The sequence below is a fragment of the Condylostylus longicornis genome, unplaced genomic scaffold (assembly GCF_029603195.1).
Source record: "Condylostylus longicornis isolate FDR11 unplaced genomic scaffold, ASM2960319v2 ptg000019l, whole genome shotgun sequence".
Taxonomy (NCBI): domain Eukaryota; kingdom Metazoa; phylum Arthropoda; class Insecta; order Diptera; family Dolichopodidae; genus Condylostylus; species Condylostylus longicornis.
The window spans coordinates 274517-418695 of NW_026577988.1; the positions used below are offsets into that span (position 1 = coordinate 274517).

At 26.8% G+C, this 144179-nt stretch overlaps 2 protein-coding genes across 2 annotated transcripts; both read left to right on the plus strand.

The window, feature by feature from the left end:
• Nucleotides 1–26870: 26870 nt before the first annotated feature.
• Nucleotides 26871–94625, plus strand: LOC129606582 (SOX domain-containing protein dichaete). The gene is made up of 7 exons (XM_055516966.1): nt 26871–27316; nt 51934–52499; nt 52577–52740; nt 75907–75973; nt 76047–76174; nt 86016–86104; nt 93305–94625. The coding sequence occupies exons 2-7, from the start codon at nt 51943–51945 to the stop codon at nt 93911–93913; spliced, it is 1614 nt and encodes a 537-aa protein (XP_055372941.1). The 5' UTR covers nt 26871–27316; nt 51934–51942; the 3' UTR covers nt 93914–94625.
• Nucleotides 94626–121476: 26851 nt separating this feature from the next.
• LOC129606570 (transcription factor Sox-14) lies at nt 121477–127249 on the plus strand. The gene is made up of 2 exons (XM_055516947.1): nt 121477–121795; nt 126490–127249. The coding sequence occupies exons 1-2, from the start codon at nt 121569–121571 to the stop codon at nt 127085–127087; spliced, it is 825 nt and encodes a 274-aa protein (XP_055372922.1). The 5' UTR covers nt 121477–121568; the 3' UTR covers nt 127088–127249.
• Nucleotides 127250–144179: the final 16930 nt, after the last annotated feature.

Below are 144179 nucleotides of genomic sequence, written 5' to 3' on the forward strand. Positions count from 1 at the left end.
TATTGTTTTTTAAAACAATATGAGAAAAAAGACAGAATTGTTAAAAATGTTTTATTTTTACTCCTAAAAACAAAACTCCCAGAAAAAAAATATTCTTTTGTGAAGAAAAAATGCTAAAATCATCATCATTAACGTACGAGTATCATTTCGTAAATGAATAATTCCTCGCATACTAAAATCCGCTTATTTAAATATATCTACTACGGTCGTACATAAAGTTGCCAGCCGCATAATTTTAAAAAAGAAAACATTATATTATATACAGGTGGCATATTTCAAAATTTACAGTAATTAATTTATTATATAGTTGTTACTCAGTGCTGGGAATTTACACTATAGCTATAGATATAAGCTGTGATCCTATCGTTCGAAAATCAACAAGATAGCAAACTCGCACTGATACATTTCTTGGACAACCCCAATGCGAGAAACAACCACAGCACAATAAAGCTCCCAAACTTGACATGCATATATTCCAAAGTAAGTTTAATTAAAAATCAGTTATAGATGAATATGCATTAATGAAAATATTTTGGCATAAAGTAATTTCTTTCGTAACCGAAATGTAGACGAATTTAACTGTATTTGTGCAACCCACACGTTATTTTAATAAATATAACGGCAACCCAAATAGTATTCTTCAGAAATTATCGTACAAATTACGACAATCACAATTTGAATCACATTAAATTAAAAATTCCCTTCTAATCACATCATCCTTCAAATAGACACTAAAATACCCACAATACCCATACTAAAATATTTCCAAATGAATTTGTGTGTGTGTGCATCTATCAAGAAAAATGAATAATAAGAAATTAATATTAAATATTTTTTTTTAAATTGACTGACCTTAATCCGATCATGTAAAAAAAAAAAATTTTTTTAAAAACAAAACGAAATTCTCAAAGCTATTAAGGTAGACACCATGACGCCTTAGAAAAAGTGTAAAATAAAATACCGAACCGCTTATATTGGAAAAAAAAATATTAAGAAAAATCTTTTATAATGCTGTTTTTTTTTTTATTCTTAAAATTTCTCCCTCTTAAAACTTACTTACTGTCCGACCGACTTACTCATAATTATGATTATTTTCAATTTATTTAAGCATAACCGCCGCCACCAACAGAATACTTACATAAACACAAATCTTTTCTATCATTAAGAAATAGCCGCAACATTATTTCTGTCATTTTTAATATAATCCAAAAAAAAAAAAAAATTTACCGAAAATTTATGTAGAATTTACGATTTATTCGAATCCATTTCGAATTCGTCATAACCTCAAAAAAATCCAGCTATTCGTATATACATACATAAGTGTACATAAATGTATATTTGAAAACAAAACTGAATAAAAGTATAATTACAATAAAAAAACAAATGCCGAAGATTGCATTTAAGTACTCTATTCAATAAAAGAAAAAAAAACATAAACTTTTTTGTCAAATCATCATTTTCGAATCGATTTTAACAGCCTTGATATTTGACAGGCGGTAAATTTTTTTCTCTCCCTTCAAACAAATCGAGTTTAATATGATGAGAGTGTACAAAAAAAATTTGGAAAAAAAAATTGAATATTTGAAATATTTTTGTAAAAAAAAAACAATGAAATTCATTTTCGTTAAAAGTGCGATACCTTAAGTGTACCCGTTTTGCTACTAGCTTCATTATGATCATATGCATACAAAATGAGTCATACTGCAACATGTAGTACGTTATTTTATAGCCATAATCAAATACATAGAAAGAGCCTTCAATTATGTGATCAAAATTCTATTTACGTGGAACAAGGTGAATTATAAGGGATCTTAATAGTACAATTTTCATTCTGGAGTGCAAAATTGTTTGGTATCCTCTGGATTAGTGAGATATATTTGACCTTCTGGACATAAAATTCCAGTCTTAGAAAAAACACAGCATGATGTATGTATATGCAAAGATGAAAAATATTTAAATTCTACTAGAATCTGTTAACATTATAATTTAGGATTACATGCGAATTGCATATTGATATATTACATATTACACAGAAATATATATACAGATAACTTATATATTGCAAATAACTATAGAACAAAATTTAAATTGTTATGCAAAAAAAAAATAGGTAAGTGATTCTCTCCTATTACTGTAAAATAATTTTCGGGAAAAATTTAACAAAATTTCTCTTTTAATTAATTTTCGAAATTCACAATCGAATTCAATTTCTTTTTTAAATTTACAAAATTCCGTAAAATTTTAAATCTGTTAAAAATTAATTGAAAATATTAAGAAAGTACATGAGTGAGTTAGACATGATAACTATAACGTGCAATATTTTCTCACTTTTGCAAAATTTATCCCAACTAAAATTGTGTAACGCGTGTATATTATAGACATATTTAATTATTTGCTCCGCATCACTAGTTAAATTTACTAAACATTTCGAAATAGCGTCTATAATATGCAGCTTGCAACCTTCGTTTTCGAACTTACGCCTAAAACTTACATTAAATTCTTATAAAACTTATCATTGCTTCATTTTAAATGAAATTCATTTACATAATACCTTTTCCAATTTTATTCTCTAAAATATTTAGTTTATGATTTTGCGCAATGATTTGCAAGATTTTGAAATTTTTTGATGAAAAATTTTTCCAAAAATTTTTATCACTGTTGGAATCGTATTTTTTAACACTCAAAATCATATCATTAAAATCGATTTAGATTAGATATGGTTATTGTATTTGAAAACTTTATACACAACCAGATGTTAAAATTAAAAAAAAATCTTACGCGTTCTCATTACAAATCATCAATTATTTTCACTATGTTAGGCTCATTTAGTCATTAATACTGAAAGATTTCTGCTAAAATTTTATGCTTACAGGAAAAACCTATACAGTACGACTTCAGGATGATTAGGTTCTATCAACTCACAAAATATTGTGCTCAATTATTTCAAAACACCATCATTTTTGCCAGTGAAGCTTTCAATTATCGACAAACATTCGGCATTTGTTCGTAATTTACACGGACAACTTTTAATTTTTAATGAAAATCATATGAAATTTGTGCTGAAATAAAAAAAAAAATTTTACAAATATTTAATAAGGAAAAAAAATTTTAAATAAATTTATAAAAAAAATACTTAGCTACTTCCGAAAATGGAATAATTAGCTGCCAATTGAATCTTTAAAAATTTCAAAAGTCCATGTGGTTTTTCACATTCCACTCCATTCTTTTTACAATTCCAATTGAAATCAACCCTCTTGTTATCTCCAATAAACCACAATAATATCGCTTGAACTTCGTCATCTGTAAAAATTAATAAAAATGTATAAAAAATAAAAGAAGAAACTTAATATTGCGAAAAAATTTTCAAGATTTGCAAATGTCATTTCACTAACAATACAAAGAAATATTGTCAAAAACATACTTCTGTTATTCATGAGAATTATTTGCAAAAGAAAACAAATTCTGATAAGGATCTACTTCTTTATATCAAAGTAAAATTCAAATCCTTTAAGATGATGCGATAAATGAAAAAGAAATCTTTTTTCCTTTACTGCTCCTGATTAAAATTGCAATAAAAGAAATAGACCAGCCAAAACCGAATCACTTTAACTTTAAAAATGTGCGTATAAAAATCGAAAGTATCAATTGATTTACCATTCAAAAATATGATCGAATTTTTCGATATAGGATACTTGACAATTACTTTTGGCAATAAGAAAAATGAGAATTTATAAACGTAAGTAGATTTTATCTTTCTGAATAAAACGTACTTTCTTTTTCAAATGCAATAAGAGGGACGCTCACTTTCTGATGTTCACTTGAGTTTGATACGCTCAGTTCTCTTGTAGACGTGATTAAAGGGGTCTTTTTTCTGATATTTTTGCTATTTTCAACTCAACTGTGGTTCTTTCAATATAATTTTAAAATATTTTCGTTCAAATTATTTTAGATTTTAAACAAATCTTTGCCCGAAACCTGCAAATATTCCAGCGTTGTTAAGAGTTTTCAAATATTTTTAAAATTATTAGCAAAAAATACAAATTTTATTCATTTTTTTTATTAATAAATCAATTCTAAAAAATATACTTTGGGTTCTGTGCTGTAAAACACATAGATATTAGAAATTTCAATCAAAAAAAAAAATAAAATTGGAATTTTTCGCAATGCAAATTTTTAATATGATTAATTTTATGCACCACATATGGTGCTAATAGTCATTCGTTATTTTGTCGAAAATCAATTTATTATTAATATATGGAACAAATTACCATAAAATTACAATAAATTAGGAAATCAACAATTTGGTTTATATTTTAAACATAATTTTGGTTACTTGAATTATATCAAACGTGCATATTCAATATAAGTTAAATCTAAACAGATGTTTGAAGTAGCAAGTAATTTTTATAATTAAATGATTAAAATTTAGTAAGAATTATATATGATTTGCATTAACACATGTGAATGATTAAGTTGTTCCCTGAATTTCTGAAAGTAGACTGCATTTTTATATAACAACGGCGGACTACTTATCACTTTTATTGTTAATAGCCAAACTTAAAGAAGTCCAAAGAAAAACGATCACAACTCAAAAATTAATGGTCTGATGAAGTTGTATAATGTACCTACACTATGCTGATGACATAACAATTCTTATCCCCACCATAGGCGACATGCAGAATATAATAAACAAAATGCCGAGTAACGCAGGAGAAATATTAATTTATGTCAGTAAGAACCAATCGAACAACAAATAAAACGAAGAAAGTTGAAGGCAGGAATATTACGGGTATAGCAAAGATGTACTAAGAATCTTGAAGATATGGGCAGATAACATAAGGACGGCTAAAAACACAGTACGATAGTGAAACGGTATGGAAGCCCTGTGCTCCCTGAGATATTGCAGAAAATTTAAATAAAATATAAAGAGCATAAAAACAGGTAGCTGTTGAACAAACAAAACTATATTGGGCTTCTTCCAAGTTCATTCCACGAACACAATATGTCTTATGTAATACTGCCATTAACACTCGTATATTCAGGCATGCAATTCCTAATAAATCCAATTTATTAGTAAGATGGGCACAAAGGAAGACCTAAAAACTTACACTTACTTATTCTTATTTCAAGATTTCTAAATACAAGATTTAAATTTCTTTTATTAAAAAAGAAACCATTTTGCTTTCATATACAACAAACATTTAATTCCAAGCCCCCATAATTTTATAACAAAGATTATATAAAATTTTTTTAGAAGAAAAATTAATAATAAAGAAGCTTTTTGAAGTTAAAATTCTTTTTAATAAAAAAAAAAAAAAAAAGAAATCCTAAAACCCCCATTCGAATCGACTCGCGTGCAGTAGAATAATTGTACGAGTTACGTAAAAATACCTTGTGTATTATTAATAACACATCACATGTTTAAAAGCGTATATATATATATATGTTTTTCATTATATAAAGTACACGATTTATGTAGGTATATGCAAATTATTCAGTCATCCTTCAAAAACGTCATTCAGCGAAAAACTGAAAATTAACAATGGAAAAAGGATTTTGTTTTTCATTTTCTTCTATGCGTTTTCTCGTTTTTTTTTTTTGGGAAAATTTTTAAATACTTCTCTTTCTGAATGCATACTAGTAAATTGTAGCTTAATATCAATATACATGCAAATATATTACACATATGCTTACATTACGTAAATTGCATAACATTAACGCCTTGCCACGCGCAAACAATGCAAAATAAGTGAGAAAAAATAAAATTAATTTTTTTTTTTTTAATTCATTCTTTATTTCATTTTTTTTCACTTTATTATTGGAATTGTGGAATTGTTAATGCGATTCAACGATAGAAAAAAGAAAAATTCTCTTTTGTTAGAAAACGATTTTCGACGCCTTCATAAAAAGCTCTCTTATAGAATTTTTTTTTTTGTTATCGCGTATTATAATTGGACTATAATGCCGGGTTTTGGATCCCTATATATGAATGGATGGAGATGGATGGGATGATCAACCCCTTATAATTATATTATGTAGGTTATACATTGAAAAGCATTTTCACATATAACTATAATATACCTTTTATGCCTCCATGTACAAATAAACATAAAATATGCAAGCAAACTCCTAAATGTGTATATGATATTTAAATTAAATTAAAATATACACGTGTACATATTATATAGATTTTGAATGTAAAGGTTTCCGGGAATAAAATTCCTCATTCTTTGTTATCATTATTATATAAAGCACAATTATATTATACAATTTATTGTATATCTATATACGAGTACTATTATATGGCACATGTATATATAAAAGCCTTCAAAATCCTACAAAAATTATATTATTTGTGTATGGCTCCAAAATGATGATTGTGCTATTTAGAAATAATAATTCATATACATTCAACAAAATTTAATAATATGGTATGTGCCTTAAATACCTAGACCTTACAATACATGAATATTCAAATAATGTTATAGGTACATCTTACCTGTATAAATAGGTACAATAAAATCCTTTTATATATACCATATATAGTGTATGAAGAAATTTTTTGATGGTGACGGAAAATTATAATTATTTTATGCTTTGTAAGCAATTTCAGCGCGATGCTAATGTTGTGTTTTGTGTTATTAAATAATAACGGGAATAATAATAATAATAATATTAAATAAAATTATAATTTAAATTCATAATGATATATATATATAAGCATATATATAAGGCAATATTTGAAATCTGCATACAATTTGTTTGTACATAATTTCGTACATACAATTTAAATATAAAATCATTGAAACGTTAAAATTCTAGAGTTAAGATTCTAAGGTAATTTTATATTTTATAAGAATAAATTTTTCATCATAATATTTTCAATTATTTTTATTTTAAGATTTTAAATTTCATTTTATATTTTTGTTTTTTTTATCCTATTCAATTTTATGTTAGATGACGTAATTGTCTGCAATTAATATTTTATAAGATTTAATTTAAAAATACAATATGGAAAATAATTTGAAAATATAAGTGAAATTTTTTGTAATTTAATAAAATTGTGAATTATAGTGTTGCCATACAAGTAATAATAAATGTTGCCATAAAAGTAGTAATAATTTTATTGGATATTTATTAAATATAGAGCATTTTCGAGACTCGATAATATTCTGAAGATTTTTCTGAATGGCGAATATTGACAAACGTAAGCTGAGAACGAGTGTATATTATCGGACCTCGGCCATCCATGTATCAAAATCAGCGTTCCCACTTGGATACAATTGTATCCATTTGAATACATTTTTGCTTTAAAATTTAGTTTGGATACAAAGATACTCAAATCTGCTAAAATGTCGAAATTGCCTACCATTTTAAAATTTTGCTTAAATATGGCTATATTTCTTTCTGGAATAAATGTTACAGAACTTTTAAAATGTTACTAATATTAAATCCCGAAATTGCTTTATCTTCAAAAAAATGTTAGGTATTTGCTGACTAAATAAAATTTGTTCTCATGGTGAATCGTTTTTACCGCATAGTTCAACAGCTACAGAACATATATTTTCTGATCTTAACTTTTAAAATGTAGTAGAAATTGCATGTGATTTCTTAAATAATTTACTACAAATAACGAAACTCACAATGTTGTATAAAGCAAATTAATATTATTTATGAGTTTATTGGTATAAAATAAGACGATTTAGTACAATAATTCTACTTTAAGAGGCTGGATACATTTTGGATACATTTTTTTCTTCAAATTGGATACACTTTGTTTTTACCGAGTGATCAAAATATTGGATTATCAGAAAATTTTATTCTCGTCTTCTAAATAGGGCTAGCGACACAACAAATTGCTTAGTAGGTACTGGCGGAAGCGCGGCAAATTTGCGATGTTATATTGCATCATAATACTTTATTAAGTATACTACTAATATACCCACGTGTATATTTTAGTTACTTGGTGACTATACGTTATGTTTGGTTCAATTCTTAAATCTTTATTGCAATTTTACTGCCTTTACTGTCTCATATCTTTTATAAAATTTAATTAAATTTTCGATATATATTTAATAAAAATACTATAATTTACAATTTTCAAATACCTACAATAAAATTTCATAAAATTCAAATTATATGGCAACTCTTTTTTTTTAAATTTCCAAATCATCTTATGAAATAAAACAAAACCTTAAGAGTTTTTATCCTTGTGAATTTTAGAATACAAAACAAATAATTTTAAATAAAATTAAAACGACACCTGCTATATATTCAGGTATAATATAAAAATATTTGGGGTTTATAAAATTGCATAACGTTATAAAATAGTAAAATAACGGTCCTTGTTACATTATGAATTTTATTTGTTTAGTATACCAACAAAAACAACAGCTTTATAATTATAAATATATTTTGTTTTTATTTTATATTTATTGTTATTTTCCTGTTCCTATTATAATTTCTAAAATGTTATTATTCACCGTATTCTTCCTTTCATTCATTTCAGAGTCATACAATAATATTGTGTTAATGCTCTCTGGAATTTTTATATATACACTAATATTCATGGGCATAAGTATATATAGGCGTAGTTTATATAACAATTTCTTAAGTAGAGAAAGGCTATATATTGTTAATTATTATAATAATATGAAAATTTATTAAATGGAGAAAAATTTTAATGATTTCATCTTAATGATAATAAAATAAATAATTATATATAATAATTTATTATTATTTAATTAAAAAGAAAAGAAGAATTTTATTATGAACAATTGAATTTTAAGTAAATTGGGTTAATTTTAAATATAAAAAACAAAAATTTAATTATAAACTTCCCGAATTCAAAATAATAGAAAAATAAAATTTCATTAAAAAAGTTGAGTAAGTGAAATTTTTTTAGAAAGGGAGAAACAAAAAATAAAATTTAAGCTAAAGCAGTATTTTTGTGCAAGAAAACGCTTACACCTAATCTTATATTCGTGGTTAATCAAGAGATTAATTCGGCTCATTACTATACAGTTATAATCTGCGAATATTTATTTATTCTACAAAATTTTAGCAAGCTTCTCTGAGAAATAAATTTTCTGAGCTCAACAAGTATTAAATTTTTAAAAATATTTACATATTATGGCATCATTACATACCCTACCAGTTGTGCTTTCATATCATCAAATTTAAATACACTTTCCGAAAAATACAACGAGTCTGCTCACACATGAGTTATACAAGCCTGTTAGTAGAAGTAAAGAATTACAATATAGTAAAGAACCTACAAGTGTTAAGAAAATGTTGTGTTAATATTGTGACAACAAAACTTATACAAATCATTAAATTATGCAAATGATAACTCACTACCCAATATTCGGTAAGAAAACGGGCCATTGTTCTGGCACTCCTCATAAATTAGGAGGCAACAATCACAGTCTTTGGCATTTCATTATTAGTTCAACTTGAGTTTTGATTTGGCATCTTGATTGGCAAAAAGCACACCCAGGTATATAATATTAAGGTTCCTAAAGTTTTTCACACGGGCGCATACATATATCAAAATTAGAATCTGCTTCTTCCTAATGATTTCGCTAAGATAAACGTTTCATATAAGAAATTGTTACAAAACCTGCGACAAAATTATTTGCTAGTTGAGAGCCCAAAATTCAACTGCTTTTGAAAAAATTCTTTTCCAATAATTATTCTTTTAAATTTACGAAGTTAAATGCATAGCTGACACTTTAAATAAAAAAAAATTAAAGTATTTTCCCATATTCAACACGGTCTAAGAGAATATTTTTGTCAATACCAGCACAAGTTCAATTAACATTGACTTACACATCCTGTTTTATTTTACAAATATCAAAAAACAAAATATAAACTTAGACAAACAAAAAAAACTTCGAAAACCTCATTAAAACTGTTCTTAATAAGGATGCCTGCGAAACCTTTAACTCTCAATTTATTGCATCATAATCACCACTTAAACCAATGCCGTTAATTCGAATTTTTTGAAACAATGAAAAAATTTTGTAACTTCAATAACCAGTGTCACACTTTAACGCAAGAAAAATTGTTACAAATACAAAAGGTTAAACATATTGCATAAAGTTGATTTCTGATACAATCCGTAAACCAATTATTCAATCAGATCGCAATATAATTTTATAATATAACAAAACAATGCACCTCTTGTCTCACTCACTTATTGTAATAATCACAATTTTTATCTTAAATTAACACCATAACTTTTTCACTTAAAAATTTGCATTCGTGTGAAATAAAATTAAAATTTTATTACAAACACTCTTGCAGTTAATGCATTTCACACTTGATGAACCCAATTCTTTACAACAAAATTTTCACTACAAAGTAGGAAACAGAGTCATAACTGTGTTAACACCATTTCAATCACTAAGTATACTACAAGCATGCATATACATATAAAAATCCATTAAACCGCATGTTTTTAATTTTTGAAAACTATAAATTGTAAATCAGAGGCTAATGAAGTTGTTACAAAAATCCTTTAAACCTAAAAAACAATACACAGTTTGTTTCTTTTAGCACAAAAAAAAATGGAAACAAATAAAGAGAAAGAGGAAATTCTCTTAAGTTTATCGTATGTATTGGGAATTTCAATTTTGTAACCCTTTTTTTTTTGTTGTAGCAGATACGTGAATTGAATTTTAAAAATTTTGAACATTGAAAAATAAAATTTCGATGATTTTAAAAATTATGAGAATTGCAAAGAAAAAAAAATAACATTGTTTCAATTTTTTTATATAAATCTATAATTCTGTCAATTTCTGCAAAAGGGGTGGACACGGTTTGATTTTTATATTGAACATAATAATACAAAGGGACTGTACGACAATGATTTTTATTAGAACTAAAAATTGAAATAAAAATTTATTTTAAAGCATTTTGAAATTTTATTCACATAAGAATGTGGGTCTCATCTCATTAATAAAATAACTATCAAATTATAATCTAATTTACAGGCCATAATAAATTAGTTTGTCAATGAATTAGAATTTGTAATTCTAACATTTGTAAAATCTACTATATTCGCACATATACGCTAACACTTTAAATACTCGATGGGTGACTGAATGGAGTTGAAACAAGAACGAGAAATTGAAAAAGGTATCAATATTGCTCTCTGTATTTTAAAGAATTGCACGGCAACTTCAATGGAATCGGTCTTTCGATTTCCAGTATGCATTTTTTGGAATAACTGTTTTTTTTGACATATTATTCAACGGTTTTTTTTAATTTTTTACAACTAATTGTTTTTAATTACAGTAGGCTCGTCAACTATCTAGCAATATTCAATGACGTAAGAAACTGGTTTATGGTTTCGTAAGAAATTAGTATCTACGATATCATGCACCAGCGCTATGCCCTTCCAAGAAGCGAAGTAGGACAAAAAAACAAAAATTTTTAATAATTTTTTTCCAATAAAAAATAAAATAGGAGGGACATCAAGTTAATAATCTAATAAAAAACCGGAGCTGATGACATCGTATCTTTCAAATGCAGAATGTTAGAGCATCGAATGTGGATTATTGGTATACATTCACCGATATTTCCAAGACTTTTGGAATTATTAAAATATGGAAGGTTTTCTTAATTTTTCTACACTCACCTTCTTTTGATCGTTCACCTCTGATTGGGGAGAGGTATTTTTTATATTACTGCAATTTTTGGTGTGAACGAGTCCGTAACGATTTCAATGACTTATATTTATTTGAAAAATTTCGGAATCATTTCACTTAAGGAAGAATAGTCGCTATTCAGCCGGCTATGAACGTAATTTATTCACTTTTCCATTCAAATCAAAAAATATGTTTGAAAAACTTGTACTTAAACTGTTTATAATACATTTTCGATGTCAATTAATTCGTAATTAACGATTAAATTTTTCGTTAAGAATAAATTTTTTAACTCGAATTCAAATTTCTCATCAGATACTCTACATTCTTTATCATTTTCTTTTAAAAAAAAAAACCTTTCTATAATTCTTTAATTTTTTTTTTTATAATTTTTTCCTAAACAGTCAAAATATCTTATTCTTTTCTTAATACAAACATTTTTTTTTATTTTTATTTCTTCATTAATATAATTGAAATTTTATACACGTAGATGTACTACTTGTTTGTACGTATGTATGTATGAATTTTGTCCCTCGCTTTTCAATCTCAAGACACTCGAAAATATAGTAAGAAAAAGAAAGCAAACAAATAAAACTTAAACAAAATTAAATATAAATGGAAAAAAAGGATATTCATTGAATCCACCCACGAATTTTCCTTTTTTAATTTTTTTTTTTTCATTTTTGGTATACACACACAAACATTATAGTTTTTTTTTTTTAATATAAAAGAAAAAAATGAAAAGCTTTACAATTTTTCTACTCTCCTTTTTTATTGTCAAATAACGAAAAATGAAAAAGAATAAAGAAAAATAATATTATATAAAAAAGCTTCGTCCTTTTTATATCCTTTTTCTATGTAATCACTTCAATTGTAATTTTTCTTCATCTATTTCCTTTTCATTTTCTCGGTTTTTTGTTTTTTTATTCTTCTTTTCGTTCTTTCTTTTTCTATTGTCAAAGTTTTCTTCACAATTCTATCCATTTTTATTAATATAAAAGAAAAAAAAAAAAGAAAGAAAAAAACTTAAAAGAGGAAGAAAAAAAAATTTTTCTTTTTATTTTTTTTTTATAAAAATAAAAGATAAGGACAGAAAAGTGAGGAAAGGAAATTCTAAATGGGGAATTAAAGAAGAGAGAATAAAGTTTTCTTTTTTTTTTTCATGAAAAACTTTTTAATAATAGTGGAAAGAATAGCGAAAATTCTAGTGTTTTATTATTATTTTTGTCTCTCTTTCTTTCTTTCTTTCTGCTTTCTGTTTTTGTTTTTTATTTTTTATTCTTTTCATCTTTCAAAAAATGTTTTTGCAGCGTTATTGTGTGTGATTATAAAATGAAAAAGTTTCAAAAAGGATAAAGTTTTTCTCTATAAATATTTTTTTTTTCATTTTTCTTTCTACTAAATAGATACAGGAAATGCAAAAAAAGAAAATGGTGCCACCTAATACGTATAGAAAAAGTATATAGGAAAAAAAATGTCTAGAGACCTTAAGCGACAAAAAGAAAAAAAAAATTTTCTGATTAATGAAAATATTGTGTTACGGGTATTTTTTTTTTTGTGCAAGCTCATATTCAAAACTAAAATATTTTCAGAATTCAGAATGTTAAAATTAATATGCAACGAAATTTGGCAAGACTTGGTTAATTTCGGATATCCAAATTTGCATTTCGATCATGTTGGCAATCATTTAATGTTGAAGTTTTATAATGCAATTTAGCTGTGAAACTTTTTTCATTTCTATAATTCAAATACTTTGGTGCAAGTTGTTATTTTATAAGAGTTGTCCCGATGAATTTCAATGTTTTACATACAACTATGCATGCTATCAGCTGCATTATATGTAATTATAAGAAATAACGAATATAACGTTATCATTTTAATAAATGATTAATTTGCAATATCGCTTAATGGTGGTATGTATTTAAACTTGAAACCTGTACTACATTTTAATTTGAAACTTACATTTTACTGGAAACTCTGCAGTTTTTCATATTGTAGGCTGAAATTGCTGAGTTTTTTACGTTTTGTAAGAAAAACACCGGTTTTCTGTGTTTCAAGCAGAAAATGCAGATTGTTTTACGTTTAATATAATAAATATTGCGTTTTTTACGTTTTGTGTAAAAAACATCGGTTTTTTGTAATGCAGGCGGAAAATACAAAGTTTTTTACGTTTAATATTAAAAATTATGAGTTTTTTACGTTTTATGTAAAAAACACCGATATTTTGTGTTCCAGGCGGAAAATACAGAGTTTTTTACGTTTAATATGAAAAACATTGAGTTTTTTACGTTTTGTGTAAAAAACGCCGATTTTTTGTAATGCAGGCGGAAATACAGAGTTGTTTACGTTTACTATTAAAAATATTGAGTTTTTTACGTTGTGTGTGCAAAATACCGATTTTTTGTGTTCCAGACGGAAAATACAGAGTTTTTTACGTTTAATATTAAAAATTATAAGTTTTTTACGTTTTGTGTAAAAAACACCGATTTTTTGTGTTCCAGGCGGAAAATACAGAGTTTTTTACGTTTAATATGAAAAACATTGAGTTTTTTACGTTTTATGTAAAAAACACCGATATTTTGTGTTCCAGGCGGAAAATACAGAGTTTTTTACGTTTAATATGAAAAACATTGGATTTTTTGCGTTTTGTGTAAAAAACACCGATTTTTTGTAATGCAGGCGGAAAATACAGAGTTGTTTACGTTTAATATGAAAAATATTGAGTTTTTTACGTTTTGTGTAAAACACACCGACTTTTTGTGTTCCAGGCGGAAAATACAGAGTTTTTTACGTTTAATATGAAAAATATTGAGTTTTTTACGTTCTGTATGAAAAACATCGATTTTTCGTGTTCCAGACCGAAAATCCAGAATTTTTTAAGTTTAAGATAGGTTTTAGTGTTTGGTATTTTAACAGCAAGTAACTTCAGTATTTTAACATCAAGCGAATCTGGCATATTCTATGTATAGCTTCGTAATATGTCAACATTTTATTTTATTAAACTTGTGCATAAACAAACGTACAAACATCACATTATTGCGTCTATCTATTCTCAATATATTTTATTTAAAATTTAATCAAATTTTTTAGCAAATAATCCATTCGTCTTTACGTTTCCTTTTCCCGAAATACTAACCTACAAAATTTAATGTAAACAGAGGTGAGCAAATTCAATTGAAAGTCCTTTAAATATTTTTTTTTTAAATAAATATAGTGCATACACACACATAAACACATAAACATTTTTATCTGGTTATATTAAAATTCATACCACCCTTAAAAGTGTTATTTTGTTATTTAAGAAAAAAAAACATTTTGTAAATGCGACTGTGTCTACTTTCATTGAAAGTAACATTAAAAAAGAACTTTCTTATATAAGTAAATAAAAAAAAAGTAATGAAAATAAAATTTAAATTTTCTCATTTTTTCAACGTCTTTGATAAGTTCAGACTATTAAAAAGTATTCGCAAATTTAAATTGGTTTTCATTTAATTCAAGAACTTGTCAGTCAAAATTTCCAATATTAATTTCTTAAATTATTATTGCTCGAGAATTCCAAGTAAAATTGAAAATTTTTAAAGGAAAATTGAATTGAGAACATTAATTATTAAGTCTTCGGGGAAATTTTCGGGCAATAACAAATAATTTGTAAAATTAACTGGCTTTTTTTAAACCAATATTTTACCAATAGGCCGATTAAATAGGTTGAAAATAATTTTTAAATTACAAATTTTGGCAATAAATTTCTAAACTTCACTGCTGTCGCACAGATGGTATTCAAAAATGGAGAAAGTTGTTTTGTCAAGAAATATTATAAAAGAATTAATATCAAATTTAAACATTTATCTAGTGTTAGTAAGAAAATTTGATCTTCAACAGCTTGACAAAAGGGCTTTATATATTACACCTTAAGTATATCTGTGTAGTGCAGTTTATGTAACAAATTTAAGTTAAATTAGATTAATGCGACTCTTCAATAGATATTTCCGTTGTACTACTGCCAGATTACTTTTTATTCATGCCTCATGTAGACCATTCTTCAAAAATCGGCTTACATTCATTAAGAAACTCATTATGTTAAAAATTTACAAAATAAATAGAATTTTGATAATTTTTTGTTATTCTTGACTTAATCAAGATTTGAATAACTCTGTATATCCATTTTTTTTTGCCACGGTATTCAATTAATTACTTTCAATAACTGTTATACAAACTGTTATACAAACTGTTATACAAAAAACAATTAAGATTTACTATTATTTATATTAAGATGAAAATTAACTTTCTGGTCTGATTCTTAAAGCATTTATTTTTTTGGTATAAGATTTTCTCCGAAATTTCTTCATAAATTTATTGAATAAGGGAATATTCTAGAATACCGAGCTCAAATACAAGGAATGACGTCCAATTTCTTAAAAAATACAATTGGAGAATCAAATCTTTATGGAATAATATGGATTCCTCGCTGGTTCAAATCGAAAATTTTTGGGTAAAATTTTAAAATATCAAACATTTTTTCTTAAACGAATCCATTATGAATCCTTTTTAACTGCAATTTACAATTACGTTGTAATTTTGTATAAAAAAAAAATATGATAACTTTTATTTTGCATATTTTTTTTTTAACTTTTTTAAATTTTTTATTATTATTGTTTGTTTGTTTCTTTATTTTTTTTTTATCCACTAAAAACTTGGTTACCTAAAGATACATTTTTAATGCATTATTTTCTATCACTTTTTCAGAATAGAAATAGAAAAAAAAATAAAAAAAAAAAAAATTTTCCTTTCTTTTTTTTTTCTATACTTATTTTTCCCTTATTTTATATACTCGTACTTTGTATACAATTTTAATTTTATTCACATAGCGTTTTATTGTTATATACACATTTTATATAGATATACAAGTTTGTATTTATAGGTATGGCATTTTCACAAGAGAGAAAAACATACAATTTTTCCAAAGTATATTCTCGCATTCTTCTTTTCTTAGATATACATTTATATACCTATGTATGTATGTAAAATATTTTTTCCCTTTTGTTTGGCTTTTTGTTTTCTTAAACCCCAGTGATCAAAAACACAGATACTCCCATTCTTTGTAAGCTACTCTTTATCCTACTTGTATCTTTCAATCTCTTTCTATATTATATTTTTATGTATGTACCTATATACATTATTGTTTATTATATTCCATTATTATTATTATATACTATGATTATAAGTATATAAAATGTATAAAAGGTTTTTGTAACTTTTCAACTCAGTACACATACTATTTTATTTGTTATTATTATTTATGTAAGTATGTATACTTTGTATGCATATAGAAAACTCCGTTTTCGACAAAACATTATTATATTAATAAAGTAGGTTCGAGTACCTTTACAGAACGTACGAGTACATACATACATACATAAATAGCAAACATTTGAAATGCTATATATGTAGTAAACAAAATATTCATAAAAGAAATAAATTGATAGAATTTGAGGGGGTAGGGGGGGGGGGAGCTGAACGAAAGCAAAAAAGTTTATCCAATTTTTCCAGTATCTCTTCTATTAAACTTTCCTACAATACACACAACACAACACAATACATAGTAAATTTTCTTTATACATTATTATCTATTTCACTTTTATACACAATATACTATGGAACTATTATATTTCATTCTTTAACACAACTTTTTTTTTCCTTTTCATTTATTATAATACATTTTTATCGTTTCTCTTTTAATTCATACACTTTATAACCTTCTTCATAGATTAAAATATGTTTTAGAAACGCCCTCAATATAATATATATGTATATGGTATGTTCGAAGAAGAGAAACTCAAAATATACAGAGAAAACAAGAAAAAATTAAAAATTTTGAAAAAGAAAAAAAATCCCACCTGTTTCTTAAATTTCAATAAAACAAACATTAAAATATTTTTCTTTCTTCACATATTCACATGTAAACACATTCATTTGTAAAATCCACACACACACGCACATCAATTTCACGTAGCCACTTCTATGGGTATCCATGCTGCTATTTTATATTCAAAATTTCATTTTCAACACAGCAAAATGCCACCAGAAATGAAATACTCACACATTAATAATAACAAAATATTATAAATAGAAAATACACACATATAAAATTTTATCTAACTTTTATTTCCATGAAAAGATAACAATATTGTGGGTATAAAAAATTTATGAAAAGTCAATATTTTTTTGTTGAGAATTTGTGAAGGGGAAAACCAGTTTTCATATAAAATGTGTTAAGAAAAAATACAACAAATTAACTTTGCGCATTCTCGCATAACACTAACAACATGAGATGAGAGTGAATTTTAATATGTAAAATTATAATTTTAGTACCACATTCTTGTATGTTTTTCGGGATACTAAACTTTTTATTTAAGGTGCTTTACATTTACATATAGTACAAATATTTCGGAACATTTTACGAATGCAAAAAAATAGCTGTAAAATTTTTAGAAAACTTTCAAAATGAAAAGTATACAAATTTCTCATGTTCACCTCTTACAAAAACACAGGCTTGACATTTTTAAAGTCTTACTCTTTCTTTAAAGAAATCTTCAAAAAGTAATGAGTCCCGTTCATCGAGCTAATCAAATCATAATAATTATAATTGAATCTAATATTGTAACATAAAACATTTAAAAATTATCAATATCATCTCGTTTATGTAGGTACTCATACCCCTACGACCCGACCTATAACCTAGTGTATTTATATTTGTTATACACTTTAAGTCTTACATTATGATCATGTAAAATAATCTTATTATTGTAGATTTTACAATTTATACCCCAAAAAAATTTTCTAATACAAAAAAAACAAACAATATAAGAAAATGAACGGAAAATTAAAACAATGCATCCAATCGAAATAAAGAGCCAATCAGAAGAAAACAATGATGATAAAAGAGAAAACAATAATATTCAATCAATGGATGTTACTTGCAATACAATGGTGAAGATATCTATAGCTATGCTTATCTTTTTGTTTGTCTCTTGTTTTCTTCTTTTCTTATATTGATTCAATCTTGTTGTTGTCTATCTTTTATTCCTTCACATTGTATACCCATATGATTATGTGGAAGGGATTAGATTATTCCTATATAAAATATGCTCCTATGTAAAGATTAAAAAAAAAACTTGTAAATCACATTTAGTATAAAAAATTTGAATTACACACTGGCTCATTTTGTATGTCACATCTCTATACTCACCGATAGAAAAGTAAGTGCGTTCGAAATATCCTTATAATACAATATTCAAGTGAGCAGAATATTTTGCAGATATTGCGTTTTTTCCTAGAATTGTAAAAATTCTATCACTATTCTGTCCCTTATTACTTATTCGACTAAAAGAAAAGTGAATGAAAACGTGACATACAAAGTATAATTTTTTAGGCACCTAAATCATAAAATGTCTAGCAAATAAAACTCCTATATGAGCAATTATATTTTCTCCTATCGCGCCATCATTCTGTTATTTATGTAAGTTTTATGATTATTGTAGTGGATTTTATATTACGGCAGTGGAAATTTTGTGAACTATGGAAATAAGAAGGTAAATTTTTATTAAGGGATTTATTAAAGGGTACACCATTCTTGTTAGAACGCTGAACAATGTAACTTTACACATTTTATTAAGCTGAACATAATTCATATTAGAATCAAATGTTATCACAATGATTGTATGTGGAGTCTACAATTTGTTCTATTAGAATAATGCAGGAACTATTCAGTTATACAATTTGACATATTTTTGTGCTATATGATTTTTAATTTCAAAATATCTTAATATTAATGTTGTAGCAATCAAATTTAAATATTGCAATAATGAATTTGTGTACCATAATTGAGGAGAAATATTTTTGAGAGAAATTTTAATCATAAAGTTGTAGATTTTTAAACCAAATTTTCCGCAACGAAATTGTTGCTTTCGAATCCTCATTAGTTGATTAAATAAGTTTATAAGTGTATATAATTATTAAAAATGTAAACTTAAATTTAAATTTTTAAGTCTATATAGCACTAATGAAAGTATTCGAATATTCTCTTATTTGGAATATAAACAGGTAAATAGAAATTTGAAGTAAATAGAATTATTCAAAACATGTTGCAAAAAGGTTTTTGGACATGCCATTCGCCTAAAAATCCAAAACACGCAAGGTTGCCCATTCTAACTATTTTGCGTCTTATATGTCTAAATTTCATGAGAAAAATAAATTTCAAACAGCTTTTTGACAAACGTCAGTTAATATAGTTCTATTTTTGCAATAGTATATTATACAGTTATTCCGGTCGATGGCTTGACCTTTTATTATAGAAAATAATAAACGTAAAATCCTGAATATCTATAATTACAGATTAAAATTAACTCCTGCATCCTAAGCTCTGCCTTCTTGTATTCCTTGAAAAGGAATACAAACCATATAAAATTTCACGATTGCAACTTACAAAATTGCTCATAAATTATGAAACCGGCGGGAAAAATTCTTTTCAATTCCAATTAGAAACATACCAGCTTTTTTTGGCTTCAAACATACGGTTAACTTTTTACAAATTTGTTTGTTTTTTGTTTATAATCAATTCTATTTTCTTCTACCATAATGTAAGTGAACTTGCATTCTATCCAAATTTAATTTCCAATACCAATTCATTTCGCTTACTTCGGTGTATGTGTTAGTTAAAACGGGGTAAATAATCTAATACAAAAAATTTTGAGTATGTTTTCCATTTCGTTATACTACGGTCTCGTCAAAGTTTTTTCAATTTATCGCATGATACAAAACTGTTACTCTAAGTCACATAATTCAGTATACAATATTTTATTCATATAAAAATTCATATTCATGTACACTGTACTCAAAATACTGTACTGAGTATGTTTGCGTAAGAGCGATAAATGACATTTTGTTCGCGCTACTCAATTTTCTCTCCTTTATACTGCTGCCGTTCGTTTGTTTTTTTTAATATTCTCTCATGACTTAAAAAATGTTCTCGATTCAATATTGGGTATAGAATAATTGTACTCAAGTTTTGGTAACAAAAAACACAATAATTTTGTTGTATTTTCGCTATACATGGAAAAAAAAGCAACGTAAAAAATTGTTATTTTTTTTTAATTATATTTTTTTGAGTAGAAAAAAAAATACGAATCAAAAGATTGAAATGGAAAAAAATAAAAATTTTATGCTTTTTTCCACATTTTTATACCAATTTCGTTTTTTTTTTTTTTTGCCTTTTAATGAAGAAAAAAAAGTCTGCCGTAATGTTATGTTATTTCTCATGTTTTCCTCTTTTTTTTTCAATTCCATCTCTATATATGGTAGATATGTATACGCGCGCGTAAATTTCACGATACAAAATATAGAAGAAATGTCAGTTAGGTTGAAGGTTTTTGCAAAGTTAGTTATTTTGATTATTTTAACGGGGTGAAATTTATTATTCCTTTATTATATTCAATTTTTATTTCATATTCAATATAGAAAACAGAATTTTTTCGGTGAACAGAAAAAAAAAAAATATATTAAGAAAAAAAAAAACACAAAACAAAGCCCAAAAAGCGGGGGCATAACAAAAATGAATTGTGCCCGTTTGTTTTCCTTTTTGTTACGATTTTATTTTGTGTTTTGATACGATATTATAATAATTTTGAATGACAATAAATAATAAACTATATAATCTCTTTAAAATAATAAAAAAAAAAATAAGAACACCTGTTTTTTTTTTTAATTGAAAATGTCAAATAATATTTTAGCTGCAATTATTAAAATAAAAATAAGAAAGAAATATTAAAAATTTATTAATAAAATAATTTTTAAAATATTAGAATTACAATATTATTCAATTATATATTAACAACAATATTGAGTAGAGAGTAATTGAGTTCGCGTTCAAAATCTTTGCTAACGTAAATATTGTTTTCTTTTTGTTATGTCAAAATAGCGACGCATTGTAATAGTGTTTCGATATTTAAATTTTTGCGTGAGTTTTTCTATGTCACAAATTTTAATTTCTTCTGTGTTTTTTTGGCTCTCTTATTTTTAAAATTTTTAAAATTTAATTTAAAAAAAAATGTTTACATTTATAAATATAAAATAAATTTTAAAAACATACTGATACAGTCAAATTGTTTAAAGTGAGATATTTTAAATATATATAGTGCATTAAAATTATAAGAGAATATAAGAATTAAAATTATAAAAGAATAGAGAAAGCAAAATACTCTAATTACTAAGCATTGTACATATTATTAATATTAAATATAATTATAAAATTAATTTGAAATTAAATAAAATATACTTTTAAAACTAAACCACTAATTAAAAAATAATTAAGAAAAGTGAAAAAGCTCAAGATAACACTCAACAAAGAAATACAAGTGCGTGAATTTAAAAATTAAAATAGTTAATAACACTTGAGTTTTTAAAATTTTAATGGAAATGTGAAGCTTTTATGCACAGAAAAAACATTTTATTCAATAAAAGTAGGTATTTTGTCAAAAAAATTTTTAAATGCATATACAATAAGAATTATTGACTTCTGTTTTTATAGACACATGCCTAATAAAAACAATAATATTTGCAAGTCTGCTTAATTTCCAGTTAACTTATCATTTATTCGACGGTGACCCCAATTCCTTTTTTCGTATTCTACAGTTGACAAATATGTTGACTAATTTTTTTCATTTCCTGCTATGAGATGATAAAATTGTGGCATTCATTGCGTGTATTACTTTGAATGTTATTTTAAATTGACTTTTATTAAAAACTGTGAAAAATAATATGCGACCACACTATTTTTCTGGCTAATAACACTGGTTTATGAGTGAATTCGTTATTTTTTTTTCAAATTTAAATCAAACACTGTTGTGTGATGTACCTACATATATTTTAACGCCATTTTGACATAAAGAGTTTAAAATATCCATAAAAATGCCTGATCAAGCAGATTTAAACGTAAATTACACGAATTTTTGATGTTACTAATACTGTTACGAGGAGATCACACTATTTTCAAATCGAAGTTTCTTGCACAAATTTTAGTTTTATGTTGACGTACAAATAAAAATTTTTCACATTTTTCTTAAGTGTGAGCACACATTAGTTGAGGCCTGCATGTTATACTACATGTTCTTTAAATTAATTATGTTTTGAAACTATGAATGCAATTTTCATCAAACTTTACTTTTGCTACAGTATATGATTACAACCTGTATAATTTAATTAATTATAGACTATTACTGTATAATATGATTAATCATAGACGATTACATCAAAAGAGCTTGGTTTTAATTCTCAAAATCAATTTCTTTAAAAAAATGAAAATAGAAAATCAAAAAAATTTCTTTTATATTCAACTACGAGCGGAATGTTCAGAAAATGTAGCTATTAACGTTTCATACAAAGATTTCGAAATTTTTTGAACTCACAGGGAATCTAAAATTCTATCAAATCGAAATTGAATGAAATTGAATCTAGTGTGCGAATCAATTCCTAATAAATTTCAGACTATTTTTAATGTGTTTTTTGGTGGAATGCAATGTTCAAATTGCTCGCATTGACAATACTAAATCACAAGAGCGTTAAAAAACTTTAATATTTTCAATATAACTCGAAATTGCGCAAAATGAAAATACATTTTCCCGTCGGAATTCTAAAATGTTTGTGAAATATTTACCTGCTCTGCTTAAAATTTATTTTCTCAACAAATTTAGAGGTATTGACTTAATAACGATAGGGTTTATTATTGTATACGGTGTGGATGTTATTGATAATTATTTCGAATGTATGAATATTATATTATACACAATCATGTGATACCTGTTTGAAAAAAAAACATAAACTTACAATGTGTAGCTTTAAAAGAATGAGAGCGTTTGAAAGAAAACCTATAATATATGATCAAATTTAGGTTACGATCAAAACAAAAACAGTGTTGCTGTAAAAACTAAAAACTTTGCTTGTCATTAAATAATTTATGCTTCTTAAAATGAAAAATTAATAACAGGAAAACTGAATAGAATGGACACTGTCTGATTAACGAACACGCCAAGAGGATAAAAAGCCCTGTCAACTATCTTTGCAGGAAGTGGCGCAGGATTTGAACCGGTTTATAAAGATCTGGGACTGGTTCAAGTGAGAGTGGGAATATGAAGATCCGTACACATTATGTACATATTTGTCTACTTATTTACTCTAATTTTACGCGAAATTATTAGTAACAAAATCAAAGAATACTTCTATTAAGCAAACTATCGCAAAAAATTTTTACGAATCCGCCCAAAAGTCGTACCTATTAAAAATTTACTTTACTCCTCATAAGAAATTCAAATTATTTGTTGCAACAACATTCATTAATTTTCATATTGGCTATTGATTAATATTTTGATAAAAACTTAACACGGCTATTAAAGCTCTTAAACTTTATTCAATTTATTCAAAAAAAAAAATTTTAACTAATATAAATGTAAATTAGCGTTACTAAATGCTTATTTTTGATTATTTTAAACAATCACTAAATTAAAATAACGCGCTTTAAAAACGTATAAAGTGTAATTTCTAAGAAAAGATAATCTTGTTTATTTTTTCATTATTCGCGCCCATTGAAATTTTAAATAATTTTTTTTTGAAAAGAAAAAAATAAAAATAAATAAATTTTTAATTAGCTTTTATTTAAAATATCTAAAGAGGCGAGTTTTATATTTTTTTTTGTTTAAAAATAACTCCCGAATTTTACGACTTTTTAATATATTCGATTTAAAAACTAATAAAATTTTGAGCAAGAAAAGAAAACGTTAATGTTGAAAATTCATAACGAAACAATAAATTTACAGATTAACAAGTTTAAAATCAGGAAAATAAGAAAGAAAAAAAGTAATCAGTGAGAATAAAATATTATTTTTGTATTTAGTGAAACAAAAAAAAAATCAAAACGCACAACACTAAGCACACCCATTAAGACAACTTGTATAATGAATCTGCCATTGTTAAGAGGTCACTTTAGTCACCGAAAAGTAAACATTTAGATTATTGAACAAAAAAAAAATTATTAATAATATCAATGAAAAAAAATAGAATATGAATCGAAAACTTGATGTTTAAACTTGCGAGTTTAGGGGTAGCCTACAAATTTTGGTTTTACGGAACCGGATAACCATTATTTTTGTTGCCTATCCAACCAAATATTGAACGTTCCGATGAAAATATAAAATAAATGTTGAGACATTGTGTGTGTACATAAAAGAATTTTTACTCGTGCATAAGACAATAAATTTAAGTGAACCTAACACAAAGCGTAGAAGTCAAAATAATTTAGTTGGATAAGAAGTTTTACTTAATTCTCGTTTTATTGACAGCAGCCTTCAAAAAAATAAATAATAAGACGATAACAATAATAGCTTATGTGGCCGCCTTTATTTTATTATGACAGTATTAAAATTATATAATTGCGTTTGTTGGGACGGTACTATTTGGTAGATCACTTCGAATGTCTGCCAGCATCCAGTGTCTTATTTAAAACACTTGCATGAGATTTGCATCTTTGATATCCCGACTATTTCAATACAAATAATTTTGAGAAATCGAAAATTGAATACTGAACATCTAGAAACCCCTCTTAAGCATGAGTTTCTTTCACTACTATGCTCTAATCCGCTTCATTCCTAAAATATTTCACCAAGGAATAACTAGCTATTATTACACAATGATTATTCATCGTTCGTTATCGACTTAGCAGACAATTTTTCATTATCTTTCAAAAACTCGTCATTATCTTTCAAACTCGTAATTTACCGATCTTTATTACTTTAATCGATTATGTCGCTATGGTTATACATGTCGTACGGTTCTTTAGTGTACCGTATTCTCCATATACCGTTCTCATACACTGCTCCAAAAATTTTTCTGAGAATCTTTCTTTCAAAAACTCCAAGTTTGATTTCATCCGCTTTACTCAGTGTCTATGTCTCACTGGCGTATGTCAGCACTGGTATTATAAGTGCCCTGACATACGTAAGCACTGATATTCGATAGATCTGTATTTTTGTTTTTCAATCGATAATATTGCTTTTCAAGAGTTTCCGTAGACCATAGTACCACCTATTTGCCTATATATTTAAAATTTTTGACAATTTCGAAATGATATTCCCCAAATTTAAGGTTCTGACCTAGACCACGAACTCCACCTTCTCTGCATGTTAATACCAAAATTTTCGTTTTGCTTTCATTAATAATTGAACCTATATCTTTAGACGCCCTTACGATGTTAATGAAGTTACATTTTAACTCTGCAGTAGATTTTGTTACTCGTACTATGTCAACATCATCAGCGTATGCTAGGACCTGTGTCCATTTATAAGGAATTGCCCCTTTTACATGTTTTTTGAATCTCGTATAATTTTTTCCAAGGCGAGATTAAAGAATATGCAAGATAGACTATCCCCTTCCCTTAAGCCATTTACTGTTTCTAATTCTTGAGATATTTGTCATTTTGTATCTTGATTCTATTCCTTACTTTGGCCATGGTGCACTTTACCAAATGTATAAGCTTTGCAGGAATATTGAATTGATGAATATTAGGAAGAACAACACTATATAATTGAAGCGGGGTAGCAAATAAAAGCTTACATATTATGTACAGGCATTAATAAAATTTAAACTCAGAGAAAAAGGCATTAATAAAATTTAAACTCAGAGTGTTATTTAAAAGTGGCGTCATTTCTTTTACGAAGCAATACTAAACGATGATAACAATACTTCAATTAACTGTATTAAACTCTTTTCTCCTACATGAAAAATAATTCAATAAAATCTTAAATTTTATTTGCTCTAAAACTCACGTCTCTACAAAAATATCAAATTGATTGTAAAAAAATTTTTAAAATTATTTATTAATTTGATTTTTTAAAATGGGTTATCCTAAATAATCAATTTTTTTTTTATTTGCCACCGATATTTTCAATAATGCTCATAAAATATCTCCTATAACTGATTTCGAATTTAACAAACAGAATAAAAAATTTATAATTTATTAGAATAAAATTTGAAAAAAAAATTAAAGTAAATAGTAAATTAAATTAAAAAAAAAATCTTTTATTTTCTTTATATTTAACATAAATTATTTAAATATAATTTGACATATTTTGCAGAGAGAAAAAAATACCATTTTCTAACAAAACAAAAGCCTAGCTAACAATAAAAGAAAAATTGTGATTTTTGTTGATTGTTGCACAAAAGTTTTGAACAAAAATTTTTTTTAATACAAAAGCAACAAGAAAACCAAAATATTCAAATTCCAAAAAAGTCAAAATTTGTATTTTATACAATATTTTTATTTTAATTCAAATGTAAAATAATTTATTAAGATATCAAAAAAAAAAAATATTGAAAAATATTAAGAAAAAAAAAATTGTGAAAAGAAAACAGAAAATTAATAAATTACTAAAATTAACTAAAAAAGAGAGAAAAAAAAAACAACAATTTATATTAATAACAGTTATAACACGGTACATCTTAAATTAAAAAAAAAAGAATAATAAAAAAACTGTGATTTTTTTTGTTAAACTTAACAAATAAGAAAAGTAAGACGACAGCAAAAGAAACAAAGTGATGACTATTGGAAGCCGATTGACCAAACCGTGAGTTAATAAATTTTTTTTTCTTTTTTCATTTGTCATTTTCTCTTTCTCTTTCAAATTCTATATATTGTATATTATTGTTATTTACAAATTAGCTTAAAAATTTTGACATTTCATGTGACAGATCAAGTTAATTTTTGTTTGATTAACTAAATTTTAAATTTGAGTCTGATAATAATTTATTTAAGTGTATGCATGTGTGTATACATAGCGTATAGTTATAATTTTATACATATAAACTAAAAATTATTGTTGTCTAAATGTTTGAAAGATTTTTGGACAATTTTTTTTGTATTTTGATATCAAAAGTTGCACATGATGGAATTAATTAAAATTTTTTTCATGTAAAAATTTAATAAATTATTCAATTTATTATTTTTTTTTTTTTTTTGGTGACATATTTTTGTTAAATTATTGTTTTATTTATATGCGTAAAACGAAAAAATAATAAAATATATTCATTCTTAATGTGACAGAAAAGTTGACAGTTGAAAATCATTAAGTTTTTTTATATTTTTTTTATTTTTTTTTTAATTTAAACAAAAAATTTTAAGAATAGTTGTAAATACAATATTAAAATTACAACCTTTTCAAAATATTTGATTTTATGATATACATTATGTATATTGAGATATAACGGGAAATTTAACAGTAAGTGGGTATTTGTGAATTGAGTCATAGTTTGTCAAATTTGTTTGTATATAATCCTAAAAATCTCCGTTATATCCCCGTTCCACGGAGATTGGACACAGCTAACTCTATATTATCGTATTTACTTCACTCTACTGCCGGATCACTTTACTTGGTTTAGTTTGGTATACAAAACTTTCAGTTCGTCGTTTAGCAATTCGAAATTGCTGATTTTCTGATCAAAATATCCGAAAAAACTTATAACTAAAATACAATTTAATTAGAAAATTCTATAATAATATCAAAGCATACCCATAAGATTAAGAAAATTTTTGATATCTTATACTCCTAGCCTCACCTATTAAATCGCATTATAGGAAGATTTCATCTTTTCTTAAATAAACAAGAATATTTTGTATTAAAAAATGAAGAAAAAAAAGTACTATAATTATCTTAAAAGTACGTGTAACCAACGTACCAACCAACCAACCAATCGTCAATGTAGTGAAGTTCAAATAATTTCAACTTTACATTTAACTGTTAAAATACTTTTCTACAATACCAAATTAATTTTTTTTATATAAAACTTTTGTAATTTTACAATTTAAAAAATAATATTTAAGAAAAAATAAGAAAAAATCACCAAGTCCCTCGGGGATTAATTACTCAACAAAAATTCAATATAAGTATATAAAACCTTCTCTATCAAATATTAAAAAATCATTGTGTATTTAAAAATCATGTCTGCAAGTCAATCGTGATACCATGTACCTACAACACCTACAAATTAATTGATTTAAACTTTTAATGTACTTAAATTTCATTATTTTTTCTCCATTTTTTTTTGGTTTGTAATTTTCTTGATTTATTCGTTGCTCAATGAAATTTTTCTATTTTGCCTTTTAAATTTTTAAACCTTCTATACAATGCAATACGTACATAGATAACGTCATATTGCAACACATTGATTTTGTATTATTGTTATTCAATTGAATAGAATGGCGTAAAATGAAAAAATGGAAAAAAAAAATTTTTTAATAGAAATTTTTTAAAATATTAAAAAGATAACCAAATTAATTCAAGAAATACCAAGTTGATTGCAAAATTTTCCACAAATAAATTTAAGTTTCGCCAATCGGCCTCAAATATGGAAAGTCAACAAATATATTAATAAATGAGCAACATAAATTTTATATTCTCTGTTCATTACCCTTTTGTTTCTCTATAATAAAATCACAATTACAACAAGTCACCACTTGTTTTCTATTAATTAGTCGCGCGTCTCAAGCTACTTTACATTTTCTATTCTTACTTTTACATTTTTTATTCTTAGTTTTTTTGCAACCCTTATTAAATGTTCTAAATTCATATTAAAAATTCATTATTTTGATTTTTCAAAAGAAAAACAACAACTTCATTAATTAATTATACGCAACATGAAAAAAAAAATTACAGGAATCTCAATAAAAAGGATATCCATGTCACGTGCATATTTACTGGCAAAATCTACTGAAACACATAAGATGTATGCGTATGCACACACATAAACTCAGGAAAACTTATGTTTCTTTTATCACACTATATATTAAATTTTTTTTCTCTTTCTATTTCAAATAAAAAATTCATTTTATTACAACGTTTTTTCTTTCATACATTTGGCTTAATTGATGTTGTATGTACTTAATGTTAAAAAAAAACTCTCTAGTAAGTTTAAGTAGCAAATAAGTATTAGACTAATTTTTAGAGTACGCTTCGAAGTCTTAAAGTGAGTGCCTCTATGTTTTCTTTTTTTTTTGTAATATAACATAAACTTCCGCAAATGAGAGTATTAAAAAAACTCAATAGAACTATCTCTAACTTCACTCAAAAACAAAATGCAAAATAAAAATTAAAAATTGGTCAAACGCATGAATATTTAAGGACCGCTACGTCTACATAAGAATGTATGAAAACCCGTAACATACAATGATTCCAGAATAAAATATAAAACCCCTTTTTTCACTATACGCTTATTAAAGTATATGAAAATCCTCTTAAATTATTAAGAGTCAAAGTGAGTAATTCCATATAATGTCGTACATATTGTAATTTATATATACTCGTGTATATATACATATAAATATATAAATCCAAATGTGTTTTTTTTTTATAATATGTTAAAATTTAACAATAATCATATGCCATAGTAATAAGAGTGTTATAATAATTTGCAATGTTAAGACGCTCTAAAGATTTTTAAAGTGTTTTTAATATTTTACAATATATTTAACTAATTTTTAATTATTTTATAAAAAGTTATATGACCGAAGGAGTAATGTACTTATATTAAATTGTACTTGTATAAGATTTACTTTTTATTAAAATGAGAGTTGCCAGACTTCTAACTCTTAAATTTTACATTAACGAATAATTTGTAGGCATTATTCTATAATAAATGATCCAGTAATCTTTTCAATAACTTACTGACTGTCGCACCATGGGGGTGTGGAAGAAAATAACGTACCTGATGCATTGATGAAGAAGGGGGTTGACAGGTTATTTTTCGGTCGGGAGCTTTTCTGCCAAATCGAACGACATAAGAAATAATAGAAAAAGCGGTCGAAACACTGACGAAGTCCTCCTGTCACTGACAAAGTCTGTTCTGGGAGATTATGGCTAGCAGAATCTGAAGAAGATAACAGGTTGGGCAATAATTAGGAGAAAATTTTCATCGCCGTTCTACCAGGGTTTTGCAGACCCAGAGAGTGTAGACATCTCATTATACCTTTGAATAAGTGTGGCACTCTAATTCGCAGGAGAATGAAAGTACCGGGAATTATGCGCTCATGACGGCTTAATTGCCGACTTCCGACCCTCATAAATTACTGAAGTTTATTAAAAAGGTGAGTTTCAAACGGATACCAGCACTGCTACCGCTAATATACAATTTACAATCTGCAATCTTCTCTAGTTTACAAATTGTAGATCATAAAGTCAGGATTCACATGATAAATGTTACTTCGAGTGGATAAAAATCAACCCATCAATAAATATTTAAACTCAACTAAGTCACATTTTCTCATTGGACTTGTTCCTTGCCTCAAAATTTTGTTTGGACTGTTAATTTATTCGTTTTACATCTGGCAATACTTTTAAATAATTAATAAAAAAAGTATTATAAAAAAAAATTATTCATTTTAAATACAGATTTGAATATTATTTGCAACCCTTGTGCCCTCACACGTTTTTCAATATTATGCACACAAAATTTATGTTCTTGTCTAAAGAACATTTTCATTTCGGTTTCGTATAAAAATTTTTTTTTTCTTAACCAAAAAAAAAATTCAATGGTTTTTGGTTTTGTCGTTAAAAATATTTTTGGTTTGTTATGTTTAGTCGCTATAACGATAATTTTTCTTTAGTATTTAAATATATAAAATTAAAAAATGACTTCGGGGGTGAGTTTTTGTATGTAAAAATGTACACGCGATTCACTTGCATATTAATAACACAAAAAAAGGGGTGCTAGAATGTTTTTTTTTTTCATTTCTACTTCTCTGTAATAAGAAAATAGAAAACTATATGTACAGACATAACATGGCACTTTTCTGATGATCATTAAAAACCTTAAGGAGTGTAAGGAATTCATTTGGATAATACTTCAGAAATTAAGTTGTTGGTTTTTAAAAGTAAGAAGAAGGTTCTTCGAACATATTTTACTTTTTATTTGCTTGTATATTGTTCCACAGATTTTAAAAATTTTTAAGATTTTTGATATTATTTATTTAAGGCGTCAACGGAATATTTAAATTGGTTCGAGAAACGTACTGTTCTGTCTGAATAAATTTAGAACCGTGACTTTGTGAAATTCATTGCAAAATAAATGATAAGGTACCTGGTAAATCAAAAGTGGAAGATGGTGTTAATTTTTCAATATGATTTGAGAAATGCTTATTAGTTGAATATAAATATTAAAATATTATCATCCAAGAACGTTGATTTCGAGTTAGTCTAACAAGTTCTTGCAAGACCTGAAAATAATTTACAATAACGTAATTACAATAAAATGATAGACCAAGAAGAACACTCTTTCCGGCAAATGCATTACAAAATTTGAAATTCAAACTAAAATTTCATAGATCATCCCCAATTCAAACCTAAACAAATTGCGTTTTACGAATGTTACGTATAAAGTATAACAAATTACCCTTAGCATATTTAGAATTAAATATTTAACAGTTTCTTATGTGTCTTGTAACTGTCATTCCGGTGGCTAGCTCTACAATCAACAATAATACAATGAATTGGATGACAATGTCAAAAAAGGGATGATTTTCTTTGGTATACGAGTATGTACATGTATTATATATTAAAATATGTATATCAAATATTTTTATATAAGTGAATATACATTTTATCTTTGAAAATTATGTGTGACACCTGCGCAAAAGGTAAATTTTATATAATATAAACAATACATTATACATATACACACATAATAAATGTATACACAAAAGAGGATAATGAAAATAAAATGACACCAACAATTTAATTGAAAAAATAAATAGAATATACAAGTATATATGAGTTTATATGTCATATAGATTATAAATTTAAGTTTACATACCCACATTTTACATACGTTGTATTGTGTATACACAAAAATTCGGTTACTTCCATTATTAAATTTCACTTTATTATTATGGCGGCTACTTTTACATTTTTATAATATTAATAATGTTATGATAATAAATAGAAGCTATCAATATAATATTTGCTTACATGTATTTGTATGTGCCGCATATGTTTATACGTGCACTGCATTCATAATTGAATTGAAATTCATCTAAATAGAAAGAATTATTCCAGTAGGTTTACGACATGTAGCACGGCCTTATTTAATATCATATAAGAATTTAAATTAATTTTTTTTTCGGTAATAATTATTTCAATTATTTTAAATTTTAGTTTGATTATTTTGAGAGTTTGTTAACTATATATGAGGCAGACGCAAAATTTTTTAGATTAAATGCTAGTTAAACTTTGATATATAACAGTAACTGCAAAAACATATTTTCGAAGCGAAACAGTTCTTCATTTACGAATTACCTCCCAACTCACTCCGGTTAAAAATATTATATTGTGCCTACTTGATGACGTCGACATAACGTATAAACCAACGAGTTCAACATACATACAAAAATTACTAGTAATTAGGGAGTAACACTAAATTCACAAATTTTTATTTCCTTATAGACTTAAAGTAATTTCTTTGTATATCATCGGGACTTATTCTGAGTATCGAATCACAAACAGTCGGATTGTGTATTTCGGTTTTTTATTCACTTTTTATTCACTTTCAAATCAGAATTCTAAGTATTTTCTAATGGATTGTTTCACTTTTCTAAAAAGATTACTCATTTTTTCAATTGAATTTTTGCATTTTTTCTCAAATAACCGACTGAACGTCTCACTTTCAAAAACAAACTGAATAAATTTTGTATGCATTTTAGAAAAAAACGAGAAAAAATAGAGTTGACCTTGCCAACTCTGTGATACTCGTACGAATTTGTTATCCTATGTGCGAATAACTAATGTGCCATAACTAACTATGGGGCCAGACTATGACTTTAAGTTGACGTATTACCATATTAATTTATGCACAATTTCAGTACTGTGTTTTTCAAAATACTGTGTATGCCAAACTACTATTGAAGTTGTACAGCATCTACCAGAAGGAGCCAAGCAATTTCAACGACTTTTATCAAACACATTGGGCCTACTAATATATTCGTTTGTGTGAAATTTCAATACCACAGCGTTTATAGTTTCTGAGATATAGCCAAATAACTTTTGAGGTTATATGGCAGGTACCAGAAGGAGCCAAGTTATTTCAACGACTTTTATTAGACACATTGGCCCTACAAATATATTCGTTTGTGTGGAATTTAAATACCACAGCTTTTATAGTTTCTGAGATATAACCAAATAACTTTTGAAGTTGTATGGCAGGTACCCGAACCAGTATCCCGATTATGTCCAATTTAAATAAGGTTCTGGCACTTACTACAATAAATCATTTGTTAAAATTTAGTGAACTTAGCTCAATTAGTTTTTGAGTTATCGCTGGCAAACTGACAGACAAAGCTAAATCAACACTGAATTCGACGCTGATCAAAAACATACACTTGAGCATTATCTCAGGGTAGTATTTCTTAGTGTTACAAACGGTAAGGCAAATTTAGTATACCCTTCGAACATACGTTCGTACGGGTATAACGAGATACGGAATACCAAATAATTCTTCTCACCCGAAAATTACATTGTACAAGTATACGATAGTTACTCACTTTCCGAGTAAAATAGACGATCAGGCCCTAAGTGATAGCGATATTTATTGTAATAAGTTCGATATTATTACTGTAAACACAAACCAGTTCATACAAATGATTCGTGTCTATAATAAAATGTTTAAAATTTTTACGATAAATATTACCATCACATAGTAATCCAAGACTCAGAATAGCCGCCCAATTGCTTGGAAAACTTACATTCATAATTTTAATAGGGAATTTCATATACTTACACAGATACGTACATACATTAAATAGATAAATTATTGTTAAAGCATTAAATAACAAATATTAAATTTTTAAATTAAATTTCCATTTTAAAATCGATAATAATCAATTATGAAAATTCATGTAAAAAATAATAAAAGAATTGGAAAATCATTATTCGTTTTCACAATTTCAATTATGCATCATTCATTTGATAATCACTTCACTTCTCTCTCATTTTCCGTGTATCTTTCCTATTCACTCTATATTTAATAATCAGAAATTTTCATTTTAAATTAAGCTGTCAATTTTATTGTCAATTTTCATATTACAATATACACATATTTTTTGTTTATGTGTATGTAATGGCAGTATACAATAAAAAATACAAGTAATGTCCCAATAGAATTTTTTCTACTTTTATTATTATTCTCTTATAGTTTTCTTTTTATTTTTTCTCTTATTTTTCCAATTTTCACCAACTTTTTGTCATTTGTTTTCTGCAATTATTCCGTTTTTTTTTTTATTTTTTTTTTTTAATTTCCTTTTTTATCGTTTTATAAAAAAAATTATTTTTCTCTTGTTTCTTTTTTTTTTTTGTTTTTTACTGTTTCATTTATTAAACAGCTATTGATGACTGTTATTTAATAATTTTATTATTGTGTTAGTGTTGGTATGAGTTCTAGATTGTTAAATACTGGAACTATTATAGTTGTAAAGTTCACCTAGGTAGTATATATAGGTTCAATAATCCATTATGATTAAATTCAATCAATACAAAATATTTAACAAAAAAAAAACAATGAAACAAAAAAAAATTACAATTATTAACGAATAAAAGAAATAACAGTAAAAAAAAAAAGAAATGAGATATAAATATTATACAAATACAGAACCATATTGAAGCTTTTATATACAGTTATATTATTTGCTTTATTTTTAAAACACTACTATTATAATTCCCATACCGTATTTATTAAAAGTTGAACAATAAAATATTCTACTGAAATCAGTGAATACTCAAAAATATTTATTTTTTGCATAATTTAAAAGAAAAAGTCGAGCCAAGAACTATATTAGTATAGTTGCTTTGTTCGAAATTCTGACTTTGTTATAATTTTTTAAATTTATTAAAATTAATCAATAAAAATTCAAAACTAGTGATTCAAATCTGAAAATGCTTATAATTTGAAATTCGAATCACAGTTATCGAAGAACAAATTATTTCTATAAATTCAATTGTTTTTACAAAACTAATTTCGCTTTACGATAAAAACCATCAGCATTCAGTGAGTGATTTAGTCTTCGCAGAAGAAGTCCCACACAACTCCATGCTTTCATTCAACACAGCATAATAATTCACTATCCATTTGTCAACTAACTCTATTTTTAAATAAGTATTAGTACCATACTATTATATTCTTATAAATGAGAAAATTGAATATTGTCTTATTTATTGTTCTCCTGACAGAAAGAGTTAGGTAAGAAAACGGTTTTCCAATTTACAAAATTTATTTAACAATTCTTGCAATTAACAATAAAAGTGTTGATTTCCAATCAAACCAAGAAACGGACAACTGGAATGGCGATAATTTTTTTGATATTATTTTATTTTATAATAATTTTCATTTTACCGAGTCCACTTCAATAACTTTTTTAATAAAAGTTTCAATTTGATGAAAAGTCGAATTGAACAATAATATTATAACAATAATAATAAGAGCAACAACAATATTAACAAATGTAACAATTTAAGTTATTACTGTATTACCATTTTTTTTAAAAATAAATGAACATCAGAACTTCAACTATTATTACCATACCACTATCAGAAACTCTTTAAAATAAAGTTGGATCAAACCAATGGTTTGTATTGTAGCACTCTTCCCTTCAACAAGTGAAAATTCTGCTTTTAAAATACAGTCTATGTATACCTATCACACTATAAAAATTATTTTCATTCATATACGAAACTATTTCTAGGATTGCATATATTTAGGATGATGCAATACAGTCTTTGAAATAAAACAAAAATTAATATAAAGTTGGGTTAACACAATGCTCGATTTTAAGGGTTAAATGCGTGAGTTAAACAAAATAATTATATTTTTTAATGTCATGGAATTTACCGTTAGCTTTTTGCGTTTATAGAAATTTGAAAAAGTTTCCGGTTTCGGAAATATAAGGCGTCAAAAATTCAAATTTTACAAATTTCAAGAGGCGATGACTTGAGAGCGGGTGGAGATGGAAAAAAATTTTCTTCTAACGAAATGAAGCATTTATTAGTGTCTAAAAGCCCTTAAAATTTCAGGCTTCTAGAGGCTGGGGTCTAGAAAATAAACGGCATTAAAAATTTGGAAAAAACTGACTTTAGATAACGGTAAATTTGAGCGGCCATTTTGTTTTTCTAAAGTTAACCTTTAGTATACTTCGCTAAGGGAAGCAAGCCACTGCCTTTCGGCGTTTGCAAAATTTGAAAAATGCTTATGGTTTCATTGCACTAAATAGTTAAAAAATGGCGTTTTTAGGGTTCCGGGGGGGTATAACTTCTAAAGGAGGAGAGATAGATCAAAATTGTGTTCTACGAAAATAAGTTTCTAGTAAAGATCTATGTACATACAAACTTTCAGCTTTCTATCTTCAAGGGTGTAGAAGTTTTGTAAACAGACACACGGACAAACGGACAGAGTGAAACTAATAAGCACTTTTTTTCAAAAAATTTTTGGAAAAGTGCTAAAAAAATGGAACATGAAGAAATAAATAAATTTTATTTAGTCACCTGACGGCAATGGCAGTATGAGCAGAAGAATATTGATTCATACGAGTAATTTTCTAGTAAAGTGACTTTAAAAAATGTACAACAATTAATTTAAAACTCAATGTTATTAGTTTTAATAAACCCATTGAAATTCTTTCGAAAACTAATTAAAAATAGCATTTTACCGTTCTGTAAAATACGTGATAATATACCTACTCACATTGTGGTATAGCTATGAAGATTTAAAATTGAATTGACAAAAACTTGTCTTTTACAACTGATATTTTTCGAGGTCTTCCAGATCCCACAGCTCGTTTTGTACACTACCCGTAGCTTCAAATTGAATTAATAAATTTGTAATATTAGTTTCTCTTTAATTCTAAATAAACTGCCTTTCCTTATGACTTTCTTTCTTCTGATATTAATTTCAATATTTTTCAATTTTGCCTTAATTTTATAACTTTCAAATCAATACTAACTTAATACGATGCCATATGTCCCACTTTTATACTTGTACAAAACTATATCTAACATTACTCTAGAACAATCTACGTATTCTCAATATGGTGTACCATTTCTCGATTACCTGTTTTTTGTTCTTCAACTTTCAGGTATCCCGATTTTTTTGAATATTACTACATATTATGTACTTACTTAAAAAACAATTCTTACAACTGCATTGTACATACGTAACTCGCCGCAATTTGTTTAAAAAAAAAAAAGAAAAAAGGGGAAAAGATATAAGAACATATTATACGCACTTGGTAAACATAAAATATCAGCGGTATCCTCAGAAAAAAAAATAAATAAAACAACGTGACATAATTAAGAACAACAACACTTAAGTTAAAATAATATTGTTGTAATAAGCACATATTATGCAGAACCGAAAGTAATATTGTGCTTTTGTTATAGATTTTTCAAAACTTCATAATATAAATATAGGTATACAATTATCCATTGTGTATATTAATTTATTTTAAGTGGTTATGAAGTTAAAAAATAACAGTACAACTACTTGAGAATTTTTCTGAGACCCTGACAAATAAAATAACTAGTAAAATAGGTGTACTCTAAAATAATTTGTATTACGTATTACGACTGTTAAGTGAACTAAATATTAATTGCCGTTATGCATAGTAAATTAATTTTTACCTACCAAATTCTATTATTTCTATAGTCTTTTGGTATAAATGGGAATCAAAGACAAAAATATATATAATTTAAAAGTTATCTTCACCTATGAATATCATATATTCTCTATGATACTAGTAATTTAAACTTTATATTAAAGCTTCTTTCACCTTCTTCCAATCATGTTTCTTAAATTTATACAGTAATTTAGTAAGAAATCCATGAGCATTTTATATGACAAATCGTTATAGCCGTTTTAAAATGTTGTCTTATTTACGTCATAAATGTGATTTTTTTTCCCCAACATCTTCTTCACGTGGTGGAGATTCTTTGAAACTCTTGTTTTTCCTCTTCTTACACTAATTACAATTTCATGTCCTTCTATTTGGTTATATTGGGTAACCATCTCAGGCGATGTAGAAATTAGAACCAGCTCGGCTTCCGTATTTGTTTCTGCACTACTGACAGTACCTATATGCTGTCAAATGTTGTTACAAAACAAATTGGTTATATTATCTTTTGACACAAATTTTGGACGAATCAATAACCTTTTTCAATTGATATTGAACTTTTTCCAATATATGAACCGGTACTGATTACGACTTAATTCAAATAAAAAATTCACTTAAATATAAAACTACTTTTTATATAATATTAGAATTTTATAACAATCCATACATATATGTATGTCTTTGAGTACCGCGTACTTAACAATGTTATGTAACATTCTCCTTTGTTTTTTTTAACATTCGAATTGGAAAACTCGTACAATATTTTTTTCTTTATTTTTGTTTTACAAATTATATTTTTGAGCACCGACAATACAATAGTGTTATAATTTTGTCATTTGGAATTGATTAAAAACTAACAAATGTTATGTACATATGTACATACACCTAATTTATTAAAGATATTTGAAGTATGTACACAAATTTTATTTTGTTTTATTTTCTTGTACACGACCACATTCTTGAAATGTCATTATATTTGTTATTGTTTTTAAATGTAGATAAAAACTTCACATTATTTCCAATTATTAAAACAAGAATACAATATTGTTGGTAAAAAACTACAAAAAAATATCAAAAATTAAAGAAAAACACAGATGCAAGAAATAAAATTTTCATTCAAAGACATTTTGTACAGTAAATTTGCAGAATGCACATTTTCTCAAATTATTTCGTGATATCAAAATATTCGTAGTTACCACAAATCATCATATTTTCATATCAAAATATTCGTAGTTACCACAAAAGGGACAATGAAAAATGCCGATGCTCAAATGCGAGCTAATGCTTTTACAACATTAACATTTTTCTTCAGAAATTTCAGAACCAGTACCCTGAAGATTAGTTTAAAGTTTCTATTATTATTTGATTTAAAATTTTATTTGATCACTTAATATAATTTAATTTAAAAACATAATGTACCACCGTCGGAAAACGGAAACAAAAAATTGGAACCTCCATCTGTTTTTTTTTGCTTCTATGTTTTACGAGTTCTTGTGATATAATTGATATTTATTATTTCTGCCTTGGTTGTTAAAATTTCTTATATGTGGTCTGTCCTTTAATAATGCTTATGCTTAATCCAATCTGATTTTACCTCATCAGTTTTACTTCCAGTGTTCGCGGCTCTGTTGTAATCCATGGCCATGAGGTTTTCGTATTTAATATACTATTATTTATTTCCGTTTTGCTTCATTTTGTCTGCATCCTTAACCATTCGTGGTTACAATACTTATTAATAATTTCCATCAGTATAGGCAGTAAAGGGTGTAGAACTTGCATTTGTACTGATTGTATGACTTGCTTTTGCGGTATCGTATATAATTAAGAAAGCCAGTTTTGCTGTGTAGAACCAACTAGTATGATCATATGACATAGCTTGTAGTAAAAAATTCTTTCTTTCAAACATCAATTGTACATAATTTGCTTTCAGAACTAATTACCGTTACAAATATTTTCACAATTTTCTTATCAAACTGTATATTAAGCAAGGGTTTCTTGTAATACCCTCATCACACTTAGAATTTACTCGTAAATTATTTAAAAAAGTTGAATCTCAAATTCTCTATGCTTTTAATCATTATAAATCTTTTGATATTACAACAGATTAACCCTTTTGTCTTGCTTTATTCAAAAAATTTAATTTATAATCGCTTTTGTTTTAAATATAAAAGTTATTAATTTCTTATCTTCTCTTTTACCATTATCAAAAATATTATTAAATTCTCCGTCCTTTCTCTTCCCCCTTATAATAATATGAAAAGCTTTCAACCAATTATTTAAAACAAAAAAAAAATTATGAAAAAAAGAGCGCTTAATTTTTTTTCTCTCCTTATTCAATAACATTTAAAGGAAAAACAAAAACAAAGGAATTATGGGAGTAAACGAAGAAAAATACATAGTTGACGTGTTAAAAAATAAAAGAGAGAACAACAAAAAAAAATATTAATGTACTCAAACAATATGAAATCTACTTTTCGGCCCCATTCAATATTCTATTGTTGAAATATTTGACATGAATGAAACGAATAGTAAACATAAAGGAAAGACATGGGGGAACTTAACTCTTCCAAATATGAAAAAAAGGAAAAAATTACAAATTTCTAGTAAAAATAAAAACCAATTTTTTTTCTTTTACTTTCTACAACCAATTAACTAATTGATTGAGAAAAAAAGGTCGCCTGACTCTTATACACACAACCAAAAAAAAAAAATTAAATAAATCCTTTTTTTATATACAGAAAGTCCTTTCAAATTCAGAACTATTTAAAAGGAATTAAACATTTTTGGATTTTTTTTCTGTAAAGGGTTTTATTTTCTTTTTTTGAATCTTTTGATTACTTTTTACTTTTAGCAAAAGCGAAATGTTAGGGGTCAAAAATTTTCTTTTTTACAAGAATAAAACTTTTTTTTACAAATTTTATAGGACAGCGCTGGTTAAAGTACGGCTATGAAAAAAATTATAATTTAAAATAACTTTTAGCAAAGTGAAGCATTTGTTTATATTTAGGTGGAATATTAAATGTTACGTTTACTGATTTTAATTAACCTAGGCTGCTTATCGATGTAAGTCGGTGAATTCGCTTAAACTTATGGAACAAGTAATTGAAAATGTCCAATCACTTACTATCAAATTTTAATTAAAAGTAGTCTATGCTTGCGATCACTAAATACTGTAAACCGCCATCTTGTTTTTCATTATGACTTTTCAGTTTGCCGAAAGGCGAAGTATTGATGAGTTAGAGCAGCTAATTGAGGGTGAGGACATAAGACATGTGGCGCCAATTAACAGTAATAGAGCACAATACAAAATATTTGACAACTGGCCGTACCTCAACCGAGCAAGATTAAGACCAAGAAAAAGATGGCTTGACAACATAGAAAATGACATTCAAACGCTGAACATAGACAATTAGAAAACAGCAGCACAAGATAGAATGACTTAGAAGCAAATCGTGCAGAAGGCCAAATCCTACCCCAGGCTGTAGCGCCAAATGATGGTGATGATGATGATTTTTTAGTTTGCAGCAAAATCTTCATTAATCACAACACATATTTCGCAAGCTTTGATTTCTACGAAAATACGACCCAAAAACTCTGTAAACTCTATTGAGGCAAAAATAAGCTTACTGTTGAAGACAATTTAGTGATAAATAAATAATATTTTTGATTGCACTAACCAAGAACTGATTTTTAACTTTTAAACTTTCCGATAAATTTCTTCAAATTTTAACTTTTATTATTCCAGGACTAAATTCAAAACTCTTGACCATAACATCGAAAATTCCATAAAAGAAACCAATAATTTGTGAATTATAATTTCCATTAGTTTACCCAAAAAAAAAAACTTTAATTTTGAAAATAGATTTTAAAATCTTTGTAAATTTATGTGTGCCCCTTTTATACTAAAAATATAATCATAAAGCTATGCCATAAAATTATTTTCTTTTTTTCAAGTTATTTCTTACAAACAAACAAATCAAAAATCCACTTAGTAAAAATCCGATTTCATAAAAGGAAAATAATAGAAAAACAACTTCTTTTTGAAGTCAAAACTAGGAAAAAAAATGTCCTTTCGGAATGAAAACACATTAAGTAAAACCATAAATTGATAAACCAGCAGAAAATCCTTAAAAAATTAGAAAAAAAAAATGTTAAAATACAATCAACTTTTAATATTGATTTTAATTGGGAAATTTTATAGAAATTCAAAGATCAATAAAAAAGCGTTCTTCAGAGGAAAAAAATAAAAACAATTTTTTTAAATTGAAATTTTATTGAGAGGAAACTTTTTAAAAAAAAAAACATTAAAAGTATTTAAAAATGAAAATTGTTTACTTTAATAATTAAGTAAAATTTTATTTACTTCAATGAATTTTGAACTAGAGTCAAAAAGAATTTCTTATTTACCAAGGTCTACTGACTCGATCTATAAAATACCGTGTTGTTCAGACGAAGAGTTTTAAAAAAACATTGAAATAATTAATTAAATTGTAAATTTTTTTATTAAATACATGGACATTTGAATTGAAAACTTTTGTAATTTAAGGTGTTAGCAATAGACAATATTAAAGTAGACAATATTTAATCATATTCGGCGTTTTATAAACCATATTTTGAATCTCTTAAAGTAATTATAATTTAATTTATTTTTAATCATCTTCTGTATTGTGCCAAATTAGCATTGAATTTAAATTGTCATTTTGTGTTACGTGGCTCAGCACCTAATCGATATCTTATTGAATTTATATGCTTATAACACATAATACATAAATAAGTAAATTCAATTAAATTTCCAGGATTGCATATTAAAAACCTTCTTCGTCTCTTTTCGAAATTTCACAAATACTCGTTTTATTTACAAATGCTTTCTAAATGGATTAAAAAAGGAAACAAAAGAAACTCCCTACGGGCATATTATTTTAAACTATTTTCTGCATATAGTTAAATTCTATTTGTCCTTAGTGGCTATTTTATATAATTCTCATTCTACCATGTAGTTTATGTGTATACTGCACAACAAATTAAAGTAACAAATTATTTTATAAAAAAAATTCCTAATTTCCATTTAAATCCAATTTTAAATATTTAGATTTAAATTTGTAAAACAAATTAAACAATAAAATTTTTCATATAAATATTCTATATAAAGACATAAAATTCTGCCCTAAATTCAATTCTTCACAAGCACACAAAAAAAAAAGAAGAAAAATAAGAACAATTTAAAAAATAAAAGTTTAAATAAAGAGTTTGTCAAAAGTGTCAATAAAATGTAAAATATTCAATAATAAAAGTAAATTGTGATGAACACATTTACACAATATTTATTTACACTTATACCTCCTATACATATACATCCATCGAAAAAATTGAATATAATTTAATACCCATGTCATAAAGTCCTCACTTTTTCCAACATTTTCATTTGAAACAGCACACAATTCATGTATTAGGCGTTGTGTAAAGAAAGTCCTTTTCTTTAAATATTCAATTTTTATTTGTTATTCTTTTCACTTCTCTTTTGTCGTCCATTACATTCATTTTTTACTATAGAACAGGCTTTTATTTTAAAATAATTCAAAATATTTTTAAAGTTGTCAAAAATTTTTTTTAATATATACACACATACCCACACAAAATATATACTACACTTTTTATTACCCGTCAACAAACCTCCCCCTCTCTAATTTCTATAATATATACATATTTACCAAAAGCAGACAATAATTGTTATGTAATCTTTAAAATGTTACCCAAAATTGTATTAAGTAAAAAAAAGCATATGGTAATGTGTTATGTATAAGGACAAAATGGCATTTTTATTTAACAATAAAATGAGACGTTTTTGCGTTAAAATGAAGTGTCTGTTTCTGTTGTAAACCCGACGGGTGTCCTTACACAAAATGAATATGATTGTTATATATTATGTATGTAGGTATATAAAGACCATTAAAAAAAGAAAGTAATGAAAAATAAATCTTTCGATTTTTAAATTTTAAGTGTATTAAACAAACAATTTTTGATTTAAAGATACGAAAATAGAATGATGAAGATCATAATTTGTAATCGAAATGAGGCAACAACGCACACACGTTAAAGAGCCCTTCCATTTAGCAAATAATCGTACTTAAGTATGAAAGAGTCGAGCTTCCGAGAAAAACTCGAACCTGTATTTGTTAACGTTGAGTTCTTTCCCTTTAGACAACAATAAATATTCATCAATAGAATGTATACTTTCCTCAAAAACTACACCATATATTTCTATTTCATGAAAAAAAATTGAACTCCCATTGTTGCTGTTTGCGAGACAAAACAATTGTGAAAACGGACAGCCAGTATTAGTTTGTGTACGGCGTTTTCGTCATCGTACCCACGAAATCTGCACAAGGGAGAGGCCGATTTTCCCAGCCTATGCAAGAGACGAAGTTCGGAATAGCAGAAACCCGGTTTCTACACATCTCCAAAAACTTTGCTGTTAACTTTCCCGAGCGTGATGGAAGAAACACTTTCGCATGACAACACTTCGTGTCTCGCCATTGAAGATCGCATTCCGCTCCAAGTAGGTAGACACGTTTAGCCCCCATGGCACAAGAAGGCAGCGCATAGAAAGACAGCGACTGCACAAAGTCAGTCCTGGATTCTCTCACCACCAGCTCATCGGCAACCTCTTTGCCTGCACCTTCGCTGTGGTCAGGCATCGAAATAAGCGTGACTCTGTTTGGCGGTGCCAATTTCACAAGTGCAATAAGGCAGCTTTAGACCAGCTTGGATGTAAACTTGGTCGACATGCAAACAACGCCATCTTGCTGTCCGAGATCACAAATGGTACGATTTTTACACCTCCTTATAAATTGACTCTCAGACAGATCTCTATTACATGTATTTCCTCTTTAAAAATTGTAAAATACTGGTCCATATATGCCCATATATGTGCGTGTACGGGTGTATACCATATACATCCGAATCCACACCCGACTTCGTCCTGTTTTCGTCTGTGTACCGCTCGCTTGAACCCGACTCAAGACGACCAGGGCCGCCTCAAACCCCTTTCGAATATCATTCTTTTGCCGTACTTCTTATAATATAATAGATTTGCAGCTAATTTTGAATTTTTTATTAGTAATAGAATAATAGTCTAAAATATTCGAGCTAGAACCTATCTCAAAATATTACTTCAAATTATTGTTTTCTGTTCTGTCATACTAATAACATACACGTAACAACAATCTAAATATAACTAAAAGAATTTTGTATAGGAGATTTTCCACTAATTCACCAAAAAACTTGTATTGGTATGTTCCCAAACACACATGACTAATTAACTTAATTTTTTTTTCTAAATCGAAAATCAAAAACTTTTGCTACCTCATGCTGCTTTTAGTCTGATATTTATAATTTTATTAGTTTTTCTAAAAAGAGCCAATGATCTCATTTATTACAATATTTTTTTAATAATATTCTTTGTTAATTTCCACTTTTGTTTTTAATTTTTAGTTTCTTTTTTTATTAAATTCCAAAATATTTATTTCAATTTCTCGCCGTTGAACGCGCACTAACGCAGCACACAATTTAATATAAAAATGACAATTGTGTTGCATGTCAAACAAAACAAAAACCTCAAGAAAACATCATTGAAAAGTTCAGCTCCTGTTGTGTACGTTAAGAGTATAAAAAAAAAAAAGCAAATTTTTTTTTCAAAATTGCAATTCAACTACAAAGCAAAAAAACAATAAAACAAGATTCAGTGGCATCCTAAAACAATTCGCGGATATCAAATATCACATAAATTTTAATTCCGTTGTTCTTTACTTCAATTCACCTTTGTTAACTTAAAATAAAAAAAAAATAAAATTGTTCAAGAGATGCTCACCAAAACAAAAACGAAACGAATGAACGAACAAAATTTGAATGAAGAGAGAGAATTAAAGAAAGAAAAGGTGATCAAATATAATTAAGTCCGTTTTCACACTTGAAAACAATCATGAAATGAGATTTAAAAATTCTCAACTCATCTTATTTCTTTCCCATATTTGATTTTGATACAAGAAATTTAAAAAGAAGCAAAAAAAAAACAAACGCATGGGTAAAAATATTATCAAACTGGCGAGTTAAATTTAAAACACTTCTGCATATTACACTTTACACTTGACTCCTATGACTGAAATTATATAAGTAGTGTAAGCAGGAAATGGACATAACCATATACAAAAAATTTGTGGATAAAGTCTCGCTCACACACCACGCTCTTTGAGTATATGAAGGTATTAATAAACCTTAGGAAATAGTTTACCTTAGGCGTACAGAATGGTTTTAAAAAAATTTTCATATATGATGGAGAATCTTCATGTATCTTTTTCCATTAATGATGATTTTGGTAGTACGAATTGAATGTGTATATAGTAGCAGTAACGAATTAAATTTATACATTGAATAAAAACCATGACAATTTAGCAGGTTTTGTTATTTTTACTCCTCTATATAATATTCTTGCTTTTGAATTTTGATTTTGTTTTAAAAATGTGTTATCCACCATTTATGGACCGAAACGGTTATTGATATTGATAATAGTATAAGATTATTATATAACTCGTTGGCCTGTCTTAAATGATTGTTTTTTGAAGATTTTGAAAATTATCTTTTTCCATTTCGTTTTTTGTATAATCTTGAATCTTTTTGTAATGGGTCTCATATGGTGTTAAGAATATATTTTATGACTTTTGTTGTATATATAACATGAGAATATTTTGCTGTCCTATAAATTTATACTATGAATTTTCGAAGAGGTTACAACTTATAAATTTTTGAATTTTTATTTATTTAATTTAGACCAGGTTTGACGCTCCTTGATCACGCTTAAATTTTGCAATAAGTGTATATTTTGGTTGTTTTGTTTTTCAATTTATTAATGTAATGAAGATTTATTTTTTGTTATGGAAGAATTTAATCTTTAAATTACCTCTGTTTTGAATAAATATTTATTTCGGAATAATAGTGTTTATAATATAAAATTTGAATTTCAGTGTACGCACACGAAAAGTAGACAATTGTCAAATTGTTGAGATTGATTTAGTAAAGCCTCCGGAACTAAAACAATAACACTAACAATCTCTTTATATTTAAAATGTTTAACAAGTATTCCTTGCTGGATTCTAATAGCTTTTTTTAAAACATTCATTACTATCTGCTGAGCTGTTGCGTAATTTGTTTCTTATGAATCTTACCCAACCGCAGATTCACAATAGTCGATTCCTAATAGGATCGTTTTACTTTACTCGAAAGCTATATTGTTCAATATTGTACTGCTTTCTTTGTTTGATTAATCTTAAATTTGTCGCAATCGTTGCATTTAATTTTGTATAACCCGTATTTTTTCTTGTAGCCAAAACTTTAATAAACTCCAAAGTTGGTAGTCTTCGATGACCCCAAATGTGTGAATGTTACATTTTCTCACCAAATTAATAATAAGTTAAATATGCCATATTTTTGCTTATGTATCGGATGGTAAACGGTTCTGTTTTTAGAGCGTGCTCCTATTTCCCTGTTTCATTTTTTGTTTGCTTTTTTTTTAACTTTTTTTCATTTTTTGTTTTTTATCCATTCTCAATAGCTGTGTCTACCATGAATTTTTATGCTTTCTTTTAGTAATTTTTCCTTTCCTTGTATTCAGCATTTTGTGAATCATAGAGTTAAAAGTTGCCAGTATGTGTTCCATGGAATAGTTTCACTGGGAATTCGTTTCGGGAGTTGAACATGAAATATAGTTAAATATTAATATATGGAATGCTCCTTTGTATACCTACCTTCTTTAAATAAAAGTTGAATAGAATTTAAATAAATGTTGAATGGAATGTTCTGTTTTATTAAATAAAAACTTTGAAACTTATAAACACCAAATTCTCTTTTTTTAATAAAGAGGTCGTCGACATAGTCAATAGTAATAATCAAATCCATTTTGTGTATTAAAAAACCTTTGTAAAGAAGAACTGAAAAAATCGATGCGGATCAATGCACCGATCACTTTTTATTTAATTTGATTTGTTTTTAAATTCGAACTGAAAATGATCGACACGTTTTTCTAATCCAAATTTTAATTTATTTGTTAACAAATATCATAAATCCAAAAGTTTAGAAAAAAAAACAGTCACCTTTATAATAACCGTTTTTATTTATTTAAATTAACATTTTAATTGAATAAAAATTAAATTCATTTCTCGACAAAAATATAATAAAAAAAAAACTTATAATAATATTTAAAATGCTAGTTTTACAAGAAAATAAAAAAAAATATTTGATTATTGTATAATTTTTTTTATAATATAAAAAACCAGTTATTTTTTATTAAATTTAAATTTCCTTTCCATTTGTATTAAAAAAATATATGTATAAACTTGAATAAATAAATCATTTAATTTTAATTCTATATACACATAATGTAAATAACACCAATGAATTGGCCAACATTACTAATAATTTTGGATATCATATTACTTCCATCTTAAATATGAGTGCTTGTTTCAAAGGCAAACAATATCAAAATGAGCGCCATAAGTATACCATTTTAAAATCAATTTATCCTAATGACTGCCATATTTAAGAAAGAAAAAAAAAATAAGAAGAGAAAAATCTACAAAAATCGATTATCGAAACCGTCGAAGAAAATCTCATTGTGTTATTTTTTTTTAGCACTTTTCCAAAAATTTTTTAAATAATAATAATTTTAATAATAATATTATACAAATTGTATTATGAAATTTTAAATAATTTATTATTTATTAATTTTAACCAAAAATTAATTTAATACAGATGTTAAAACATTGATATTCGAGTAGAATAACAATGAAAATATTCAATATAAAACTACTAGAAAATTACAATAGAACAAAATATTTCATTGTCACTCAATTAACAAAAAATTTTTAAAATTTAAAATCAAAATTACGAGTATTATTAAAAAAAGAAATATTTTTTTTGGATTAAAATGTGGGCGATCAATATATTATATAGATTTGATCTAGAAAAATTTATTTATCCGTTTAAATAATATTTTCGTGACAGAAAAGAAAAATATAAAACATTACCTTCAAATACACCTTTTAATATACCACCATTTTCAAATATGGAGAGCAATAATTTCGGCAAAAATAATAAATTTTATTATTTCCTATTTTTTTTATACTCCATCAAAATTCTGTCCTATACGAAAAAGGTGAAGCTTCTTAAAATTAATTAACTTGTTGTTATTATTATTAATTATATTATTACATACCTGTATATGAAATTATACTGTAATTTAATATGACTCATAAATTAAAATTGAATTGTTTCTCAGAAGAGAAAGTAACGCAAAAATTTTCACTTAATACTATTCTGAAATTAAAACAGCAGTAGACTTTAAACTGTACTGAGTACATATTATTTACGTTTCATGTATAATTATGACGTATGAAGAGAATATTACGCAGTTTATTTTCGAATAAATACGTATACGTCATTTCTTACCGAAAAATGTTTAAACCAAACACCAACAAATGTATTATACTGACATTTGCTTAATGTCATACGTCATACAAAATTCCCATTTGTTTTTTGTAGCACGTGTAAATAAAATGTGAACTCCAAGTTATTTTTTATCTTGATAAACTCCATTCCACGTAAAAATAATGTCAGCGACGCTTAGTTAAGAATTGAGAACATCATTACTTTATTGAGGATCATACAGCACTCTCTTAATTTACGGATTATTAATTTTGCAATTAGAAGAAAGTGAATTATAGCAGGAAGTCATTTTCGATATATTTAATTAGAAATTACGAAATTATAATTTCTAAGAAGATATAGAAAATTATATAAGTCCAATTTGTGATAGCTCGCTTGGGTGATGTAGATTTGATTCAGCTATTAATGAGAATGCCGAACATTTAAAAATTGACAAATAACTATAACTGATATACGATAACTGGGAAAAATCAGAAGACAGAAAAACCTTGTGTCTTTTTGTGGTTAGTTATAGGACCTAGGTAAAGAGGGAAAATACAGGCGAGCTCGATTGACCGTCACAGCGGAAGGGGTATGATAAGTGCTTACGTTTTCGCAGCAAGAAAACTGCCAGAACTCGATCACAACGAGATACTCGAATTTGTTAGATATTTGTCAGGATAGGTCTCGCAGGAGAGTTATAGGCTTGATAAGTGGAAGGGGGCACAATAGATCTACCCCTTGGGTCGCGGTGCATTATTATCCTATGTCTAATCTAATCTTAAAATTTGAAAAAATATAGAAGTTTCGTAAATTGGCGTATAAATTACTGGACGTTCGGACAATGTGGTAAACCTAAAAACAGATTAGTAAAGAAAATCAGATTAGTAAAGAAAATAATCGAAATATTCCAGAATTACCTCTTATATAGTCCCATATTACAAACGATTACAATTTTGAATTGTATCAGACCAATCTTAGTCGATAGCAAGAGTGACAATAGCTTCTTTAAAATAAAATATTTAATTTTTTTTTTTATTTTGTTTTCAACACAAAATTTGTCAAACATCTTATTCTATTTGCATATTTTAATTTTAAATCACACGCTTCTCAAATAAATCATAATGCTAATTTATTATTTGTCAACCTTTGTTTATTAATTATATTTGATCTTGTTTTATTTCAATGATATTTTAAGTTGTACTTCACCATAGAATGATTAACAAAAAGTTAGAAAATTAAATGGAAAAAAAAAACTATTTTTATCTTGAATAAGATGAGTTATTGTTTCAGCTGTAGTACGTTAAAATATTTGTGACATTTATTTAAAATTTTTTAATATTTGCTTTTCATTTTTGAAACAATTGAACAATTGGAAGACGTAATTTTTATTGAATATTTACTAATTAATTTTTTTTTTTCTGAACAATTGAAAAATTGTTGATAAGTAGTAGCTGTACTGTAATTCAATTTGTACATTATTGCGTGGGCACATAATTTGAAAAGCAACAATAAGTAATGGAATTTGAAAATCATCGAAAAATATGTTGTCCTAATCTTAACTTATTTATGAGTCACGCTGATCGCAAAATTAAGTTCCCCCAATGAATATGATACTATTTCAATGAACTCATGAAATTTATTCAGAGCGTCCAATTTTGACTCAGATTTTCGCAATTTTTGGACAAAATATCATTAACAGAATTCATGTAAAGAAATTCTGCTTCTACGAGAAAACTGTATTATTACATTTATTGTAAAACTGTGGATGAATAATAAACAGTTTCCCGAATGTTTTCCGAACGCCAGCCTTCTTATGTAAAATCCAAACCAAACTGATTAAGATAGTCGATTAAGATAGTCGATTACAGTTCCAAAAACGCAAATGTGAAGAACAATAAAGCAACGAAAATCTCCTTATATGTTTCAACATCAGTTACTTTGTATGTTTCAAATTGGTCTTCCTTAAATTTCTTACCAATATTTTTCCATCCCATAGAATTTCATTAAATTATATTCTAGAAAATTTTACGTATTCAATTTTATATTTTTCATTTTATTTATATCTTACAGATTTTCAAAATGATGGACCGTATACCATCTTTATCCTTTTCTGGGATTTCATTAACACATCCGCTATCAATATCAACAAACCAAAGTTTACAAAATCATCAATCGATGACACAACATTTAAATTCACATCATAGTCATTCGGCACACAGTCATCTATCATTGAATTCGTTAAGTTCTTTACATCACGCCCAACAAAATTTACATTCATCGAATAACGGTGGTGGTGGTGGATCAGTTTCAACACCAAATTCATCATCAACTGGTGGTGTATCAATATCATCACCATCATCAGCTGCATCGGTTTCTAGTTCATCATCTTTATTACATCATTCAGCAGCTGCACATCATCTTCATTCACAACATCATTCTGGAAGTGGTACAGGAAGTAGTGGCAGTGGTGGTATCGGAGTTAATAGTAATAGTTTACATCATTCAATTCATTCACAAAGTAATCATCATTTAGGTTCAACATCAAGTTTAGGCGGTAGCAGTAGTTCACAATCATCATCAATGAGTAATTTACATCAAAATATGGGAAGTTTAATGAATAGTGGTAGTAGTGCTAGGTAATAATAAAAAAAAATTAAGTAAAAATTGCAATTCTTTATTAAATTAATTTTTTTTTTTCTTTTCCTTTCTTTAGTGATGTATTTTTTAGTTTAATGATACAAAACACAACGAAACGTCAACAGGAAGAACATATAAAACGGCCAATGAATGCATTTATGGTATGGTCAAGATTACAACGTCGAAAAATTGCACAAGATAATCCAAAAATGCATAATTCCGAAATATCTAAACGATTGGGTAAGTTTAGATTTAAGGTTCTTACATTTTGTTATTAAAATTCATTCTTACTAATTAAAATACAGCGCCTCACTACTACGTCCTACAAAAGGTACAATATTTTATTACATTTTGTGTTTGTGTAAACATTTAAATTATTTACCTTCGTTTCTTTAAATCTTAAACTATGTGAACATCATAAACATTTCCTTAAATGCTCATCACAACTTGTTTTATCAATTTACATTGATCATTTACAATGTGAAACATTTTTTATTACCAAAGATAATCATTAATCCTTTTCATTATTTCAATTCTTATTTTTATTAATTTTGTATACTAGATGTATATATTCTGTCTTCAAAAAGTAATTAAGATTTTCTCTAGACAATAGAGTTAATACACTCGTCTGCACCCCAATAATAATAATAATAAAAAATAAATAACAAAACAAGAGAAATTACGGGAGTCCCGTCTCTGACATTCAATAAAATTCTTGTTTCATTCATCCATCAAATTTTCATTTCCTTCCTTCCCTTTTGATTATTATTAATACTGTTGTTTTTTTTATATAATTGAACAATCAATACATTGAACAATGATTATTTATACGAGTAACAAATAAATAAGAAGAATTTCAATAGGACATCGCGATCATAATAAGAAGAAAAAAATTCACAATACGTTAATCTATGAAAGAAAGATAATATAAATAATTGAAAATTAAGGAAGGATTGTGATTTTTGTAACAATTTAAAGAATTTCTATTTTGTGTTTCAATAAATTTTCAATCTGCTGAAACTAGTATGTTGGAAATGGAAATTTAACTTATTTAATATTATCAAACCTAGGTGCAGTGCTCCAAAAAGAACTAAGACAAACGTCAAACAAATGTCATTGACAGTGAAATAAAAGTGTTTTCCGCTTCTATTTTAATAAGAAATTTTCTTGAATTTAGTGCCCTCTAAAAACTGTAATACTTTCATATGAAAAGTTTTTGCCTCAGTACAAAATTAATAGTTTAAAAATTTTGATAAAAGATGGTCATGACATTATGTCATTTCTGACATTCAATTACGGAATTTTCTCACAAATTTTTTTAGGTTATTAAAAACTAATTTTTGTTTTTCTTTTTGGTTTCCGTTAAGTACAGTATTGAGCTGAATTTCGAAGATTACTATTGTTTTTTTCTTCAATTCATAATTGAACTAGTAAACTTGCCAATATTCAAATCAAAACCTTATGATATTCATTTACAAGATACTTGCTAATGTCTTTTCGTATGGCTTTCGTGTAAGACATCAAGATTTTGCCACTGTCAATATAATTAGGCTCTTTTTTTAAAATATTGTGATTTCTGCCTTAAATGTGTTAATAAAATGCTAACAAATGTTAATTTTCAATTAAAAAATTTCGTATATTTGTGAAAGTTTTACAATTTTAGTAAAGTTTTTCCATATTCGTTTCTTGTATAGCTCTAATAGAATTTTAAATAATAATAATAATATAAAATGAAAGTATAACATTACAATTCTAATAATGTAAAAGAATATAACAAAAAAATGATATAAAAGCACCCCTTATCATATTACAATCATTCATTTCAGTTCAAATTAATATCATAATATATTGTTCGTTTCATTCCGCACAATAGCCTCCCAAGGGGGTTAAATGCTTTCCATTTAACTTTTTTCAATATTTTTTTTTTTGCATTATTATTACTATTTTGATTATTATGTAAGTATGTTTTTTTGCACTTGAAACTCACAACACTGGTATTGTTTCAATCAAATGAAAATCGGTATATGTATATATACGATTCATTCATTCATTAGAAACGTTTATATAGTATACGAGTACCTTATCAACTTTTCTGTCTAAACTTATCAGAAATTCTTAACTCATCACATCATTTATTTCCTTATTATTATCCTTTTATTTTATTTTTTTTATATCTACATTACATATACATATGGCAATATACAATATTCTTTCATAAAATAACAATGAATTAATAATAAAAAAAAAAAAAATTGGAAAAGAGAAAAAAATTATAACAAATAGCAATAATGGGGAAAAAAAGACAAAGAAAAGCGTCCTCCTGTATACCAAAACAATAGAAAACTTTGTACATTTTCTATAATTAAAAGTCTATTAAAACAACGCCATCTCATTTTCAGATTTAATATTATTGTTATTGTTGTTGTTGTTTTTATTTTATTAATTTTTTTTCCTATTTAACTTTTTTTTCCAGATTTTTCAATTCAACAATTTTCCTTTTTAATTTTTCGTTATTAATTTTTTTTTTTTTGTTAACTCTTTTCTTTCTCTAACTGTCTTTCTTCACTCATTTCAATTATATGAATTGTCTTCTTTATGTATGTATGTATGATAACCTATGTATAGGGTAGTGCGTATTTACTTTTCAAATCAATAGCAATATAAAATTAAAACTAATATTATTCGGAGAAAATTTGATGAAACTAAGTATATATAAGATTAGCATATTTCCAAAAATTTGATCAGAACTTTCGCTACGAGAATGTGACGTCCGAGGAAGCCTCTTTTCTTATGAGTTAAAATTCTTTTATGATTAAAGTCGGATTCCCATTTGCATATATTCTACTGGGGTAATGAGGAGAAAACCATACACACTCTGTGTTGCCGTCAGGAGAAGCAAACAGTTTGGGTAGGGTTTGGGATGCTCACGTTCAAGTCACTGAGGGATATCAGCGGGTATTTAATTTGATTCGAGGTAGTATAAATGGGATATGGGAGGTCTACAATAAGCCGGTGATCAATGGCTGCCTGTGATCGATGGCATATCTCTTTCCAGGAATTCCTCACAGAATTTGCTGGTCCCGCACCCTCCAGGTTTTACGTTATGAGGTTTTAGTTGACAACGTCAGGTCAAGAGACCTATGAAAATTCCCATTTGGTTCTCACCCAGTACAATAACTCTAAAGAAATGATACTGTTCATAGTCAACTAAAAGGTCCTTAGTCTTTAATTGACGAGACCCGAAAGGTTTTTCCAATTCGATGCTGATTATTCTTTCTCTGTCTCTCGCTCTATACTACCACGTTGGTACTATTTGAAATTCAAAACAGGTTTGAAATATTTCGCGGTGGTAGACAAAATGTTGAATCTTAAGTCTTAATGTTTCACCTTGTACATATACCACGACAAGTATACATTTTACATTAATTCTCAAAATCTTCCCCTTAAAATATTTCTATACAGGTTTTAATAAAAAAAATTTTTTCTCTTTTAATCGGTGTTCAACCTTCAGTCAATTGTCTGCTAAAACAACCTAGCTCAGATATCTTATTAGAAAAAAATGAAAATCATTAATGAATAACAAGGAAATCATTGTTCTCACTCCTCTTATACTCTTATATGCCATTAGGTTTAGATTCACATGGATTTAATTTTGTATAATATTTTCATTATAAATATGTATATTACGTAGAAAAAGGATAACTTATTCAACATAAAGATATTGAATTTCAAAAACAAAAAAAGAAGAAAAAAAAAACAAAAGAAATAAATAAATAAAACAAAAGGACTCATTCAATCCATTATAATTTTTTTTCTCTTTTCGCTTTACATAAATTTTCTGAAAAATTTTTTAATAATCATATTCATAATAAGAAACACACAATCAATTAAAATTACAAAACGAAAAAAAAAAAATTAATGTCCTTGCATTATAGCACCAGTTATTCAATATTGAAACATCGTCCTTTAATTAAGTTGAAAACAATAAAAAAAAAAATGTAATTATAATTTCTTTTATATCATTTTGAATAAAAAGTTTCGAATTCGAAAAAAATTAACTTTAAAAATGAGCAGAATTTTAATGTAATTTTTGTAATGCCAGGGTATTAAACCGCTTTAAAAAAAACACAGGCTGGTTCAGCAAACGATGGTGGTGGATATGCAGATCCAGCGGTATCACAACCGGCCTACCATATACCATATGCAAGCGGTTTCACATGTAAATATATATACCGTAAATGAAACAATTAGGAAGTTTCAAATCGTCAGTCAATATTGTTTCGTCAATCAACTCTGACTATTCGAAAATGTGAAACGAATACCTTTTCATAATTTTACATTTTCTTAATGTTTTTAACTTGTTGGAAATGTTGCTCGGGCGCCAGTTTGCTTATTGTACAATATCAAATGGAATTTAGCCAATTTGATGTTAAAAACTGAACAGAATCAAGCGGAAAGTGTTAAAAACAAAAAAAAAAATTAACCAATTATCTGATTGTTTTTTAACATATTATACTTAATTACCGTATATATTTTCTGAAGTTCAAGCGCTTTATATAGTTTTTCAATGGTTTATTAACGCAAATTGAAGATGAATAACGATTCAACCCAGAATTTTGTCACAGGTGGTTGGTAATGATATTATGAATCCCTAAATCGCATTCAAAAGCTGTTTTTAACTCCAAAATTGTAAATTTCCAGTTACATATTATTAAAATTTGCAATCCACTTCAAAGTTTTTAAAAAACTCAATTAAAAATTCGAAATGCCCACGTAACGTAGCTCATAACCTAAATTATATTGCTTTGTAATTGAAATACGCAGGTAAACATAAATTTTCCATGATTTTAATAAATAAGTATATGTAAATATGCAAATGATTAAATAAATAATGTAATTGAGTGATATGGATTGACACGCTCACCTATTTTAAATGAAAAAAAAAATTTTTTTAAAAAGTTTTTAATAGCCTCTACACGACATTTCTAAATTATACGAGTAACAATATCGTAATGAATAAAATTATTTTTAATATTTAAAAATTAAATTTTATTATTATTTAAAAAATGCCACTCACAAAATATTAAAACTTTTTAAAATAATTTCATTAAATAGAAGAAAAAAATTACAAAATTTTTATTTGTTTTTGACATTTTAGAAAAAAATCCTCGAGAACCTTCTTGAAAAAATTTTAAATATTCAAGAAGCAATTGAATATTGTTGAAATTTTGAAATCTCACTATGAATACAATTTTTCATATTTTTAAAATTTTATTAAAAATTAATTAAGTGTTAATTTTTTTGATTGTTTTATGCTTACCTAATTATTAAATAATTGAAAAGATTTTTTTCGAAGATTCTTTTTTTTTTGTTGAAAAAAAAACTCCTTAAGTCAAAACCATTTAACTCAAATAATTGAAAATAAAACAATAACACCCGTAAACAATATGAACAAACAGAAAATAAAACCCTACACTTTATAATATTTAAATAAAAATCTAGTCCTCTTTTGCACATCCTTAAATATTTCTCTTTCATTTTTTTTTTATTATAAAATCAATTCAAATTTATTTTCTGAATTAATCCGATCAAATCAAAACCATTCACCCCCAGATTTTTCCCTCTTCTGTTTTTCAAATTTTTGTTTCTTTTTCAAAATTTTTACTAGAAATTCATTGTTTATTTAGTATATACATTAAGAAATCCTTTCCCATTATATTCTCATCTAATCATCTTAAAATTTATACAGACATAAGCAACCCATCATCATAATAATTATCATTATCATTATACAATCAATATCATTCTTATAATTTAGTGAGTGAATATATCGTAATGTGTTTTATTATTCACCTTGAAACTTCATAATATTATACAATAATTGTACATTCCCTTTTGGCAGCGCGCCTTCCTCGAATCAAATCAAAACTTCTTTCCATAATGAAATGATTAAAGAATTGAACTGATTTTTTCTTTTCTTGTTTTTTTTTTCTGGTAATGTATAAGATGTAATAACAAATCATTATCACTCCTTTGCAACATTAGAATAATTTTGTCTTAGAATATTTTGGGTATATGAACATAAGGGAAAAACATGTAGAACATGTGTTCAGTTACGTATATAAAAATTAAGTGTGTATGTGCATTTTAGCTCATTGTGGTTGCAAAACAAAGATATAGTTTTGAATATTCATTTTTCCTAATTCTAAATTAAATTAAATCAAGAAGTAATTCCTTGAAATTTAAAAATTTACTTATTACAGTATTACCACAAGACTAAAAATGATATTGAAGCAGTTACGCATGTCGATTCATGCCCAATGCACCGCAATAACAATGAGTGTGCTCTGATATTCGTTGTATAAAAAATTACATAAAGTATTTGCAGCTGTTTGTTCTGCTCCGTGACCTTTAACACTTCAACAAATCTCAGTAAAATCCGAATGCAACATCTTTATCACGGCGCGTCTGGTATCTAACTACACGAATTTTCAAAATTTACTAAGTTTTAATAAGCAGTTCCGGACAATTATTACGGCTTCTACCAATGATGTTATGATGTCACAAAATATTGAAAAGTTAATAAATGTTGTTACTGCTTCTGTAAACCAAATATTCACAATTTTTACAAGAAATTCAAACAAACCTTAAATATTTCTTATTATCAGTTTTCTTTTCTAATTATCTAATTTTTTTCGTGCATTTTCGTAAAAATGAAATGTAAATTTTAAATATCCAATAAACCCATTGAAGACTACTGAGTATTTCAATCAAATTTATGGCACGTGCCTTTTCAAATTTTTATGCAAAATTGAATACAAAACGAACGCACATATTATGTACATACATTTACGAAACGAACGACACTATAAATAACGATCAAATAACATGTCATATAGGAAAGTCGTGTTAAAATTTGACAAGACGTTAAATATCTTAACAAAAGAATAGAATGATATCTTTAAGTTCCAGCCCTAAAATATGCTCTTTTATTTTTTATTTAAAAAGAAATTAAAATACAAGAATTATTTTCTTTTGACATTAATGTCAAAACAAATAGTTTTCAATTTCAATAATTATTATAAAATTTTTTTCTCGTTCTAACAAAATTTATAGAATTAGAAATCACAAGAAGGCACATTTGTAAATATTGGAAAAGTAGAATTACGGTATATATTATTATGAGTCACTGTTACGGTATTTTATTAAATACTAATGGTAGTTGTCGCTGGTTGGTTTCCTCAAAATCAGTTTTTGTTTTCCTCTTTATTATTGAAGAAACAGAACCAAAGAGAGGAACGGCAACACCGGACAATTTTCGTTGTTAACGCAAAACAACAGCGAAATGGCAAAATCTACAGTATATTACATAATAATGTCACAATCACATGAAAGCAGATGGTGTCAAAAAAACCGCAAGCGGCAAATAACAATTTAGGCTATTTTGCCGCCGGCTGGTAAATTCGTAGCGGTAATTTCACTTAATTCAGAGTAGTCCCATTTAAATATGAAACCTGATATTTCACTGAGCAAAATCGCTTTTTTCCTGTTAAACCATATTTCCCTTACAAAAGCGGCGAAAAACAAAACTGTCTCATAATATTAAATTGAGCCATATAGAACTTTGTACCCACCCAGTCGTATTGCAATATATATACGAACTATACATCAATTTAAGAACGATTTAAAATTATTCTAAGAACAATTTAATTTTAAAATCAAATATTATTTACCAGTGTTTACCCAAACACTTTAACAAAAAAAAACAAAACATACTTTCATTTTAAATTTTTTGACACTTATCCTGTCAATCATTTTGTTACTATTTATGTTATCCCTTTCTGATTATTACAGTTAATCTGATCAAAATAAATTCAATAAAATATCAAACAGTAGCACGCTTTCATTATTATTGTATAATTTTTATAATGTATAATGAAAACGGTAAAACGTGTTAGGTATTATACCGTTAAAATAGATCAGAATTTTGTTGTAAATTGTCAAAAATGATAATATTTAAGAGAATATATGTGGTAGCTCATGTGACAATTTAGTTCATCAAAAATACGTCCTTTATTAAAAATATATCGTATTTATAATAATATTATGGTGTATGTGTCTATGTATATGAAAAACAATATGTGCAAAATGAAAGAAAATGATAAATATTTCGGTTGAATTACTGGATTTAAAAGAATAATCGTTCGGTAGGTAGGTATGCAAATTGCATAATAGGTATTATTGGACTTTTTATAGTGTAAAAGCAATAACTGTAATAAGCGCATTATATTTTTTGTGATCTGCGTGAGAAAAATTAATAATTTCTTATTGAAATTATTTTTTGAATTCTTTTGAATGAAACATTGAATATTTTACAATTTTATGGTCATTTTCAATTAGAGACGGTGGAAAATTTTTTTTCTCACTCTCAATTCTATTTCTATGTAAATACCTATGATTTATTTTAAAAGTGTTCTCCGGCCTATTCGGTGTTATGTCAAGATTATAATGCAATGAATTTAGTGACAACTTCTTGAAAATTGAATGAGCATGAATGTGGACAACCATCTTCTACGGATTAACGACTAAATATTGACAAAATTTTTACTGAAATTTTGCTCTTCCACCTTTTTTTTATTTAAAATCTTCTTTCTTATTTAATTTCCTCCACGGATTCTACTTCTCCCATATATTTGAAATTTATTTCTATTCATCATAAAGTTTCATTTCCTTTTTCATGTTCTTCCATACAAATGCGGTTACGTATATAGGTATAATATTGGTTTTTTATTATGTCAATTTTTTTATATGTCAGGATTTCAGGAAAATCACCTCAAAAATTCTTATCTCTTATTAAATATTTTCAAATATTAAAATCTTTAATCTCAAATGATTAACTGAAAATTCATTGTAAAAAATAAGGTTTTCCATGTTACTATGGGAATTGGAAAAAATTTTTCAACCCTCTTCAAGGACATTCATATAGAAAATAATAGATTTCTATTCTTTATTGAAAAGTTGGGGTGCATTTTACAAATCAATGATGTGATTTTTTTTCTTTTATTATTCTTTATTAAATCACAATATTAAATATAAAGTTAAAGAAAAATTATTGAATCTTACTGAAAGTAAAAGAATTTTGGAAAAATCTTTTGAAAAAAAATTATCCTTCGGTTTAAAAATTTTTATTTTTTAAAAATATTTTTCTTTTTCTTCCATAATTTTGACGCAAATTTTAAATATTTATTGAATTTTAGAAGTACGAACTTTCGCGAAGATTTTTTTTATATTCGACAAATTTTCATGAATCTAATCGTTTTTGACACACAAAGATATTTTGACATTCGATTAATTTCGTTAAATTTCGGGTTTGAACCACAATTTCGATAAATTTTCGTGATTTTAATGTTTCAAAAGCTCGACTACATATTAACTTAATGAAAATTTTTTCATACAACTGTAGAACAGATGGATGACGTAATTAAAGGAACGAGTTAAAGGCAGAAAAAGTGAAAAGTTTTTCTACTCGAACTGGATTCTAACCAGTGACCTACCGCTTTCTGGACGGACGCTCTACCAACTGAGCTATACAGAGTTATAAAGAAATTGCCGACGAAATGTTCTTTACATTGCTTTATACTGTAATCCACATGATTACTAAGTATTGTTTACATTGAGATACTACATGCATTCTACTATTTGAAACACACAATCACAAGACTTATATATAAATAGGTATTGTGCCTATTACACTTAATATACTGAATTACTAATAATATAGAATTGAATGTAATAGGCACATTACTCGACTACATCTTTTAAAAATAATGTTCATTAGACTAAAACCGTATTTAAAAGAAACGTTAAGTTCAATTTTTTTTTTGATGGCCCAATATAGAATTTTCAGCTCATGCCTAATTATTTTATTTTATCTATAAGTAACAGGTTTTTAAGTACATATTTCTTCTTCCATAATAAAAAATTGTTGTTAATTATCCTTGTATTTGTACAATCTTTTATTTAAGTCAAAAAAATTTTTTTTCAATAATAATGAAAAGAAAATAAAATACAAAGACTTCTAAAATAAAATTGACACTTCTATATATAAAATCTATTTTATCTCCCCCAAAAATTCATTTTCTATCATAATATAATATAAGATTCACTTAAGGTTAACACCAGAAACTACTTGAATTTATGGTTTCTCTATTCAATTATATTTAGAAAATCTTTTCAGAAAATTGTTTTTTGGGGCTCATAAATTTCTTTCTCATATTGATTTATTTTCTTTTTGCAAGTACATATACCTTGTATGTACATATAGACCTTAAAAGAAATTATTTTGGAGCACAATATATTTCTCCCAATATCCTTGTAAGAGAAGAAATAATTATAATTAAGAATTTGTTTTTAAATAACTTTATATATAGGCACATTGAGTTTCTTGTAATAAAATTTTCGAAATTAGATTTTAATATTTTATACTTATACTTGCATATAGTCTTTGTAATCTTAAACAAATATAAGTACGAGTACAATTATGAAATATCCATTTCCATAATTTATTTGGCTAGCATTTATGTAAGAAATTTGGAAAATATTATATTGTTCTCTTACTCTTATAACTATTTTCATAACTATAACATCATTATAATTATTGCTAGTATGCTGTGATGTACTTTTTAAGTATATAATAACAATAATTTTAATAATATCTTTTGAAAGTAACAATCTTTTTATTAAATTTTCTATATTCTATACTATAAATATAAGACCATCATTTTGAAAAGGTAATTACAATTCTTAGGATTTTATACCTTAATATTTACATTTGTTTGTTTGTTTAAGATTGTTGCTTATTTTGTAATAACAAAAATTATTTTTTTTATTATTATCGCTTGAATAAACATTCTTATACTAGTATAAAATTCTGGAAATGAAATTTCTGACAGAATATTTTAGATTATATAAATTTAAGACATTGAATTCAGAAATTGAATGTGCATTTAGGCATACGAGTACTTATGTATGTATGTATGTGTGTAATATGTGCTTTTCATATAATATTAAACAAAAGATTGTTGTTCATTTTATAATTCAAATGTTTCTGTAATTAATTATAAGATATGAAATGAGGAAATAAAATCTATATACTAGTATGTATATATAGCCTATATGAAAGGTGATTTTATACAGATGAGGACATTTGAAAGTATTTAAATTTGAAAATATTTAATTACCTATTTGTGTTGATTTTAAATAATAATAATTGTGAAAATAGGAATAGAGGCCCTGTACATATAGGGTATGAACATTCATTCATTTTCTGGGTAAACTAAAAAGTAAGAGCGTTTTTAAGCGTATTTTGTGATCGGGGACCAGCAGAACCCGCCAATATATGATAATAGGCTGTAGCAAAAATATTTTTGGAGATATTTAAAAAAATCTTTTGCAAATCTTTAAACGCGTTTTCTGGCTAAACTAGAAGAGATAGAGCGATTTTAAGTGTTTTTTGTGATCACTGGGAATCCACAGATTCTGCCAATATATGATAATAGGCTGTAGCAAAAATATTTTTGGAGATACTTGGAGAAACCTTTTAACAAACTTTGAACATGTTAAAACATGATAAAACACATATAAACACGTAATTACTTAATTCACCTACTAGGCATTATGACTATGACATCTTACATCTCATCGCGACGTTTCGCATGAACGAAAGTTCCTTCCTTATATCTTGCTCTTCTGACTATTTCCTCAATCAATGGAACGAATAAATGTTTAAGAGCATCATCATACCTATTTCCGTAAGGTAGGACCGGAAAAGGTGTGTTTATATTCAAAAAATTCTTCTATGGTTGATAATTTTTCCGAAATTATTGATAAGTTTTTTTTTAAGGTGTATGAAAAGAAAGCTCCCTTTTATTCGGAATAAAATAATTTTTATTTTTGCTAATATATTTCGTGCGCTGCATACGCACTAAATCAAAGCTGATTTTCTTATCTAATTAAGACAACAAACAATAAAATTAAAATCTATTAATATTAGAAATATTATACCCGACTTAATCTAATTTTCTACCTGACTCAATTTAAAATTTAATTTTTCTTTAATTATTATTATTTTTTTTTTGTACAAACTAAAATTATACCTGTTGTAATCCTTAAAACTGGTCAATTAAATTATTTAAAGAACCACGTAGCCGCTTTACCTTTGTCCGTGTTCAATAGGCAGTCCTTGTTTGATTTGTATATCTGCATGCTTTTATAAACTTCTCTCCTGTGTTTTATTTTTACCATCTTTTAATACCTTTAAGTTATCTTCCGTAATTATGTGATCCGTTTCATAATTGTGTTTTGCGACCATTGAATCGAAATTCCTATTAAATGCTACTCTCCTTGCACGTTTTACTTCACTTAAATGTTCTTTAAGTCTTATTGCAACGAGCCTCTTCGTTTGTCCTATGTAAAACTTGTTGTAATTATTGCAATTGATTTTGTACACACCGCATCTTTCATGTTTCTTCAATTTATCCTTGGCCGAATTTAACAAGTTATTAAGTTAATATTTACTATTGGTTTCCGGCGTCCGAATATTGAGTTGTTTATTTCATAAATAAACAACTAAAGAAACACAATATTTATTTTAAAGAAGTTTTGATAGCATAGGAGAATTCTAAACTGGAAAAGATTTAGGCTCATCTCCTCACCTTCCTTAAAAATCATTAATCAAAAAACCTATATCCAAATCCTCCATAGTGACACCCCATCCATTTTATAATTTCTACAACATACTCGTATTTTAGTAGATCCTTTTGTTTAAAAAATCAATTTTTTCTCAATTCCCATAAACTTTATTATTTAGTAACAACCATATTATAAAATTTATCACAATTGTACACTTTCTTAACCCTACTATTTTTTGTCCAAAAAAAACTATGCTTATTTTAGTTTACTAGAAATATTTTTTAAGTTTTTTTCATTGTTTACATGCAAAATTATAAAAAAATTCTTTGTTTTGATTACTTTTGCAACATTTTTAATCTAAAAAAAAAATTAAAAGTTTAGAATTTTTTTCTTACTTTCTTAATAATGTCTGAATGTCTGCCATTATTGTTGTCCTTTTTGTTCATTTATCTTAATGTACCATTTCACTCTTAACCTAATACACAATTTTGTTATTTTTCAAGGACTCATAAATTTTTCTTTTTTGCCTATTTCTCTCCCACCAATACAAAATTCATAGCTTCCAATTTCTCTTTTTCTATAAAACTTTGTTAGCCATTTAGGGTTAGAGATTTGTACAGTAAAAAAATTAAAAAGGCAACAGACTAAAAGAAAAAGGGTGGTACGCAAAATATTTGACTTTGAGTAGCTGGATTACAATAGGAAAACAAGAAAAGAATATAGAAAAAATCTTATTTTCTTTTAAGGTTACAGATATATACAAAAGAGGTGGGAGGTCGTCGACTTATAACTTTAAAAAAAAAAAAATATTGTATAAAGAAAAGAAACTTTTTCTTTACAATATGGAAAAAATTCTTATAAGCACAAAAAAATGAAATTATAAAAAATTCCAATGTGATCAGAGAGGGTTCAACGCAAGAGAAAGTATAAACCATAAAGTTTAAGAACTTTAGAAAAAAACACTGAAGTTTACCAAGAAAAAACAAGAAGTCGAGAAAAAATAAAGGGAATTTTTAGAATTTTATTTAAGAAAAAAAGCACAGTCTTGCATGTGAACGATTGTGTGTACACTTTGAAATTAGAAAAAGGGATACGATAAAAATAATTTGTTTTAAAAGAAAAAACGATTTGTTTGCTTGTTTTTTTAAGCTGACGTTATAATTTATGCTGTTGTGCTGAAATCATCCTTAAATTTCAGTATGACTTTCAACTTTCTTCAGTAAACAATAAAAATGTTCATATTTTTTGTTTTTTCAAACTTATGTTTGCTTGTCTACAAAACTTTTATTCATTTATCATTCTAAATTTTCTTAAATTCTGAAATTTGCATTACATAAAGTATAACAAGGAGAGAGAAGTAAATACATAAATTTATTCCGATAGATGGCTTCAAGTTTTTGATATGAAAATAAATGTCAAATCATTAATATTTTAAATTTGTAGGTTAGTTTTTATACCTTTATAACAAGATTTCTTTATGAAAATACGTTCCATTTATAAACTGCTTTTGTCTAGCTACCCCTGCTTAAGTTGAATGCCTGTAAAAAGAATACATCAATAAATATTTCAATTAAAGTGGAATTATATGAAATGAGTACTTCCTTGCACAAGGTAAATTTTTGCAAAGAAGACTAGGTGCAAAATTATAATCAGGTGCAAGTTTTAATACAGAATAACGATATTATAATTTAAATTTTAAAATTACCTTGAAAAATCTAAATTACAATGATATTAGAGTGGAATTCATTTTGTAAATTTTTTGTTGAAAATGTAGATTAACTATAATTATGTAACACTGAAACGACATCTTTTATCAAATTAATTAATATTTTTTTAACTGTTTTTGTTTCCTAGTTATTAAATATTGAATTAAAGAAAGCACGTGGTCACATAGAATCACCTCTTCTTGTTAATTATTTTTTATACCCTGCACTTCGTGAAGGGTATATTAACTTTGGTATGGAGTTTGTAACTACTTGAAGGAGTCATCTGCGGTATGGACATATATATATATTCTTGCTCAGCGTAAAATTCTGAGTCGATTTAGACATGTCCGTCCGTCCGTCCGTCCGTCCGTCCGTCCGATCGCACGATAACTCAAAAACGAATAATGTAATCGACACCAAACTTTCACAAGTTTTTTCTTTTGTGCCAAGGACGAACCCTATTGTTATTGGATTAAGTCGGACAACGGGTTCGGGTAGCTGCCATACAACTCCAAGAGTTTATTTTAAATATTTCGAAAACTAATAAAGCTATAAATATAAAATTTTGTATAAATGTGTCCAATTATATTCTACACATGCTCTAAAAATTATAATGGGATAGCTGCACCGGTTCGGGTGGCTGCCATACAACTCCAACAGCAAATTTTTTATATTCGCCAAAATAATAAAGTCAGATTCATGAAACTTGGCAGTCATGTGTCCAATTATAGGTCAAATATATTTCCGAAGTTTTGGAGGAATTGCTTGACAGGTTCGGGTACCTGCCATACAACTCCATAAGCTAATTTTAAATATTTGGAAAAGTAATAAAGTCAGATTCATGAAACTTGGCAGTCATGTGTCCAATTATTGGTCAAATATATTTCTGAAGTTTTAGAGGAATCGCTTGACAGGTTCGGGTACCTGCCATACAACTCCAGAAGTTAATTTTAAATATTTGGAAAAATAATAAAGTCAGATTCATAAAACTTGGCAGTCATGTGTCCAATTATGGGTCAGACATATTTCTGAAGTTGTGGTTGAATTGCTTAACAGGTTCGAGTAGATCCCATACAAGTCTAAAAGCTTATTCTTAATATTTGGAAAAATAATAAAGTCAGATTCATGAAACTTGGCAGTTGTTTGTCCGATTATAGATCAGATATATTTGTGAAGTTTTGATGGAATTGCTTGACAGGTTTAGGTACTTACCATGCAACTCCAAAAGCTAATTTTAAATATTTTGAAAAATTATAAGGTCAGATTGATGAAACTTGGCAGTCGGATGTCCAATCATAGGTCAGACATGTCCGTGAAGTTTCTATAGAATGATCTCACAGGTTCGAGTAATTGCTACACAATAACGAAAGGTGCAGGGTATAATTCAATCGGTTTATACCGACTGAAACGTTTTTACTTGTTTTATTTTTAAAAAGGTCTATATTCAACATGGATAATCTCAAATTACACTTAAAACTTATTATTGTATTTCTTTGCAATACACAACTAATTTCTTCAGTGCGGTAAATTGTCATCAAAATTGATAATTATTTTGATTTTCATTTAATATTTAAATAATTTCACTTAATATTTTATAAAGGCTTCCCGCCTAATTATTTATTTTCTTAACGGCATTGCTTACAGAAATAACTTTACTTTTGATTGTAATTTATTTAACCTTTTCATTGTTAATTGAAGCTCCCAGATTCTATAATGTCATGCATAAACATTTCTGTTGTATTTTTGATCTATATTCATTGAAATTATTCTTACTTTATCTATGTCTACAGAATATAAAACACATACAGTCACAATTTAAGTAGAGTTTTAAGTTAGCATTTTAAAACTTCCATTTATTTTTCTTGCGTCTATAAAATTAATTAACATATGCATATTTATAGAATTTGTGTTTTTCAATTGAATTCTACCGCTTAAACACTATCTATGACTCTATTTTGTACGTACATATGTATATAAATTTCAATTAAAAAAATGCATTATTCATATTTTTACATTTTACGTATAAACACTACATTACTTATATTTATTATGATCTAATAAAGCCGCACTTTAAAAACTTATTAAAAATGTCAATGCTGTCAATAATGACAATTAAATATTGACATATTGAACGCACATGTTATTAATATTTTAAAGAAAAGAAAACAAACTTAAAAGTAAATAAAAAAATTTTAAAAATAGAAAAAACAATTTATTTTTAAATATAAAGGCGGACAATTCTCTTTCTTGTCTCACCCAACCAAATTCAAATCATATTCATAGTTATGTCAAAGTCAATATTATTGATACCGTTATCTACACATAATTAATACTGTAAAAAATTATACACATTATTATTATGTACTTAACATTTATAAATACATACACACAAAATTTACATACATAAATAAAAAGAATAACAAAAATTATTTATAAGAATTGACCGCCTCATAAATAAAGCGTTAATTTACTTCTATACAATTTTTTTACTCTCTTATTAATTAAACTCTTTTATTGAATGTATGTATATACAAGAGATACTTAAACGCACACATTTAATTGTGAATATACTAAAACGAATTTAATAATTTTGACACGTAAATTATCATTTATTGCAAATTTATTCAAAGTTAAATATTTTATTAGTATGCAAAATGAGGAAAAAAAATTAAAGAAAGAGATACCATAGCGAAACGGAATTAGTAGTTTTACTTTATAGTCGAGTACTCGTATTTTGGTACTGATACTTGAGTGCATAACTATTGCGACTCAATTGTATATAGTTGTATTTATTATGTATGTATATAGAATTATGATCTTAAAATTAGATAACGTCGTTTATATTTTGACATTATTTTAATCTTATAAGATAGACGTTGTTGACACTATACGTTAAAACTTATAATATATACGTATTTGTATTCAGAGATGTACAGTTACAAAAGGTACCAGCGAAAACATCATGTCTAACACGAATATCTATTTAATATTAAAATAAATTGTGAACTTTTGCATAAATATTATGAAAATAAAGTTGAAGGGAACAGAGAAATGGAATAAGTATAATCAGGACGAAATAAATTTTATTATTTAAATATTGGAGAATTATGCAAATAATCTATATATGCATCTCTTTCATTTCAAAATGAAAGCGTCATTCTCATTATCTAAATATAATATGTAAGGTGGATGTATCACAGATAATAAATGTCAATCATATTAATATTTCTCATAGAGATAAAAAGTAAAAAAAAGAAGATTATTATTTTTTTCGAAATTCACAAGAGTTGAACTACTGTGAATAAAAATTATAAAAAGGAAATAATACGTTTATAGTGTTAGAGGATTAAACAAATTGAATTGAATTGGGCAGCTTATAATTTTATATTTGTGGGAAATTTTCATTTTTCAATTCAAATTAATTGAATATTAAAATATGGAATCCTTTTCTATTTTTGATTGATGGAAATTTTCTATTTGAAAAAAATTTGCATTTTAAAATTTATAAAGAAATTTTATTGTATTTTTTATGCTGAAGTATCTTTAATATTATAAAATAATAAGATATTGGGAGAAAATATTGTGCAATTATGCTTAATACTAATGGATGTTTTGAATTTGAATTCAAGAAAGTAATTGATTGCATTTCGAAAAGAAAAAAAAGCAACTAATTACTTTGTTATTAAAAGAAATATGACAACAATTTTTGACAGCGATTGCGGAACTTGTTAAACCAAATTTATGCTTTTTGAACTTCTGGTTATTGTTTAACTTGTAGTCTACCAAAACTGGATAATGAACAAGAAACATGTACGAATAAGGAAATTGAAGGGAAAATTCGGACTAAATGTACGGAAAAAAAACAAGTATCTTGTCAGTTACTTAAGTTAGGATTAATAAAATTAAATTATCAAAATTGGTTAATTTAATTTTATTTTTTCCATTGGCAGTTTGAATGAAATTCTGACCACCTCTTCGATTATCGATTATTCTCTCTCTAATGTGCCTATCCACTTCTGGATGTTAGCGGTCATATGTCGTTGGCGATTGCTGTTGTTGTTATATTCTTGCAACGATGTTATTGTACTCTTCACGGTTCGTCGCCACATGCATTAAGTCGCCTATGTTGGAATTGACAGTCCAATTCCTGATGTTTCTCAACCATGATAACTGTTTTTTTCCAATGCCTCTGTTACCTTCAATTCTCCCTTGAACTATCAGTTGTAGAAGCACGTATTTTTCGCCACGCATTATATGTCCAAAATACGCCGTTTTTCTTCTTTTTACATTTGATAATAGTTCTCATTGAATGTTGATGTGTTGCCGGACTTCAATGTTCGTAAATGAATCGAAAACAAAAACGCAATAAGACAACGTTATGTTTATTCCTACTGTTGTTTTCATTTTCTGTCGCTTACTCCACTTGAAGTCCATTCAAGTTCGACCATGCGGGAACCAGCCTGCCTTTCTTCTTTTTTTATGTCATATATTGAAGGCTATTAATATTTATTGTTTATTTTTATTGGTGTTTAATATCGAATGCTATAGATATATGGGTAATTACTTTTATATTAACATTTTATACTAAGTAAATTTAAATAATTGCACTGAACATGGGTTTAAAATCGAGATACCTTTCTTAAAGAACCGATACTATATCCGCTGCACCCTTGGCCAGATCCTGTTTTACCACTTTGATATTGTTTTACTATCCTTTTTAAAATTTTCCACAATCAACTAGAAAAATTCGTATACGAGCCGGTTTTAACCCCTAAATAATTCACTTGATTATCTATTTCCACATAACCGTCGCGCAGACGGAAGGGAGCTTTCTTTGCAATTCTAAAATAATTAATTTTCATTTGTTTAACTATTTTTTTTTTCGAAATTCGAAAAAAATCGAATTCGAATTAAAAGAAATTTCGAGTTCGAAAAATATTCAATTTCGAATTTTTTTTTTTTTATTAATTCAAACAAAAACTTGATATTTACTATTTTATATTTTATTTTATTATTATGTAGCCTTGTCTCCGTTAAGTATTAATTTAAAAAATTTAATAAATTAATTGTTTTTTGTTGAGAAATTCTCCCGTGTTGATATTCCATAACAAAATACTACTGAAAAATTGATTGAAATGGCAGCATTGTTGCTGAATCAAGTTATTCTTGTGATATAAATATAATATAATCACATAATACACTAAGTATATGAGTATACTATATACATACAAAATTAATTAAGAAATTATTCTTACTATTTTACAAAAATATTTTAAATTTTTCATTATTCTTACGAGTATGTGTCAAATTTAAATTTCAAGTTTAATATTTTAAATTTAACAAAAAAAAAAAAAATCAAAAAATATTTTAAAATGAGGGCATAAATTTTAAACAATGCGTTCCAAAACCATGCATTATATAACATTATTCTTCACATTATTTTCCATACATACATATACAGATTTATATATATATATATATATATGGAGTTAAATACATCAGGAAAATATTTTAATTTAAAAATATACTTAACAATATTAAAAAAAAAAAATTTCTACATTTTGCATTAAAATAAAACAAAAAAAAAAGCAAAACAACAAAACTGGAATATTTTTATTCTGGCCCAAATTTTCTATATTTTTGTTTACATGTGTGTGTGTTTTTATTGTTAAATACATTATTTAATACAATATTTATATTATATAATATATGTAAATTTACAATGCATATATGTATGTATATGTATGTAAAAAAAAATTAATCCTAAACAGGAATTCAAGCGAACTCATTTCATTATTTTTTAAAAACTTTTTATTATTTTTCTTCTTCTTCTTCTTCTATTTTTTCTCATTTCTTACTCTTTCTCTCTTTTATTTTGTTTTTCTTTAATTTAATATTGTACACATACATATTTATGTATTAAATTATTATATAAGAAAATGTTCTTTATCTCTTTCTCTCGTTTTTGTTTTCCATTTTTTTTTTGCTTTCTTTTATGCTCTTTATGAATTAAACAATACATAAACAGAAAGTACTTTTTCCTTATATACTTGTTGTATATATTAATATAATTCAGAACATATCCTTGGAAAATATAACAATCGTAATATAAATTACAAAAATAAATAAAATAAAAAAAAATAAAATAAAAGAAAAGTAAATAATAAATAAAAAGGATAAAAGGATTCTATTATTTACTTGTTTTCTGTTTTTGTTTTACATTTTTTACATATGTTATTTAAATTTAAATAAAAAGAAAGAAAGAGAAAAAAAAACCTAACATTTTCCTTTCAAAATAAAAATAAAAACAGAAAAAAAACTTAAATAAAGGACAAGAAAAAAAACTTACATCATGTTTTTCCAAGAAAAAGTTCATTGTTTCAAAATTGAAAAGAGAAAATGGAAGCTGAATAAAATTTGAATGTAACTTGAATGAAAGTTGAATGCAATTGAATTGAAAGTTTTTTTTCTTTATTGTTTTTGAAAAGAATGAAATGGAAAAAAAATTTTTTTTTTTTTTACGATTGTAAAACATGAAATTTTTACAATTAAAATTTTCCATTTTATAAAAATATAAAAAATAAATAAATAAATTCAATTTTTTTGGGCAATCAAGTGAAATCAAGTGAAAAATTACAAAATATTTGTGTTTTATTGCAAATACAAAAGCAAAAAATCAAGAGAAACTTGATTTTAATTAAATTTTGATTAAATATTTTAAAAAATATTAAAAAATTTTTATGTAACTGCAGTACAAAATCTTATATAACAGTAAGAATAACGTAATTTTTGTTACATGTGTTAAGCCTATGGATAGCCGCGCAATTATCAAAATCAAACAAGAGAACCTACCGTAATGGCTGGTATTAGAAATCAAAAACCACTCTTAGCACTCAATAACAAAATTTTAAAAATTTTTCCTCAAATATTTTTCCCATATAAATTTTTTTTTGCCTAAAATTCCGATTTTTGTGATTAATGAGCTCAAGAACTTTTTTGAAATCTATTGTGTCATAGAACCTATTATAAACAGATCAAACTGAACAAAAATTGTTGAAATTTCTGGTACTCTTTTAACAATGAAAATTCTAGGCTTTGTACCTAAAGTCCAATCCTCAAAAAAGAAAAAATCTTAACGTTGGTGGTGAGATTTGCATTAAAGCTGATTTTGGAAATGTTATTTATTTTCAATATCCAACTATATACAGCAAAAATATGTACCTGCCTCGGATTTCAAGATTCCATTTCATCCCGTTCTCATACGAGTAATTTGAAAAAAGACGATCAAACTGAAAAATATAAGTATAATTTTGAGCAAGAACATTAATGATTGACAACGTTATATTATATACGTCGTGACAAAATCCTCAATACGATATATAAGCCGATGCAAGACGAACAGATAACATTTAATCGATCAACGTTTGTACACGGGAATTAACAGATTTTTTTCGAAAATCTTTTACGAAATCTGGGAAAAAAAAATAATTAAAATGAAACTTGATATTGCCCCCCGTTACCCTACACATAGATGATCAAAATTGTACATATTTTTTTTTTTATTTTATTTTATATTTAAATTTATATTTTGGATTCATTTTTTATCCTTTTTAAAATATTTAAAAAAAAAAATTAAATAAAATAAAAAAGAATAGAATAAATGGAAAAGGAAAAACTCACTATTGTGGAAATCCATTCAGTTTTTCCATAGAAAAATAATTTTCTATCTCATTCTTTTATTTTTTTTTTTCTATATTATTGAAAGTAACATTCTCTCTTCTTTTGTTAGGAGACTTTTCTTTTCTCTTTTAAATAATGTACACATTTATATATTTTTTTTTGTTTTATTTTATTTTATCTATATAACGGTTTTCATTTACATAAAAAAAATGAAGAAAAGAATCCTAAAAGGAAATGTTTTTCAAAATGATTGCACAAAAGAATATAAGCAGGAATACAACAACAACAAAACAAAAAACACAAGAAGACATTTTTATTCATTTTCTCTTTTCATTGTTTCTTTTCTCATTCGTTTCATCAAAAACAAAAACAAAAAATATGTTACATCTTTTGTCTTCCTTTGTTTCATCATGTTGTTTATCGTAATTTTTGGTTTTTTGTTTCCAAAAACACAAAAAAAAATAAAAGAAAAAAATTGAGGACGACGAAAAGCTTTTGAGCATTTTAAAATGAATTTTTTGATTTGTTACTCTATTTTTCGCTGTGTACTTATGAAATGGGTGCATACAAACAGTCCCCGAACAGTCCTAAAAACATTCTCAATGTGTAACTAGTTGATTACCTACCTATTACAAAAATTACTGAAAATAAAATGATTTTTGTCCATTGAATTATTTTGTCAAACAAGCATTGTTAATCTCTTTTATAAAAAAAAACGATTATTATCGTAAAATAAGTAATCGTATACAAGTTATTATTTTACGATAAATAACGATTATTAACTTTCATTATGGTATTATTGTTCCGAAACACAAATAAAACAGAAAAGATTCATGCATTTCATTCAACGATTCAATCATAATTTTATGACATAATAAATTTTCACAAGAAATAGTAAGGCTTTAAACCTGTTAAAGGTCAAGGTAATTATATTAATCAACTAGCTTAATTCCATGAGTCCTCCTTCTAAGACACCCCTCTACGTATTGGGTCATTCACGAAAATGAGAAAGTTGATCAAATTTGAAACGGTTTATAGTATACTGTTTATGCTATTTTTGCAATTCTGCCGGCAAGACTCTGCATTTCTGATTCGTTCTGTAAAAACCAAGTGATTTATTTACATTAAGTAGCAAAAAGTTCAGTATTGTGGTTTGTTTCCTCACTAATCACTTAATTTAAGGCAACCATATGCATATGATAAGCTGAGCGTATCGTTTCCTACTGCATCTCATTAATTTTAAGAATGTTCAAGCTAGCCCCTTCATTATATTATGATGTGTAAGATAAAAACCTATATCACTTTTTTTTCTTTTCTGTTTTATTTTCAGGTGCCGAGTGGAAACTTTTAACAGAAGATGAAAAACGACCGTTTATAGATGAGGCAAAACGACTTAGGTAAATTTTATAATATATTGTGAGTACTTGTTTTTTCTTATTAATCATTTATATTTGGATTTTATTTTGGTAGAGCAATGCATATGAAAGAGCATCCTGATTACAAATATCGTCCAAGAAGAAAACCAAAAGCATTAAGACGTGACGGATACCCGTATCCAATGCCATATCCATCAGTGCCAGTTGAAGCTTTAAGAGCAGGTAAAAATGATTTGTTTATTTAATTAGTAAGAATTTCAATTAAATTCACTTAATACTCGTTTGCTATTATCTGTGTAGAACTATTCAATAGAAGTTAATTTACATTTGCCGTATAGGATTCGTAATTGTTTGTAATTTAATAATTTTCCATTATCGTACTTTTATGAATATCTTAAGAAAGTAATTAATACTAACTGAAATTATTGAATTTAATTTTACAAACTTTAAAATTACTCGTATATAAGAATTGAGAATAAATTTCAATTTCTGGAATTTTATAATCACTGATCTATGAAATTATTATGAAAATTTCTTTACTAAATTATTATTTTTAATCTTCTCTATATAGAGATACCACAATACCCATAAAATCATAATCTTTTTCTTTAAAATAATTCCCATTCCATATTTTACTCCCTGCGTATAGGAGAAAGAGAGCAGGATTTCCCTTTATAATTAAATTTATATTTTAAGTATTGTGTCAACCTGAACGAACTTTTGAAAATATATAAAAAAATTTTTTTTGTTTTATAATAATTATTAAAATAATTTACATTTTTCTTGTTCTACATACATTAAATATAAAATGAGAAAGTAACATGCACACATCCTATACACACATAACCATATATAAATCCATATATGCTTATATGATGTAGGTATACGTATTGATGTGTCGTGTAAAAAAGTCATTTATTATGAAACAAATGATTTTGTTCCGTTTGTTATTCCATCAGGATTTTAACTTCCTTATTTTTGTTTCATTTATTGTGATTTTTCTTTTCTTTGTTTTGCTTTGTTTTGTTTAATATTGTTACTACAAATTTTATATGTCAAGCCAAGCAACACATTACCAAATATATCAAATTGAAGAAACCATATATAAAGAGGTCGCTATATTATTATTGTTGTTAACATTGTGTTTATATATGTAAATTATTATTTTGTATAAAATTATGTAATTTAATTCATATTTTATTTGTATCAACATCTGAAGATGGTACTTGTATATAAAATAACATAAATTAATGTATGATAATGAAATTAGTAAATAATGAAATAAAATTTAGGTTAGATTTACACAATTATTTAGGTGCATTAACGACATGTATGAAGCAATTTTAGTGTCATAGGGTTTGGCTGCACTCTCTCCTATTCCTTTTGGGGCTAGCTAAAGCAAAGTAAAATTCAAAATTTAGGTAGAAAATCTCAATTTTCAGCAAATACCCTTATATACCGATTCTATTAGTACTTTTTCTCCTAAAACACTCCAATTAACTCCACTGTAATTATTAAAGACGAAAATCATTTAAGGATGGAAAATAAAGATAAACCTATCTACACAATAAGAGTAAAGGTAGTCCCCTCCAGATAGTTCCCTCACAGCTCACTAGGAGTTAAAACAAACTTTTACTGCAAAAGTTGTTAAACTTTTGCGATTAAGATTTCGATGAATAAGTATATTGGAGGGGTATAAGACGAAGCGGAAGTTGAGAATGTGTAGTAGAAAAAAAAAATAAAGAAAACGTTTCAGAAAACGTTTAAGAAATGTGAAAGCCAAAATTATTCAAAACTTCACTCCATAACAATCGAAGCCAAGTACCATTGGAGCTCTAGCTTAAAATTTAATTATGCAAGAACAAAATAAATAAAAAAAAATAATAGAAATCCTTCCCAATTTTCCTATACTTTCACTTCTTTCTATTTTAGTCCTTAAAATATCATTAATCATGCAATATATTATACTTGCGGAGTGCCGCACTATCATTTTTACCAACCCACCTCTATATAATGTTAAATAAAAATTTAACATTAACCGCAACATCATACTTAACATGAAAATTCTATTTCCCCCTTTTTTTATGATAACGTTCCAAAATAAAAATATAAAATTCAACTAATTTATAGCAAAAGTAATGGGAGAAGGCGGAGAATATTATTTTACATATACATATGTACGTGCATATATTTTATATTTTATGACAATGTTCACAATAACAGTATTGTTTCCCCCCCCCCCAACTTTGTATTGTAAAAAACATAAGAAAGTTATATAATAATGTAAAACAACTAATAAATTTTTTATTGTTGGAGAAAATTATGTAAAAAACAAAATAAACAAAAAAAAATCGTAAATAATAAATGAGAAAGAAAAGGGAAAAAAGGACTAAAAACAAAAAAAATATGAAAAAAGGTTTTCTGTGCAAAGTAAATATGAAAAATATTATAAAATGAATGTTCGTTCCTGCTTCTTATGTAACATTGCGTGAGCTGAAAGGAACAAGAAAAAAATTGTCAAGAATTCTGCTATTCACTAATTAGTATTCATAATTTCTATTTTACAATAGAAAAAATACTTTAAGTTAAATAACGTATAACAAAAAGTTGTAAGAAAATTACATTTTTCATATATACGAGTAAAAGAACACAAAATATTATAAATAATGGGGCCTTGTTAAGGAATAACGAATTCATTTGTATAATTATTTTTTTTTTAAATTATTAAATAATATTTTAGTATAAACAATAATATAATGTTTATTTTAAATTTCAGTATTTTGTACAAATTTTTGCTTAATTTAAATCAAGAAATATTTTTAATAATTGCTACATTTACATATACATAGCCAATTTAAATAAGAATGAAAAATTTCTTATCTCAGAAACACAAACTATATATATGTATATTATGATCGATTCTGTGAAACCTACATATATAAGGCTATTCGATTGTAAACAAGGACTATCTGCGATTAAACAAAGTTCTTAAACTATATTTTAAAACGATATACGTATAAGTAAATAATGATACGATTAACATGAGAATAGACAATATAACCATTAAATGCCACCTCTCCATTTCCTTTCTTAATTCTTCACGAATCGTGAAATGGTTCGTACTACGAGCCTAAAAAAGTTGTGTAAGCTCCCTCTCACTAACGCATTGGCCTTCTGATTTCCCGGTGTAATCCGGCTGCACCTACCCAATTCATTGAGTCTTTCAAGACAAATCCCATACTGCCCCGAAGGATACTGAAAATGAATTCAGCGCTGCGATGGCAGCCCAATTGTTTAATGTGAACAGAATCTACTATTCCCAATATCATCTTTTAAGGTAAACTTCACGTACATGTCAACGGCGTGCATCTCCGCCTGAAAGACACAGGGGTACGTTCCCATATAGTGGAAGAATTTGGTTCTCTGCTTAAATACTCGCGCACCCGTCCCTCAGGTTTTTGACTCATCCGTGTGCCATACAATAGCGTGTGACTCAAGCGACTAATCCACGAACTCACCACACCAGTTCCTATACTGTCGCTTAGTAAAGAGGTGAAATTCTTCTCGAAACTACATAGATCTCGTAACTATGCCCTAGGCAGTGCAAGAAGTCGTCACTAGTGAGACAATCCCACTGGGACAGGAGTAGCATCCCAAGTCATCGCAGCAATTCTTGGCTTATTGTAGGGGGAAGCGCGACTTCCCCAGCCTATCCTGGTGATACTTCACTGGGCAGTGCCCCGTGAAAAAATTCGCAATAGTGCGAATCTGGCTCCTGCTCATCCCCAGCAACTCTGCGGTGAATCCGCTGGAGCGCGCCGAAAGAAACACCTTTGCATGACGGCACCCTTTCGTGTCCCGCCAGTGACGGCCGCATTCCGCCGCGAGCAGGAAGGCAAGCCTGGCCCCAAGGCCGGAAGAAGGCTGATCACAGAAAGGCAGCGGCTGCACAAAGTCAGCCCCAGATCCCCTCCGCGCCAGCCAGTCGGCAATTTCGTTGACGCGTAGGTGACGATGGGCCTAGCAAGGGCCGTATATAGTCACAGTAATATTATGGGACTGATTCCCCAGGTCCCCACGATGAAGCTCCTACACATCCACAAGGCCGTCGTAGCCTTCTCGATAACGAAAGTGCTCTTGCTTGGATTTGTATTTAACACAACGCCTTAGCACCACCTTTCCACAACACGTAAATTTTGCTGTAGAAGATCAGAAATAGTGCTTTCAAATTTTCCCCGTACGATGAAGGCCACATCGTCGGCGTATCCCCAGACACGTGCCCCGGAGCCCCTGAGAGCAGCGATTAGATCATCCACTACAATGGACCACAGGAGCGGCGAAAGAACCCCGCCCTGCGGACATCCTTTTGCAGCGGAGATGAAGAGTGTATCGTCAACGGGGTGTTGTCGAAAGCTCCCTCTATATCAACTGCCACCTCCCGCACTTCCAGTAAGTTTTCAAGGACCCTCACCAGATTCTGCAGAGCGAGTACAGTAGACCTTCCCGACTGATAGGCGTACTGATAGACTCATGCAAAGGATTGCTCCCAGTGCATCGTCCCATATAAATCTATGAATCACTTTTTCCATTGCTTTCAATAGAAAAGAAGTAAGGCTGATGGGACGGAAAGACCTTGGGTGGTTGCTTGGTCGCTTACCCGCCTTCGAAACACACGTCACTTTAGCCACCCTCCATGCCTAAGAGATGTAACCCCACGCCTAGCTGGTACGAAAAATTTCCAACTGTGCTCTAGCGATGTGTTGGAAACCCCTCTGCAAAAATGCAGGATATATCCCGTCATCACCTGGAGATTTGAGGGGCCTGAAAAAGAAAACAGCCCATCTAATCCTGCCCATCGGCAAGACCGGACGGGATCGTTGCCAGTCATTATCCTGGGTCAGAATGCCCTCGGTTCAATAACCGTATTTGAGTGATTCCGAAGAATCTCCGAGTGAGGAAAGTGCGTTGACGGCATAAGCTCCAACTTCTGCTTTCCGTTCTCAGTCATGGAGCCATCAGGCCGTTCCATTAGGGCCAACCCGCTAGCATACTTTTTGGAAAGCACCCTGTGAAGACGCGCACTGCTGGAGAGTTCATCAATGCTCTTGCAGAACGCCCTCCACGAAATTTTCTTCGCTATCCTAATTTCTTTATTGTATTTTGTAAGTGAGTTTTTATACTCTTCCCACGAACCCGACGCCTTGGCGTTATTGAATAGCTTTCTGGTCTTTAGTCTAAGCCTTGAAAGCTCTTCATTCCACCACGGGCACTTCCTATTGCTCCGCCTCGGCTTAGTGCAGCAGCTCCCATGGTAGGCACTAGTAATAGCCGCCGTCAGAGCCTCGCTGGCCAGTTCGATATCCATCACCGTTCTGACAGAAGCAGGAATGGATCCAATCCCATCCATGAGGAGTGTTTCGAATTGACTCCAATCTGTGGATTGGAGACCATGATATCAAACCTAATCTGGCTATGATCGGACATGGATGTCTCATTTGAGACATGCCATCCACTAACCCTTCTGCCAATAAACTCAGTGTAAAGGGTGATGTCAAGGACCTCTTCCCTAATTGCATTTATGAGTGTCGGCCTTTTGCCCTCATTCATAACCATTAATTTATTGCTATATATAAATTAAAGTAGGCACTCACCTCTTTTGTTTATATTACTGCTTTCCCAGACGGTGTGTTGGGCATTGGCATCACTTCCTATTATCAGTTGAAAGTTCCTCAAAAGTCCACTAGATCTTTCAATTGCTCGTCCGGGTGGGCACAGTCTCCCGGGAGGTAGGATTAGCATACAATAAACTCTGTCCAATCCCCAGAAGACTTCACCTTCACCAACGCAGCTACCTGATCCTTAGAACAGTAATCTGGAATGGGAAAATACGTTAGCCTTTTTCTAAACAAAATGCAAGCCCTAGGCCTGCCTCCAAGTCTATTATCATACAATAGCTCTCCTGTTAGGCTCTTAACCTGATCCTTAACTATGTACGGCTTTTGGATAAGGGCGATATCGAGGTGATCCTTCATAAATCTATGAGCTAGAACATCAGTAGATGCCCTAGCATGCTGTAGATTTATTTGGATGCACTTCACAGCCATATCATTTCCTTCGGCTCTTGTCTATGGGTTTTGGCCCTTTAGACAAAAGCTTTACATAAGCCTTGCTTCTCATTGCCACCTTTTTACGCATCTTGGTGGGCGCCTGCCCTGCCACAGCCTCTTTTGCCGTCCCAGGTGCCAGGTGGACATTGGTTTTTTATATTGTCCTGCCCTGCCGCCAGCACCCTGAGAGGATTTCTTTCCTTTAACCCGAACCATATCACACCTAAGTATTTCATTTCCGTTTTCCTTTCTACTGTTTCTCTTCATATTCGAATCGTACGCAGACGCTTCAGATTTCTTCTCCTAGTGAAGAACACCAAGGTTGTTTTGCTCGGGTTTAGTCTGAACCCCACAGTGCCACACCAGAAATACGTCACCAACTATTTTGGAAGAACATAGTTATTACTAGTTATTAAATTACAAAGAATACTTACGTACTTTACTACAGTACCGTTAGCTTACTCATATTTTATCATTCACTTTTTCAATTTAAGAACTGAAAAGGGTTCATTTTTCAAATTTTGCTTTAAAATTTCCTAACAAAAACGTTAATCCTTTTCTATTAATTGTTATGTAATTTCGATTTTGAATTAACTGGCGAACTCTCGGTTTATTATCTTGAAAAATTAGAAAAAGTTAAAAAATAATTATTATTACAAAACTTTTCAACTAAAAAACCTGAACAAACATTTGATTTCAATTTTATTCTTTTATTTGTATTTTCTGATCTCTTTTAATAACGTCAAAAATTAAATTTTTTATAATTTTTTATAATTAACTTTATATACTTAAAAAAGGCCCTCTTGTTAATTTTTTATGCTTATTAAATACAAAATTTTAAAATTAAAACAAAACTAGGCTCTTTAATAAACTATAGAGCACTTAACCATAAACTATAAAATAGTATTATATTATAGAGTAAAGGACTTCCTTTGTGGAATTATGGAAGGTTGCTTGCACAATTGCTTAATGTATAGCTAAATAAAAGCGAGTGAAATAAGTACAAAAATGCTATTGTGAATATTATATTGATTGTAAAATTGATTGTAAAACAAAATACCATATATAATGCAATCTCCATAACTTTATTTATAACACAAAAATATTATTTAGAATATTGCGATCACCATCGTATTACAATTTATTGCTTGAACCTATAACTGCATAGTTCCTATTTCTCTTTCTTTCTTTCTTTCTTATTTATGCCATTATACTTTTAATGATCATTTTTTTACATAAAACTTTTCTATTTCTACTCTTAATTTTTTGTTTTTCAAAAACATTATAAAGGAATTTATTAAAATAATAAAAAATTTATTTCGTTTCTACCCATAAACTAAAATGTTTTAAGTCGACTTGTCAGGAAATCTGAAAAGTTTATTGATTAAAATGATAATAAAGCGCAGGTGTTCCGGTTCTACTTTGGCAAGATAGTGTTTCCTGACAAGACTTGAGAAAAATCTTTTGGAAAATTTTTAAGTAATATTGATTTGAATATCATATTCTCTTCAAAAGTATATTAATTCAAAATCCAGATAAAATAAAAGAATTACATAACAAAAATTTTAACACTATTAGCATCACTCCGTTTGTAATTTATATTTTAACTGCAGTAGACTAAAATCCCTATTTTAAATATTATCACTCCTACTCTGTATCACACATCATAGGCCACTGATCAATTAAATTTCGCAGTAAAAATTTTTCTCTATATGGACACGTACAGCTATGGGGCTCTGCCAAGCAAAAATATATATCAAACAAATACAAACTTTCCAGAACCAGATGCTTCGTAATATGATGGGTATTTCCTGGTATGGACGCGAACGCAATGTGAAGAAATAAAGAACCTGTGCCGTGAAACAAAGAGTACATTTGAAGAGGCATATCAATATTGAACCTCCTCTACATATAGAGGAGAAAGTTAGGACGAAAAGACTGAAACAAACGAAACCTCTCAATTTATTTATCTAAAGTGATAATACGGTATTTCCGTGCCTTCCTTCGTAGGGAACATAGACACAAAAACACAATACAGTAAAAGTAATGGTTAGTTAGTTTTACTAGTTTTAGGAAGATATGACCAGAACAGGTGCGTTTTTGGTTTGGCTAAAATTTTTCGCTATTCAAAGGTCTGACGACGATTTGAGACTGTCTATCTTTGTCTGTCGATGACTTTAAACGCCCCTATAGAAAGAAAAATAAAACACGCTCACTTTCATCTCACGCAGGAAACCATGAAATGTAAAATAACGTCTTGTATTGGCGATTTTCCATGAACTTAAATTAAACACTTAAAACATTTTAGTTTTAAGTTACAAAATTTATATATGTAAGTATCATAGAAAAAAAATGCTTGAAATTCATCATATACGAGTACTAATTTCAACTTTATTTTTACATATATGTACATACACACATTCATATGTAATAAATAATTTTTACTCATTTATTATTCTTACCTTAACGTTATTCTCATTTACGCTATAAGTCAACAATGATGGATTGTTAAATTAACAACGTAAACTTTTTGTTAAAATCTTTTAGAAAAAAAAAAAATTTTTTTTTCTAATTTTCATTTGAATTTTTTTTAATTTCTATTTCTAAACTTTTTTCTCTCCTTGATTACTATTGTTCTTTTCATTCTCTTAACTCTTTTCATGTTATTATATACGATGTACAACACACTAAAAACTTTTACTTATTATTAGTAATTTATGTACTCTATACCGCTATATGTAATATTCCATAAAGTGTTATTGCAGTTATTTAACTGCTCTTATATAAGAATACTAAGGACATAATTCTAATACGAGTACAGTGTTGAAAAATAAATTATACGCTCAAATATGATAAATCTTTTAGAATCAAACTTCGAATTTGTGATAGCCAAGCCTTAATATCAGTATTCAAAGTAGAAATCGAACAAAAATCTGATGCAATTTGGACAATCCTAATGTGATTAAATTTAGGTCACCACTCACAACTCCAAAATAAACACCACCCCAAATATTATAGACCAAATTAACTCAAAACTAATGTTTTAGTCAACGACTAGTAAAACGGGCTGCACAACTCAATATATTGCACTAAAACACCCAACAATCTTAATAAGTAAATAATAGTCCTATATTCCTGAGGTGCAGATTAAACATCAAGCAACTTAAAATGGGATTTCGGCTTGAGAAAATTTGTTTGCAACATTACGAGTATTTAGAATACAGTGTAAAAAACTCCAAAACAACACCTCCTCAATATTGTATTATTCGTGACCTATGATAATAAAACGCCTCAGGTTTAGGTGCACAAACATTTTTTTTTAGCCATGGTGTACCTTTTTTTGCTTGACCCTTTCATATTCAAATAATCATTATTATTTCAAATAATTGTTCTCTTTTTTGTAAAATTCATAAAAGAAATAAAAGTTTTTGTTTGAACAAAAAGTAAAAGGTACCTACCTACATACAATATGTGTATATGAAAGGCGAATTTCTGAAAAGGCAAATTTCTCAATTTTACATCGCATATGTGTGCAATTTGATGAGTTTTTAAAAAGAGTAATGGCGGGGGATGGGCAATGGAAATCCGCTTTTTTTTCATAATTTTCATTTAAAAATCTAATAATAGCGAAAAAAAAAAAGTTTTTCTTGTTTTAAAGAAAAGTACAAAACGCCACTATTTTCCTCTTCTTGATTTTCAATTGTAAATTGGTACACAACATAATATGTAATTTTAAATTGAAACAGCGCGAAATTGAAGGTTGTAACTGATGTGTAAAAATGTTTTCATTCCAACATGTTAAACAAAAAATCTAAAAGTACTTTTTTTTTTTAAAAAATACAAAAACTTTTAAAATTGAAATTAAGTGTTCTTCTTCTTCTTCTTGTTTTTTTTTTATTTATTTATTACAATATACTTACAATTACAATTATTTATAATTTGTTTTTATTTAATAGGCATTACACCAGGTTATTTTGCACCAGGACCAGCTGCAGCATATCATTTAGGAAGTCATCTATCACAAACGAGTCCAACAACTTCACAGGTAATTCAATACTACAATAGAAAGTGTTGTAATATACGGTTGATTAATTTCTAATTTTAAATTAAAAAGTTATTAAGTATAAGAATTTTTAATTTTCAGTTGCATATATCAAAGAATATATGCTTGTAACGTCATATAGCATAAATATTGAATGCAATTCTGCATGACATACCATATGCACATGCAGTATGCTTCATTAAATTATTCTAAAAATTTTCTAAAAAAAAGTTCAAGTAATTATTTGTAAAAGAGAACAAAATTCAATAGAATAGAGAGATTTCCAATATCTTGACACGAAGGTTATCGAATTAAAAAAAAATAAAAAATTAAAACAAAACACCAAATCAGTAGATTCAGAAACCTAAGACAATTAATTTTTTATAATAGGCAAAACTAATGAAATAAATGTTGTTATTGACGTTAGAAATCTTTTCATAATATTTTCAATGGAAATTCAATATTTGACGAACATATTGAACTAACAACGAACAACTTATAAACCAATAATTTATTCTCAGAAGTATAACTGCCTTTATTCGAATTCCGTAGTGAATGGCGGCACTTAACAAATTGACAGAACGAAAAAATCTGGTAACATCTTTTCTGTCAAATTTATTTTCTCTCTTTTGTCAAAATTTTTTATTTTGAAAAGTACAACAAAATGAAACTTAATCTAAAATACTAAAACACTTAAACAGTATATTCTAAATTAGCGAGTCTTTCATAAAAAGAGTATCATGTATGTTAACGGTATGTTGTGATATAATGTGACTTTTAATAATGTTTTTGAATTTGTTATTATCAAAATTATCAAGAATTTCTAATAATTCATTATAATGTTGACTCGCATAATAAAATACATTGCTAGCACCCAGTTCTAAATTCCTGTAGGAATTTGCATTTCTCGTTCTACGTAGCTACAACGTTCTTGTTAACTTGTGTTAATTTATTTGTTAATTTTGTGTTCTTATGTAGAGTTGGTATAAATTTTTTATTACTTTATTTTGCAGTGTCTGTTTTTTTCTTAGGTTTTGACTTGATTCAGTATATTAGGAGCCCAAAGATTATATTTAAATAAAAAGGCTATCGTAGATTGTTCGTTTTAGGTTGTTATATAAAGTAAATAATTCGCCGTTTTTTTTTAAGATACCTACATGCCTATTCTTCGACATTTTTTTTATACTTTACCGAAATGTATACATTTTTTTTTTTCATTTTTTCACTCCTATGAGGAGCATAGAGCTAGACTCCAGTTTCATTGCGTCATAGAGTTTAACTAGGTAAGTGACTAGCCTGTCGTAGAAGGTGACTAGCCTGCCGTAGTAGGTGACTACCCTGCTTTAATGTATATAAAATGTATATATACTCCCATTTAATTCACTATCAACAGTTCGTCCAGGGTAGTTGTGGAGGTTCACTTTTTTTACTAAAGCTCTGTTAAACTGTGCAGTTTTTCATTCCTATATGCAGTTTATCTTTACTACATTTATTGTCAGTTTATATTGGTTAATTATGTTATATGACATTTAAATGTCAGAATTTTATTTTCCATTACATTAGAATCACTCACAAAATAAACTAGCACCAATCCATCTGCAGATACATCAATATTTAATCATTAATATCTAGGTTGCCTAATTGAAGCGGAACAATTAAAAGCATTGAGTAAAGTAGCAAGTAATAAGTGTAAGAGAACATAATAATTCACAACAAATTTGTTTGGCGTCAACACTAATTTTCAATGACATTTCAGTTGTAGAATCTTGATACAAAACTTTTTGTGTTACTTAGTAGGCCATCTGCGAGCACCTTTAGCTGAAATTAAAGAAATGGTTAACAACATTTTTTTTAATCAAATTCAAAATTTGAAGATTTGATTTAATTAAATGTTATTGACAAAATATCAATTGATTGAAGTCTAAATGTTTTTAAAATATTCCGGAATAGAACCTCAATCTCATAACATACTTCTGTAACATACTTTAAGATAAATTTAATCTTGATAATAATTCAATTCAACTAGTACCTTCAAAATTTTCAGTTCCTCTAAAATTTAATTTTATGAGAACAGCAACAATATGTATGTTTACTCCACACTATCCATATTTAGAGTATGTACGACAGATACCTATATTATGGATGATATTCCAGTTTCTATTAGGTAACCTAATCATTAAAAAAAGTCAATTCAATTAAAAATAATTAAAATTAACCAAGAATTTTGATCTACCCTATCTGGGTAAATTACAGATACCCCGAGTAATACAACAACTTCATAATAAACAGTAGCACTTCTAATTTTGTTTTTATTTTATTTTCCTTCTTTAGATTTTATCGTTTTGCTTACCCTTTATAATAGCATACTACGGGCGTAACAACCAAAAAACAAGAAACCCTTTCACGCTCTTCTAAAAATATTTTTTAATTGGATCCCTTTTTTACTTTTTTGTTTTTAATCCCAAAAGGATAAACATTTATATTTTTTATAATTATAGGATGTAAAAGATTGTAAATTATAAGAAGATTTAACTATAAAGGTTAAAATAATTTCACTAGATTTAACTCAAAAAATAACAACAATTTAAAGCGGATGATGATGGATTAATAAAAAAAAGAAATTTGTGATGATTTCTAATATTTTTAAGTGTAAGTGAATGTCCAAACATTTTGTAATAATAATTATAGATAAACATATGTGACTCAACATCCCTATTATTCTATTAGTAAACCGGAATAATTTAATTTAATGATTTTCATAAATTTTTATTAGAGATTTGAGTGAATTAAAATGAAAGTTTGAGAGTTAAACTTTTCTAGTTCTCTAATATTGTAAATCTTTAGTTCTACTTTAGTTCTAAGTGAGCTCAAAATTTTAATCATGACAGATACCATAAGTTTCTGTGTTTATAGCAACTATTGCAAAATGTTTTCAAATTACTCTTAAATAGAACCTTCAGTACGTGCAATTATAAATTTAATTATAATTGACTACCATCTAGATTTGAATGCAATATGTTGTGGAATACAAGAGCCACACATTAATGAGTGTCTTCTAAGTCTTTCTTATTTTTTAACTAAAAGTTCTCAAAGAATTTACAACCAATTAACATAGTTACTGGAAATAAATGAAGAATTCTTTAATTTTTATTTGCACTTTGCTTGTGTCTTAGATCGAAATCAGTATTAAGATCTAAAAGAGAGGGAGGTCTATGCAAGAGATTCGGCGAGCAATTGCTTATATATTTTGAGCTTTTAATTGACAGCCGGATTCTTTCAATTTGTTAGCTTTTGATTAGTTTCTTTGGGATAACTCTTGTGTATAGCAATAATCCAATCCTTAGAAAACAATATTGAACATACTATTGGCAATAATCTGACCGAAATATGTAAAAAGATGACATAAAATTTTGCACTTCGAATTGACTATCTATAGTCTAGAGCGTAGCTGTACCTTACTAACATTTATATGAAATAATCTCTAAGAAGTGGGCAGCTATTACGATTATTCCTTTCGTAAATTGTGTCGGGTAAAATAATAATTTTGAACTAATTTTTTAAACTTTATCCCTACATACAGTATAAAAAACCTATAAAATATTGAACAAAAATTTTGCATAATCACATTCCATTTTGTTCAAAACTATACTACATATATTTCCTTACACCTGTTAAAGAGCACTTGGTTTGCAAGCGTCGCCCACGCGCAAACGTAAAATGAAAAATACATAACCAGTTTACAATTATCTACATACTCAAATATTTGCTGTTCAATTCAATATACAAAAGAATTCATTACAAATTGTTTATAATAACTTGGAAACTAAAATGATTCATGATTTTCAATTTTTATTATTAATATTTTTGTATATTTTATAAATGAATTTATTAATAAAAAAATTCGCCCCAAATTCCACCTTTTATTTTTAAATATAAAAAAACACCTTCTACTTAAACACACACATTCCTTTCAAATAATAAATTCAATATTCAAATTGCATTTATAAAGAATAAAAATAAAACAGTTCCGTTTAAAAAACTTATGAACATCTCAATCAATCTATATAATTAAGGATGTCACTACCTTATCAAGTTTGGATTTTGTTTTGTTTCCAATTCATGCATAAACAATAATATTTGAATGCCTAAAGAATAATACAATGAAAATAGCAGTACGTGTATGGTAAAAGTGAAAACGGAAACTCAATTATTATTGAAGCAATGAAATTCCTGGGTCATCATTCTTTTCGCTTCATTGAAGGAAGGCGTGAAGGTGTGTAAAAATCATTTTTTCATTCCACAAATCCTCAATATGATTGCTATGTTTTTATTATTTTTCTGATTTTTATTTTTGTTGTGTTTTCTTAAATATATTCTTCCTCTACAGTACATACATAGGTATATTGTAGAACTATAAGAAAGACCACTTTAATTATTTCGTTCTTATTCAATTTAATGGGGCGGTTAAATGCTTATCAAATCAGGCAATATAATTATATATTTACACTTAAGTCTTTATTATATATAAAACAGGGAAACGAGAATATTTAAACAAATTTATTTTATTTAGCTACACACACAGAGTGTAACATTTAATTTTTCCTTCATAAATCGACCCAGTATTGGAATTATTTTGGAATTAATCGGAGTATACACAGACAAAATTGTTACGAATTCGAATAGCAAATAAATCAAACTCAACTTAGACACTGTTCTATATATGTTCTGTAACCATAGAATTCATTATCATTTTGTGTTTAACAAGGAAGAATAATTTCAATTTTTTTAAATACGAAAAATTTTCTCCATTCTAAATTGTAGGTTGCATATCAGTTTTATGACGACTTGTATCTAAATTCCAATTTTATTGCGGCTGATTTGCTCTATTGCATTTTTCACCACAGACACAAGTTTTAAGGTTGTCTCGGATTCTTCAAAAATCTCAACACTTGGGACATGATAATTGCATCCACTAGAGATATTGAACACAACATCTGGGGTGACTAAATTATCACAGGATAGAAAAGGTTGTAATGATCACAGGATAGAAATGAAAAATGACCACAGGAGAGAAGTGTGAAGATTCTCTTTATATTAGTTCCGTTTAAAATTAACAGAATGTATACTAAATTTTAGCACACCCTGTAAACAAAATCGTTTATTTTAATGCATTTTTAATAAGAACAATATGCATGGACATGATTTTCACCAATAATCAAAAATTGATTCCTTCTAGTCAATCAAATTTAAAAAAAAAAAATCGCATCAGATCTCGTGATAAGTGAGTAGAAAGTTCCTTTGTTTATTACAATTTGACCGGATAGTGATGAATATCTCAATTTGTCAAGGTTTCATAGATAACATCCGAAAGCCTGGAAAATCTCTACAGTTTCTTCAAATATTTGAAATCCTTTGATAATAAATTTTAAAATAAATTTTTTTTGGAATGTACAATATGCGATGATTTTGATCTTTGATATTTGATGATGATTTCTTAATCATTGGGACGGTGCGGTAGCATAATTTTTGATTACTTTTAATCTTTCTTTAGTCATCATCAACACTTACTTTTATTATTATTGTTTTTATTGTTAATTTTCTGTGTACCGGTTCTTTGGTAATAATTTGTGTTATACAAAGCATTTTTTTTTTCCTTTACAACAGTAATCAATTGCCAACCAATGCTGACGACCGTTGAATTTCTGCTTTCTTTATAATATTAAATGAATGTAGTTAGTATGTATGTGCACAGGGTCAGTTGAAAAGACCAATGTGTCTCATTATTAAAGATGACAATGCAATTAATAATTGGTAGGTAAATAATTGAAAATAATATTTTAAAAAAAAAAAGAAAAAAAAATTATACAGGTGATTTGTTTTTCATATTAAAAACTTTGAGGTTAGTTTTTTTTTAGTTTTGTTTTTCTTTAATTATATGAGAAAATTGCTAGATATTGAAGAGAAAAGGTGAATTATTGCACCTGTTTGAATGAATGTTCATTTATGAAATGATGTAACCAAACCTATTAAAAAATACTAAAATGAATTTTAGTCCAAAAGATCGTAAAACCGTTTGTGTATATGAAAATTACAAGCACTTCAAAATAACAAAAGATTTGACGCCAAATAATTGTCTTTTGTATGTGGAGAAATGAAAAACTTTTATTTTATCTAAAAAATATCGAAAATTTTGTTGTTTCAAGTTTTTTTTGTGTTCATAGCAAGAAAAACATTAGTTTGCAGGTCAGTGAAAATTATTTGAGTGAAATGAGAATGATTGTCTCTTTTATCTCTTTATCACTCAATCGGTTATTAAAATCACATAATAGCTATGAGGCTTTATTTATGACATTGTAATTAGTTAACTACTGGAACCTGGTTAATGTCAAATTATGAGATGTCAAATCTTTCTCTTTCATAACAATGGCAACATTTTATTAATATTGACAACTGCAGTGAAAGGTGAATTGTTGTATTATTTCGATTTTATTGTATATAAGATTTGTAATTATGTTCTGTGATTTTCCAATCGTAACCCTTATTCACTTGGAGATAAATTTAATTTATGAGTTCGTGAATATATTTTCACATTTCCTATTATCTAACTATTAATCGTATTCACTTCAGAGTTTTCATATAATTTAAGTCTAAATTCGAACGTTGATCGCAAAGGTTTGGAAACAGATTTAAGAAAAAGTAAGTGTAAAACCAAAAAAAAGTTATTGCACATAACCGGGTTTTTATATCATCAGGAGTCCAGTATGCGATTTCGACTGTAATAATATGATAATGAATAATAAATCTGTATAATAGTTCTGTAGGACTAATTCGGTCCTACATAGATCAGGTCTGAAATACAAGTTTTACTTATCCGGCAACAAACACCATAATTGAAATTAATGTTCCTGTCCGACTTTGTAGGTAGCTCTATGCTAACCCTTCACACCTGAGGCCCGAATTCTTTCAGGCGCCCTGCGAATCTATCACAAATTTGAACTCATTTTAAACAAAATTTGAATCTTTCGCTCAAAAATACTATTTATCATATAATTTCCGACAGACAAAATCTGCGGTAATAAAATAACGATCTTAAAAAATTACGTAAATTATTTTTTCTCTCCTTTATCTTATATGTAAAACTAAAATTTAATGAAAATAAACTCTTCGATAATTTCTCAAATTTTTTTTTTTCTCTTTATACAGAGTCAAATGGATGTTTCAAAATTTGGTTTAGATCGTAGTTCTGCTTATTTAAGTTCAGCAGCAGCAGCTGGTAGTTTATATGATACATCGAAAGCAGCACAAGCAAGTGCCTATAGTGCTTATTTGGATCCGACTGTTTTAACAAAAGCATATTTTGATTCAAAAATGTATCAAGATCGTGCAGCTAATTATGCACTCGATATATCAAAAATTTATGGTAGTTCAGCATCATCATCAGCTGCTGCTGTTGCATCATCATCAACGGCATCCGGTTCTTCGGGTGGTATGTCTGGTAGTTTACAACAATCAACATCATCCGGATCATTACAACAACATCATTTATTAAATGGTCTCAGTAGTAGTAGCGGTAGTGGTGGTAATAGTGGTGGAAATAATAATGGACCCAATAATAATAATAATAATATTGGTGATGATCGTGAAGCAACACCACAATTAGATAACGGTGATAATAAACATTTAAGTTCATCAAATGATAGCAATCAAATTGATTATAGCAGTTATACAGCACAATATTCAGCAGCTGCACAGGCACAAGTTGCTGCTAGTGGAGGTGGAGATTTTCGCCGTCCATTAACAGTTATATTTTGACCAGGGAAACATTTTTAAATAAGAATTTTAAAATTATTATTATTATAAAAATGAAAATGAGATATTTAAGAAGAAAATCGTAAATTAATTAAATGACAAAAAAAAATAATAATAAAAATGCACTTTAAGATTTTTATTATATCAATTAAGTATTACATATTATATAATTTAAGAAAGAGACAGATATATATAAATAAATATAAATGAAGCGAATTCAGATATTATATATATATATATATACTTATATATATACGTAAAATTAAAGTAAGAAAATCATTTTAAAATAAAATAGAAGGAAAATTTAATAATTGTAAAATTAGGAACCTTTCTTCTTCTTCATTTTATCTCTTTTTCTTTACTTAATATTCATATAAACATTACCTCAGTCACTATATTTAATTATTGACTCACCTATTAACAATAAAAATTTCAACGCAAAGTGTTGCCGCTTTTTCAAGTTTAGTCGGTTTGCCGCTTTTCGGTTTGTATTAAAACTGCGTTTTCTAATAGAAATTTTAGTTTGGCAGGAATTGAGTTCATCTTAGCATATCTAATGGAATTTTAGTTCATGATTTGAAACATACAATATTATAGTTACTAAAAGCACTTTCACAATTTAATTGCTAAATTCAATTGAGTGTTATTTAAGTTTTACCGTCGTATAACGTCACCTGATAAATTTAATCGCATTTATTGCTATATTTTGTTAATTGTTAAACATCTAATTACTTTTTATGTTTCTTAAAAACATATTTCGTACCAGTACCAGTTAGTTGGCACTACTGATTTTTAATACAAATTTAATATCGGCTATTAACAACAACAGTCCATGCAACTCCACTGTTACAGTGAAGCTCTGTACTGGAAGATACGTTTTGCACTGCTTACATCTACGTTTTGTAAATATAATTTGCTCAAATACAATTGTCACTACAAACAAACTAAAATTTACTACTTTTTTGTATCCTGTAACAAGAATTGTAACAAAATATTACCCTACATTTAATTCCAACAACAATGAACTGAATAAAACTCGTTATTCAATCTTTTTTTTTTTAATGTGAAATAAATTTATTTCAAGAAATTCAGTGAGTTTTCACACAACTATTGTCAATTCTACACAACTGAAAATCAAATTTCATCATTAATTTATCAAAGACTCAAACCCATTCAATTAAAATTCCTAATTATTGAAAATTTGAATTACTTTTCTCTACTTTCAACATTCTCTAATTCATAAATTATAAAATTATGTAATAAAATTAATTAATTATTATTATAAGACATTTAATTAAATTCAATTAAACTATATATATATATATATATATATATATATATATATATATATATACATACATAGAGAAAACATTTTTAAATTTTAAATTTAATAATATAGATTAAAAATTATAATTAATTAATTATGGTAGTTATCAAAATAAAAATCAATTTGTTCCCTTATTTTACAAATAAAGAAAAAAAAATTAAACATTGTTTCTTGTTTTGTGCAATTTTTATGATATTTAAAAAAAAAAACAAAAAAAATTTCTTAAATTATTTTCGATTTTAGATTTGTAAAATATTTTCTCAAAGAAAATATAAAAAAATAATTAATTAATTATTTAAAATTGTAGATGAAAGGAAAATAGAAATTTTCTTTTGAAAAAAAAAAAAAAACAAAAAAATGAGAAATGTGTTTTTAAATTAAATTTAATCAAAAAAAAAAAAAGATAAAATTACAAAAAAAAAATATTATTCTGAAATTATTTGTTGTTCCTTATATAAGATTAAAAATAATAAACATAAGATATTTGAAATTTTTTTTTCGTATTTTAATTTGGAATTGATCTGTTATTGAACACGGCCTGATCAACTTTTCAAATATAGCTTAATTCGCGAAAATGAGCTCTTGACCGACAAGAGTTTACTTGGCTTATTTATCTGGTTGTTATAACGACTTCATCTGTATTATTCAAATCAGTTATTTCTAACGTCAATGAGAGTCACCTCAACCCAATAACAGAATTTTGGTCGCTTTTATATATAGCCAATCGGAAATAATAGCAACATAGTCTAAAATAGTCTTCTTGTCAATACCTCGACAGCTCTATACATATAATATTGAAAACCATTAATTAGATTGCCGCATGTTTCCACTTAATGCTTAAGGAGGCATTTTTCTATTATGCTGATTTTCTAATTTATGTAATATTTTTGCAGTATAGGTAAAAAAAAAAACTATAAAAATTCATTTATAGAACTTTAAGCACTACTGCCAATTTCAAACATGTTATTTTTACAGATTTTGCAGATTTGATTTATCGAACGTACTGTATATTAAAACTGAAGCTAGAACTAAATTATCAAGAATCTCCGATAGTTTTTCTCGTTTTCCTCATTTTCATAGAAAACGTCATAATTATTATTTGTAATTATATTTGCCAACTGTAATGGAACAAGAGATTGTTAAGTTTTCCAAACTCCCCCCCCCCCCCCCCTACCAAAACAATAATGGACAAATAGTAGTTGTAATATAAGCAAATTTTCTGTTTCTTGGAAAACTCTTTATAAATTTTTATATATGAAACAAATTTGATTAATTAAAATTGAATTCAAATTCATATTATAATATTTTCTCTTTCTAACATACATACTTATACAAGTAAATAATCTAAACTTTAGAGTCAATTAATTAAAAATAAAATTATGGTCTATTTATTAATAATTACAAATAAAATTAATAAAAAGACCTAATTCTATAATATGTAATTATTATTTAATATTAATTATATATAAAAGTGATTTAATTAAAAATTTCAATTACATTATTTAATATAAAATTCTAAACTGCACTCCATGAATAAAATAAAATTATGTAATTTGTAATATTATTCCAAACAATACAAGAAAAACGAATAAAATTATCTGATCCTTTATTTAAAATGTTTCAGTCTGTATCCTTATATTTTAAATCGTAATAATTATATTCCATTCACTATTCACCGCAATTAACAAAAACAAATTAATGAATAACAAATCTTATATTTCACACCCAAATTTTTATAGGTGGTTGAATTTTTCAACACTTAGAAAGAATAAAAAAAAAAAATGGAATAATTTCTATTTAATTATCTAAGATATCTCAATTTTAAACCCTTAAATTCTCCTAATTGAAAACCTTATAAAACAAAAAAAAATTATAGAGAAATTTTTTTGAAGAAAACCAAAGCACCACAATTTATTCTCTAATTACACACTATATACTCTCGGATATCTTTTTTTAAAACAAAACAAACAAAATAAAAAAATGCATTTAATTCCCATTAAGCTCCCTAATATTTATTTTTCTCGCTATCCCACCTCTCGATTTCCCACCACACCCCCTCCCCCCCTCCCCCTTTCATTTCTATTTTATTACATTTCATATGTTGTGTTTAATCAAAAATTGAAAATTAATTTCTCTCCCTCATCTCAAATATTTTTATATTTGAAAAAAGAAAAAATTTCACGCTGCTCTCTTTAATTAATATTTTTGTACTTAAAAAGTTAAGAAAGGATAAAAAAAAAAATCACCACTTATACAAAAATCAGAATTTTCTTCTTGTTTTTTTTTTTTCTATTTTGTGGTATTTTGCTTCCTTGAAAAGGCCATTTTACCCACTTAACTATGTCCTGATCTCCTCTTTTTCAATTTTTTTTTTTTTGTTAATTAAGAAAATCTATATTATATCCTTTGATTTTGAAGAATTCCATTTCCCATTATTTTCATTTAAATTTTGTTTTTTCTCATTTCGCTTGGTTTTGTTTTCAAAATGTCCTTCGATGCAGATTAATTTAATGACTTATTTCGAAAATAGAATGAATATAAATTAATTTTAAAGCTCTTAGAACCAATTAAATTTTTCTAAGATTTTTATTTTTTAACCATATTGCTATATAGCTAGACCTCTTTTGCTTGCTTATACGCTTAAAATTAATTCTGATTAAGGATTTTTTTTTATTATTATATAAGCTAAATATTTGGACTATAATGATATTAATATTAATATTAAAGAGGAAATGAATGAAAATGGGAAAATAAAAAAATAATAAAAAAAAATTAATCAGAATTTTTGGTTAGTTAGAGCGTGCTAGAGTGGAAAAATGACTTTTTAATAAAAAAAAAATTTAATAAAAATTAAAATATAATGAAATTATGAATATTAAAATAAAACATTTGCTATATATGAATGAAATATGAAATAAAAACTAGCAATATAGGAGTTGAAACGAAAATTGTTAGGTCTTTGATTTCTGCCTCTTTTATAAATACAAAATTTTAATTAAAACGTTACAGCAAATTCACTGAACTTATTTTTAACTTGATTCTATATAATTCTATATAATTTTTCATTCATCTATTGCAAAAATAGTTACTAATTTTTTTATTCGTAAATTTTTTATATAACTTTGATTATGGAAGTGGAAGTTTGCGTTATAGTTGAAGCTTTTTCTTCAATACGAAAAAAAAAAAATAAAGATTCATGAAACAAAAAAAAATAAATTTTTATATAAAAGGGATAAAGCTAAATTTTTATTGAAATTCGCGGGGAAATTTATTAAAAGAGGGACGACATTTAATAAATTGTGCTTTCATTAAATGCCGCATTCAAATGAATTCAAATAAAGGTATACTGAGGTATGCTCATATTGCAGAAGATTTATGTAAAGTTTTTAATTTTTCAAATAAAAGAATGTAGAGAGAATGAATAACTATCCTGTATGGCCTATCTTAACGATATTTCTTTAAAAATAATGTTATTTAAAATTATACAAACAGGGTGGTATTCGAAACTAGATTTATAGTAGTCGAAAATGATAATCGAAAGCAATGCACAAGTATTCTGATAATGTGCTCTTCTAAGTGTTTTAATAATGTGTCCTGGTAATTTGTAAGTTTCCAAAATTAAGATACTTACAAAATTATTGTATGCGAGGTTAAAGCTGCCTCTTCCATAATTCAAAATAGTATAAGTCATTTAATTTCATAAAAATGTCAAATTGGGACATATATATATACTTTTTACAATTTTCTATACATAACTCTCAAAATTATGCAATTATTATTAAACATGTTTAATTGCAATTAATGAAAATCACGGACGAACATAGTACATAAAAAATAAAACGGCGAAGATATACGTTAATTATACAAAACTAAAAAATTAAAGACAACTTCAAGGTAATGCCAAAAATTTTTTATCTTTACTTAAATAAATTTAGCAATACAAATTTGAAAATAATGTCCAAAAATTTTAGTTTTATAAAAAATTGTCAAGAAATAAAAAGAATGTAATTCAATATTAAGAAGACAGCCTATAGACCAGCCCGTAAAAGCCAAAAATAAAATATATTTGAGGTGTACACAAATTGTCTACGAAAAAATTTTAGTCAATTTTAATTCTAATTTTCAACATTAGAATTGCATTTTATACTTTAGAACCTATTCAATATTATTGCTTTAATTTAAATTAGAAATTTTTAATTTTTCTTAAAAATCTACCCATAACCCTATTTACCGTTAAATATTTGATATTCAAATAAAAGCGAACTCTGGTGTGAGATGTAAAAAACTAACAGCCACTGCGCCACCAAACAGCTAATTTTCCAGTTTTAATTTACCAAATTGCATACGGATGCGGCGAAATTATTTTTACGATATTTGGAATTGTAGAATTTAGGAAGAACGTTATGAGTATTTTTTCTATTCAAAAATTTAGGATATTAAATTTCATACCACAATTCATAGGAAGGGTAGTACATTTATCGCAAAAATAATTTCGCCTAGATCATATGCAATTAATTAGAAAGGAAACACAGAAACGCAAATTTATCCGAAGTTTTATTCATAGTAAGGTTGAAATCTTTGCTTAATTTGAATAATAGAAAAATATTTCTAGCTGAAAAAAATATTGTGTACTTAATTCGGAATTAAAAATTTTATCCATTTTTCCCCGTATGCGGTTTGTGTACTTGATAAATTTTTACAATTTTTATAAGAATTAAAAACTGTGGTAGATTTACTATTGAAATTCTACAATGACATGTTCAACAACATTTTTGGTTTTCAATAGAAAATAGAAAATTTCAGCGTGAAAAGAAAATTAATGGGAAAAAGGATATTGGAGACGTTAAAAAAATAATAATATTTTATAGCACAAGATGAGAATATGAAATATGTGTAATGTAGGGCTTGGAATATGTAATATGTATGTGTAAACTGAATCTTAAATATATTAATAAATTAAATTGAACTAATGATTTTGTAATCGTTTTAAAATATTGTACCTACATGTATCGTATTTATGTATCGTACCGCGTATTTAATTGTGGAATGAGTCATGAAATGAAGGTTTACGTGGAATATGCATTTTACAAATTGAAAAATTTTCATATATAAAAAACGTTCCAGAAATATAGAATTTAATATTTAAGCTAGTTTTCAAATACGGAGCGTTTCAGAATGACAAATTTCAACCAGTTTTCATATGAATTTTCAGAGATATTTTAATATTTCAGACATTTTTCATATTTAGACCATTCCAGACGATTTTCAACGTTTTTTCCATGTTTCACATAAAAAGCGTTCCAGACAGACAAATTTTAACATTTTAGCCATTTTTCATATGAAAAGCGTTACAGGCAGACAAATTTTAACATTTTAGCCACATATAAAAGTTGAATTAATTTTTCTTTGGCTACAATGTCCCTTATGGGTTACAACGTGAAAAACTATTTTTTATTAAGCTATTTTTAGGGACAGAGGAAATTTTCTTTTCTAGTCTAGCGCGAATGTCTACAATTTGCCAAAATAAATTTGTAACATAACTTTTCAACCAGTTAAAAAAATCGACAGTGTTACTTTATATCTCATGTAGTTAAAAAATAAAATGTGCATAATTATTTGTACAATATTAAAAAAATTTTTTTTTAATTTTGACTTAAAAATTTCATTTTATTTACTTTTAATTTTTTTTATCAACCACACATAATATTATTATTTGTTTAGTCAAATACAGCACCCAAACAAATCCAATTTCAAAATACAAAAAAAAAATTAAAAATAATTACCAACAAGACCCTCTAATTTCTGGATAGCCGTAATTCATAAGGTATTATGAATATAACAATCAACGATAACACTTAACTTTTTTAATTATTATAATGGTAAAGAAAGAGAAACAGAGAGCGAGAGAGAGAGAACAGCATCAGAAATAAAACTTTTATTCTCTTTTATTTTCACGCAATCAGCTTAAAAAATATCACAATATTAAATTAAATAATGCAATAACGGTATAAAAATATTTATAATATAACGTACCGAATATACACACATACACATTGTGTTTATAATAAATTAGGGTTTCCAACTGAGTTAACATTACTTAACTATTTCTCCTTTAGCTTAGTGCTATTTTAAGAACTTTCATTAAGAAATTTTTGAACTCGAGAAGATTTTCGAAAAATTATCTTGCCTTTTCACAGGGGCATTCCCGTAATTTCAGTTTAATCACCACAGACTTGGAGTCTTCTATAATATAGAACATGATATTGTTATATTCGATTAATACACAATTAATGACCATGTGATTATGCTTGCCGTAAATGCTTATACTAAACATGAGACGATCATTCCAAACGAGCATGATCGCTTTTTGCTGAATAAAGGTTTTTGCATTCACACGGTAAAGCTTTCCACATGGTCTCAAAGCATAACAAATAATTACCTTTTTTTTTTGATCATTACACCTGTACTTTATTTGTACATTCATTTCTCTATTTTTGTTTGTTATTTTTGTTTTTATTATAAATTAATGTAGAATAAGCAAAATTATTGTAAGTAACTGTAAAATTTTATGTATAATTTAAAAATAAAAGAGTCAATCTAGATTCAACCGTAAACGAGGAAGTTTTATGGTAGAATCATAGATAACTATATACACAATTCGGCTTATGAATTCTAATTGTTGTTCAAAGTATTGAAAGTTGTCTTAATTTTGCATAGAGTAATTATTTGGAATATGAAAATATCTTGACTAACAAATAATGAAGTCACCATAAGGCCATTTTGAATTGCCTGAGCGTAATAATTTTCAGTAAATTTTTAAATTCGGTTGGTGTTTATTCAACAATTTCAGAAAATGTTTATAAAGATTTGATAACCCTAAGACTACATTATCCTCTAACAATTTTTATATTCTTCTCTTTCTATTATATAGATAACACAATAAAAAAAATACACAATTAATTTTCTAAAAAATAATAAAGCATTATTAAAAGGACAGCAAAATGTTCACAATTAGGGCATAATTCAAAGGATAATAACTTCCATTCTCGCGTATTATTTTCACGTTTGTTCCATTTTTCTTCTGTGTTGTTTTTTAATTTTCCGTGTTGTGAATTTTTTTTGTCTTTTTTTTTGTTTTTGTTTTTGGTAATAAAAATTTGTGGACCCATTGTAGTTGAACTCACAATTGGATCCCATATACATTCCATGTAAATGTGTGCGTTTTGTTTTTTTTTAATTGTCACAAACAACAAGATTTCTAGCAGCTACCATGTTTAAAATTTCATATTTTGTCATAACTGTGTACATTTTTTGAATAAAAAAAACGAAAAAAAAACAATTATTCTGAAAAAAAAAAAACAATTTAACAGCAAAATCCTTTTTTTATTGCCCTATTTATTTAACAAAATCAGAGAGCTGATATCAAAAATTATAATAATATTTTAACAGTAAAGCGTTATATTTTAAGGTGATAAAAATCGCACGGTGTTTTAGATAATAGAGGAATTATATGTATGTATATATATTGTGTATATATATATATATATATATATATATATATATATATATATATATATATAAATATATGGGCGTATATACAAGAGAGTATTGCATACACAATAGCAAGGACAATGACTTTAATAATTATTGTTATTGTTATTGTGTGCCAGCATTTAATACCAGTTAACAATTATAAGATTAAAATTTAAATAATAATAATAATTAGAGAGAAATTAATGAATGAGAGAGTGTTTTAACTGTTTATTATTATCCTACGCGTATATATGCAAAATTTAATTATGCTAAAATTAAATATCATGCAACTTTTACATTTAAAAAACTAGAATAATTTGTGAGCTTTATAGCTTATTGCTTTGCCAAGTAAATTGTGCCTTTTCTCAATAATAGCGGTACAATTAAGCTTTAAAAATAAATAATATTTTAGTAAAGCACAATATTTAAAGCCCTAGTCGTAAATTTCAAATTCTTAAAAAATTCAAATTTCAAATCCTTTTGTTTAGAAGTGGTACACTTGGGATATAATGAATTGTTGAAAGGCATATTCCATATCATATTTTTAACTAACATATAAGCTACACAAGTCAGACCTTAAAATTAAAACAGTATTAATTTCTAAATAAACTAAATCACAACAAAGAATCTAATTAAATCACCTCTTAATACTAACATCAAAATCAAGATGGTATACAGCATTCAGATAACAGGCACATTTCTATCATATGTTGGGCTAATAATCAATATTAAAAAGCTTAAATTATCACTAAAATCTCAGATTTTTCATTAATGCAAAATGTCATCAAGCAAAGATTGAGCATTTTCCGATGACATCCGAACCATAAATAAATGCCAAATTGGATTCTGACTGTCTGAAAACTCATGATAATACTTTCATATTACACTATAATCACTTTACAGGGCATAGTTAGCCCCACTCAGTTATATTAAATAGAACTATAATGGTATTAAATTCAGAATTTCTTACAAATATTCGTGGATGAATGCGAGAACAGCATTGCAATTGGAAAATTAGAAAACAAATACCTAAACGTATAAATGATTAACTTGTCTATTAAAGAACAATTAAAACAATGGGAAATTTTTAAAACAATGTAAGGAAATAATTTTATTACCAGATATCCTTAAAAACAAATAATTTATTTTAAAACTTTTCTAATTTCTCATCACACTGGGACTGCATATTTAAAATTGAAATTTATCGAATATTAATGTGTTTGTTATCATTTTTGGCACATGTTTTCTCACTCAAAATATTTTTTTATACTCTTTTCTATTCTTTATTGTATTATCAGAGGACTCGTCATTGTATATTTTGTGCAATTCTAACAAAAGACTGAATATAATACCCACAAAACAAAGAATAAAAGTAAACATAAAATTTTTCAACTTGTCTCCATTGTTTTTTTTTTTGTTTTATTTCAAACTTTCCAAATACATTCATCTTACTTTTTTCATATACAATATAATATATACTACGACCAGCCAAGACATCATCAAAATTTTGGTCTATTCAGGATAGGACAGAGGCAAAAAAAAAAATTTATATTTTGAAAATTCTCTCATTTTCCCAATAATTCTACTATCCAAATCCATTTAAATAACTTTAAATTTATTCACAAATTTGTTATAAAATTCTAATAAAAATAAAAGACCCCGCCATACCGCATCACCCCTGCTTTTCTTCACACTGTACTAAGAAGATTCATTGTAGTTAGTTTCGCCATAATAGGAAAAAGTAGTTTATAGCCAAAGATGAATGAAATAGTTAAAGAGAATGCACATTATAGCTAGTATAATGGCTACCAATTTTTAGTGGTAATGAACAAAGAAATATAACAAAAGAAAATGTTCCATTCAATAGAAAACCATAGGAAAATGTACGGTACGGAAAAAAATAACAAACAAACAAATAAAATATCCTTTTTGTTAGAGGCTAAAAAAGTAGAAAATACGAGTACAAAACTGGAAAATTATTATTTTTCTGATCATAAAATTTTGATAAGATTGCCAAGCTTTGCAGAATACAAAAAATAGCGCAATTGATAATAATTTGCACTTATATTCATTCAAACACTGTTTGGTGTTTTAGTATATGAAATATTGGTTTGGAAAAAGAAGAATTGAAACAAAACAAAAAAATCGAAAGAATTCTTTTTTCTTTTAATCCTTTTTTTATTGCCATAAAACTTTTTGAATAATGGGGGGCTTTCATTAAAATAGACAAAAATGAAATTCATGTAACGTTCTATGCCATGGGTATGATGCTCTCTCTATATATAGGTAATTTGTTTTTGATTGATGTTAATTTTATGGATATTAAAATTTCATTCTGGTCCTGATCTTAAATGTTGTTGTATTGCAAAAAAAAAAATACTTTTATGAAATCACATTGTGCCATCAAGAAGAAGAAAGAACGGAAAAAGTTACTGCAAGAAGAAGGGTATTAGGGTCTCTAATTCAATGCTGTTTAAGTGCAGTAATTTAAAAATTCATAACAATTCACAGTCCCCAAAACTTTGAAAATTTGATAAAATTCAATTTTTGCAGAAATACAAAACTAAAAATTCCTTGTTAAATTGACTGCTTTCAAAAGTACTGAGATTGAGTCACAAATATCGTACGAATGATGTAATACCGTGTGAGCCCAAATAAACTCTGTTCTGAATTTAACATAAGGTTTGTAGAGCAACAGGATACTACCGAATCAAAACAGTAAAACAACCTCAAACCGTTCTAAATCTGGCAAATATTGACATGACCGTGGTCAAATATTATACTTTGGGCAAACTCTTACCTAAAGCTTATTTATCAGGAAAGATTGGAGGAAAAACTGCCAGTATTACATAGTTATATTATATACCATAAGTTGCTACAAGTATTAAACATCTTGAAGTAACCATTAATCCGTCCGGTGTAGATGAATGTGGCTGATTTCGCGCATACCCTTCAACCATGACAGATGATACACAGGATAGCACAATAAATAGCAATTGTGTCGAATGAATGAATTGTTATCAGAATATAGAACTCATAATCTACCACCACCTGAGCATTATGAGTCTGGTTCAACTGAGGTTCAATCGTTCTGCGTTGTATTTGGCACTGACGCAATTTTGTAGAAAACGGCACAGAATGATACGCTATATTATTCTCCTTAGAGAGAGAATTACTATTCTATTTAGAGAGATGAACTGCAAGTTCTACTTCGAGAATAAAAAAGTGCCAAAAGAAAGCTTAATTATCGCGATGAATGCTTTGTAGATATCAATCAATATTATCAAATGTAATTAATTTATGATTTTTATCAATCAGAATTACAATAATTAAAAAAATTCTTAACAATACCTACACTACAATGCAACACACACCTACTTACCAAGTACACAAAGCCATTTCCGAATCTTAATTAAGTTTCTTATTCAATTTTTATTTAAATAACTTTTAACTTTTTTCTCTCCTTTTTTTAATATCCTTTTACAAAATAAAATACACAATTTATTGAATAACAAAAGAGACCATGGACAATTACAAAAACAAAAGACGAAAAAATTATTTTTAAGGCAAATATTTTTTTAATAAACATCTGCAAGTAAACAATAAAGGACACTTGAACTTTTTACATATGTACGCATGTATATAAGAATATGTAATATTAAATAACAAGAAAAATAAAAATTTTTAACAATAACAAGGACACATTTAAAATTGAATTTTGAAAATTTCCAAATACCACATGGTCAAGTGTTTTCCTTTTAATCTTACTTTTATTTTTACCACCCATTGTAATTTCAATAGTTCGAAATTGTGTTATAATTTGAATAAACTTTTGTAACAAAATAATTTTTATGTTTTTATATAAATACTAGAGGCTCATTATTTACTTAAAAGATTTTTGAAATTATTCTTCAGAATTCATACACACAAGCACACGTCATAAACCTTAATTTATATTGAAACTTTTGTTTTCCCAAAAAGAAAGAAATTTTTTAATCCGATTGTGACAAGTTCAATAGAAATATAAGCCATCAACCTAATATTACAGTAAATATTTTGCTATACACTCTACACCAAAATAATTAAAAATCTTTTGTTTAGCACATTTCCAAAATATTTGGCAAAAATATGCCAATTCTGTGTCTGTCCGTTTCTCTTGTCTTGTCTATTTGCAAACCTTGCGGTTCATTTAATATGGGGCGAAGTTTTCTCTTAACTCTTCAAATTCGAGAAAACGAAAATTTTTGACTACTTAATTACCTTTAAAATTTACCGTTTATTCAAATAGGTTTTGACCAATTTTTTCTACACGGTAGCTCGAATTAGTTTTAAACTTTAACAATCAAATAGTAACAATATTTGCTTTGTTTTATTAGAATACGATTTCTTTCTTCCATCTTTTAATCTTTCTCCTTGTAAAATATCGAGTTTTGGTCTCCTATTTCCTCCCTTTCTGAAGGTTCTATGAAATTGCAAAAAAATAAAAACATTACCGTTGTCAAATAAATTCAATATTTGTGCCATTATAAAAATTTTGAAAATAATTTTGCGTATATTTATGAGAAATACAAAAATTCCTCCTAAATTTATGCAAAATTATATGATTATAATTAAAATGTACTATATTTAAAAAAAACAGCTTTCGTTATTTAGACATCTAAATGTATATACTAAATATTATTTCTAGACTAAAATTATTCAATCTCAAATGTCAAAAAGGAAATGTGCTATTTTGTCAACTATATAGGTTTAAGCCTACAAATGTTAGACTACATTCAATAACATTCATTTTTAGACTTGTTTAATTGTTAAAAAGTTAACACGCAAAAATGCCTCTAAATCTTTATGCAATTAAAAATCAACACTAAATATAAACTGTGCAGATATTTAATGATTTTTCTCACAAATATAACGCGAAAAATCACCATTTCCCTCATCCCTCCCTCACACTTTGCAAATTGTTATTTTTCAAATTTTCATATCTCATTATTTTTCTTTGGAAAAAGGAATGGACATGAAAATCTTTAATGTGAAAATATTCTCTCTTTATATTCTATAAATAGATCCACTTATAGTACAGTAGTTTTCAAATACAAGTTAAATTGGATAATAAATACAAAAACAATAAGGATTAGAAAAGGATAATAATGTGTGACTGTATAAATATCATTTGTTATATTGTATATAAAAGGATTTTTACATCTAAAATTCTAATATTATTCTATGAAAATATTGATAGAATAGAATTTTTAATGAAAATTTGAAAATGAAATGAAATTTTCTTCAACCTTCTTCTATTAAAAATAAGAATCGCTTGTACTGTTATCCTATATGTTATACGTTGTATATTTTTATAGGAATGTAAAAACAAAATGTGTCTCAATTGTATAGCATAAGTAAACTAAGTAGGTATTGATCACTTTAATATTAAAATAAAAGTTTTTGTTACCCTATAGCTGTTACATTTTGATTATTTTATTAAAAAGGATATATCCTGAAGTTGTTTGCTAACATTACAATAATAAAACACTTTATATTGTTTTATATATCTTTTCGAAACTGGTCTTATTTTTATAACTCACACCATAATGCGTCTTCCCTATATACACATTTCTAAATATAATTGTTAAATAGAAATGTTATTCCGTATGAGTACGTCTATATATGTGCGTCTACTTATATGAAATGCAATGTGTCAACAAAGTCAACAAAATTTATTATTGAGCCAGAAAATTAAAGAATATTTCAATAATATTCTTGTGTTTTTCGTACATATATAATGTGTAAAAGAGTAGAAAACATAAGAGGGCTGAAAATTTTGTTAATTATAATTTTTTGATAACTGAAATGAATCGAATTTTTGTATAATTAGGAAAAAATGCAACTGTGGTGATTGTTTAACAATGAACAATTCTTGAATACTTTTAATATTTGTAATTAATTATTAAGATTTCAAGTGACACTAATTGAATTCTATACTGATTGTTTTAATCAGTTTTCTATTTCAGGAAAATTGTTTTTTTTTTCCTGAAATTAGTGAAATTTATTTGTTATTTTCAAATTATGACTGCCCTATATAAGTCCGCCATTTTTATTAAAATGGCGGTTCCGGTCAGTTCGTGAAAAATTTATTCGATGTGATGTAACATTAATCCAACATCAAAAAATATGAACTATCTATAAAATGAGAAAACTTTTGTTCGGTTACTACTCTAATACCTTGATTAACCATCGACTCATTAAATTTTTCAGTAAGATCATTGAAAGAAAGTGCCCAGACTACTTCGAAAATAAAATTGTAATATTACTCGCCCCACCATTCCTCACAATTTTGGAAAGACAAGTGGGAGCTGAGCTCGTTCAGTCGTTCAGACTTCAACCTGGTGGTTTACCAGACTTCAACCTGGTGATTTCTCTATGGTTTACCTGAAGAGAATGGACTAGGTTGAGAGTCATTTGTGACGTCTATGTTTGGACGAAGACGAAACGGCAAGTTGACTGTTGTGCAAGTGTCAGGTTTATGGCTTACTAAAAGCTGAGTTGCTCTGTAATGCTTTGTGACGTCTTCGGATGTGTAATGACTCACAGTGGACTGATATTCGTCAGGGTCTAGAAATGGCATATGGAACATAAAAAATTCTGGGTCGAGGTAACAAAAAAAATAAAGGGTTCCGCCTTTTTGAAGTGGTTTGAAGAATTAATCTATCAAATAAGATAAACACCAGGGATGTTGTTGAGTAGAATTTTCAAAAAATATGAACGCAATAAGTAGAAAACTGCGGCAGATTTATCTCCCACTGAATGGAAAGTTATCGACGCATGAAGCTGAAACATACGAGTAATTTATGGTATTAATCTTAGCTTGTGGGTTAAAATAACTTCTTAAAAATAAAGCAAAACTGAAGATTGAAAGAAAGGGTTGACTATTATTTAAATCAAAATAGTATCTCCTGTAATTTAGACATAAGAAACAATTTATTTAAATAAAATTTATAGATACCATGCAATTTTAATAAAATAATTAATAAATTAAATATTTAAATAACAACGTTATTATATAATATGAAAACTATTTCTAATCCATTAATTCTATAACAATATCAAAGGAACACATTACACCTTCAGAATATTTAATATGCCAAATCAGAACACCTTTGTAATAGCATTATACTCAAGTATATTCAACATTATACCAAATTCCAAATCCCTTTACACTCGTATACTTAGACAAATAATGAAATAATATCAAACGACTCCTTGTTGATGTCTATTATCCTCTTTCTATTATATCCTAGATTATTAACAAATTTCACTTCATATTATAAAAGAAATTTTTCATTTCTCTAAGGATTTTTCATTTGTGTATATGCTCCCCTTTTGAAATATACACAAAAATTAAATATAAAGAGACAATTTTCAACAAAAAATATTTTTCTTCTTTATCCTTTTTTCTTGTATGTATAAAAAGTTTCAAAATAAGAAGAGAAAATATAATTTTTAATTCTTTATTTTCTTAAAACAAAAAAGAAAAATGAAAAAAGGATAATCACTTTTTTTCAAGAAAACACAAGAAAAAATCTCTACACTTTTTTTCACTATCAAGCAAAATAAAAGCGAATCAAATCATTGTTATAGCCAGGCCTCCGTTTATTATATTTTAATTCTACATATTATATACCAAGATATAAACTTATATACACATTATATACCCATATTGTATAACCACTTTGTCACTCTATACCACATTATCCTTTTATTCTTTCATCACTATATAGATTTCTTTCCTTTCATTATCCTTTCTACTTTTATCCTTTTATTATATACGCATTTTTTACACACATAAATACTGACAAAAAACTATAACACCTAAAAATTTTACATAACTACTATTACCCACTTATCCCCTCTTATACTTACTTATATACATACATGCAAACATGCACACACAATATAATTCTCATGATATTCTCAATCCTTTTTCAATTTCCCTTATTTTTATCAAAAACCCCATTACCATTACTATCACTATAATGATTAACTCCACTTACCAACTTGTTGAATATTTACATAATTTTTGTTTTCTTTCTTTATTTTCTTATTTTTCCACAAAAAAAAAACAAGTATCCTTTCTATTGAAAAAAAAAAAAAAATAAAAAAATAAAAACCGGTTTCACAAATTACTCTTTAACACGCCATCGCAGTTAAAATTCCTCTGAAAAAAATAAAAATCTATTTTATTCTAAATAACACAACAGAAAAGATTTAAGAAAAGAAAAAAGGACAACAAGAGAACAAAACCAAAAAAAACAACAACACAAAGAAACAAAATAACCACAACAATGTGAACAAGTGAAACTTCAAAACAGAACAAAACACAAAAGAAGAAAACATTCATTCTCACACACTATACCAAAAAAATGGAAACAAAAATTTTATTTAATAAAAAAAACCAGCAACAGACACACCATACAATTACTACACCCAACTTCACCACACCAAACACCACTAACCATGTACAATAAACAAATAACTAATAATATTTTTGACTACAAAATATAAATAATATAGAAAGATTACTAACACTATAACAATAAAAAATTTTACCGTAATAAAATTTACAATATTAAAAAACAAAAGATAGAAAAACACAAAGTATAAAATTTATTTGTGTACACACAATATGAGAGTAAGGGAGTCAAATGGATCCAACTATATGTACAATATAAATGAGACTGTGAAAATGAAAATGAAAGAATGAAAATAGTAGACAATAAAAACAAAAGAAAGTACAATAGAAGAAAAAGTAGAAGAAGACAAACAAAATAAATTCTTGCTTTTTTTTTTATTGATATTGGCGAATAATGTGAAAAATTTTTTTTTCAAACACTCACTTTTCTTCATCTTCTTTCTCCAATTCTTTTAATCGTCAACATTATTAGGGTACATGATAAGGCGCCAAAGCAATTCTCCCGTACTACTTCCTTAGCGAAAAAATAAACAGCAAAAAAAAAAATTTATACTAATGAATTGCGTTGATGCCACCATTCTGTTCATTCAAGTGTATAAAAACCACTCCTGTATACATGTGAGTTCCTATAATTCGATTGGTCGTTTAAAAATTGGGAGATGAAAGAATAAGAAAAAAAATTTAAAAAAAAAAAAATTTTTTTTTAGCGCATGAGCGAAAAAATTTTGCGTGAAAAAATTTTTGCGCGAAAAATTTTTTTCTTCTTTTTAATACAAAATTTTTCTCCACTGCTTTTTTCTCAAATGTGCAGAAACATTTATATGTACACTTTACAAGAACAAGTGTATTTTTTTGGACAGGACGATTATGTTTTCTTTTACAGAAAAAGTTAAAACTGCACGAAATATTTCGCGAATATTTTTTTCTTATTCTTAGGAATTCATCTTAAGGAAAGTGTTTACTATGAGTATATTTACAAAAGAAATATATAAGACTTTTCTTGAATGAATTTGTTTTGCAATAGGACAATAGTTTCACTATATTTTCAAATAACGTTTAACATTAGTTTATTTTTAATTAAGTTAGACAGTTTTTTAATTTTAAGAAATTTTTCATGAGGTCAATTAATATTGTTTTGAAGAAATACATTTTTTGTCGCACAGAAATTAAAATAGCCAAAATAAGATTTCACGAAAACATACTTTGGAATAATCAATAGCATTTAAACCTGCCGTGCAAACGAACCAAGCGGCAATTACATTAAAATACAAGTACTCGACAACTGGAGTGAACTAGCAGGAAAAAATATTATGAATTAAAATCATAGAATGAGAATTTAAGGAATGCGGAGCCCTTTCAAACCAAAGTCTTGAATTTTGGTTTGAAAGGGCATGGATGGTCTCAATGAATGTGAAATACGTAGGCATGTTTCGTATATATCAACCTTTAAAACTACCAAATAACCATACATATACTTGCATGTATGTGCATAAAATTTATTGACCAACTTATATATTTCTGAAATTATTTCCAATTCATCGTTACTAAGTGGGAAAATACGAGTACCAAACATTATAGCTCTGTTTGACTCTTAATTGTTAAAATGTTGCGTTTAGGATATTTGAATTTTTTTTCGTTTTTGATTCTGCTATTAGTTATTTTCTAAGGCTTCTTACTCCAAATAAGAGTTCTTTCCGCTGAGGCGGGATTGCTAAATAATTAATGTGAGAAATTTTCTGAAAACAGTAAAATTAAAATTTAGGTTTTCTTCACTGATAATTGCTCGTAACAAATGTCTAACTCAAAATTAAGCTTACTTGATTATTTTTTAAAAGTAATGAGCTTATAATACTTCTCGTCTGTCTAATTTGGTGCTCATGATTTATTAACAGATCAATACCAAAGTCATAAGGCCAAAAATTGTGATATCAATCAAATTTCGAACATTTCATGACTGAAATTAAAAACAGTTTGCATAATAGTATAAATGTTTAAACATAAACTTTCCCAAACAAAAAGTTAAAGCCTAAACAAACAAAGTTATCTGTGCACATATAAAGTAAAAACTAACTTTTGCAATTCTTATTAGTTATTCCATTGCATTCTAGGATTAAAAATAAACAAAATTCTTTCTTCTTAAATACAATGTTTGTTCATTATTTACTTTTCATTTCTAACAAAATTCTGATAATATTAATTAAAAAAACATTTATTTCTTATCTAAACATAAAATAAATAATAAGACGATTTTAAAAATAGAAATGCAAAAATTTTATCAGTTATCGCATCGCGCGTGTTTAACAAATGATTTCGCTGCCATTTTCAACACGTTTTCAAAAAAAAAAAAACTGATATGAAGACAAAACACATTGGCACTTACTTTCGTAAATATTAGGTAAAATATGCAAATAAATAATATAAAAATTGAATAACAGAATATAGAAAAGATGTTTAAAATTAAAACAGAAAAAAATTAAATTTCGTCCTTTTGCAATCCGAAGTTCTTTTTTTTCATCTTATTGTAATATTTTGTTTGTTCTCACCTAAATAGGTGCAAACTATAAAAGATGAAAGAAATCTATTATGTGCTAGTGCCAACATTTGCTTTTCAATAGGTGCATGAGTACTGAAATTGACTCTTTTATCATTTTATGAAATGATACTCGAGCTCAAGTGTTCAATTTAAGACTAATAAATTACCTTACAAAAAAGAGAATAAATTTCAAATTATAAGTACAAAAATCAAGGAAAGTTCTTAATTATAGGGTAGTTAAAGCAATCAATTTGACAGATGAAATCAAAACTTTTAACACAAATAAAATGAAACATAACTTATCTAAATTATTAAGGATATTTCATTCTTAAATTTTGGCCAAACCCCGTCCGCCAAATAATCGATGTACAAGCAAAATATTTCATGCACCTACCATATGATTTTTCATAATCTCGGTGACAAATAAACGGTTTAAAGCCGGAAATATATTGCTCACCTAACGAAATTTTTTGATTTCCAAAAATATTGTATAGGATTCGATAAAATATACCGTACTGGGAATAGGATTCGACAATACATACCGTACCGGGGTGGCAGAATAATACAATACAGGGTGACTCAGAAAAATACAAAACATTGTTTAAAGATGATCAAAAATCGAAAAAGCTTGTGTTCCGGAATTCACACCAATTCCAAACGACTTCTAAAATATAGGGATTTTAACGAATTTTCACAAAATTTCTATTTGCCCAGGTAATTTTGTTTATAACATCCCTTTCGAAAAAAATAGAAGCTGCAAACTAACACTTTTTTACGGGCTTAAACCAACAAATTACTTGATTTTGTTATTTACATATTTTCAAAAAGATAAGCATTCGAAATTTAAAAGAGTTCCAAGTTACATACTAATGTAGCTAGCAGACAGACTGTATTAATATTTAAATTAAAACTATTTTACAAATATATTGTATAACATATTGAAGAGAAGAAAGTAAAAAGCATAAATATACATAAAAAACATATATACATAAATAGTAAACAATAATTAAATTAGACCTATATACATACAGAAAAATTGATAAGAATTAATTATCACACTATAGGTTATTACTTTCTTCTCCCAAAAAATACAATCAAACACACATACAACCAAATATTGATATCAATCAAAATTTATACCTTAATATTTTTGATTTTTCAAAAAGCAAAATTTCAATAGTGAATTTTTGAAAAAAAAAATGTATGAATGTATATGTATACATGCAATCAACAATTATGATCTTAAACATATACACATACCCACTCATACATATTTATTATGAAACATAAAAGTAAAAGAGAAAATGAAAATATGAATTAAAAAAAATTCTGACAATTATTTTAATATTTTGCTTATACAAACGAACACAACATGAGAGCTCCGTTATATACTTGTAGAAGGGTAATAATACAGTACTTAATGTTCCGGTCACATGAACGGAATAATATTATATAGTGATGAGCACATGTTTTCGCGCAGCTCAATTATTATAAGGATTATAAGGATTTCTTGATATTCTTGTGTTTTTCGTCCTTTTACGAATATTTTGTAAGGATATTTAAATTTATTTTTTAATGCAAGATTTGTTTTTTTTTTTACTTTAAAATTTTGGCTGCGTACCTCTTTCCTTTAATTTTTAAATTCAGTAAAAAAAAAAAAAATTTTTTTTTTCTTATAATAGAGGGAGAGGGGGAGGATGGTGCGTAAACCGTTATTTATTTTATATAATACTAAATATTTTCATATACAATATAAGAGGAATACACATATTGTGTACCGTTATAAAAAAATCCAAAAGAAAATAGTAGTGACATCTTTCTCATATTTTTTTTTTGTTTTTGTTATTTTAAGTGGAATATAAAATATAACGGTTAAATACATATTTATATTTTTTCTCTATTTTTCATACACTGTGATTTTTTTTTTTAAAAAACAAAAAGCAAACAAAAAAGAAATTCTTTGAATTTTTATCATTGTTGTATTGAATGTCATTAAGAAAGGACATTTTCACGGGCATATTTTTTTTTTTAATATAGTGAATGTGTTATATAAATAATAGAAAAAAAAATATAACAGCAATTGACAATATTACGATATTATTGAAAGAAGAAAATTTTATTATTTTAAATTTTTGGTGTTTTAATTAATTTAAAAAAAAAAAATTAATTTCAGAATTATGAAAATTGCAATAACAAATTTAAAAAAAATTAAGAAAAAATTATGGAAGAAAATTTTAAAACCATGATTATTAATGATTTAAAAATTTAATTTACAATCCAAAAAAAAAATAAAACAAAATTTTAATTTTTAATTAAAAAAATTTTCTAATTTTTATTATTCGAAAGTGTTATATGATTGTGTAATGGCGGCAGAAACTGGACAAAATTTTCAATTTAAAAATAATTTTAATTATTTATTCATGTGTCACAAAAATTAATTTTAAAAAAATATTTTTTAATAAAAATTTTAAAAATTAATGGTAAATTTTATTTAATATTCAATATTAAATAAATAATAGCTCCTAAAATTTAAGCCTTATATTGCTTATCATTTCAAAAAAAAAAATTTTTTTTAATGATCATATTTCAACATTAATTTTTATGATTATTGCACAATAAATAAAATATTTTTTTAATATTTTGTAAAGCTTTGTTAATCCCTCATAATTTAATTAAAGAGTTCCAAATAAAATTAAAATCACATAAAAATTTCAATGGATTCAAAACATAGGCTGACTTCAAAATTACAGTAATGCAGTGAAGCTGAAATGTGTATTAATACCATGTAGCTGTAATTTTGAAATATGCGATATTTTATATTTAATTTTTTTAATAAATTTCAAAATAGTTTTTAAAAAATTTTTTAATTTAAAATTAAAATGTTAAAAAAAATTTATTCGTTATATTTCTTTAAAATTGAACGCTAAAATTATACCAGCATAGTTATTGTTCATTTAATTCTTTAGCCCATTACCGAATTTCGGGTAACATTCGTTAATTATTGTAAGTTATAGACAAAAATTCTTTTATTTTAAAAATCCTTTTTGAAACTACTGGTAATTTTTATCCCATGGGTAATTGTATTGTTAATATCAATTATCATCTTCCATATGATAACGCAAAATATTGGGTCCCCGCAACACTTGGTTTTGATATGAGTAAAAAGACCTTGACTTCCAAAATGCCGTGATACGGTATTATTACACAATTCAAATCATAAGTGTTATTGCTGAATTATGCATTAGTACGGTATTGTCACATGAATTTTGTGTTAATACCGTATTACTGCATTTTGGAGCTTAATACTAGATTTAAAATTCTAATAATATCCAATTTATTTAAAATATTATTGAAATTTCTTAACATGTATAATATATAAAAGATTAAATGAATTTAATGCGAAAATTCAAAAAATAAATCTTAATAATAATTATTAAATAATGGACAATTTATTAAAATCCCATTTATGAAGTTAACTTATTTAGTTAGCTTCACATTGCAAACATTACAATACCAAGTAATGTTTTCTAAACTATTATGGAAAATTTCAATTTGCGTTTATTATGAGTGTCTATACTATCGGATTTCTGTGATGAGTGTCTATAATATCGAGCTTGATGTATAAATATGAAGAAAACTGAAAATAAATATAACAATTCGCGATCGAAGCTATAGTTATTTTAAAAAGCAAAGCACTTAAAACATTTTCGCGATTATAGATAATAAATACAAACATTAATCACAGTGAATTTTAAGAAAAGAAATGTCAAATTCAAGAAGCAAATGTCAACATCAAAATTTTTAATAACAAAATTTTACAATTTTTGTACTGGAAATTAAAAATTTCCTCAATAGAATTTATACATTATTCGATTTTAAGTTATAAATATTCGAATATGCATCATATCGTAAAATATCGTAATTTTACAACATTATCACAAAAATATGAATCATTTATAGTAAACATTGACAACAGCATAAATTTTATATAAATTCAAATAAAATTCAATTGAATTTTTTCAATATTGTTTGCGAAAATAAGGTGAAAAATTAAAATTTTTATTTTATGCTTTAATAATAAATAAAAAATTTTATTGTACACTTGAATTGTGAAACTACATAATTATAAGTACATGTTATATTATTTTATTTTTTTTTTATATTCTTAAACTACCAAACCTAAAAAAAATTTCTATTCAATTTTAATAAAAAAATATAAAAGTTTCAAAATAATAATTGCAATCTAATCGAAATAAATTTTGCCGAGCCCATAATATTTTTTTTTTTCATATAAAACACAATAAAATTAATTGTATATTTTAAGAGAGCAGTTGGTCAAAACAAAACACCAACAAAAAAAAAAATGGCAGTAAAAAGAATATTATTGATAAAGATTTTAATTGAATCAAAAAGCATACTTATTGTGAATGTATGTAGAACTTATGCTATGTTTACCCTATTCAAAACACCTTAAAATCATACTAACTTTAATATAATGATAAGATTGTCAAATAAAAATGTAATTATCAAACAATTATTATTATTCTATGTATGAATGTATGTAAGGTGTATAATACCCTTTTATTTTTCTTTCTATAATGCTATCAATTTTATTAGTTTTTATATATTTTTTTTAATGCTAGACTCTATGCTTCTAGTATAATTATAAATCTATAATTTGAATTATATTTCTAATAGGTATTCATATAACATAATAAACAGAGACGGATTTACTATGTCAGGAACGTCCGACTATTGAAATTCTTAAGATAAACAAAACTGTTCATAGTGTCTCAAGAATTCATCTTAAATAATTGAGATTATCACCGCAGTGGTTATGACACAGGTCCTTTAACCAAATGGTTTTGGGTTCAAACTCCGACCAGGTCGCTATAAAAATTATATTAAATATTATACGTTAGCTTAACAAACAATACATAAAAAATAACAACTTATAATATACAAGTAATTTGCATATTACCATAATATTCGATATAAAAAAACTAAGAATAATAAACAATAAATATCAATAACCCCTTAAAAATATTTAATATAATGAAAAACCTGCGGCAGGGTAGTCACCTACCCAATTAACTATATGACTCAATGAAACCGGGGGATGACTATTCATTATATCGTACACTAGCCCTTTGCTCCTCCTAGGAGTGAAAACGATACAAAAAAAAATGAGATTATTGCATATATTTAAGGGGTACTGTTTGATTATTATGCAGTTCTGAATACAGTTCGCCATTTTTAATTATCGATTTTATAAAGCTATTTCTAGCTTATTAAACAATATTTGTAAATTTTCAGAATTGTTTTGTTCTTGGAATTTAATATAATTTGTTAATTGAGCGTCTCTACCCCTCTTCATTTCTGAAATTGTACTTTTATCTTCCTAAATAATAAAGTAAAAATAATTGTAAATCGATTCTGCCCCTTGTGGCAATGTTGATAAACTTTTACATGCAATTTAATTGTATTATGGTTTTGCACAATTCAAAAATTTTATTTATATAATTTAAAATTCTTATTGATTATGATAGTTTACATTTGCAATTAATAATAAAATAAAAAATATATTATCAATTTCGGAAACCCTTGCATATAATGAGGTACAATGGATTGTAATCTGTTCACGTGATTATCAAAACCGGCACTGTGTATAATATGTAGATTCATCGATAAGTCTATTAGTCTACCATTGTAAATATATTGTAATAAAATAAGCTTAAATTAGTTATTAGAAATTTTTGCAACATTTTATACAAATTTTTAAAATCTACCAGATGAAGAAGCCTCTTTAACTCTTAAAGAGTTTGTCACAACAAAAAAAATAGGATATTTGAAACAATATTCTGTACGTACATGTGCTTTACAAAATGAATGAAAATTAAAAAAAAGAAACGGAAATTTTTTATCAATTTTCTGTTTTTTTTTTTTCAATAATCTCATGTTTTAATATTGTGATTTCAATTGAGTCTTCATATTGATTAGATAACCTCATATTTTTGCATAAAAATTTTGATTTAATAAATGGTATTAAAACATTTTAGATATTTTTAATGATACAAATGCTTATCAGAAATAATTGACAAATTATGTATAAAAATTAGAATCGTACGATCTCATGTTTTTATGGCAAATAACGGTAGCTATATAAAATGTGAAGGTCATAACCCGAATGGCTTTTAATTCGAAGAATGCAATTTTCCGAATAAACACAATTTGATAAAATTTTCCTCTGTTGTTTTTTAATAATAAAGGCATTCATAAATATATTGTTATTGTGTGTTTCAATAGTAGATTGTATGTAGCAATCAATGTAAACAAAACAAATACTTAGTAATCATGTGAATTACAGTATAAAGCAATGTAGAGAACATTTCGTCGGCAATTTCTTCATGCCTCTGTAGCTCAGTTGGTAGAGCGTCCGCCTAGAAAGCGGTAGGTCACTGGTTCGAGTCCAATTCGAGGAGAAAAATTTTTTAATTAATTTTTCTGCCTTTAACTCGTTCCTTTGATTACGTCATCCATCTGTTCTGCAGTCGCATGAAGAAATTTCCATTAAGTTAAAATATTGAACGTCTTGAGACCCGCGTCATTTTTGTAATACAGTGAGTCATATTGAACCATGGAGTATTTAATTTTCAGTATTGAATTTTTTTCGAATATCTTTTTTCAACAGAGTTGTAATTTGTATATTTGAATAAATTTCTTAAGAAATTAACAACTAACTTAAGTTCTATGTGAAGAGCCATGGTATTTTCATGTTATAACTCTAGATTTTGGAAGTTAGAAGATCTCTAGATGTAATATCTCGTGCCATTTTTTTCACATTCGGACCAGTACTTTTCAGCCTTAATAATTAATATCTTAACCATAATTAAACCTCAGAATTCTGTAATCTCTAATTTATTACAATTTTGAATTTAAAACTGATCCCCGATTTTATGGCCTTAACTCTCATGAAATTGACTTTCTTCATGACTTTGTTCCATTTAGAATAAACTTAATATAAATTACCATCTCTTTGTTCATTTAATAGGAATTTAAATATTTCATTTTTCAGGACAAGAAAAAAAATTTTCTCTAAAAACAAAAATGCAAAAATACTAAAAATTTAAAAAATAAAAAAAATAAAAATCAATAGAAAAAATATAATAAAAATCAATAAACTAACATTTATATTTCTATAAAAAAAAATAAAAGAAAATATTGAAAAAAATAATGCAAAAATAAATATAACTTACATATAGAAGAAAAAAAAAACAAGAAAGGAAGAAAAAAAATATTAAGGATATTAAGGATACTATAACAAATTCAAGTAAAAAACTCATAATAATTTCATATACAAAAAGAAAATTCAATAAAGTGCTAACAAAAAAAACATAACACAAAAAAAAAAATCAAATTTCACATGATTTGTCTTTGTATTCTAAGATAATATAAAAGAGTCCTTTTTATTAGTTATATAAGAAAAAATATAACACAATAATAAAATATCCTTTAATATAATAAACCATATATATATATACACCAGTAATATCATTACAAATAAACAAGTGCACAATAAAATAACAAAAAGAAAATTCATAATAATAATAATAAAAAAAAAAGGACATCACTTCGACTATATTTAGGATTCTTTAATAAATAAACACAACAACAAATTTAATGTACATTTAAAGTAAAAAAAAGTAAAAAAAAAAAAATTTCAAACAAAGAACAAAACAAAAAAAAAAGAAGGAATACAAACGATATTCATCCAATATTACCGTAATAAAAAAAGGATATGACAACAACTTGTACAACAATGACGGGTAAACCATCTCATCCGCCGGATCATATAAAAAGACCAATGAATGCTTTTATGGTTTGGTCTCGAGGCCAACGAAGAAAAATGGCACAGGATAATCCGAAAATGCATAATTCTGAAATATCAAAACGTTTAGGTGCTGAATGGAAATTATTAACTGAAAGTCAAAAGAGACCATTTATTGATGAGGCAAAAAGATTAAGGTATATACATATTCATTTATTACATATATATATATATATATATATATATTGTATGACTTATAATATTTGTATTGTGCCTCATTTTGTATAGATACCTTCTATATAATGTAGATATTTTTCATAAGTAATTTGATATTAAATGTATTTCTTGTCTTCAATATATTCTCACATATTGTGAAATATTTAAGAATAATTTACATAATAATGTTGAGAATGAAAGGATTATGATGAATTCACAAAAATTATAATATGATTTAATCTATTGTCAACAAATTGTATATATATTTATGATTATCATTATTACATCCGAAACTATTTTATTTTAAAAGAAATTTTGCTCTAAGAAAAAAATTTTTTTTCTTTTTTGAGAATCAAAGATGCCTAAAATATTTTTTTTTTTGGGAAAATTACAATAATTATTATTGCATTCAATCATATATCGTATAGGGCAATATAATTTCAATGGCTACTAAATATTTTAATAGCTATTTCTTAACAATTGATAGAACAGTCTAAATACTTAGAATAAAAAATATTAGTTCAAATTTGACGACTTCGTATTGTGTAGTTCAGTATATTAATTATGAGCTGGATTACCTATACATACTGATAAAACTATATGATTATCCATTATAAAGGTCCATCAATTGACGGCTCATTTAGTTTTCGCTAATATTTTGATTGTTAGAAGGGTTAGGAAACAACAAATAGTTTATTCGTTTTTGCATTTTATATGGTAACTATATATGTGGTTGGGACTTCAATAAGATTTTTGAATAAATGTGGACTACCTTACTTTAAAGAAGATATTCTTTTTTTCATTTTTGGTTGAAATTTCAATAATTTTAATATTTTTCGTCGATTGGTATTTCGACAATTCGACTAGAAGATCAGTTTGTAGTTACGTACTTATTTATGCATTTTACAAAAAGTTCATTACGAAAACAGTAAAAACAATTTAAAAATTATCTTCGTCAACAATCTTCAATTATTTTACGTCTACCTGTATTGTTATTAATATGAGTGTATTGTATAAACAATTGTTTTGTTACAATTGAATAATATTTCAAGTTAAAAATAATTGAATCAGGAAACTTGGATTTTGAATTACACATCCTGTTATCAAAAAAATTATTGTTTTCTTGCTTAATGTAAGGTAAACGTAAAGAAATTCACATTGATAACAAAATTTATATCGTGACTATTGTGTGGGCTGAAATTGAATTACATAAGCTTTACTTTTGGAAATTAATCAGTTTAGTGTAAAAGTACAGAATGACTCAAAATAAAGAAAATTTTTTAAACAATCTTTATTTAATTATTTCACGATAAAGGAAATTATTAATTTTAATGAGAAATAGTAATTTCATTTTTATTTTAATTTTTTTAAAATAATCAAAAATATTCAAGATGTTTGTTCTTAGTGTTAAAATAAAAAAATTAATTTTTTTTATAAAAAGTGTTATCAAAATGCAAATAAAAAAATTTTTTCCTTTTCAATAATTCTAATCGAATATCGAATAATAAGGAAATGAAGAAGGCTGTACAAATTCGTCAATATGAAATTCTTAAAAACTAAGCTCAATTTTTTTTTTTTGTTTAACATTTTACACAATTAAACTATTCTTGTTTTCTCGGGCTTATATAATGATAACAAAGTGTCAACACTTAATAAAATAATTGGAAAAAAATTCTTTATTTAAATTAAACAATGATCAAGAATAAATAAAAATAATTCTTTTGAATTTTTTTAGTTTTGTAACTTAAAAAAAAAAATGACGAGACCATATCGGTAGATAAGTTAAGACAGTAAAATTATAGGGTGTCTATTTCACGTATATAGACAGAGGCTATAAAAACTTCATCATTCTCCAAGACAATATTTTGAATGGATTCGCAGTTTAAAAAAGTTACCACTAAAAATCCGAAAAATAGTGCGATTCGACTCATTTTTGTCTTAACGCCTTCTTTACAGTTAGACCAATTCACATCAGGAAGGTCAGTAGATCTAATTGCAAAATATGTATAGAAAAATGCTTTATTCGATGTTATTGAACAGTGGTAATACGATCGAACCTTACTTTAAAAGGAGGCTGTCACTCTACTCTAAATGAGACTTGAGAAAAATTCCTACCGTACCATGATTGATGATATTGTCTTCCCGAATGAGGATGACATTAAATTATCAAGAAGGTGAATTATTAAAACAGCCCAACCCTGCGGTCCATTGATCGCAACCATTGACATTTCAATTCATATTTGATGATAAGTTGATTTATCATTCATTTTTCACTTCTCAATTATATCCCGCCAATTTCTATCCAAAGAAGAAACCACTCATGTGTGGCACGAAAGGTCGCATTAGCATTCCCCAAATCAGCATTTATAATTCGAGCCGATCCAATTAAATATGGACGGCTCGACTAACTGCCGCTGCATGTATAATAGACCCATAGGTGGTATTGTCAGAGAATAGTTCCACATCGAGAAGACCCCAAGGATAATGTGTTTGACCTCAAATGTTCTTTATGTCTCCTGAGACAGATAAAATTTGAAAATCTCAGTAGAATTTCCCATATAATATATACAAACTGGCGCCTGTGCAAGAGAAACTTCTTCTCCAAATTAATTCTCATTTGTAGTTTTAAACATATCTTTCTCTGATAGACTTCTTTAATATTATTTTTTTGCTTAAGAATTCAAAAATAGTTTTAAACGCACATATACACGGAATTATCCCCATTTCGATAAAGCACAATAAATTTGGTCGTGTAACTAAAAACTCTCTTAAGAATCAATAAAACTTTAAGCAAAAAAATTTTAGTTTTAAATTATGTATTCCTAGCTAGATAAAAAAGGCTGTGGTGGGAGAGCTATTGTGAGATTTAAATGTCTTCGACGTAGATTTCATTTATAGCTTAAAAAATTGTCAATTCTAAACATCTAAGATCCGGTCAATTTTAACTCTAATTCAAACACAATAAACATTAAGGTATACAATAAAAAAAAATAAATAAATTTTGTTTATTTTTCCCATTCAAAACTTAGATAAACAAATCAATCCACATTTGAAATTCTTTTCCAATATGTACAATAAAAAATTTATTATTTCAGTGTTTCTGTTTTTTCTTCTCTCTCATTATTATCTCTATTATTTTTGCATTTTATTTTACGCCATTTTTATATTCATAATTCCATGTACATATACATATGTGTGGATTGTAGACATTGTGAGCTGATTGTTATATTTTCTAAAGATATGTTTATTTTATAATTTTATTATTACTAATGTATAACTATAGCAATTCCACCCTTTAATAAAAAAAAAGTAAGGCTTCCTTTCTTATAGAAAAAAAATTGAAGTAATTTTTTTCTTGTTTGTCTTCACTGTTTTTTTTTTTTCAAAATCTTATCAATAAAAAATTAATAATCACCTCTTTTGAATAAATTCACAATTCAAAATCACCAACCACTTCAAAGTGGTGCTAATGTTTATTTAATTATGTTTATGTATAAACATATCAGCTTATATTTATTGTAAGACGTACATGTGTACAAACGTATATTGTATGCATATCTATTGAAAAATCTTTATCAGTATTTTTACTGTTTGAAATTATGATAATTTTGTTTTCATATTGTTATTTTGTTTTTCGTTTTTGTTTTCATTATTTTTCTTTTTCTTTTTTATAAAAATGGCGGCAAAATATTTGAACGCTGCTTTAAAATTATTTTTAATTAAAAATTTTCTAAATCAAACAAACAGCAGTTTACACAGTGACCAAAGTCAAATTCCAATTTTATAAAGAATAACCTCGTAAAAAACCTATCAACTGAAAGCTTAATGATATTACGGAATTGCTAGTTGTGGTATTTAACAATTCTAAAATCGTAAATAAAAAACCAAAAAGTAGTAATAACAATTTTTATTAGTTTATTTCATGAAGTCCTAAATCATCGAAACCATCACAGTCAATTAAAATGGAAGAAAATGTTAAATTCCTGTTTAAGTACACAGGCACATGTTGTAAAAATGTTGGTTTGGTTGACATGATTTGTAGACTCAATCTTGTCACATTCCAATTAACACCATTTTACCGTTTTGCTATACTCTACCAGTCTATAAAAAATAAGTTCCTATATCCGAAAATTAATAAATATATCCGAATATATTGGTTGCTTATCCAAGCTAAACAGTTCTTTTGAAAAAGTTATCTAAACGAAAAACAGAAAAGTATCTAACACTCGTTATCAATTTCGGAACTATATCCTATTCGGTCAAACGCTATAATATTTTGGCTCTATCCAGTATCTAAACTGCAACCACTGCGAAATTATGACTTGATAGGCGGTTATAATACAACCACATTTTGAGTCAGTGGTTTACGTACCGTACAGATTGAAATACGATTACTCGTAAACGTCACCAAAGGACTACCTACGACTTATGAGGAACATTTTAAGAAGTGTCTTTCTTGTTCCCTAAAATTTTTGCGTTTATTTCTTAATATATATCGTTGATCAGAAACTTTAAACGGATAAAGATCCTATTTAGTGATAACGCTATATGATTCACAAAACTTATTTCCGTTATTTTAAATTTCCTTCTCTACAAGTATATTTTCTTAAAAGTAACGAAATAACTAAAAATAATTCCAAAACTATTCTAATATCAAATGTTTTCTTAATTTTAGAGCACTACATATGAAAGAACATCCAGATTATAAATATCGTCCAAGAAGGAAACCAAAAACTTTAACAAAATCACCAATACCACATAGTAATCAACAAAATAATCATCATCATCAGCATCATCATCAACATCTTCCAAATAATCATCGTAGCACAAATGAAACAAATAATAATAATGGTAATGTTATTCATCCAACAACAACACAACGACATGCCGCTTCATTTAATAATCCTTTTGATTTATCACAAGTTCAACGTCCACCTAGCATATATCCATATTATACAGGTTTAGATCCAGCATTACCTCATACAATAACACCAACATTAGTTAACTTAGATTTACAAGCTCGATTACATGGTCATTTATTAACAATGGGTAATTTATATCCAGCATTATCACCTTGGCGATATTTACCATTAATACAAGCCGATACACCACCATCACCTCCGGAAGATAGTAAAGAATCATTGGTGCCGACAACAGCAACATCTGCATTATTATCAGCGTATAGTGCTAGCGGGACAACTATTCAAGCAACTAAAGAATCACCACCATTAACACCAAATGGTGCATCTCAACCATTACCTAGTGTTATATGACCAACTCCATTGCGCTTCAGCGCTACAGAGCACGCTGCCGTATAATCAGAAGCAGAAAAACTATGTATGTAAAAAAAAAAATTAATGAACAAAAAAGTTTAAAACAAAATGTACGTAATTTTTCAATTAAATTTAAAAAAAAAGTACTTTTTAATATACACATATAAAAATATGTAGATTTAAAAATTTCCAATTTTGTTAAGTTTTAAAATTTAATATCGAAATATTCAAGAAATTAGTTTTTTTTTTTTTTAATTTTTATTGTAAATATAAATTTAATTAAGTATATTCACAAACATGACAAACAATTCTTTAGTTTAAGGTGCAATAATTACATTTTAATATATTAAAAATAAATTATAAAAAAATATGAATTAATTAAAAAAAAATTGACATTTTTTAGATTAAAATTTCGTTAAAAATTTTCGTTAAATTTTTTGTTCTTCATTTTATATTAAAATTATTTTTTAAAAGAAATTTAAAACAGATTAAGCCGGTATCAAAACATTGAAATAATTTCATTTTGTGATAGTGGCTCGATCTGCCATAAAATATTTAAAACAAATTTCAACCATATCAAAACAAAACAAAAATATTTGTATAAAATAATTAGAAAATAAAAGAATATTTCAAAAAATATAAAAAATTTTTTAAACATTATCGGTTGTAAAAAATTTAACGAAGGAGAATCACCGATTTTTAACTGTAATCGTAATTGTCAATAAGTCTTATTAAAAAGCCACAAAATATCAGGAAAACGGAAAAAAAACAAGGCCTTAAAATTAGAACTTTTGCTCCTTCCAGAACTCTCATATATAGGAATGTTTTGGGATTTAATGAACTGTACGAAAAAGATACCAAAAACTATTACACGAATCGTTATTACAGGAATTTTTTATTGTAAGAAGACTTATCGTCTTAATTTCTTAAAATAAAAATTAAAATTAAAAATCTATAATTAAAAGTACCGGCGGTCTGACCTGCTGCAATAAGCAATTAAAACGTTATTAACGTAAAACTTGCAAAACAAAAAACTCATCAACAAAAAATATTGGAATTGACCCTTTTGTTCGTTTTATTTTTTCTTATTTAATTCAATTATTATACTCAAAATATGCAAGTGAGCCTCTTCAAGACACAACTATATTATCAGTTCTTTAACATTCATAATATAAAATTCACTCGTCCCACTGCGTTTTTCTCCTTTAACGACCTACGCACATTTTCCACTACAGTTTATATATTCCACATTATATATGTTATAATTTTGATTTCTGATTCACACAAATTAATATCCATTTTTACTTACAAAAGCGATACAATGAGCATCTAAATAAGACAGGAAATTTCATTATCCTTAGGAAAAAAACATAAAAAAAATCTAAAATAGAATACAAAACAGAACTCATAATCACGTCAATAATTTCCAGATAAAGAAATCACTAATCACATCACAATGGGTTTTCATTCCAAACAACAAAAAAAAAAGAAAATTGTATCAACACACTCTATACACGTAAGTCTAGATGTAGCACAGAATTAAAAATTTCCAACAAAATTATATCTTTATTTTCATAGAAAACATTTGTGAAAATTATCTTAATAATTCGTGTATTATTCTACATACTACACACAAAGGACGAGGGTAATAAATGAAAAAAAAAAAAAGAACGTAAAATATACTTTACCCCTTGCTAAAAAAATTCTACTGTACATTTATAACTACAAATTATAAGTGTTACCCACCCTACATGCAGTCAAAATAAATACACTACAAATCTTAAGTTAATAGTTCACACATGAAAGACTCGTCAATAACAAGCGTATACTATATTTTACGATGTGTTTATACAAATATTTTCACGCATACATCTACATACATGTGCTCTTTATCCCTTAAAAATCTTTATAACCTTATTTTCAATTTAAATGAGAAGGGCGTTTTATTTTCAATTATAATGTAAAATAACAGTTTTTTTATTAGATAATTTTGAGGCAGTTTTTATTGAACGTACATAACAGTTATAATTTTTTATTCCTTGTCTCTTAATATTTTAATAGAAAATATTTAACCTTAAATAAATCCTATAAAATTTTGTAAAAAAAAAACTTTAGTGTGGATAAAATTTATTAATCGAATGTTAACCACAAGGGCTTCCATCATTTCGTCAGTTCCGATACATAAAATATTAATTAAAGCCGAAATATAATAGCTTTCCTAATCGTATGAGCCTGAGTAGACTGAGTTAACCCACTACTTACAGGCAACAGATGATCCATCATTTTCAAAGAGTAGTCCGCATTTATTCTTGTGTTATAACTAGAGAGTCCTTTAAATACCTTCTTTATCAGCAACAAAATTTAGTTTTATTCAATTGTACAACTTGTCTTGCCTTCACGTTTATTTTAACTCTTTATTTTTCGTTATTATTTTAAATCATATGAACACTATTAGACTTCATTCCGTCGTCAACACTCTCCTGTTGACATATTTTAATGTATCCTTATATAATGAAATTTTTGGCCCACACTTATAATTAACTAAATCGAGATGCGATTCTTGTACCCCTTTTTTTTAAGAATTCAAAAACTCTTCATTTATTGAAATAAAAAAAATTGTTGTTTTATCTGTTCATAACTTAAGATTTACGTAAATAATGTTATACGCTTCTTAAATTTTGTGTGAGTACAAGTTGCGAAGCAATAATTTATTTATGGAAACATAATCGTACATACGAGTACAAATAGGTAATACAAAAATTTATTGTGCAAGGACTTTATACCTTATTGAAGAAAAAACTATCTCTCAGTTTTAATACTAAAGGTAAATAGGTAATGAAAACGGATAATATCAACCAATTTTTTCAACACAATTAAAAAAAATTTTTCTCGTTTCCCAAATAATAACAGAGAGCATCAATTGTTCTATAAAAAGTGAATTTGAAAAATCTCTAACGACAACTAATTAAATACTCTTCAATTGTACTTTTAAATGACCTCTTTCTTATTTTATATAACTACATTGTTTATACCGTAATTATACATGGAATGCACAATGCAATCTTAGCAATTATACAAAAAAAAAGTATTAACAAAAATAAATGGAGGCATTTGTATAATATAAGACCAAGATTACGCTAAACCTAAAACAAGATAACTTAAAAAAATCAAAAAAAAAAACTTAAACATCACCCAAATCCTATCAAAAAAGTATCTTTTGTACAATCTGACTCCATCAGTCGCACATTAAACCAACTAGACCTCTGCCAAGGTCATAAACCATCTTCGAAAATATTTCAGTTCCAAACGAACTGCTTAATCAAATTCACACAAAAGATGCTCCACCAGGCACAATCCGCAGACCAATTTTATTATCCGCAGACCTTCGGAAGGCATCCTGTGAGTGCTCCCACCAATAAACTCAAGTCTGGACCATGATGTTTAGCCAGTTCTCGTTCCTTTTCTCCTACAGGAGATATAGATTTTTTGGGATAAGAAAGGCTGAGACAATAATTCTAATAGTTGACCCTGACCCACTTGTCCCAGTCGTTTAAAGCGCCCACAACTATTATTCTTCACAAGCCATCAACTTCTTTGTTCAGCTATACGTAATGTCCCGGGACTCACGTCAAGGTTACCTTAATGTACCTAATCAGCACGACTAACAGTTTAAGTCTCATTACACCGGAAGAGAAGGCCCAAAGACGGCTCTACTGTCGCCGTAATGAAAAAGAATATTGTAGAGATGCCTGACGCAGATAGCGATATAGGGGGGGGGAGGGGGGATTTATTTGACATATTTAATTGGAATTATTTAGGACACCAGCTCCAGACGCATTTGATTTAACTTTGTAAATTAATTTACAAATTTTTGTCGCGTCTGTTGCCTAATTCACGGAGACTGCTCCATATATTTTTTCTCCCTCCCTCTGAACCATGGGATGACCTTATTTTCATAGAGTGTTATATAAATAATTAAATGAATTATTTGAAAGATATTCACCTGGCCACAAACCGTGCTTGGTTTCTACCTTCTTATTTTCCTTAACACCATCAGTATAATACAAAAAAAAATACTAATGAATTTCACTTTTTTTAATGACACCATTTTCTATATCACTAAGCCACAAACGTGTATACATACTAATGAAACTTAAAGAAAAAGATATAGAAAAGAATTTCTCCTTGAAAAAGCAATGATTATTTTTAATGGAGTGGAAAATTAAGTAGGCGAGAAAGTCAATGATGACGATGAATCGTCCGATGAAAAGGTTAAATAGCCTTTGATTTTTAAATTGTTAAGCAAAGATGCTACACAACAGAAGAAAAAGCATAAAAACAATCATTTACTATCATTTTCATTGTATACTCGCATTCCAAAGAATATAATATTAATTTTTTTTTTTTCAAAACGCGCAGGATTCTTTTATCAGTAAAACTTCATCAAATAAGATTGTGCGATGAATACCAATAATGGTTACGATTTCAACTTATAGAAAAAAAAATTTTTCCCTTTATAAAAAAATAAGAACTTTTTTCTATCAAAAGATCAAATCTAAAAGAAAAAGCATACAACAAAACAGGAAGTAAAACGAGGACGGGAAGTTTTTACATAAAGGACAAAATAATAATTTTATTTTTTATGTATATAGATTTTTATATATGTATGTATTAAATTTATTTATAAATAGTAATGTGCAAATGTTTGTATATTTAAACAAGGACCTTATTATCAGTCAATTGTGCGTATACTTCTATTGAAATGTTGACAATTTGTGTAAAGAAACAAAAAAGAAAAGAGATAAAAAAAGTGTTTTTTTTTTTTTCAGTTCTTTCCAAAAGTTGTTGTTGGAGTAATTGTTAATGAATAACTTTTATTGTAAAAATTCTTAAATTTTATAAAAATTTATTTAAATTTCAGTGTCGACTCTTGAATTTTAAATTAATTACGCACCTAATTGTCAAATTTTATTCTTAAACATTTCAACGCAGCTTTTTTAAGAGACCGCTACTTGATTCAGGTAAAAATATTTCTTTATGATTTTATTGTTATTCAAAGCAATTCAATCTTCAGTATTCCGCATGCCTAACAAATTTTTATCACTGCTATGAAGTTCCGGATACATTGTTAAACCAACAACGGACATTGTCAAAGAGCAGCAGCAAATTTATACTCGATTCGTATTTATATGAGTATCAAACCATTTCTAGAATATACGTTTTGCAATTCAAAATATTCTTGTACCAGTTTTACTAAGATTTAAAAAGAAATCCATAAACTGCAAAGAGTAATGACTCTTTTTAAGGTAAAATTTCAATACGGCAGTCTAAGTAGAACTTGATCGGTACCTGGAAAAAAATGATATTTCTTTTTCCAAAAATTTTCCTTACCATTTGAAAACGTCCCTGACAACATCTCTATATCATTTCAAATTAATATTAAAATTAACCAATAGATTTTACAATTTATACAAATATCGCAAGTACAAAAAATGTTGTATTAAGGGGGAGTTTTACTGTTACTAATTTAATTATCAAGTTAAGGGTTTGTTTGAATAAAATTTTATAAAAAAGAAATTTACAAAATAAAAAAGGACTAAATTATTTGGTTAAAACGTTTTGTGGTTACCAAAAAAATTATTTTGTATTTTTTTTTATTTTCACTTTTAGTAAAATTGTGTTGGGGGGATGGTTGATTACGTTTTGAATACCATATCAATTTATTTATTTCTTTTTCACACTCTATATATTAATAGTACTTTATATATGGTATAGGTACATTATGAAATTTCTGTCCATTTCATTTCTTTAAAAGGAAATATAATTGTAAAGGAATGTGAAAATTAATCGCAAGTAAAAACCATAAATACTATAAAATTTTAGTATTATGAGGTTATTTTTTTATTCATATATGCAATAAAATACAAAGTAATACCAATATAAAGTCATCAAAAAATTGTCGTTAATTATGGTCCTGTAACTTAGAGAGATAATAATAAATAATTCTATGATTTTCGTGCATTAAGGAAAATAATCGTAATGAAAAAAATTTTCTTCAATTGCAATTTAAAAATGCGCTTAAGACTTTCAAAGAGTTTTCAATCAGTGAGTTGCTTAAAAGCGAAATGGATTAAAAAGGCTAGAGCTATGGAAGACACATTCAGGATTTCGTTAAGCAAAAGGCTTTTGGACAATTACAATTGGTCGCTCTTTAAGGCAATCATAAAGATACTAAGGAATCACGATATAAAGATACAGGTTTAAAAAACACCTAACCAACCTTTACTTTAGGGATTAACAAGTCTTGTAGATTCTGTGAGGAAGAGAAGGAAATTCCGAAGCACCTTCTCAATGAATGTTTGGCGTTGATCCACAAAAGAAAAAATAGTTTGAATCCTCGCTAGTATAGGTATGTTTCCCGGGAAAATTGCTCGATTTCGTGAAAAATATAAGTCCCGCGAAAATGCTATGGGTGGGACGAAGGCGTCATAGGTAATTGCACTGTTCATTTAATTTATATGGCTTTCTTAATTTTAGTAAAGAAAAGAAATTAACACGTATAGTCTAAGTGACTTAAATTAATCATAAAGAAAATTTTAACAGAAAATTTAAGAAAGAGTAAATATTTTCTATTTTTAAATATTACAAAATTATAATTTAATTCAATTAAATTTAATTTGAAATATTTTCTAAATAAAGCCCTAAAAATATTTAAATATTATATTTTGGCATTATATACTTTCTTCTTCTTAATTCCAATTTTATTATTTTAATCTTAACATAACCTTTAAAAATAATTCTCTCTTTCTCTTTTTTTTTTTCTTTTCTGATTCTCATTCATTTTAATATTTTCTTACTTTATTCTCTATATAATATTATTTTCTCTTTCTTTTATTCGCATTTTATTGCAATTAAAGATAAATTTATATTATTTTTTAAGAAAAGCATAGAATATAAACAGAGAACAATAACAACAAACAGTAATAATATAACTGTAAAGAGCTCAAGAAAAATAATAAAATGTAAATATAATAGAATAGAATATAAATATATGTATGAGTGTCTGTATGTGTTTTGTGTAATAATATAAAGAAATAAAAAAATAAAAAAATAAAAATAGTATAAAGAAAAAAAGAAAGAAAATATCAACAGAAAATTGAGTCGTCTTTTCTCTTTATTATTTTGACAAAAAAAAGAATGTTTGGAAAATAAAAGCGAAAAAGTCATAAAAATTTTCTTATCTTTACCACAAAAAAAAAATTATAATAATAATAATAACAATAAATACAAAAACCAGAGGAAAATAAAAAAAATACATAAAAATATAGAAACTAGGTTCCCCACATTCTAAAATAACCTTCCCCCTCTATATTACTCCCTAACCCTAATTTTCGTTTTGTTCTTCATTTTATTCAATTTTTTTTATGAAATTTCGAAATAAACTAATTTTAAGAATCATTTTAAGACCCAATATACTCGAAATTCTTTGAAAAAAAAATACATTAAAAATTGCATACTTTTCGGGATGATTCACGAATCTAAACAAATACTCATAAAAATTAATTAAATTACATAAATAACAACTAAAATATTAAATAAAACATTCACAACATTATCTGAAGGTAAAATTTTTATAGTAATTAAAAAATGATATACAGTTATTATTAGAAGTCTTCTTCGAATTGCGCGGAAACCTCATAGAATACCTCCCAAATAAGGTAAAATTCTGCAAAATGAAACCGCTTGTCGTTTGCATAAATCTAATGAATCCCATTGTAGCATGACTTCAATATGTCAGGCTGCAGCCAAGGGGCAAGGTAAAAAATGGTTCAAAAATAAGGTTTAAAAACCGCTCAACAAAAGTCGTTGTTAGTATCTTGTCACTTAAATCAGGCCTTGCAAATTTCCTATTAAAATCTGTCATCAATCAATATATTTGTATAAAATTAGGAAAATATTGGGGATTTATGAACTTTCATGAGCTGATGTGTATTTTTGTCTCAGCTTTACAGTCTTCGAATTCACACTTTTGATGTTTTACGATTTAGAATTTTAAATTCTCTCTTGACATTTCTCGAATTTAATATCCTAATTACAAAACCTCTATAATACAGTTTTGGTTAATACAGCAACCCTAAAGTATAAATTTATAGCCAATATTACTATAATAGAAAATTTTTACAGTTCTAAAACAACAAGATGTTCTCTCTATCTCCCCTTTTCACTTTGTTTTCTTGATTTTTTTTTTGGTGTTGTGCTCTTGTTTGTATGGGAAAACTGTGAAAATGGTTATGACTTTAGGAAGTATCTTTTTTGGTAAAGATAAAAGCCATACCGCAAGAAAACAAAAAAAAAATGAAAACTCCTTCACGATTATGAGCATTTGTTTTATCTGTTTTTGTGTTGTTTTTTTTTTTGTCTTGAGTGTCGACTCTATACACAAACAAAGATTTTAAAAATTGTATTTTTCTACGTACAAAATATTCTTTGTATTTGTCTTTTGGTGTTATTATATCCTGCCATTGTATTCTCAAAGATAAAAACAAGTGAATACAAAAACAAAAGAGATTTTTTTTTATTCCTTCGCCATTTTTTTTTTCATTTGTTTTTTTACTTTTATGAAAACGTTGTAAATTTTTTAAGATTTTTCATTGCATTAAAAAAATAGAAATAAAATTTCACAATCCGACTACACGTTTTCACCGAAAAAAAAACAAAAATATTGTAATCAAGTGCGGTTCAAGAGAACTTTGCTTTAGAATAAACAAACAATTTTGGTTCATACACGTACACAATTCTTATTTATTATGAATTGTAAAAATATGAATATTATAGTCACAGGCTACATGGGAACTAATATAAATTTCGTGTAAATGATATCCATGTGGAGGTGTGACTGACTTTGGAAAACTCTGGAAAATCGCTGCTCCTTCAGTTTGCGCAAACAATTGGATTCAAAACTCTTGTCCAGGAACACTCAGCTGCAGCAGTACAACACGCTCATTCTTCCGGTTCTAATTTATGGCTCGGAAGGTTGAACACTGTCCAGGACAAGTAAGCAATGCCTTGGTGTTTTTGAGCGAAAGATTCTTTGTCGCATATTTGGTTCTGTGAATGAGCAGTGAGTCTGGAGGACAAGATATAACGCCGAACTCTACGAGCTGTATCGGGACATAGATGTAATCAGTAACATTAAAATCAAGAGACTACATTGGCCCACAGTCTGACAGCTAAAGCTCAGTTTCCCTTAAATATTTAAATACCTATAAAAATTTTAACTCTCTTTATTCTTTTTCAAAGTCATTTCTTCATTACATCCTGTGCTTAGGTATTCTCGCATTGCTTAGGTAGCTCAGAATAAACACAAATCCGGTTGAATAAAATAACCTGAAAACGGTAAAGAAAGATTTTATAATGACGAATGGTCAGAACTGTATCAGAAGTCAGAACCGACGGTAGTTAAAGGATGTAAGATTTCAAACAGACACAGAAAATTTGTTTTGAAATTAATTAGAATATAAAGTTCACATTTTGATAATAAATACATATATCCAGAGGCAGATACGAATCAACCAAAAAATTAACGACAACGGCCCCGTGTCTTCTAATAAATGTCGATTCTTCTTCTTTTATATCTAGCCAAAGGTTCATAGATAGCAGCAAGCACAAAATCGAAAAGAGAAGGTCTAGTAATAAAGAGCGTGATTTCGATTAACTTTCTAGCATATTTTCTATGGTAGAAAGCTAATTGACAAAGAAGATGCAATAGCTTTGGTCAGGAAACAGACGATGTATAAAAATTATTACAGTTGATAACGTAGTTGATTTTCGTTCTCGATATTTGTCTCTGGTATTAACATGGTGACACTAGTTATTAATGTCATGAAAATTTTCGATTTTACTTAAATAAGATGGGAATTATGAGAAGCTCAAAATACGAGTTCTGCCAGGAATCAGAAGACACTGTCTTTTATAAATTTTAAATAGGCAAAACGTTCTTTATGCCGGCTCAATAACTCAATATATGTTTAATCTAAGTGTGGAAATTAAATAAGATTTTATTTAACTTCACATTCGGAATCCATTTATTTCTATTACTATATTTACTTGATACTTTGGTTTCTTTGTAAATGTACATAAAAGAAGTTTCAAATTGCCACTTGATAAAATAAAATTTAATTGAATTTTTCAATCGTTTATTTTCACTTTTTAAATAATCGAACAATAGCGAATTAATCACTTCAGTTTAAAACAAAGTGTGATGGAAAGTGTAGCATAATCTTTAAATACATACTAATTTTATATATGAAAATCAAAGAAAACCTTTAATTACACGAGCACTAAATAGAATTATACACACTTCGAATTCTACTTACAAATACATAAACACTTTATTATATTTCACGATTTCTCAGACTTCATTTATGCGATAAAACAATTTAAGGTGTGAGTTTTAAATTTCAAGACAACTGTTTTTTTCCACTTCTTCTTATAGATTCATTTCCGTCATTTTTACTTATAAGATAACAAAAAACAACAACATGCCAACCCTCAACAAAACAATCACGTGAAAAATAAAAACAAATTTTTTCTCTTGTTTTTTTTTTTTTTTATAATGAAAATCTTTTTTAAGGAAAAAAAAACCTTGATGAAAATAAAAAAGAATTTAGGGTGTCCTTTATCTTAGCACATATTCAGGAAAAGTAAGAAAAACCTGAGAAGAAAAAGAAAATGTCTAATATACAAATGACTCTTATGTACTAAAATTATCTTTTAACATATAAGTAGGCATGTAATAACAGATGAGTATTAATATTTTTCTCTTTTTTTGTTTCAGTCTTACTTCTTAGAGAATGAATAAGGGTACGCGCGGATCATCATAAAAAAAAATATATAAAAACAAAAAATAATGTGCGAGACAAAATTAAATGAAGTGAATATATTTTAAGTGTATCTAAAGAAAAAAAATATTAAATCAGATTTCCTGTATAATGTTAAATTGTATGTAAGCATATTATACCTAGATGATGTTTGCAAGGATATTCTCTTACAACAAAAACAAAACAAAAATGATAAAGAGAAAAAAGGTGAAAATTAACTTCTTGTACACTTTTCTACCCAAATGAATGAAAGTGAATTGTAATCAATACAATTATTACTTTTGAATTAATTACACTTGATTAAATGTTTTCTTTCAAAAAATTTTGTATAAACATGAAGGTTAATTGAGTTTTAACAAATTAAAGTAATTAAAATTTTATTTATTATAAATGAAAGGGATTTGTTAAGAACTATGTATAGTGAGTGGTTTGTAATAGAATTACCTTTATTAAGTACATTTAAAAAGGAATGGATCAATAAATAAAACTTATAAATAAGATAGGCACACGACAGACGAACGTACATGCTTTAGTCAACGTCAAAATTTATTCTAAGAACAAATATATGTGGTGGGAAACACTTCCTTCTTATTATTGCATATGTCACAACAGCTGCAGTCGACCAACAATTTTCCCTTTTTTAAGTGTTCTTCTTGCCTCAAGAAGCTATGGTTCAATTTGGAAAGCGTCTTCATGAGAAGTGGAAGGTTTCTTATTCAAGTCCTGTTTGAAAAAAATTTATTCTTCTGCTTTCATTTCTTTGTTTCGCTGTTTTATTCAAATATCCGCCTAGAAATAGAATTTTTCTTTACAAAAGAAAGACTTTGCGATCTGATTTGTCTCTATATCTGTGATCTGTCTAATGTACAGTTGAATGAGTAAACATCTGCCATAAAAGTAAAGTTTTGCTTAATTCTTTGTATTGAGATTAAGATTCCTTTCTGTGTTTACATCATATTTCTTCTCAAAACATGAAAAAACTTCGACTAGTAGACTGCCGTCAGATTAGCTCCCGTATCATTTGCTTACGCCATCTAATTGCTGCAGTTTTATGAAAATAATTTTACTTTTTTTTATTTAAATTGTTACGTTTTGTTTTTCTTACAACAAATAATTAAATTTTACATAACTAAATATTGCAAAATTTTTCTAACTATTTGAAACTATTGAAATTCTAAATTTAGAACTTTTACTTCTTGTTAATTTGAAAAATGAAATCTCTCATCTCATATACAATTAAGAATAAAATGATGGAATTAAGTTAATGAATAAATTTTGTTCAATTTTTAACCAATTTGAATTTTTATGAAATTTCAAACCTACACAATTATTACAATGTGACACAAATTTCACTTTACACAAAGTTATTTGTTATCAACCCTAATAAACTTCCCAATAATTGATTGAACATAGTAACAATTTGAAACTCATTTTGTATTTTCTTATAAATCAAAATTAATTCTTTTCATTATTCAATTTTATAATAATTACGGAATTACGGGTTTCTAAATGTCTTCTTATTTCTTAACTTTGCGACAATAACTTTTGACTTTAACCAATGAGGTCCACCCTTACCAAAATTTTGCTACATCTTGGCAATTATTTATTATTCTGTCATATTTAAATGTAAATTTAACATTAATGTCTTTTTTCAATTTTACAAGAATTTTTTTCATTTCGTAAAATTAAAAATGCATAAAATAAGCAAAAAATATCACTGCGGTTGATCTTTACAATATTTACCAAACAAAATTTGAATTTTTCGCGTTTTTTATGACTCTCTAATGAATCCAAAAGAATTTCTTACAATTGTGTTTTATTGTTCATGAAATTATTTATTTTTTTCTTTTTCTATTCTTCATAATGAAATCCCTGATTGCTTTCATCAAACTTTTATGAAAAATTTTGGTTCTATTATGAAAATTTAGAAAAAAAACTAATTATGAGTTTTTAAACAAGAATGGGAACAAAACATTCACAAAACAAAAACAGGGTACTTTTGGATCATGTAATTACAAAATGTATTCATAGTGTTTTGAATTTTCTGTTCTTGGTTCTGGGATTTGATTTCTGTTCAAAAGTATAATGTATAATATTTGTTAATCGTTTCCCAACATTAATCCCAACAGCAGTTGTCGAAAGTCGGACTATTTATGGATGAAATATGTATTCTTGAAATATGATCAGACGTTTGTATATGAAATATGATCAGACGTTTCATTAGAAAAAATTTAATTAAACTGAATAACATAAAATATCGGCTGCAAAGGTCAATCTATTGTTAAACCTATGTATCCGACCCTGTAGATAACTGGAAGAAAATTGTTCTATAAAAAATTTAAAAATAAATAACAATAAAAGTTCTGGAAAAAAATTAATAAAAAAATGCTAAAATTAACAACTAAAAAAAGGCAAAAATTCAAATCAAACATTATGTCAAAACTTTGAACTTTATGAGCAACTTAATCTGTTCATGTTTTCAAAATCAAATATTTAAAGTTTAAGTATTTGTAAATAAATGAAGGTAAACTTATACATAGACACTTCACTGGGAAAAATTAAGTAAACCCACTACAAATAAATTTGAATAGTGCTAGGGTATCAATCCAAAACACAATAAAACACCAAGAAATGACTTTGAGCGTCAAGGTTAGATTGAAAGAATATATCAAGAAGAAAAAAGGAGAAACCTAAATGATCCTCTGGTATACGGTATATGGGGTTGTGCCAACCAAACACATCAACTTCTACAAAAGTAAATACAACTTCCCAGAAAAAGGTATTTCACAATATGGTGGGTGCTCCTTGGTATGTACCTATATAGTGACACTTCACTACGTAATAGTGGTATAGGAATTTCAGTGTCCCGCAGTAAGTGATGAAATAAGGAACTCCACCATGAAACATAGTGCGTGTTTGAAGCAACATGTAAATACTGACACCTTTCGGCCTATAGAGGGGAGGAATAGAACAGAAAGATTGGAACGAACTACACCTCCCGATTTAGTCTATACTGCTAACACATCACTTCCTTGCCTTCCATCAAGTAATGTCGGTTTGAATAATAAAAAATTTTAATCTAAAGAAATAAATCCCTTGTCAAGATTCAAAATATTTAAATTTTAACTGCTTAAAAAGACGCATAATAAATTAACACATTCTTCTAACTAAAGAAATTTAACTTAACGTTTACAATTTAGAATAGTTCAAAAATAGTACGGAAAATTTAATTTCAATATCAGGTCGACTGCGAAAAAAAAGGAAAAATTTTTATTTTATATATTGAAACAAGAATCATTTTGTGTAGCATTCGATTTTCCTAAGGCAAAATCAATGACAATATCTAAACGTCTTCTGATTATTCAAGAACTTTTCTTTCATTATTCAGAACTCTACGATGTTTTCATATATACGAATCTTATCAGTTTTGTGTTTATTACAGATTGTACTAAAAACATTTATTCAAATGGGAAATAATAAAATTTTTAGGCAATGCTTACAATAACAAGTTTTTCCAATCAAAAATATTTGTATCTGAAGAGGGGAAAATATTGGTATCTTTTGAATTTGTGAAAATAAATGTTCTATTTGGAGTTTTGAAAAGGAAATGAAATATGGTCAAAGGGAAATGGAGCATCATTGCGAACTATAAATAACATGAACGAAAAATTGGACGAACTTTTATAAAATTTTTACGGACTTGGTAAGACTGCCGGTGCTGCAGAGTAAGATTAAACGATTCATCTCATTCGTTGGCCCAATTTTCTGAATTGAAGGTGTAAATTACTCAACTTATTAATTTTCGAGTCAACTTAAATTTCACAAACTTATCTACAGGGTAATGTTGATATCGGTGCTGAGTGAAAATGTAGTACTTATTGATACGGTCATTGATGTCGGCATAAGAACAAATCATGAAGCTGTCGCATTCACCCAAACGGGAGCAGTAACTTTTTTCATTGGACCGCTGCCATGCTTTGAGATGCCAAAGACAACAACCTTGGGCGTCCGGGGTAGAGTCGATAATTGGAATAATTGACTTTAATAAAGGGGGGCAAGAGTGTGGATGAGTACCACAAAAGATCCTATGGGTCAATGTGAGAAGGGCCTTACATGTAAGCAGTAAATTGTTCAAACGCTCCCAATCTCAATAAAAATTCAAACTCTATAATTCTCCTCAACAACTAAATAATTATTGTTAAAACAATTTCAGTACATTCTGTAATCAGAATCACAAAAAAAAATTATGCCAACTAAAAATATACACGTAGATGGTATGAAACATTTTCGGCTTGGACTTGGAACGATATTCCTGATTTCATTTTATGTATTTCCGGTTTCGTTCTTTTCATTGGTGAAATCTATATATACGTATGTGAATTATGTATATGAGTTATACATCTATAAAATATGTAAGTTATCCTAAAGGTTACAATATTATTGTTAAAGAATTTCGTTACGTTTTCATATTTATTTCGTTTGTTTTGTGTTTGATTTTTCATTTATGTATTGTGAAAAATGAAAAGGAAATAAAGGGAAAATATACAATATCGTTTTTTACGTTTGTAATTTTTTGTTTTCCTCCCATTTTCCTTATATTTTTTTTCACTCTTACAAGAAAAAAATGTTTGTATTGCATTAATAATATAAATACCTATATATATATACTATACTTGTTCATACCTATTTATAAGCATATTGTATAAAAAGACAGCAAATATTTTTCGTTCTGTTTGTTTTTATTTTGGCGTTGTGACCTTCGAAATGGGCGCTTTTTGTATAAAAGCGATATTGTTTACACACAGAAAAAGGAGTGAATTTGTTTTATTTTTTGTTTCTTGCTATTTATTGTTAAGAAAAACAAATTACAAAAAGAAATTGAATTTTGTATAGAAAGGAAATATCTATGAATTTTTGTTTTTAGTCTTTATTATTTTTTTTTATATTCTTTCATATTATATTAAAATGTTTGGAATTTAAATAAAATGTCTAAAAGAATTATTAGTATTATTTATAATTTTATTATACAAAAAAAAAACGCTTCTATATATTTTTCTCCAAGATGAAAATTTGATAACAGCCACTATCAATATAACGAGCTTGAATGAATTTTCAATGAAGAAATTCTCTGAGAGTAAGAAAAACAGGATCATAATTGATAGAGATTACCGTTTTCGGGTTCGGGTGAGAAGTGAGTGATTATCGAATATTCTTATACTGTGTAATATTACAGTGTTCTCTTTCTCCAAAAAATATAAAAAAAAAAAGTTTGGTCAATTTGGTTTGGGAGTGCCACGATTGCTTACTTTATGTAAGATTATCCAATTTTTCGTATATTTACAATATTTAATTTTAATATTCATAAATAATTTTAATTTTCATAAAACTTAAGCAAAGTCAATATGGTCTTAATTTGTTCATTCCTATTATTCCTACGTAGTTTTTCAAAAACAAAAAATTTCGTGCACAATAATATGTACGTTCTCATATATTTTACATATTTTAAATTGATTTCTTTGATGGATTGCCATGGGACTGGGTTTCCTATGTTAAAACTTTTACAAATGTTTCCTATTTATTACAATATTGTTTTGTATTTTTTGTTAGTCTAGTATATTGCAACGCAACGTTAATATAATACCGGATATTAGGTGATTTTTTCAAAATATATTTTGAAGTTTCCAAAAAAATAATACAAGAAAAATTAAATAAAATAAATAATTTTTGGATAAATTTTTTTTTGCTTTTGCCGTGCGCAGGGTGAGAATTTCTAAAGACACTGCTAGACGGAAAAGTAGTGTGGGACTGTGTATAGGTTTTCCCTCCTAAACGGCAAAAGACGAATTATTCATAAAGTACTCTCAATTTGTTTCATCTATTCCTTCATGAAATATGGCAAAGTTTCCTGTCAAATAAAAGATCCTGCCAAATAATTTCATTATTTTTCTCTTCAATATTCAGAGCCCAACTAGGATGTAATTAACAAAATGTTTGCATATCCTTGGTACGGCAACTTCGAAATATTTTTTCTTCTTCACACAGATCATTCCTTCACATTGTTCTTGATCTTATCATTGTTATTATTATATTATGGATCATTGAACTATAAAATAAATATTAATAGCAAAAATTAATTCAGTTTACAATAAAAATTCATTCAATTGACAGTTTAGAGTATGACACTTTTATTTCGTGCAGATCAATTTCCAATA

What these genes read in the sequence shown, in the direction of transcription:
- LOC129606582 (XM_055516966.1), top strand. Translation starts at nt 51,943, where the DNA reads ATGATGGACCGTATACCATCTTTATCCTTTTCTGGGATTTCATTAACA. An exon ending in AATAGTGGTAGTAGTGCTAG is followed by an intron (nt 52,500 to 52,576) that starts GTAATAATAAAA and finishes TCCTTTCTTTAG; the next exon opens with TGATGTATTTTTTAGTTTAA. An exon ending in GATGAGGCAAAACGACTTAG is followed by an intron (nt 75,974 to 76,046) that starts GTAAATTTTATA and finishes TTATTTTGGTAG; the next exon opens with AGCAATGCATATGAAAGAGC.
- LOC129606570 (XM_055516947.1), top strand. Translation starts at nt 121,569, where the DNA reads ATGACAACAACTTGTACAACAATGACGGGTAAACCATCTCATCCGCCG. An exon ending in GATGAGGCAAAAAGATTAAG is followed by an intron (nt 121,796 to 126,489) that starts GTATATACATAT and finishes TCTTAATTTTAG; the next exon opens with AGCACTACATATGAAAGAAC.